This window comes from Trifolium pratense, linkage group LG1, assembly GCF_020283565.1.
Source record: "Trifolium pratense cultivar HEN17-A07 linkage group LG1, ARS_RC_1.1, whole genome shotgun sequence".
Taxonomy (NCBI): domain Eukaryota; kingdom Viridiplantae; phylum Streptophyta; class Magnoliopsida; order Fabales; family Fabaceae; genus Trifolium; species Trifolium pratense.
The window spans coordinates 9,200,173-9,326,069 of NC_060059.1; the positions used below are offsets into that span (position 1 = coordinate 9,200,173).

General features: G+C 31.9%; 12 protein-coding genes, 1 long non-coding RNA gene and 1 other non-coding gene across 37 annotated transcripts; 3 read left to right on the top strand and 11 right to left on the bottom strand.

Annotated features, from left to right (window-relative positions):
• Positions 1-8,304: 8,304 nt before the first annotated feature.
• On the top strand, positions 8,305-27,025 carry LOC123919881 (protein MOR1). Of its 7 annotated transcripts, XM_045971932.1 has the most exons (55): positions 8,389-8,518; positions 8,553-8,797; positions 8,975-9,080; positions 9,207-9,330; positions 10,780-10,859; positions 10,947-11,124; positions 11,217-11,281; positions 12,311-12,393; positions 12,500-12,585; positions 12,699-12,812; positions 13,123-13,242; positions 13,464-13,566; positions 13,728-13,864; positions 14,187-14,252; positions 14,344-14,461; positions 15,615-15,655; positions 16,037-16,105; positions 16,198-16,302; positions 16,415-16,520; positions 16,956-17,068; positions 17,176-17,263; positions 17,369-17,469; positions 17,779-17,886; positions 18,020-18,125; positions 18,211-18,290; positions 18,377-18,526; positions 18,621-18,696; positions 18,881-19,005; positions 19,103-19,213; positions 19,393-19,542; positions 19,635-19,709; positions 19,799-19,880; positions 19,997-20,112; positions 20,185-20,283; positions 20,368-20,442; positions 20,533-20,628; positions 20,721-20,822; positions 21,025-21,126; positions 21,654-21,836; positions 21,913-22,024; positions 22,239-22,315; positions 22,399-22,478; positions 22,827-22,886; positions 22,989-23,115; positions 23,313-23,435; positions 23,518-23,595; positions 23,688-23,846; positions 23,968-24,126; positions 24,685-24,782; positions 24,872-25,028; positions 25,106-25,222; positions 25,454-25,549; positions 25,673-25,744; positions 25,852-26,104; positions 26,262-27,025. In XM_045971932.1, the coding sequence occupies exons 2-55, from the start codon at positions 8,638-8,640 to the stop codon at positions 26,534-26,536; spliced, it is 6,042 nt and encodes a 2,013-aa protein (XP_045827888.1). In that variant the 5' UTR covers positions 8,389-8,518; positions 8,553-8,637; the 3' UTR covers positions 26,537-27,025. The 7 variants fall into 7 exon arrangements, 6 of the variants coding, with proteins under 6 accessions (XP_045827880.1, XP_045827898.1, XP_045827859.1 ...); XM_045971924.1 differs by having other exon boundaries at positions 8,305-8,797; XM_045971942.1 differs by having other exon boundaries at positions 8,305-8,797; positions 24,872-24,968.
• A 3,431-nt stretch (positions 27,026-30,456) lies between these two features.
• On the bottom strand, positions 30,457-33,539 carry LOC123919916. The gene is made up of 8 exons (XM_045971955.1): positions 33,302-33,539; positions 32,849-32,922; positions 32,445-32,486; positions 31,954-31,995; positions 31,464-31,547; positions 31,041-31,128; positions 30,801-30,898; positions 30,457-30,713 (listed from the first exon to the last, which is right to left on the bottom strand). The coding sequence occupies exons 1-8, from the start codon at positions 33,465-33,467 to the stop codon at positions 30,696-30,698; spliced, it is 612 nt and encodes a 203-aa protein (XP_045827911.1). The 5' UTR covers positions 33,468-33,539; the 3' UTR covers positions 30,457-30,695.
• A 1,666-nt stretch (positions 33,540-35,205) lies between these two features.
• Positions 35,206-41,089, bottom strand: LOC123919924 (serine carboxypeptidase-like). Its single transcript, XM_045971965.1, has 9 exons — positions 40,672-41,089; positions 39,625-39,793; positions 39,364-39,483; positions 38,769-38,912; positions 38,529-38,682; positions 37,874-37,962; positions 36,961-37,219; positions 36,717-36,850; positions 35,206-35,620 (listed from the first exon to the last, which is right to left on the bottom strand). The coding sequence occupies exons 1-9, from the start codon at positions 40,992-40,994 to the stop codon at positions 35,492-35,494; spliced, it is 1,521 nt and encodes a 506-aa protein (XP_045827921.1). The 5' UTR covers positions 40,995-41,089; the 3' UTR covers positions 35,206-35,491.
• A 592-nt stretch (positions 41,090-41,681) lies between these two features.
• LOC123919929 lies at positions 41,682-45,327 on the bottom strand. 5 transcript variants are annotated; one of them, XM_045971989.1, is made up of 7 exons: positions 45,086-45,327; positions 44,050-44,332; positions 43,880-43,967; positions 43,723-43,767; positions 43,573-43,617; positions 42,551-42,617; positions 41,682-42,075 (listed from the first exon to the last, which is right to left on the bottom strand). In XM_045971989.1, the coding sequence occupies exons 2-7, from the start codon at positions 44,207-44,209 to the stop codon at positions 42,019-42,021; spliced, it is 462 nt and encodes a 153-aa protein (XP_045827945.1). In that variant the 5' UTR covers positions 44,210-44,332; positions 45,086-45,327; the 3' UTR covers positions 41,682-42,018. The 5 variants fall into 5 exon arrangements, with proteins under 5 accessions (XP_045827945.1, XP_045827936.1, XP_045827951.1 ...); XM_045971980.1 differs by having other exon boundaries at positions 45,080-45,327; XM_045971995.1 differs by lacking the exon at positions 43,723-43,767 and having other exon boundaries at positions 45,080-45,326.
• Positions 45,328-48,699: 3,372 nt separating this feature from the next.
• On the bottom strand, positions 48,700-48,772 carry TRNAE-CUC. Its single transcript has one exon. It is a non-coding gene; the product is annotated as a tRNA-Glu (tRNA).
• A 764-nt stretch (positions 48,773-49,536) lies between these two features.
• LOC123919959 (probable cysteine protease RD19D) lies at positions 49,537-52,008 on the bottom strand. Its single transcript, XM_045972019.1, has 4 exons — positions 51,391-52,008; positions 50,629-50,748; positions 50,207-50,450; positions 49,537-50,040 (listed from the first exon to the last, which is right to left on the bottom strand). The coding sequence occupies exons 1-4, from the start codon at positions 51,880-51,882 to the stop codon at positions 49,736-49,738; spliced, it is 1,161 nt and encodes a 386-aa protein (XP_045827975.1). The 5' UTR covers positions 51,883-52,008; the 3' UTR covers positions 49,537-49,735.
• A 4,683-nt stretch (positions 52,009-56,691) lies between these two features.
• On the top strand, positions 56,692-72,240 carry LOC123919993. Of its 7 annotated transcripts, none has more exons than XR_006813387.1 (8): positions 56,692-56,910; positions 57,440-57,507; positions 60,387-60,464; positions 63,468-63,566; positions 63,917-64,016; positions 65,190-65,345; positions 65,461-65,531; positions 68,853-70,643. It is a non-coding gene; the product is annotated as an uncharacterized LOC123919993 (long non-coding RNA). The 7 variants fall into 7 exon arrangements; XR_006813379.1 differs by having other exon boundaries at positions 56,705-56,910; positions 63,468-63,611; XR_006813384.1 differs by having other exon boundaries at positions 56,705-56,910; positions 65,182-65,345.
• LOC123919974 (extensin-3-like) lies at positions 57,797-59,765 on the bottom strand. The gene is made up of 2 exons (XM_045972042.1): positions 58,938-59,765; positions 57,797-58,666 (listed from the first exon to the last, which is right to left on the bottom strand). Exon 1 carries the CDS (start codon positions 59,723-59,725, stop codon positions 58,967-58,969), a length of 759 nt encoding a protein of 252 aa, XP_045827998.1. The 5' UTR covers positions 59,726-59,765; the 3' UTR covers positions 57,797-58,666; positions 58,938-58,966.
• LOC123919983 (extensin-3-like) lies at positions 61,538-62,892 on the bottom strand. Its single transcript, XM_045972051.1, has 2 exons — positions 62,079-62,892; positions 61,538-61,807 (listed from the first exon to the last, which is right to left on the bottom strand). The coding sequence occupies exon 1, from the start codon at positions 62,855-62,857 to the stop codon at positions 62,108-62,110; it is 750 nt and encodes a 249-aa protein (XP_045828007.1). The 5' UTR covers positions 62,858-62,892; the 3' UTR covers positions 61,538-61,807; positions 62,079-62,107.
• LOC123919967 (extensin-3-like) lies at positions 66,767-68,261 on the bottom strand. The gene is made up of 2 exons (XM_045972032.1): positions 67,332-68,261; positions 66,767-67,046 (listed from the first exon to the last, which is right to left on the bottom strand). Exon 1 carries the CDS (start codon positions 68,174-68,176, stop codon positions 67,361-67,363), a length of 816 nt encoding a protein of 271 aa, XP_045827988.1. The 5' UTR covers positions 68,177-68,261; the 3' UTR covers positions 66,767-67,046; positions 67,332-67,360.
• Positions 72,241-79,815: 7,575 nt separating the features above from the next.
• LOC123920013 (mitochondrial carrier protein MTM1-like) lies at positions 79,816-83,727 on the top strand. 5 transcript variants are annotated; one of them, XR_006813393.1, is made up of 6 exons: positions 79,816-80,244; positions 82,299-82,404; positions 82,530-82,585; positions 82,692-82,862; positions 83,124-83,162; positions 83,364-83,727. XR_006813393.1 is itself a non-coding variant. In XM_045972088.1 (6 exons), the coding sequence occupies exons 2-6, from the start codon at positions 82,316-82,318 to the stop codon at positions 83,490-83,492; spliced, it is 474 nt and encodes a 157-aa protein (XP_045828044.1). In that variant the 5' UTR covers positions 79,816-80,244; positions 82,299-82,315; the 3' UTR covers positions 83,493-83,727. The 5 variants fall into 5 exon arrangements, 3 of the variants coding, with proteins under 3 accessions (XP_045828044.1, XP_045828052.1, XP_045828060.1); XM_045972088.1 differs by having other exon boundaries at positions 82,540-82,585; XM_045972096.1 differs by lacking the exon at positions 83,124-83,162 and having other exon boundaries at positions 82,540-82,585.
• Positions 83,728-88,358: 4,631 nt separating this feature from the next.
• Positions 88,359-93,430, bottom strand: LOC123920034 (protein indeterminate-domain 4, chloroplastic-like). 4 transcript variants are annotated; one of them, XM_045972132.1, is made up of 4 exons: positions 93,309-93,430; positions 92,839-92,982; positions 91,881-92,277; positions 88,359-89,488 (listed from the first exon to the last, which is right to left on the bottom strand). In XM_045972132.1, the coding sequence occupies exons 2-4, from the start codon at positions 92,966-92,968 to the stop codon at positions 88,591-88,593; spliced, it is 1,425 nt and encodes a 474-aa protein (XP_045828088.1). In that variant the 5' UTR covers positions 92,969-92,982; positions 93,309-93,430; the 3' UTR covers positions 88,359-88,590. The 4 variants fall into 4 exon arrangements, with proteins under 4 accessions (XP_045828088.1, XP_045828080.1, XP_045828094.1 ...); XM_045972124.1 differs by having other exon boundaries at positions 93,215-93,369; XM_045972138.1 differs by lacking the exon at positions 93,309-93,430 and having other exon boundaries at positions 92,839-93,127.
• Positions 93,431-100,966: 7,536 nt separating this feature from the next.
• LOC123920059 (transcription factor bHLH111) lies at positions 100,967-105,048 on the bottom strand. Its single transcript, XM_045972154.1, has 7 exons — positions 104,465-105,048; positions 102,941-103,742; positions 102,338-102,466; positions 102,129-102,200; positions 101,917-101,982; positions 101,417-101,455; positions 100,967-101,316 (listed from the first exon to the last, which is right to left on the bottom strand). Exons 1-7 carry the CDS (start codon positions 104,794-104,796, stop codon positions 101,149-101,151), a joined length of 1,608 nt encoding a protein of 535 aa, XP_045828110.1. The 5' UTR covers positions 104,797-105,048; the 3' UTR covers positions 100,967-101,148.
• A 12,314-nt stretch (positions 105,049-117,362) lies between these two features.
• Positions 117,363-123,361, bottom strand: LOC123920063 (peptidyl-prolyl cis-trans isomerase CYP21-4-like). Its single transcript, XM_045972169.1, has 8 exons — positions 123,131-123,361; positions 121,928-122,084; positions 121,380-121,422; positions 121,105-121,155; positions 120,871-120,956; positions 119,371-119,499; positions 119,103-119,253; positions 117,363-117,835 (listed from the first exon to the last, which is right to left on the bottom strand). Exons 2-8 carry the CDS (start codon positions 122,077-122,079, stop codon positions 117,749-117,751), a joined length of 699 nt encoding a protein of 232 aa, XP_045828125.1. The 5' UTR covers positions 122,080-122,084; positions 123,131-123,361; the 3' UTR covers positions 117,363-117,748.
• Between the last annotated feature and the right edge of the window lie 2,536 nt (positions 123,362-125,897).

Genomic DNA, 125,897 nt, shown 5'->3' on the forward strand with positions numbered 1-125,897 from the left:
ATATAGCTTAATGAATAAACTCATAACATTTATGTTTATTCAAGTTCCAAACCTAAACAATATTTCTCAAAATCAAATTTGTACGTACACTTTAGAACTTAAAACATGAGAAAATATCATATAAAGAGTTTCATAAAACAAAATCGTTCTTAAAACGAGAACCAAATATAGGAACCAAGTCCCATTTTTCTACACGATCCTTAAATTTTGACAGTGGCATGCCTTTAGTCAAAAGATCGACAATCATCAGTTCAATACTAATATGATCAATAATAATTATTTGATCCTTAATGCGCTTTCTTACGGCTAAGTACTTAATGTCGATATACTTAATTCGACTTCCACTTTGTTATTCTTTGCCATAAAACCGCAACTGAATTGTCACAATGTATCTTTAGTGGTCTAAATATTGAGTTTACAATTTCAAACCCAAAAGGAAACTCTTCATCCATACACCATGTGATGTAGCCTCAAACAAAATACGAACTTAGCTTCCATTGTGAAAGTGACGGTCAAGGTCTGCTTTGCGCTTTTTCAAGAAACAACTCCACCGGCTAACATGAAAATGTAACCGGATGTTGATTTTCTTAAGTCAACGCAGCCTGTAATCTCTTAATTAGAGTAATCTTTGACCTCTACAATTTCAGTTCACATATACATAAGCATGTAGTTTTTGGTACCTTAAGGTACCTAGTTACTTTATTTGCAGCTTTCCAGTGTTCCATATCTGGATTCTCTAATATTTGTTTAATATTCCAATTCCAAATGCAATGTCGGGCCGTGTGCGAACCTGAGCATACATTAGGCTTCCACCAGTGGAAGCATATAGAATATTAAGCATTTGTTCCTTTTCAAAATCATTCTTCGAGCATTGGTCCAAATAGAACCACGATGGGTGCTATATTTGGTGAACAATCTTTCCTCTGAAACCTCTCTAAGACCTTATTGATGTAAGCCTCTTGTGACAAACCTGAAATTCTACGAATTCAGACTCTTTGAATCTTAATGTCAATGACATAAGAAGCGTCACCCATATCCTACATATCAAAACTCTTAGAGAGAAATTATTTCACCTCATATAGCAAATCTTTATCATCAGTAGCAAGTAAAATATCATCCATGAACAAAATAAGGAAACAAATTCTACTCCCACTGATCTTCTGGTATATACATTAATCCATAATGTTCTCTACAAATCCAAATGAAGAGATGACATCATGAAAAGTTTAAATACCACTAAAGGGAAGCTTGTTTGAGTCCATATACGGATTTCTTAAGCTTGCATACCAAAGGCTTATCACCACTAGAAGAAATTCCTTCGGTTTATTTCATGTAAACCTTTTCTTCTAGATTTCCATTCAGAATGCAGTTTTCACATCCAAGTGAGAACGTTTCAGAATCATTTTCAGCACACATATTATAGTCCGACTCTTGTAAATATACCTCAAGATCACTAGCTATAGTTGGCTCTCTTTTTCTAGTAATCTTTCATAACGTTGGTTCAACGTTTTGTTCAATAATTTCATGAAATTCTTGAACATCTTCATTTACTAGATTATTATCCGCCGCTTGTGGAACTTCAATAATTGATTGTCTAATACCCGTTTGAACTTGAAGGGTACTACGAATGACAATCAACTGATCACTTGAAGTTGAGGGTTCAAAATCAATATTAGTTTTATCAAAACTAATGTCTTGGAATTGATTGCTCCCACTAATCAAGTCATTTTCAAGAAACTTTGCATTTCTCGATTCCACAATTCTAGTGCTATGAGATGGACAATATAACTTAATACCCTTTAGATTTATTTTCTCGACATATCCAATGAAATACCCACTTACAATCATAAGGTCTAGTTTCTTTTCTTGTGAGTTGTAAACTCTTACTTCAGATGGGCATCCCCAAATGCGTATATGACACAAACTCGGTTTCCAACCTTTAAATAACTCAAAAAGTGTCTTTGGGACAACCTTAGTTGGAACACGGTTCAATATATACACTACCGTTTTAAGAGTTTCGCTCCACAATGACTTTGAAAGTCCGAAGTTGCTACGCATACTTCTAACTATGTCCATTCTCAGTATATATATATAATAATATTTTTCATCTCTATAATTTCTCACGATCTTAATTTGCTTTTCGCATTATTTTCTACTTCAGCCTTAAAACTTTATAGGCTTCCAACGCTTCGTAATTATTATGAAGCAAGTAGACATACATATATCGTGATTAATCATCAACGAAGGAGATGAAGTATTTCGGACCTTATATGTCCATGTCTGAACGTATAACATATATCTAAATGTATGAATTCTAATATTTCAGATTTCCTCTTAGCACCCTTCTTATGTGTGTTAGTTTGCTTTTCCTGAATGCAATTTACACAAGTCTCAAAATTAGTGAAATCCAAAGTATCAAGTACTTCATCATTCGCTAGTCTTTTGATTTTCTGAATGGAGAAATGTCTTAATCTCTGGTGCCACAGAATAGAGGATTCTTTATTTATAACACATCAATCACTTTTAGCTTGAACATGCATAACATTATTAGTGGCATCAATATAAAAAATTAATTGAGAAAAGAAACCATCGGATAATACATCATTTCCAACAAATTTAGATTTATAAAACAAACTGAAAGATGCTTTATAAAAATAAAGGATTATCCCAATGGTTCAAGCGTTAAATAGAAATTAATTTTCTAGAAAAAATTTGAAACATAAAAAGTCTTTTCCAAATTTAAAAAACAAAGCCACTACTGAAAAATTAAATTGCATGTTCCAACAACATCTATATGTGAACGCACCTTACTTCCTGAATAGATGTTTTGCTCACTTGGAAGTGGTTTCCTTAAGTTGGTTATACACTATAAGGTATTCAATAACATGGATTGTAGAACCAAAATCAATCCACCATGTGTTATAAATAACATCAACCATATTAGAATCATAACAGACAAATGAGATTGATTTACCTTTCAAGATCATGCTATTTCCCATATTTGTCATAATAACATTTTTATCGATGTCCATCACCAATCATTCTTCTTCTTGAACACACATGGTCAAAAGTTCATTGACTGACCATTTATCCTTATGTGTGTTATAAGAAATTATGAACGGTTGATATGGGATGGAAAAGTGCTCAAAATATAATGCACAAGAAAAAATTCTGACATGTTAATCTCAAGAGTCTTTAGTTGTGCTGCTATATCCCTTATTCGCATGATATGCTAACACACACATTTTAGAACGACGGGCTTCATTGATGAAAACTTCATAATTAAGGTGATAACAAGTGTCTTATATGACATTTTAAAATATTCATCAATGACCTTAAGCAATGCTTGAACATCATTATGCTGATCAACATAACCACTAATGCTAGCAGAGATGTTGGTCTTTATGAACATCACATTGAGACGATTATCGCTCCCACATTTCATAAAGATCGACATCTTCCCGAACGCTAGCCTTTGTAATAGGGGATGGTTCGTCTTTCCGAACAGCATAATCATTATTCATCATTGATAAATGAAGAAGAACTATCTCCTTCTACACCTTATTGTTTTCATCCTTTAGTTTGGGAATTTCACACTTAAACCAGAGAAATTCATAGGCTGCATAGCTGTAAAATTAAATTTACATGCTTATAATTAAATCGAGACTACCAAACAAATAGTATCATGTTTTACCAATGTAAACCATGTTTCAAACTATGAACCTAGTAACATAAAACTTACCTGTGGGCTAAAGTTTTATTCAATTAGATTCATATAACTTAATGATAAAACTATCAAATTATGTTCCCTTTTCTAATCCCTGTGGGTAAATTAGAAAATATAATTTAATATTTTATCCTAATTAACCATACATACATAATAAAAATTCCTGTGGGATAAAATTTACTACGTTCAATATAGTCAATTACAACCAATGTCACTAACATGATTTTAAACTCTTAATATATAATTTTACTTAATTAAAGATGCTGCGGCTACTCCTTAATCAATTAAAATTATATAAATCATATTGACATTTAATTAATAATATTCAATTGCACAAAATGTAACCAATTAATCTTAATGCACATAATTTCATGATTAAAACTTAAATATCATGCTTGAGTTGGTTACAAAAATTAACCATGGAATAATAACAATTAAGTGCGTAAAATAAATGAATTAGCTGCATTGTCAAGTGTTACAGAACTTTAATCCTAAATAAATACAACATCAATGCAATTAAATTTCAAATATTATGCACAGCCAAGTGGTGAGGGAGTTTGGTAACTTGTTGGGGGCGAGGTTCCCGGTTCGAAACTGGCAGGGTCCAAAAACTCTTAGTTTTTTATTTTTAATCAAGGTTGTTTATTAAAATTGTAATTTCACAAAAAAATGGAAAAGGTGGAATCGAACCCACATCATCCCCATAGTTGGTTAACGTATCAACCATTAGAACGCATGAATCCGTTTCTAAATTTTATACGTTATTTTATATTTATAATAACAGCTTTGATTAATATGATATACTTGTCATCTTCAACCTCCAGACGGGTCAGAACGACCCGGTTGAAGACCCACGCGACCCATAACGGGAATACACGATTTCAGGCCAAAACAACACCGAAAATTCATGTTTTAAACACAGAATCATGAATCTAAAATATTTCCATATGATTCAATATTTTTTCTGCATCTAAAAACGCTCTTAATCTGAAATCGAAATTTATGAAAAATTCAAGCAAAACCCAGATTACTAAAGCTTTTGATTTCATAACTATTTTTAACTCTAAATCACATGAATCGAAATTATTTCTATATGGTTTAAAAAATTCTCTGTGTATAAATTAAATAGTTACAAACATATGAAATCAAAAAATTTAGAATGGATTAAAAACGCAATAATCAGAACACGAAATTGCAAGGCAGAGGCAAATAGGGCTCTGATACCAAATGTAAGAATTTCGTGTTCTGATTATTGCGTTTTTAATCCATTCTAAATTTTTTGATTTCATATGTTTGTAACTATTTAATTTATACACAGAGAATTTTTTAAACCATATAGAAATAATTTCGATTCATGTGATTTAGAGTTAAAAATAGTTATGAAATCAAAAGCTTTAGTAATCTGGGTTTTGCTTGAATTTTTCATAAATTTCGATTTCAGATTAAGAGCGTTTTTAGATGCAGAAAAAATATTGAATCATATGGAAATATTTTAGATTCATGATTCTGTGTTTAAAACATGAATTTTCGGTGTTGTTTTGGCCTGAAATCGTGTATTCCCGTTATGGGTCGCGTGGGTCTTCAACCGGGTCGTTCTGACCCGTCTGGAGGTTGAAGATGACAAGTATATCATATTAATCAAAGCTGTTATTATAAATATAAAATAACGTATAAAATTTAGAAACGGATTCATGCGTTCTAATGGTTGATACGTTAACCAACTATGGGGATGATGTGGGTTCGATTCCACCTTTTCCATTTTTTTGTGAAATTACAATTTTAATAAACAACCTTGATTAAAAATAAAAAACTAAGAGTTTTTGGACCCTGCCAGTTTCGAACCGGGAACCTCGCCCCCAACAAGTTACCAAACTCCCTCACCACTTGGCTGTGCATAATATTTGAAATTTAATTGCATTGATGTTGTATTTATTTAGGATTAAAGTTCTGTAACACTTGACAATGCAGCTAATTCATTTATTTTACGCACTTAATTGTTATTATTCCATGGTTAATTTTTGTAACCAACTCAAGCATGATATTTAAGTTTTAATCATGAAATTATGTGCATTAAGATTAATTGGTTACATTTTGTGCAATTGAATATTATTAATTAAATGTCAATATGATTTATATAATTTTAATTGATTAAGGAGTAGCCGCAGCATCTTTAATTAAGTAAAATTATATATTAAGAGTTTAAAATCATGTTAGTGACATTGGTTGTAATTGACTATATTGAACGTAGTAAATTTTATCCCACAGGAATTTTTATTATGTATGTATGGTTAATTAGGATAAAATATTAAATTATATTTTCTAATTTACCCACAGGGATTAGAAAAGGGAACATAATTTGATAGTTTTATCATTAAGTTATATGAATCTAATTGAATAAAACTTTAGCCCACAGGTAAGTTTTATGTTACTAGGTTCATAGTTTGAAACATGGTTTACATTGGTAAAACATGATACTATTTGTTTGGTAGTCTCGATTTAATTATAAGCATGTAAATTTAATTTTACAGCTATGCAGCCTATGAATTTCTCTGGTTTAAGTGTGAAATTCCCAAACTAAAGGATGAAAACAATAAGGTGTAGAAGGAGATAGTTCTTCTTCATTTATCAATGATGAATAATGATTATGCTGTTCGGAAAGACGAACCATCCCCTATTACAAAGGCTAGCGTTCGGGAAGATGTCGATCTTTATGAAATGTGGGAGCGATAATCGTCTCAATGTGATGTTCATAAAGACCAACATCTCTGCTAGCATTAGTGGTTATGTTGATCAGCATAATGATGTTCAAGCATTGCTTAAGGTCATTGATGAATATTTTAAAATCACCTTTGTCATACACATATATACAAACATATATTATTCGGCTCTCATCTCACATTTAACTTTAATAAAAAAAAACTCACATTTAACTAAAATCAATTTTACATATTAATTAATTCAAAATCAACTTACAATCATATTAGAGCCTAACATAACATACACTTAATGTATACTTTTTTTTTATTAGTATTTTCTTTTTGTACACGTGAAAAAAGTAGGAAAAGTACTAGCCTCTGCAAAATGGAAATGTGTCTATGTAGTCCGCTTGAAGTAAAAAAGAGAATCTTCAATCTTGTACTAAGCAAAAGCTAACAATTTGTTTGCTTATAATTATCCGATTATCACTAGTATAAGTTAAGTGCGTCACAATTAAAATATTCGATAATTACCGATCGTTAGTTGGTTCAGTAGTGATTGATACTGAATTTTATAAAGAGGATCGCAGTTCGATCCACGCAACTGCGATCGAGAGGGGCTAAAACCACTTGATGTCAGAATTGACCCCCAAATCAGAGTAAACTGACGGTAAAAATAAAATAAAATAATAATACCCGGTAATTATCTGATTACGATAGTATGGTTGATTTATTTACAACTCATCTTGCACAAGGTCTCAACTAGGACCGATTATATGGTTAACAAACTGTAATAATAGTTCTAAAAATTGAGCCAAAATTGTTATAACAGTTTAAGGAACTAAATCGGTAATTTAAAATTGAACTATTTTTATTTTATTTTTAAAAATTTAGAACTATTTTGAGTTGATTCCATTTTTTTTAATTTTTTATAAGAAATGTTCTCGGATATGTTAGAGGACAAGTCAATATCACTATCCATTGTCAAAGGTAACCATGTTTTGTTTTTTACTTGGTTCCGACCCCTTTCGGTCACAGTTGTAGGGATCTGACCATAGTTATTTCTATCAAGTTCAACGTCAATCACACACTGAATCGATAAACGAAAAATAACCATGTTTTTATTAGTCATTCATATAGTATAATATACAAGTGCGATAAGTTTTACATATTTTACAATTGCATCAATAAATGTTTTTATCATTAAATCAAACGAAATGTGTGGAAACTCATTGATCAAATGATGAAGTATAAAATTGTGCAATGTGGTTTGTGTTAGACTATTTTATCCGTGCATATTAGAAACAATCTATTTTCGTTTCTGCAAGCTTAATTCAATTGGTAGAAACATTATATTATTATATATGCAGAGTTAAATTTTAAACTCTAAAAGCTCAACTTATGCAGAGTTAAAAACAACCATGAGACACTGTGATTAAATATATGTGTGTATATATTTTTCTTTTACTAATAACACCATATTAATTACTATTTTATTTTTATGAAAAAAAATTAAAATGAGAGAATAGTGCTCAATACAAAATACTAGATAAAAATCTTAGGATTCAAATAATATATTGCTTGCAAAGATATTTACATTTTCTTTTTGACGAAAGATATTTAATACACTGGCATCCATTAATTAAATTTTAATACTATATTTTTCTCATCAAATTTATCATTTTTAAATTGTAATTTTATATATTATCATTTATTTTATTTATTTATCTGAATTAATTATTAGTTTTACTACTTACTAATTAATTAGTCCGTTAGAGTTTTGCACTGTGTCCTGTCCGTGATACGTGCTTAAAATTCAAATTCCGTACGTCGTTTGCACGCTCCGTCATTAACCGAATGTGGGCGTTAAAAAAACGTCTCAAACAAATGACGAAACCAAAGGAGAAATAACAACGAAAAATAAAAGAAAATTAAAAATAACTTTCTCTCTCTATCTCTTTCATTTCTCTGTTGCAGTGTTTTTGAAGCGAAGATAAAAAGCCAATTCCAATTACACGCTCTTTCTCTTTTTTTTATATTTCTTCTTCCCTCTCGCCGGCACTGCCACCTGCCGCATACAAAACAAACCACCAAACTCTCTCTCTCTCTCTCTCTCTCTCTCTCTCTCTCTCTCTCTCTTGTTTCTCTCTCTAGAATTCTCTTCGCATTCGCAGAGATCGTTAGGGTTTCACTGCGAACAAAGATTAAACAACAATGTCGGAGGAAGAGAAGTTGTTGAAGGAAGCGAAGAAACTTCCATGGGAGGATCGTCTCGCTCACAAGAACTGGAAGGTTAGAAATGAAGCGAATATCGATTTGGCTTCTCTCTGTGACTCTATCACCGATCCTAAGGATCCTCGCATCCGTGAATTCGGTTAGTGTTTCTTTTTCTCTTTCTGTTTTTGGTTAGGGTTTGTATGATTAACGATGCTTCCTGATCTCTGAATGATGGATCTGGATGCGGTTTTATGTGGAATAGTTATTGTTATGCATTTTGAATTGGATCTTGATGTGCGGTTTTAATTTTTGGTTTGAATTTTGAATTTGGCAGGTCACTTTTTTAAAAAGACTGTGGCGGATTCGAATGCCCCTGTGCAGGAGAAGGCACTCGATGCGTTGATTGCTTACTTGCGAGCTGCAGATGCTGATGCCGGGAGGTGATAATTTCGTGCTTCATTTTGTATTAGTTTTCATATTCAATTGCATGTTTTGTTTGATTTTTAGTTTCTGTTGAAGTTACCATTCTGGCGTGAGTTTGAATTTTAATTTGAATTTCGAGGCAGGTTTGGGAAGGAAGTTTGCGATGCTGTTGTGGCGAAATGTCTGACTGGAAGGCCAAAGACGGTAGAGAAGGCCCAGGCAGTGTTTTTGCTCTGGGTGGAATTGGAGGCTGTGGATGCTTTTCTGGTACTCTTCTTTTTAGTGTATTTTCTCTTTAGTGGATTGCTTGACATTTGTGTCTCGGTGACTAGAGGTTGATCACATGTTTTGTTTTAGTAGTGAGGGTTGCACTATTTTTTCTCTAAATTTAGTTAGTTTAAGTTATTAAAATGTTTGTGGAAACTTGTTGCATACATGATTACAATATAAGTTTCTAGTTGCATCTTGATATGGGCAGATAAAGTTGATATTTAGCATGTTGTCTCCTATTTAGTGTCTGATTGTGGCATTTGCACAATGACAAACTCTCCCTCTATCTCCCAGCACACGGGTAGTGGTGCGATTCTATATATTCAACACAAGGACTTCATTTTTCTTTTACAACCATGGTGTGACATTCATATTAAAATGTAATTCTTAAGTTCTTGCTTCACTTCTGACTTAATTTAGTGATTTGTCCCTGGTAGCTGGTTTTTACAAATTCTGTACTCTGTATTTCATATCGGTTAGTGAAAATATTTAGACATTTACGTAATTTAGGTACCATTGTGCATTTTATTTGTTTTGTAATGTTCAAAATCTAGAGTATGTAAACTGATGCACGTTTAGGAATTGAGTTTATATATCCTCGAAATGGAAATGTTTATTGTTGCAGTTCTCTAGAAAGACAGTAGTGGATGACGGTGTTACGGTTTGATCCTCCCGATGCCCCATTCTTTATGAAGAAGATTGCCCGGCTGTTTTATAATTTCATATTTTTAATTAATAATTTATACATATTTAATTTCCTAATGGTTTGGCATGTGCAAGTTAGTTTCCATTAATAATATGAAATTTCTTTTTGATGAAAGTTTATACTGTATAACCCTGTTTATGTTGGAACACACAAAAAAGAGCTCCCTTTTTGTTGTGTATATATGAGGTTATCAAACCTTTGAATTCAAGTACTCATACTTTCTATCATATGCGATATGAAAATTAGTTTTGTTGAAACTATATATTTTGTTGCTCCATTTCTGTTTTGTATTTCCAAGGTTAGCAAACTTTTGCTTTCATTTAGCCCTGTTTTAGTGTTTTATATTTTCCTTGTTTTGGTTCATAATATTTTTTATATTGTGAGTTCTCTCTGGGGATTAGGCAGAAGTGATCTTGTACCTACTTGTCATACATCTATTTTTCTACTTTTCTTAAGGATTTTGGTGATTTTTCTGATGCATAAGTGAGTAAGATTATTTTAAATTTAAATCGTAATAAGTTTCTACAAAAATTAATTTCTTAAGGGTTTGTTACATTCAATTGCTTGTCAACGAAAATAGGAAAATATTTTCAAAGGTTTGTTCCCCCTAACTGTTTTTAGTTTATTCTATGCTTGGGGTTATTAAGATTTTTTGGGGGTTTTAATTTACACATCAACAGCTTAGCGTCTAGTAGTCATGCTTTTCACCATTTCTTTATCAAAGCTTTTGGTAATTTTAGGATGCAATGGAGAAAGCGATAAAGAACAAAGTTGCTAAAGCGGTGGTGCCTGCAATAGATGTTATGTTTCAAGCTTTAAGGTTTGGAATCCTGTTGCGAAATCTGTAATATCTGTTTCTATCTTGTTGCTCTCATATAATAATAATTATCCGTCTTCATGCTGCTAGTGAATTTGGATCTAAAATTGTGCCCCCAAAAAGAATTTTGAAGATGCTTCCGGAACTCTTTGATCACCAAGATCAAAATGTTCGTGCATCCTCTAAAGGGTTGACTCTTGAACTTTGTCGCTGGATCGGTAAAGATAATGTAAAATCAATCTTGTTTGAGAAAATGAGAGACACAATGGTAAGCTTATCTGTTCCTCCTAGTTATTTGATTTATTATGTTCCCCTCCTTATGTAAACTGTAAAGCATCCAATTCCCTTTTTTTTCTACAGAAAAAAGAGTTGGAAGCGGAAGTTGTAAATGTTACCGGAACAGCAAAGCCAAGTCGTAAAATAAGGTAGATATATGAGTTTTCAGTGCATTGAGAAGAACCTGTTTATTCTCTTTTTTCTTCATATATATTTTATTAGCATTTTTAATTTTATCCCCATTTTCATTTTGCTTTTTAAGATATGATATTTGTATATGTTATGATTTTTATTTTTTAATATTTTCCACCGATTTTTGCTTTCAGATATCATAATGTTGTCTGGACCATTGAAACAATATTTAATGCTAGAGCTGAACATGAAAATATTGTTACAGTCTTCAATATATTTTGTCAGTTTGATAGAGAATGAGCAAAATTTTATTCCTTTAAAAGGTAGAGCTTATCTAGGGTCAATAAATCACCGATACGATACATATCCGATACTGTGATACGTTATTCCTTAAAAAATATAGTATAAGATATGTTTATATACAATAAAAAATATTTACAAAATATTAGTATATATATAATAAATTAACTCATTCTCTTCCAAAATCCAAACTAAGTACATAATTTTCAGATATTACTAATTATATAAAATAAAAATTGCAAATAATTTTCTAAAAATGTTGTGTTGCTGCTCAAGGAAGGAAAAAGAAATAAATAATAACCCATAAAGTTACTTATGGTGTATCTGAACGTATCCTGTATCTGACACGCACGAGATACGACACAGCACCAAAAATAACTTATCCGTGCTTCATAGTTTAGGGTAGATAATAAACTTTTCTTTAAAACATACAGTATAATTTAAATGTTAGACAACCTGCTTACAATGAAAACTATTTGAAAAGTAATTTTAAAGACTTGAAAAGCTTTCTTGCTGTTTTTAATGTGACATTTTACTTGAGCCAAATTTCTGGCATAATTTTTCCTGTTAGTAATGTCTCCAATTTTAACTCCTTTTATCCAGCCATAGAAAATCACACGGGCCACTTGATTTGAAACACACATTTGTCTAATTTTTTTTTTTTTTTTTTGCTTATTATGTTGCTGTATACTTATAAATCAGTGAATTAGGGTGATACCATTTTAATATATTCTGCCATTTTTTAGATCTGAGCAAGACAAGGAACCTGAACAGGAAACTATATCTGAGGTTGTGGGTCCTGGCCCTGCTGAAGAATCTGGGGCTGATGGTATGTAATTGATGATAGAGATAGAGCATCCTCTCTTTTCTCAGATATGGTTTGTTTTTCCTCTGGCACTAACATGCCTACCTGTTTGCAACTCTTTTATTGTCAGCTCCTCAAGAAATAGATGAATATGAGCTTGTTGATCCTGTTGATATTTTGACTCCTCTGGAGAAATCAGGATTTTGGGATGGAGTGGTCAGTTCTTTTCTGCCACATCTCTCTCTAGCAACCAATACCTTTATTTTTATCACATTGAATCTGTCTTGGTTCTTTTTTCGTTCCCCCCTTCTAATCTTATTAATCTTTAGAAAGCTACCAAATGGCTTGAACGGAAGGAGGCTGTTGGTGAGCTAACGAAACTTGCATCAACCAAAAGAATTTCCCCTGGTGATTTTTCTGAAGTTTGTCGGACCTTAAAGAAGGTATTACATATGTTTTATGACAATGAAAAACTTGGCCTATATTTCTTGTTAAGCTTGTACATAGTATGGAGATCTATATTTCCACTCAAATATTGTGTCTGATTCCTAATGACTTTTAGAATATAATTATGATATATGTTGTGTTGAAGCTCAAGTGAGATTCCCAGTTGAAATGTGTACATTAAAAGATTTAGACATAAAATATTTCCATTTATGTCTAGTTACTGCCTCATTGTCGTTGTGTTTGTACTTGCATGTCTCAGTTATCGATGCATGTTTCTAAAGCTAAACCATTAGTTTTTGCTTGCAGCTTATTACAGATGTGAATATTGCTGTTGCTGTTGAAGCTATCCAGGCCATTGGCAATCTTGCTCGTGGATTAAGAACCCATTTTTCTGCGAGTTCTCGTTTTTTATTGCCTGTTTTACTTGTAAGTACTATTCAAAAAGCATTGTTATTTTCCTTACTTTGAAATAATGCCCGCTTAAGATCCCATTTTTCTGCGAGTTCTCGTTTTTTATTGCCTGTTTTGCTTGTAAGAACATGGAAGTTCTTGTTAAAGTAAATAGTTATTTGTCGTTTATGTGGCATGAATTGTTAATTTCCTCACTTTGAAATAATGCTGACTTAATGTGTTTCTTTGTTGAATAGGAAAAATTGAAAGAGAAAAAACCTACAATGACCGAGGCATTGTCTCAGACTCTTCAAGCGATGCACAAAGCAGGATGCATTAGCCTTGTTGATATTGTTGAAGGCAGGTTCTCCCATCTGGATTATTTCCGAGCTTTCTTTTGATGAGTGCTTTAAGTTATTGTTTGTATTATGCTGGTTGCACTTTAGTTTATTTTGTTTTTGCTATCGGTTAATGTTGTACTTTTGCATCTTATTGAGTATACTATGTTTGATCTGTTACAGATGTTAGGACAGCCACAAAAAACAAAGTTCCTCTTGTGCGATCATTAACAATGAACTGGGTTACATTTTGCATTGAAACAAGTAACAAGGCTATTATTACGAAGGTGCATAAGGATTATGTTCCAATCTGCATGGAGGTTAGTTATGTTTTTCAATTTTCTGTATACTTCTGTTATGTACTTCTGTTAACATGTTATATTTCTTGAATAAATTTAATCGGGACAAGTTTTCATATTGTTCAGCAGATTAAGTTTGCTTGATTTAAATGCTAGTTTTACACCCCTACTTTTCTTAGTGTAGGAACGCTTTTACTTTCTGTAATAAACTGTGTCATTAAAATTGTGTTCATTTGTTGTGGCTAGTTTTACACCCCTAAATTGCTGTCATTTGTTGAACAGAACAAATTGTAAGTGTTATTTGTCTGTTACTTTGCAAACTCTAATGATCTGAATCTTGCAGTGTCTAAATGACGGAACTCCTGAAGTTAGGGATGCTGCCTTTTCTGCACTGGCAGCAATAGCAAAGGTAAAAATTTGACAATTTAAGCTGCTTGCATGTTTACTAATTTGCTTTTGCTGTTGAGGTTGTGAGTAATGTACTGTTCATTCTCTTGTAGTCGGTTGGCATGCGACCTCTTGAGAGGTCATTGGAGAAACTTGATGATGTTAGAAGGAAAAAGCTTTCAGAAATGATTTCAGGTTCTGAAGATGCTGTGCCTGGTGGTTCTTCCACAGGTTTGTAACTTATTTATCACAGGAAAAGAAATACTGTTGGATGGGAAGCGGAAAGGCAACAAGGGACCATATTACGTTACCAATAGTGACGAGAATAGGCTAGGTATCCCAATAGGGGTCTATGCCCTAGGCCACATTAGACTTCAGCCAAGCCATGCTTATTTATTACATAAACCTGGCCAAGACTTTCCAAAGTCTATTTATCAGTAAAAAGCCAGGCTTTAGGCCATCTACGAAGTTGTCCTTACAGGTTGATCTTTTTAAGTAAATGTAAATATTATATTAATTTATACTTGAGGCTTTAAGTTTATTGAATCGAAAATTTATGACCTATTTGAAGACCTTAGGGCAGGGCAAAAACAAGGCTTTTAAGAGACTTTTATGTCTTACCAGAATTTCAAAGGATATGATTGCTCTTAGACCTGTATTAGATAAATTGAACCAAAAATTTATGATCTATTTGAAGACCTTATGGCAGGGCAAAAACAAGGCTTTTAAGAGACTTTTATGTCATACCAGAATTTCAAAGTTTATGATTGCTCTTAAACCTGTATGAGATAAATGAGACTGACCACAACCTTAGAAAGATTATCCGAGACTACATTTATCACTAGTTACCTGCACAAAGAAAGGCTCGGAAGACTAGGGTGTCATGTGCAATTCACAATCCCTGTTTACTGATGTAACGGATTTCTCTATCAAAATAGGGGGATGAGATTCAGTCATATTGCATATCACCTACTTAGCAACCTAGTGTTTGTGGACCACCCTCCCAAGCTAGAACAAATTGACCTTTATTAGACAATGGAGTAGGCTACAAATCCTGGTTATTATTGTGCCCTTTAATCCAGATGTAGTGATGTTATTAACAATTATTAGATTTTTAAAATTATTCTTATCATCACATTTCAACGTATACATACCTCAACCCGTCATTAGTTACTCGTAAATGCGTAATGCAATTCTTGTCAATTTGCCAATGACATTGGAAAATGAGTTTCACTAAATCTCGTGTGACCGAATTTTGTTTTAATCTTCCTAATTCAATTGTTTGTCTAATTAGTTTGATTTATATTTGCAATTTGATTATTTGCCTCCAAACTTAGAGTACTTGTTGCAGTTGTTTTGCTGACATTTGATAATGGTCTTTCAGCTTCTGTGCAAAATACACGTGCAAGTGCATCTTCTGCAGAGGTGGGTGTATACTTTAGTTTGATAAATCTGGGTTTTAGTTTCATTTCTTTAATGCGTTGTAACCTGGTGATTATTTTTAACTTCATTATTTTGTGATTGAATGCAAGATGTTGGTTTTTCAATATGGTGTTAAAGTTCTTTTGTGACAAATGTCCTTTCCTTAATTACTCCCCTCTTGTCAAAACTTGGTAACCATAAATAAAATGTATCACGAGACTGACTTCGCTGTTAACAGTGCTAGGGGAAACAAATACTAGTCAGTGGTACAGGAATTTGTGAAACATTTTAAAAATAGCAAATAAACTTTTTTTTATTGTTTAAACTTACAAGTTTGAAATGTTTCTTTGGAGACAAACATTCATTATTCCTTGATTTTTACAGACTTCTGAAGGAGCTGGCAAAAGGTCAGCTGCAAGTATGCTTAGTGGAAAGAGACCTGTTCAGGCAGTGGTAAGTAACATCTGCTTGCTTGTAATTAAAGGTATGATATCATTTTTTATGCATGTGATGAGCTACTCTTTTGAACATTTTACTCATTCTAGCCCGTCGCCAAGAAAGGGGGGGTTGTAAAGTCTGGTGCAAACAAAAAAGTAGATGGAGTTTCACAAAAGGCTGCAAAAACGATTGAAGCACCCGAAGATGTTGAGGTAATATAATATTGTTTGTCTGCTGTCTTTCTGATTTGAATCTGCCGCTACATTTGTCATGTAGTTATCTAATGACAGTTTATACAACCTTTGTGTATTTGAATGCATGCAGCCCACTGAGATGGGTCTTGAAGAGATTGAAAGCCGAATAGGTTCTCTTATACAGTCAGATACCATCGCTCTATTAAAAAGTGCTGTGTGGAAGGAGCGTCTTGAAGGTTGGTAATCATCTATTCGGTTGTGACTTTGTTTAATATAAAACTGGAGGAGGAATCATGTTGGAAGAACGATTGATAACATCTTGGTTGAAGATCTACTCTCCAATACCATCGTTACACTCTCATATTAAATTGATAATTTAAGTTTTTGGCATTTATTATTCCATATTTTCTAGGCCTTGACATTGTTTTTTAAGTTGGAAACAATAGGTTGCTTTTGCATTTATTGTATTTACTTCATTTTATTCTTTGTTGACATGCATTTAGGTCTAGTCATCTAGGGCATCTATAAAAAGATTATTTTTGTTGTATTTTTGAGAGTACCTTGAAACTGGGTCCGTCTCATCCACCCTCGGAACTTTATATTCTGATTTTTCCTTCGATGTCTTTTATACATGCTTGATGAGTAAGGTTGCTGAAGTTAAATTTTTGCAGCCATTTCTTCGCTGAAACAGCAAGTTGAAGGCTTACAGAACCTTGACCAATCTGTAGAAATATTGATTAGATTACTGTGCACGTTGCCTGGTTGGGGCGAGAAAAATGTTCAGGTTCAGAAGTATTTCCTTTTGGATTTTGGATGATTTGTTTTTTAGTTCTATTTCAAAACAGCATGGGTAGTACAAGAAATCCCTAAGCGCTTGTCATTCTTATGCAGGTTCAACAGCAGGTTATTGAAGTTACCACTCATATAGCTTCAACTGCAACTAAATTCCCAAAGAAGTGTGTAGTACTTTGTCTTTCGGGTGGGTATTATCATTTGTGCTTGCTTTTACCAATAATCACGTCTTTGCTTTTATGAATGACTGATATTCTGATTCGATACCACATTTCTGTTTCCATTTATGTAGGACTATGTGAGCGTGTAGCAGATATTAAGACACGTGCACATGCTATGAAATGCCTCACTACATTTTGTGAAGCAGTTGGTCCAGGATTCATTTTTGAAAGAGTAAGTATGGTTGTTCTTTATGGGAAATATCTTTTAATTACTGGGCAAAAGTGTGATCCAGGCTTGTCTATATGAAAAATTTATGATAATGGATTGAAAGGCATGAGGTGAATCTGCCTATATATATAAATATAGATATAAAAGTGCTTTCTTATTATTTTTATAGTGTAAACTGTTTCTTTTATGTTGAAAGTTGAAATGTCACAGAATTTATTGGAGTAACAGATAAGATGGCTATACAGCATCTTGCTTTTACTTATTTTTATGTCTAAACAAATAATTTTTTGAAAACTGTTATTTTTATTGTAGGTCTATAAGATCATGAAGGAGCATAAGAATCCTAAGGTTCTTAGTGAGGGAATTTTGTGGATGGTTTCTGCTGTTGAGGATTTTGGTGTATCTCTTTTAAAGCTTAAGGTCTGTTATCTATTTTTTTGGTAATTAAGTTATCTTATATTAACGTTGGTATGTATTAAATTTAAATACTACTATTATAGATTTTTTTTATATGCAATTTTTTCTAAATTTTAATGCAAGTCCTCTTTTGCAGGATTTAATTGATTTTCTTAAAGAAATTGGTCTGCAGTCAAGTGCAGCTGCTACTAGAAATGCATCAATTAAACTCTTGGGTGTTCTGCATAAATTTGTTGGTCCAGGTGACTTTGTGTTGACTTTCAAATTTCTATCTCTCACTATTTCTTATGGTTGGTTAGATCTAATTAATGTTTTCTTCACTTGTAGACATAAAAGGGTTTCTCACCGATGTTAAGCCTGCACTGCTGAGTGCTCTTGACACCGAATACGAGAAGAACCCATTTGAGGTATGTTGTGTTTGGTGATGTAACTTCTATGTTGTATCATGATTCCTAATGCTATGATATTTATTTATTTTTGTTTTAATTTTCAGGGTGCATCTGCAGTTCCCAGAAAAACTGTCAGGGCATCAGATTCATCCTCATCCTTGGTGGCTGGTGGGCTGGATAGCTTGCCTCGTGAAGATATTAGTGGAAAGGTTACTCCGACTCTCTTGAAGAGTTTCGAAAGCCCTGATTGGAAGGTCTGATTGAAATATTAGATCACCTTTTGTTTTGTATTTTTAGCTTGTTTTCAGTTGCATCACATTTTGTGCTCTGTTTTTTCCCTTAATGTAGGTTCGTATGGAGTCTGTTGATGCTGTAAACAAAATACTGGAAGAGGCTAATAAGCGCATTCAATCAACTGGAACTGGTACGTCATACAAACATTTGTATTTTGTGCTTTTAAAAGTTTTTGAATTTTGACTCTCTACCCCTTCCATCATGGACTTGCATGCTTTGTTTTTTTTTTTTATTAACTCTTCAGGTTTTATCCTGTTCATTATAATGTTTGTCGATCTTTTAAATTGTTGCTGAGTGATGACTTGTATTACCAGGTGATTTATTTGGCGCTCTTAGGGGACGGCTCAATGATAGCAACAAAAACATAGTCATGGCTACCTTGACAACAATTGGTAATGTTGCATCTGCAATGGGTCAAGCTGTTGAGAAGTCAAGCAAAGTTAGTGAATTCTGTTCGGCTTTTTTATTTTCTTTTCTGTTGTTAATTTTGCATTTCTGTTTTTAAAAGTTTAACTTTTTGAATGGTTTTATTTCAGGGCATTCTGTCGGATATATTGAAATGTCTTGGGGACAATAAGAAGCACATGAGAGAATGTGTACTGAATACTCTTGACTCTTGGCTTGCTGCTGTTCATCTTGATAAAATGGTCTGTCCTGATTTTGTATTCTATTATTATTATTATTATTATTATTATTATTATTATTATTATTATTATTATTATTATTCTTATTCTTATTCTTATTCTTATCATTATTATTATTATTATTATTATTATTATTATTATTATTATTATTGTCTTTTGTCCTAAACATGATGTTACTGTAGGTTCCTTATGTTGCAATTGCTTTGGTGGATTCTAAACTTGGCGCTGAAGGGCGTAAAGATCTTTTTGATTGGTTATCCAGGCAACTTTCTGGGTTAAGTAGTTTTACTGAAGCTGCTCAACTTCTGAAGCCAGCCTCTTCTGCAATGGCTGTATGTTCTGGCTACTCAATCCTGTCTTTCATTATCAAATCGTTATAATGCATAGTTTACTTGGATTTAAATTTGTGATGGCTCCTTTGTAGGATAAATCCTCTGATGTTCGCAAGGCGGCAGAGACTTGTATTAATGAGATACTTAGAGTTAGTGGGCATGAAATGGTATGTGTGACAAAAATGCCAGTTTTTAATTCCTTGTTTCCTCAACATTCACGTGATACCAAGTATAATTAAATTGCTTGTTTATTTAGATTGAAAAGATTGTTAAAGACATTCATGGACCAGCACTGACACTTGTTCTTGAGAAGATAAAACCATATGGAGGTTTTCAAGGTGCGTTCTTTGGTAACAAAGCTTATTTTGCTACACATGGTTGATGCTTATCTTGGTAACTATTTTGCCTCACACGTCTCGCTTTCTTACGCACTGCCCTTGACGTGTTTCCTTAGAGTCATTCGAGTCAGCCAGAGCAGCTTCAGTGAGTGTAACATCGAAAGGTGCTACAAAGGTTGGGAAATCAACTGCAAGTGGTGTTTCAAAACCTGGAAATAGATCTGTATCTTCGGTATGTGGAATTTTCTTTTGTTGATTACTCTTTCGTTTGTTTAGATCTCTAACTGTACATTTCATCATGAAGAGAGTCGGGGTAATAAAGGGTGCCAAGTCGGAACCAATATCTGTTCAAGATATAGCAGTCCAAACTCAGGCCTTGCTAAATATCAATGATTCAAATAAGGTATTGTTGGCCGAAGTATTTATCAAACATTACTTAAATTCTTCAAAAGATGTATGGTTTAACTGTCAATCGTCTTGCATGCAGGAAGATAGAGAGAGATTGGTTGTTCGAAGGTTTAAGTTTGAAGATCCACGAATTGAGCAAACTCAAGATCTTGAGGTTGACATGCTATTTGATGAGTTGGGAATTATCATGCGTAACTCAAGTTTCCTTAATTATTGAATTTTAATAAATGTTCACAATTTACAGAGTGATATGAGGAGGTATTTCAGAGAGGATTTACATAAGAGACTCTTAAGTCAAGATTTTAAGAAGCAAGTTGACGGACTTGAAATTCTGCAGAAGGTGCTGTTCTTTTCACATTCTTAATAAGTTGTGTGCTTTTCCTGTGTTTAATGTACTGTTAATTATATACAATCTTCTATTGCACCTCACAGGCACTTCCATCCATTGTTAAGGAAGTTATAGAAGTTTTGGATATTCTCTTGAGGTGGTTTGTGTTGCAGTTCTGCAAATCAAACACAACATGTCTATTAAAGGTGCACTTAAGCTTTCTCTTTTGTTTTCATTGTTTGGATAAACAACTTAATTTAACCCTTATAGCATAGGGGTTTATCATTTACGTGCTTACTATAAGGTATAAGTTGTTTTTATAGGCTATTATGGAGAGCTTATGTATATAAGCCGAAAACGGACCCTATATTGGTCCTAAGTTAACATTTATGGAATTTAATTGCGCAGGTGCTGGAATTTCTTCCTGAACTGCTTGACAGTTTGAAGGATGATGGGTACTCTTTAACAGAGTCTGAAGTGGCAATTTTTCTTCCTTGCCTTGTAGAGAAGGTTTGTATTAACAAATTTAATAGTTGGTATTAGTGTATGCAGTTAACCCTTGTAATACAGTAGATTAAGTACTAGCTAATCTGTCTTACTCTAGAAAAGTTAGTTAGAAACTGCTTTAGGCAAGTGCAGTGTGTTGCCTATGTACTCCCTCCGGTCTTAAATATAAGCAAAAGTCAAAGCGTATTTAGTCTAAATTTGAACCAAATACATTTTGACTTTTGCTTATATTTAAGACCGGAGGGAGTATACTTGTATCATAACAGTATTACACACAATGAAATAATAGAAACTGTTGAAATAAAAGTTTGTTACAATTCTGTTATGGATTCTTTGAAAATTCACAGGTATAACCAGTAGACATCAATATTTCAGCAAATCTGTGCTTGTCAGAGTTTAGTCAATTCTTTGTTTCAGTATATGTAGTAAGTAGGTGTTAGCAGTGTACTTGCTTGGGTGCTAACATAAAATGACTAATTTAATTCACAGATGAAAGTAAAAGTTCATTTGATATTTTGTAAATGTTGCAGTTAGGGCATAACATTGAGAAAGTACGTGAAAAAATGCGGGAGCTGACTAAACAATTTGTTGTGGTATATTCCGCATCCAAATGTTTCCCTTATATATTGGAAGGGTTGCGCTCTAAGAACAACCGGACTCGAATTGAATGTGCTGATCTTGTAGGATTTATTCTTGATCATCATGGGGCTGAGGTATCGTTGATGCTTTTAATGAATTATTCTTTTCAGTATTTTCTTTAGATATTTATTCCTGGCATTATATGGACAGATTAATGGGCAGCTGAAATCATTGCAAATTGTTGCAAGTTTAACGGCTGAACGTGATGGGGATATTAGGAAAGCTGCATTAAATGCACTTGCCACCGGTTATAAGATTCTAGGTATGGTATACTCTGGAGAAATCCATCTTCATATCACTTATAAAAAACTTGGGCTGCTGTCTTTCCTCTTTAAATATTTTAAACGTCTTTCCTCTTAAAATATTTAAACTACATGACACATTCATTTGTATCCGTATCTATGGATGAAGTGATTATCTTTCACCTGAAGATTTAAGATGCAAAAATTTGGTTTAATTTTGATCTTGCCATGCAGGTGAGGACATATGGAGATTTGTTGGGAAACTAACAGATGCTCAAAAAAGCATGTTAGATGATAGATTTAAGTGGAAGGTAAGTTCTTACCTTTCTAATTTCCCCCTACTTTTTGTTTTGATATGCTACATTACTAATGTAAAGGGGTGTAATTTGTTTAGGTCCGTGAGATGGAAAAGAAAAAGGAAGGAAAGCCAGGGGAAGCGAGGGCTATTTTACGGCGTTCTGTCAGGGAAAATGGGCAAGTCTTTCCATTTTCTGTTGTATAGCTAATAATTAATGTGTTGTATATCTTCTAATTCTAAGCTTTGATATCCTGATTGTGACCACCATATGAAAACATTAATATAACTGGACTCTTGAACCTTGATTTTTTGTTAATATATTTGGTGAGGCCCTAGCTTGCGCAAGAACCTTGATTTTCCTTTGTAACATTTTTTGGAATGCACTAATAATTTTCTCTAGTACCTTTGAAATCTTTTTTATTTCTTAAGGTGTTAGTTTTTTTGTGTAAATTATACACGAGTTAATCTCTTTTTCTATGTTCAACGTTTAAAATTAATATTAAAGATGTTCTTTCAATTACCAGGCCTGATGTCGCAGAGCAAAGTGGAGAAATGGCTAGATCTCTTGCTGGTCCATTATTGAGGTATGAAAATATGTCTATTTTTTTCCTTTGCAGCCAAATAACCCACCAAAAAAAAATTACATTGCTTCTATTCTTCTTAATCATCTTGCTTTTTATTGTCAGGAGAAATTATGCTCAACCAGATAGTAACATTGAGAGACAATTGATGTCTCGTCCTGTGGCTGTTGCCAGTACCCCCACTGATTGGAATGAAGCACTAGACATTATTTCTTTCGGTTCTCCCGAGCAGGTGGATGACATAGCACGGCCTCTTGTTATTATTATGAATATCTTCGTCACAATATATTCTTGCATTTGTCATCTGCGTTCTAAAATGACAATTCTGGTCACAATATAGATGCATATCATTCGAGTTTTTTCCTATTCTTACCTGTTTTGGGAAATAGAGCTTTTACATCTGTTTTTCAAAATAATTTTGTGATGCAGTCAGTTGAAGGAATGAAAGTTGTTTGCCATGAGTTAGCTCAGGCAACTAGTGATCCAGAAGGCAGTGCTATGGATGAACTTGAGAAAGATGCAGACAGGCTAGTTTCATGCCTTGCAAATAAGGCAAGTTAGATTTAGCAATAAATTCCCTTGTTTGGAAAGAAATCTTTAACAGTATTAACGTTTCTTTCATTATTTAATATAGGTTGCAAAAACTTTTGACTTCAGTTTGGCTGGAGCTTCATCGCGGTCCTGTAAATATGTGCTCAACACGCTCATGCAGGTAAATTTATTTTTCATTTTTCCTTAGGGTATATTGATATTATTATGGCTTTCAATAGTTGTTTCCAATTACAAATCCTTTGCCCGTTACAGACTTTTCAAAATAAAAGATTAGCACATGCTGTAAAAGAGAGCACTCTTGACAGTCTCATTACCGAGCTTCTTCTGTGGCTATTGGATGATAATGTTCCTCGTATGGATGATGGTAGCCAGTTGTTGAAAGCACTGAATGTATTGATGCTTAAGATTCTTGTAAGGGACTTGTTTTTTTCAATCTATTTGTTTTTATTTCCCCCTTTTTTGTTTGAAATGAAACTTCATATGCTGTAAATCAAGTACAAGTTATTTCACTGACTAATTATCATCAATACAGGATAACGCAGATCGAACATCATCTTTTGTTGTCCTAATTAATCTCTTACGTCCACTAGATCCATCGAGGTGGCCTTCACCAGCGCCAAATGAGTCACTTGCTACCAGAAATCAGAAGTTTTCTGATCTGGTTGTGAAATGCCTTATAAAGCTTACAAAGGTAACCTGCTACCCAGCAAAAATATTAATGGACATAATCTTAAGGAACAAATAATCTTTTATTTGGAATTTAAAAAAAAATTATAGGACTTGATTAAATATCCGAGACATGAGATCGCAGTTGTTCCATTGATTGTTCTCCATCTAATTGTCTTTATGTGGGTAACTTTTGATTAATTTTCTATGATTATGGCCGGAATTTTTTTATCCATCCATAGTTGTCAATTCAGAATATTGGAAGACCAGAAAATGGTTTATCACATTGCAAGATGACCGCATTCTAAAATATTTTATACAAATAATTACTTCTATAAATACAAAAGCTGAGAAATTAAACAAATTATTCAAAATTCGTGGAATATTCATAGTTTGCGATAAGTCATTGTTTTTAAAAACCTAGTTTAACATACTAGTAAATACCATTAAAGTAAAGGACTTAAAGTAACTAAGCATTAAATTTCCAATGAAAATATTCCTGAACAGGAACCTTTCTTCTGTATCACTTTCACCACTACTAAAGTTTGCTGCATCATTTCACATACATTTTGATGTGATTCAGGTTCTTCAGAGCACCATCTATGATGTTGACCTCGATCGCATGCTTCAAAGCATCCATCTATACTTGCAAGACTTGGGAATGGAGGAAATTAGGAGAAGGTATATAACTATTGTTGGATTGGGTTAAGGATGATTTGTTTTTCAGTTTGACTAGAATCATTTTTTAAATAAATATTTGAATTTAATAGGGCTGGTGCGGATGACAAACCATTGCGAATGGTGAAAACTGTTCTGCATGAACTTGTTAAGCTTCGTGGTGCAGCAATAAAGGGTCATCTTTCAATGGTTCCTATCGATACAAACCCTAAACCTATCATCCTTGCTTACATTGAGCTTAATCTCGAGGTAGGCATTAATATTTTTGGGGTAATTTGTTCATACTTTATATAATATATATATATATTCCTACACTTGAACTTCAGACTCTGGCTGCTGCAAGAATGTTGACTGCATCTGGCCCCGGGGGACCAAACCATTGGAGTGATTCAGCAACCAATAATTCAGCAGCTGGAATACATTCTGCTGATGCTCAGTTGAAGGTATCATTAAGCATTATCTCTTAGTGTTTTGGCATGGCTTTTTATATTTATAATAACATATGCAGCAAATAAGCTCATAAAAACCTTCCTTGGTTTTATGCTTTCCGGTAAATACGCCATATCTCAATTTAATTTCAGTTTTACTGGGTTTTTTGTCCTTGTGAGTTATTACATATATTATCCCTATTTCAAAGCCCTACATTCATTGTTTTCTTTGTTTAATCCTTGCAGCAAGAGTTGGCTGCAATATTTAAGAAGATTGGGGAGAAGCAAACTTGCACAATTGGACTATATGAACTTTATCGGATTACTCAATTGTACCCAGAGGTATCAAATTAGGTGTATATTCAAGTTTCATGTTATTTTTCGGTTAAGCTAGAATGATTATTAAACCTTTGAATTTTATCCTTTTATTTCGGTTATTTGATTAATATTCTTGGTTTATCTTAGGTTGACATATTTGATCAGCTTCAAAATGCTAGTGAGGCATTTCGCACTTACATCAGAGAAGGTCTTGCCCAGGTTGATTAAAATACTTATGTGCTTAATTGAACCTGTGTTGTATTTTTCTATATTCATGATTGTGAGTACAGGTGAGTATTTGACAGTTGACTTTAACATTTTGGCAGATGGCGAAAAATGCTGCAGCTGGAAGAACTCCGTCAAGTATGCCAATGCCTACTCCTCCACCAGCATCTTTAAATATATCTTCCCCAGATTTTGCGCCACTCTCTCCTGTAAATGCAAATGCGTTGAATGAAGCTAAATTAAATGTGAAAACTGAACCAACAAATTTCAATCTACCCCCATCATCATATAATGAGGAGAATAGGGCTGTGAATGCCTTTGCATCGAGAGTGTTAAGTTCTGACTATGCCGGAGGTATGATAAAAAAAAATTACTCCTAATTGTTTTTTTTTTTTATAAAAAAAAGTCAATATTAGTAATTAATATTGTTAGATTGTTAGTTATTTGCTCTGATTGGAATCGATTTTCTCTTGATTGTTATTGACTTGGAGAGGTTACTTATGAACTGCAGTAACAAGTGGGACATTGGATGCAATTAGAGAGAAAATGAAGAGTATGCAATTAGCAGCTGCGGCTGGGAGTACAGATTCTGGTGCTAGGCCATTGACAAGTGTTAACGACAACATGAACCATGCACTTCCTCATAGTCAGATTCCTCTTCCATCGGAACATGTTGGAACTGAGAATACTTTGCAAGGTGGGGTACATCCTATGGATGAGAAAGCTTTGTCAGGGCTTCAAGCACGTATGGAAAGACTGAAGAGTGGATCCCTTGAACCTCTTTAGGAGGAAATTAAGATAAAAGGGATTAATTTCCTTACCATTCTTAGATTTTGAGAACATATACGCCATTCATGCTGTGGCATGTAATCATTATTTACAATGCGGGTGGATATAGATTGAATGTATAGTATAGTCAATAGAGCCATTATCATTAAAAACTACGGAGATTCTGATGCGGCTGAGAATCAGAGGATTGATTGTAGGCAGTCCAGTTTATGACCCTGCATTTATTTAATCCCAACCTTTGTTCACATGACCTTTGTATATTGTAGTGGTGCTGTCTGTATTTTTGTGACACGAATTATGTAGATCCCTGCACTCAATCCAATCACAACCATTTCAGTGCTGATAGGGGTTTGCTTGGGTTGTATATTTAGCTTTTATTTAGAAAATTTTGACATTGGAATTTCATTTTTAATTACGCAAATGATTGTAGGACATGGTGTTTAATGTCCTTCCATTATAGGATTTCGATCGTTACATTTCAGCATATTTTTACCTTCAACATTGAGATACTTATAAGAAATGATTATTACAATGAATGTTTATATATACAGAAGTGACATAAACCGCATATCTGATTGGTCAAGACCTAGAAAATCAAGTTTTGACTACCATTATTGGGTTAAACTAAGTGTGTACTATCGTTGGATAATTAAGTATTGTTAAGTTAGAGATCAAACTTGGATATTTTAATTGAGGATTTAATTTTTTATTTAATCTAAAATTGAGAATTTTATTTTTAATTTATAAATGTAAAAGTTGTACATTTTAATTAAGGAAATGCTGTGAACACAAAAAGAAAAAATTGAATACAAGTTAAATAGACATTATTTGTTTTCTCTTTCTCATATTACTTTGAATCAAACATATAAATCACCACTAACAATTAAAAAATATATATAAATCACCCAGTACACCACTACCTACCAACTCATGACACCACGAATATATCATGAAGTTTAAAATTTAAAAAATAAAATTTGAATATGAACAACACAATTGAATCTTCTTATTCTCATGCATTGGAAATGGCTCATGAAGTCATGCATTTAAATAACAATACATAACAATAACACCACCAATAATTTTTTTAAAGAATTCATTCTTTTTAATTGTTCATGTAATAAATGACTCCGAGTACCAAAATGTTAATACAATAAGGTGAATTCTTCGGTACATATATTATATGAATATATACTAGTGCATTTGTTGAGGTTACATGATTCTGGTTGGTTAACAAATAATATTTATTGATTTTTCTATATTAAATATTATTTATAGACCAGTCACAATCATCCATCTAATGTGTATCAGACTGTTCACCATAAGATAAATGACTCTGAGTCATTCATATTATGTAATAATAAATATAAATATCATATATATTTTTTGATACAATAAATATTATATATGTTAAAAATAGAAAATACTATGAACTCTAACCTTATTACATTTATGTACTCTTTCCATCTTTATTTATAGTACTTTTTTCACTTTTTTTTTCTTAATACAAGATACTTTATAAAATTTCATATACATTCATATTTTCTATTAAAAAATGTCCTTATTTTATTTAACAAATAGAAACTTGATCTTGTTCAAAAACAAATAGAAACTTGACCAAAAAAAAATTATCATTCAAACACAATAAATACACATTTTCCTATGATTGTAATAATTATATGGATGAATATGTAAAACTAACACATTTTTTTATTTTATTTTTATATTTAGAAGTTTAGAAAAGAAATTTGAAGATTAACTAGTAGTATTTCCATGGTTTGTCCTAAGCGCTGCCGATCAGCCTCCTTAACTTACTAGCAGAGGCTTTGGTGGCATCTAGGGGTGATCGTATCCGAACCAAACCAAAAGCAAAACCGCAATCCGAACCAATCCAAACCGAAACCGCAAAAAACCGCATTTGGTTTGGATGAATTTGGATGATTTTTCTGCTAAACCGCGCGGTTCGGTTCGGTTGGCGGTTTTCAATTATGAAAACCGAACCAAACCGAACCGAACCGCAAGTATACACCAATTACATTTATTTCTATTTCCAAATCAGCCCACAGCCCAAAACAGAACTCTCTATATCCAATTATCCATATTTCAAAACTAGGGTTTCTCATATGATTCACGAAGCTGGGTGTCTCCTCTCTCTCCGTCGCCGTATCTCATTCACTCGTATCTGATTCACCGTATTTCAAAACAGAACTCTCTGTCATATCTCATTCACCGTATCTGATTCACGAAGCTAGCGTTTCTCCTCTCTCGCCGTCGCCGTATCTGATTCACGGAGCTTCAAAGTTTTTCATCTCTTGCCGTCGCCGTATCTGGTTCAAAACTCTTCATCTTTCATTCACCAAGCTGAAGCTCTTCATCTTTCAATCACGGTCTGTACTTCATCTCTCACTCTTTCTTTGAATTACAGTAAAACAATTTTAATTAGGGGTTGCTAATTCTAGTTCTAACTAATGTTATTTAAGAACTATTATTAATGATGTAATGTTGACAGTCTAATATGTATTTTGGTACTGTAATGTTCTTGTATTATTGAAACTAAGGCCATATAATTTTTTTGCAATCCAGTATGTTATATTAGCCTAAAATATAGTTGGTGTAACCGCACCAACCGAACCGATCCTAACCGCATTGGTTTGGTTTGGTTTGGATGTCTTTTTAAAAACCAACCGAACCAAACCGAACCGCATGCATTTTCATCTTGCGGTTAGGATGACTTTTTCGCTCAAAACCGCACCGAACCGCACCGCGATCACCCCTAGTGGCATCTCAAGTAAATTTAATCTCTCTCATCAAGTTCCAAGATGGGGAGTTTCTGTGAAACATTACTAATACTGCATGTACAACTTGGTGTTGAACATCTTACATGTGAAACACAATTTTAAACGGCATCGATGTTGTTAATGATGATGATTTCCCTTCTGATAAGCTCAAAAAACCCTTAAGGAAGTATACCAGTTAAACTAATATCATAAAGAACCCAAAAAAGTTATATAAAAGGATGGGAAAATACAGGACTTAAGAAACATCAACCTTCATGCGACGCTGGTCTCATAATGCTCATCAAAATCTTGTTTTGGTCAGTGATGTAGTATACTTCGTTGATGTATGGAGAACTAAACAACTCCATATGAGGAATCCTCACCAACTTGATCCAAGATTTTTCTTTTCCGTACTCTTTCATGATTGTTATTTCAGAAACCTTAGTTCCTCGGAAAAGTATCCCTAGTTTATTGTTAAAAACTCGAGGGTTTATGAACGGTTCTTTTCAAGATGCTGAAATCCATAACTGATCAAACTATGCGCTAATATATTCCCTTTAAATAAGAACGCTAGGTAATAGATCAAAATTTTGCATTTGAGTTGCACCAATCGAAACCATTAATTTTATACACAATAGAATAATTTTTTTTATTTTAGTCTATGATCTAAACGAGTCGCACATACACCCTAGTACACGTTCCTCGGCACCGAGGGCATCCCCGAAGAGCGGGAGATTTTGTTACATTTCGGATTGGCTGTCTTGTGTTTCTAATAAGTTGTTCTATAGGTGGCATAGCGAATCATATACATAATCTTAATCTTTTATTTATTATAACTCTTAATCTTTTATTTCTCTTCTTTTTTCGTTTCTTTCAATTTTATGCACCCGTGCCTAAATAAAAACATTTGTACAAATTCACAAAGTATCTACATATTACAAATGGTCCCTTGGGTGGTTGCCCATCTCGACTGCAGGAGAGGATCATGATTAAAGGCATATAATATGACAAATTGTAATATCAAAGGAGACATTAATACTTTATTATATGACATGGTGTTTGAGAGAGTTCAATTTTGTTATGGCCGGATTTATTTATGACACAGAATGTGTAAAATGAGCTCCTAATTTTGAGTCCAACTTTTTAGAACCTCTTCAATTTTTTTTTTGGAAATTTCAGATAACATAGCTCATCCATATTTTCAGTTCCGGTAGGCATGTTCTCATAAATCAAGTTTCAAGCAAATATTGCTAATTTACACAGTAGCAGCAATTTTGTTTTTTATATATGTTCAAATCTTATCTAAGTAGACGGTCTCAATAAAATCTGATTGTTTTTTCCAATTATGTTTCTGCAAGTGTGCTCCTGAGACTAGTTTATCACAATTGTTCTCCGGTCTGCATGCAATAAAAAACGGTCTCACTCTCACAGAACAATAAGCTCAAAGAGGGGCATAAACATTGATTCTAAAAATAAACACCTACCAACATCTCATGGTCTCCTGTGATTTCTTCTATTAACTCATATAGTGGTTTATTGGCGCTGTTAGGAACAAGAGCCGCAAACGCAGCTGGTTTTAGTCCTGCAAAAATGATTTCCAAACTGCCGTAAATAGGTGTGAAAAATTAACTAGTAGAACTATTATCCACGCACATGACATTGAGGTTTCATTAAGATTTCACAGTGTTAATCAAACACTTCAGCATTGAACAGATTATTGTTACCAGTTTCAGGGAAAGCATCCACGAACATTATCATTTCCTCTCCACTTAAACCAGATAAGAAACATATTCGAGGAAGAGACCTGTCTATCTGCAATGCACGCGTGCAGATATTTGAATATAATTTAGATTGTAAGGAATGTCATATTGAGTTCTAGATTCTCATGCTTTAAATTAGAGTTAATAATCACTCTTTACACATGTGATAATTCTCCATAACTTTGATATTAAAAAACTTAATAATTTCCACAAAAAACAAAACCTAAGAAACTGTTGTCAAAAATCACAATGGAGAAGCTTATTCTTAACAAAATACATTTCTTCAAATTATTATCTTTTTGTTGGTACAAATTGATGAACAGATGGTGAGGGTGCAGAAGTTAGATGAAAATAGTATATTATTACAAGCTATTCCAAAAATTCTACCTTGACCTCTTCAAAACTTTGTTGTGTTGTATGCATTGCCTCCCAAAGTGAACGCGTAACCATGTCTTTGGTACAATAGATGACCTGCAAAGCAATATGTTACATTTTCCTTTTTTCCGTCGATTTATTTTGGATATCTACGAAAATTACGATACATCGAATTTCAGTCCATAATGTATAAAATATAGATATTCGTGTTTCTTGTTTATGTTATGTGGTGATCACAACTTATTGTGCTTTATGTGATTTAGTCTATCAAAGTTCTTGACAATTTTTTAAGAAACATTTAATCTCAAAGCAATTGTCAGTTGAGAACTAAGAGTAGCTTATTGTATTTATCTAGGTCAAAGAAATCATCATAGATTGAAGGAAGTAGCTGTTGTGCATTGCAACAATATTTGGTTATTCTCTTAAGAAAATCTTTGGTTATTCCAACTGTTGGAATTTGGTAATAAAATACGAGAATGAAAGAAAAGAAATTAGATGTTACCTTCAAGAATTCACCCTCTAACTCTTTCAAAAACTGTTGAATCTGCACAAGTTCAAATACACTACTATTGAATGACACATTTGTAAAGATATAAAATAATACAGGAGAAAGATAATTGAATGCTAATATATCTAGGGAAAACTATCACTAAATAATCGTAAACTGCTATTATAAGGTAACCTTCATGCTGCAATTGTAACACTTTACATTCAGAATTTTTTTAGTAGCAAGAATATCAACAAGAGTTGCTCTATCAATCATTTGGGTCATCATCTTGTAAGCATAAACAATAATTTGAACTAACATTGGCTTAGATATTCATGTACACTAAGCAATCTCATAATACAATAAGAGACAAAAGAGAAATCGAGTAAAAGACACAGCAGAAGCATTTCTAAATGCATTGATTAAGGTAAAATCTTTCAAGACTCACAAACAATATGAAACTACCACAGCATTTTTTTATGATGTTTTGATCATAGTAATATCACCTTCAAATGTTCATCGGCTTCAAATCCCAACAACAATAAGGCCTGCAAAATAAAGAAACCTCCGTGTTTAGCTAAGCTACATATGATGTCAGTTCTACAACAATACTATGTTTGGTCCTAAGATTAATCGAACATTCATTCATAAAAAGCAACTCAAATTGGACTTTCAAAGGTAAAAATGCATATAAAGTGAGGACAAAATATCCCCCATAGGAGAACTTGAGATTTCGAGGAATCGTTGTACACATATTGCAGAAGTATATATATTCAAGATAATTACACATGAATGAAAGGTAGACGGGCGACCAGTTGCAGAAGTATTTTACTATTTTTGGTGAAAATCATTAGCTTCTTGACAGAGAAACATGTTATTAAAAACTGAGTAAAAACTAACCATGACTTACAGGTGGACCATATCTAGGATCCTCAGCATTAATAGGAACAAATTTTGAGTCTTCAACTAACTCATTAGGAAGTTCTGCATCATTAAAAAGAAAAAATTAAATAAAATTTGGGCACCAGTTTTCAAGGAATGAGAGTAAACGCTAAAGCAACAAGGATCCTTTTGGATAAATAGCTTATTTAACATAAGCACTTATCACATAAGCTATCCCTAACAATCTCACATATAAGGACTTATCATATAAGTAATTATGTATAAGCTATTTCTATAACAAATCAAACTATATTCATATATTTGGAGTGCTTATGAAGCTGAAAACAGCTTATGGACATATCATAATATGTTTGCATAATTTCCATAAGCTCTCTCACAAGTGCTTATGCTAGTAGATACGATCAAATAAGGAAGGAGAAGCCAATTTGAATGAGCATTTATTTTAAGAATGATAACTAACCTTCAGAGGATACTCTTTGAATCCACTTGAGCTTATTTGAGTTGAAGGATGAACAAGAAAAAGAAGAAGATGACAATGAAACATGGGAAAGTGAGTAACATGATGAAGGAGGGATTCTGAAGAAGCTGCAATTGATAGAGATTCCAATTCCAACGGTAAACGACATCACTTTGCTTCTGCAACTTTCCTAAATTCTGTTATCCACTTTTCTTCTACACATACATACATACACTCATAAATACTGTGTTTTATATCTATCCATAGCCACTTATTATGATCTAATAACAATGTTTAATATTTTTTGAAGGATTATTATTATTATTATTATTATTATTATTACATAAATGGTGGTGTATTATGGATTACATTAAATAAGTAAATAAATATATATTGAGAGTTTAATTTTTTTTCTTTCAATGAGTTTAATTTCTATTTTAAGCAAAAAATGGGTTTAATTTGTAATGAAACATTCATTTTTTTGTTTTTGTTTTTCACAAGTACTCCATCCGTCCCAAAATATAAGTAAAAAGATGTCAACAAAAATGAATGCATTTGAACTAAATTTTAAACCAAATGCATTAACTTTTGTTGACCAATTTTTGCTTATATTTTGGGACGGATGGAGACTGTATTCACTAGAATAATCCTAATCAAAACATATATGTCACCATAGTTGTCTTAAACACCTTGAAAGGTTTGCTCTAATCATTTCAAAATATTATATTTTTACCGAATGAAGTACAAAAATTCAATTTAATCTTAAAAATTAAACCCATGATAAAAAGAAAGAGCAATTGGACCCTAAATAATTTCAGAATCTATATATATAATTCCTAGATAGTTCTCCTACTATCCATCTTAACCCTAATCCACACCACCCATTTACATCCAATTAAATCACACAATAATGCCACATCACTTCCTTATATTATATCATTTTCATCTCTTTTTTTTTTCACATCACTTCCTTATATTATATCATTCTCATCTCTATTTTTTTTTTATATTATATCAATCTCATAATAAATAATAAAGAATTATGATTCTCCAATTATCCAAAAATTGATGTCACAAGATGTTACAATTTTCTACATTATTATTGAATTATACCTCTCCAATTATCCAAAAATTGATGTCACAAGATGTTACACTCTTCTACATTATTATAACATTTCTTAGTGACAATGAAGATGAACATAGTTGGATTCTCTTTCAACATTTATCCAATTTAAATTTCAACCGTTTTCATAGAAACAACAAAGAGTTTTTAATTTAGTCACAAAAAAAAAACGAAGAGTGTATATATTATTGACTTAATTACATTATAATTTTAGAGAAGAGTGAAGGTTATGCAAAAAGTTAGGTTATGGGATTGAAATATATAATAACCATTAGCATTATCATATTTCATTCAATTTTAGTGTGTCGCCTATGCGTTGCACTATTGCATTGGCTGGCGCATCCCACAAAAAAAAAAATATTTCATTCAATTTTGATGGTCTGTACTCATTCTCTATACATATAGGTATATATATTGGTTGGAGGAAGTAATAAGTACATCACTTTTATATTATTATTATTATTATTATAATTTTTATTTTATAATACTTATTGTTACAATTTATACGAATAATTTTTCAACATTATAATATAAAATATTACATAACACCTGTGCATCGCACGGGTGTGGGACTAGTATTATATATTTATCAAATAAAACGTCAAACCTCAAAATTTAACTAAATTATTGGGTCATGTGTTGTTGATCTGCTTGCACAGGCAAACAATCGACCCTACTTGTCACAAACTAGACGTGGCTACCTCTTTCAATCAAAATTCAAACTTTGGTTTGCGATGTTATCAGAGTATAATCCATTTCACTAGATTGATTGTGAAAACATATGTGAACAACTCCTTATAATGTTTGCATTATATTTAAACATTAGATTGAAGTTTTTGGTGAGTTACACCTCGGATTTTACCAAAATAGCATATATACAGACATAAAAGTAGTATATGCTAATCATTCTTTTCTTGCATAACCTTTGATCCTGTCATTTCAGATAGTATGTGAATTTGTTTAGTAGAACAAAATATCCCACTCGTTTAAGTTCTTTTTTCATTGCATCAAGATTTTCTTTTGAATAAATTCATTGCATCAAGTTGTTGTAGACTAATTGCAAGAAGAGATTACAACTCTGCAACCAATACTTCCTCATCAGCTCCAGATATGGAAAGGGTTCCCCGAGTCCATTTCTTCAGCATTTCTAACGAAGCTTTGGGTTGGTCCATTGGTACCATGTGACCCGCATCATGAACCTGTTTTTTGTTATTCAATACCAAACTGAGTCAGGATTTACCAAGCTATGCGGAAATTCGGTAGTAAATGAATTATAGAAACAGTCTAGATTGCATCTAAATGACAATAACTTTTCGGGCTTAGGCCCTCATGTTTATAAAAAAAAATAAATAATAACTTTTCGATCAAAATAAGTTCACATCATTCCTGACTTAGAACCAAGTTCATATAATCACTAGTGGTTATAAAGTAGTTAAACAAAAGAGTTTCTGAAAAAATTAAGATGCAGAAAATATTTTTAACTTATATTCCAATGCCATTATTTGAATTACAAGATTCTTTTGATATTTAACTCTCAACAAGTACTTGATGAAAAAGTTTATCCAAACTGGCTCTATATATATTTCTTGATGATATTTGATGTATAGCTTACACAGCAATGACAGATTTCTATTTTATGATATTGGAAGACAATCATACATATGTAAGCGGTGCATTCATTCGAGATTAGAGTATGTGTTGGATATTCCGCCTTCATTGCGGTCCGCCCCCGTCCGCCTAATTGCGGCATTTGGGTTGCCTTCATTGCAGCCTCCAACACCTTCATTGTGTTGGGTGTGAAGGGGTGGATTTAGTCCCACATTGCTAAGAGATATGGCCTGTGTAGTGTTTATATACTAGAGGCAATCCTCACCTTACAAGCCGGTTTTGTAGGGATGAGTTAGGCCCAATATAAAATCTGACATGGTATCAGAGCCTATCCTAGATCTATTGTTGGGCTTCCTGCATCGTCCACGCTTCAGGCCCATTGGGCCTGAGCGTGAGGGGGTGTGTTGGATATTCCGCCTTCATTGCGGTCCGCCCCCATATGCCTAATTGCGGCATTTGGGTTGCCTTCATTGCAGCCTCCAACACCTTCATTGTGTTGGGTGTGAAGGGGTGGATTTAGTCCCACATTGCTAAGAGATATGGCCTGTGTAGTGTTTATATACTAGAGGCAATCCTCACCTTACAAGCCGGTTTTGTAGGGATGAGTTAGGCCCAATATAAAATTTGACAGTATGTAATGTTTTCATAGTACAGCATGGGTAGGGTGGGAGAGCAAGAGAAGGATACCTTTAGGAAACTTAAAGGTCCATTGTTCTTCAACACTCCAGCTTCTGAGTCATCAACTATGAAAGGAACTTCAGGTGAGGCGACAAATTCGTTCTGGCCAGACCATTCCATGGCATGAACCCATCTTGAATTACCTATTCATTGAATTTATACATCCGGGGAAAATTCATCAATACACACCTTAAAGGTCTCAAGTAAGACATCTTAAAATACTTCAAAACAGATATTAAATATGGCCACATACCAAGCCAGTTGCAGATGAGATCATATTCCCCAGCATAAACAAGCAAACTGATTCCATCCTCAAGGAGAGCAGGAATACCAACTTCAAGATTCCTCATCCAATCCACCAGCATAGCCTGATAAACTGTAGAACTACACGAAACAAAATCAATATCCCCAACCCCTAGAGCCTTCCGAACAGATTCTTGGTTCAGGAACTTCTCCATGTTTGAAAAATCATAGCAAAGACTCCCATCACACTTTTTTCGGATGTCGTAGTACTGCAGCACAAGTTAATAATTTCTGGTCAAAATTTTAAATATGACTACCACATCATGTTCTTTCAACACTTTACAATCTCCATAAATGTCAAGGCAAATGGCAAATTAAGATATTAAGAAACGGCATAACAAGCTTGCTTGACATTTGCTATAAAAATTTATCATTTAAAATATCCCCCATTTATCATTTAAAATGTCCCCCACTAAGAAAGTGTCAAAGGAAAAGTCATAAGTGTTTCATATTGTGGTACAAGTACAATGTTAAACATAACCTGATAAACAGGTTACTACTACCTAATATGGTGTGCTGGTATGGTATTTTCCAGATGAAATTATTCTGGGAAGCAAAGCAAAAAGTGACAGATAACAACAATTTGTTCAGGACAATTAAAATCCCTTCTTCACTTCTCACTTAACAACTAAAAGCTTTTTAAGAAGAGTGACTCTTTAACATGGTATCAGAATTTCTATGAAGTCGGCAAATAAGTCTGTAATTAGATCATGCTTCAGCTTGTGTCATAATTAATTATTAGCTATTGATGGCTCACACCTATCAACATAAGCTTTGAGGTTCATAGGCACACTGTAAACTTAACAACATAAAGTACAACCACATTAAAATCACACAGAAGATAAGGCAACTAAGTTACTCACATTGATATTACCAGCATGTGACATAATGGAATTGAATATAGTATTACAAACAAAATACGAAGTTGTGCATGCGATTTTTCCATCTGTGCCTGAAAGGAATAAAACAAGTATTAAGCAGAAACATAACAAAAGCTAGTTAGTTTACTATGAGATGGCAGAGACTTTTGGTCCTTCGATTTGCATGAATAATCAGGATTGTAAAAATTACTATTAGGTTGATGACTGAAAATAGAAAACGTCCATCAAACTATAATACGGTCACATGTAAAATGTTGTAAGAACTTCATATAATTTCAAATAGTTTATAATATAAGCATAGCAATATGCATTTAATATTAAGATAAATGTGTATTTATATGATAAGACACATCAGTAAATAATATATAGGTAATATATGCAGTTTAAATAACTGTAGTAAGTTTTACATTACATCACAAAAAATAGCAAGCCTGAGCATGAATCGAACCCAATGATTGGAACCATGTGGGAGGTGGAGCTTAACGTTCATTTAAAAAAGAAATAAAGTCAGAAATAGTACTAGTACAATGCTTGACTTTGTTCAATTCAATAAAAACCTTAGCTCAAACATACAAACATGGGAAGGAACGTTAAATTCACTCAAAGGATATATGAAACAACATCACGTGTAAATTACCACATAGTTTGATTGCCAATTCGCAGGCTGGAACCATCAGTTTATTGATGTGATCATAGTCAGCCTGTTTAATTATGCCCATGTCAAGTGCATAATCTGCGTAAGCTTTATACTGAATTGCAGGATCAGTGAGCCCATTGCCAATGGCAAATCCCTGTTTCAACCATTTCAAAAAAGCTAAGCAAATCTTCATATCCTTCAATATATATTTCGAATAGAATGGTTCACTGCACAACAGACCTTCAAGTTTATATGAATTCCTTCTTTAGCTTTGTTTCCCTTATGGACACGAGCAGCAAAAGCCGGAATATAATGCCCGGCATATGATTCGCCCGTAATAAAAAAGTCATTTTTAGCATACTCCGGATGTTCAGCAAAGAAAGCCTGTAGGGAAAAGAGAAAACACACGATAACTCAAGATATCACAAGTGTTCTTATCCAAAATAGCAATAACTGAGAAACATTTTGTTTTGTTTTTCAAAGAACAGCGACCAAGAAATATTACGAAAGGAAAACAAGTTTGCAAATACAACTTCTGGTCTAGAAACATAAATATAAGACAAGTTTATCATATTAAGGGTCTATTTGGATTGACTTATATTTGACCGTATATACTAGAATAAGCACTTCAAAGATTGTTTGGGTTTGGAACTTATGGAAACAACATAAGACATGTTCATAACTCATAAGTTGTTTTCAACTTATTTCCATAAGTTTGTTCAAAAAAAACTTATTTCTATAAGCTTTTAATTAAGCTGTTTATCCAAAAAGGCCCTAAGAAACACTGCACTGATGTTGTATAACAAACAATAACATTTAGAGAAAACACAAGTACCTGTAAAAAGTCATACAGGTCATTGCTGACACCGTCTTCATCATGACGAATATCACGGTTATCAGTGGAGTAACTAAAGCCAGTTCCGGTTGGTTGGTCAACATAAAGGAGGTTAGAAACCTACAAGGTTACCAATCAGTTTGTTATGTCCAATAAATATTGATCACAAGAAAACAAGAGATGAAGAGAATAGGGAAAAAAAAAATTAAATTGAATGACAAGAGGAACAAACAAATGACATGAGGATATATATTAATATACCTTGTCCCAACCATATTCATTCCATACAAGGGACAAATTGTTAGCAATTTTGAAAGGACCGTTTTCATAAAACACAGCCAATTCACTGCTACAGCCAGGTCCCCCTGTTAACCATATCACAACAGGATCCTTCTTGTTGTTCCGGGATTCAAAGAAAAGGTAGAACATCCTGCACCATTCAACAATAACTCAAGAAATAAACAACAAAAACCATTGTTAATCACATATCGCAGAAAATAGCATTATATTAAAATTCTGCTATGCTACCGCGCTATATCTCCACAATAGTGGCTATTTGAAAACACTTTGTAACTAAATAACGAATTGCAGAACAATAGCAATTTGTTCAAATTGTGTGCATTGCATAATAATTAAATATTATATTATACACACACATTCTCTTTGTCATGCAACATTCATATTCCACAAAAAGACACAGGAAATTAAATTATTAAATTCAATGAAGACAAATCTCAGGGCCTAATTACAAAAATTGCAGTAGGTATTCACTGAAATTGACAGAGTGAAAATAAAGTAATACCCCGTCTCTAAACATTAGACCTCTTGAATTTTTTCCTTGCCCTTTTTTACAAGACCCTCTTTGAATTTTCAACTCCATCGATTATTTTTTTACAAATATACCCCAAATTAATTTACATATTTTTCTTGCAATCCCATAATAAACATAGTAACGTTAACATTAATTTATTTATTTTTAATTACATATCAATTGTCAACAAATTTAACATCACAATCAACTTTCAATCTACTTAAGAGAGTTTTTTTTTTTTTTTAAAAAAAAGGGCCAAAATCGGTAATTAGTTGTTAATATTAGTATTTTCTTCTTAACCAACAAATTTAACATCACAATCAACTTTGTTATTTCCATGTAACTAATCATTTACTGTAACTAATTTACTCAGAGAGATATCTTATATTTAGCGACGGATGTAATAATATTTTGTACAATTAATAAAATAGTAGCAAAAAGAATTATTAAATTAAAAAAATAAAAAATGAAAAGAGAAAACATGCAACATTACTGACTTAGCAGCATGAGAGTGTTGAATCGGGTAATAACCAGCGCGATGAGCCAAATCATCAATGGAAATTCCTTCGCCTTCACCGGAGAAGTTCGGGAATCTGAGTGGCTTCTCGACGATCTTGTTATTGTTATCGGCGGGTCGAACATTGGGATCAGAGATGATGTTGATATCATGAGGAGGGAAGAGGTTGAAGCTCTTAATAAGGTGATTCGCGATATCATTGTTGAATGTAGTGGCGGAGGATGGTGGTGGGGACTGCAGGAAGAGCACAATAGCAAAGAGAAGAAGAATCGAAAACGACGTCGTGGTGATGGTGGACGCCATTTTCAGTTTAGAGAGAATTTGTGTTGTGTTGTGTTGGTTTGCGTGCAAATGAAAATGAGAGAGAGATTGGGGAAAGGTGGTTGGTTACGTTTGTTTGCTTAAGATCCAAGTTTTGCACGACACGTGGCACTTTCTAGGAGAACTTATTGACTGTTACTACTAGTTCAGTCACACTCAGAATCACGCGCGCGCGAGTCTTCTGTTCCGGGGCTTAAAAGTAATTTAGCTTAACACAATTCTCTATTTGGGAATTTAGAGTAGTGATTAGATGAAATGTCACATGTCTCTTTTAGTTTAACCAAAGTCTTAAATTCGTTCTTTGATTTGGGCATGTAGCAATATTAAAACTCTTAGAAAGAGTTAATCGCCTATGTAGGTCCCACAAAATTCGAGAGATGAATATCTATATTTGCACGAAGAGGATACCCGATTTACAACTACAAAAATATCTTAAGAGTTTGGTTTTGTAACTTAATTTTAGTCCCTGAAAGAAATGATTATTTTTGAAAAATTCTTGAAATACATCTATTTCTTTAATAAAATAATCTTCCATATACACATTACTTTTGGTGTCACTTGTCCATGAAATGTCAACTAATTATAACATCAACAAACTTAGTTCATAGATAAATATAAAATGATTATTTATGCCACTTAAATTAATAGTGATTTTACATTTAAATTTTCTTTTGGTGATCAATCAGTAAATAGCGATGAACTAAATAGATACAAATATTTTTACTTAACTTACTAGTACTAGATAAATAGTGGAAAAATAATGACTTATTATTTTTAATGAACAATGTAAAGAAACAAACTAAAAGCCTCTATGAAACCAGACTCATGTAGAGTCTCCTAATGAGAGGTACAGAAACAAAATCAGGAATATAATAAAAAAAATTAACCCTGAAGAATATTATTCCATCAAATCATGCTGTGTTAAGAGGTTAATTGAGGTCATTGCAGGTTAAAGGCTTTACATAGTTCTTGTTCCAGTTACTGTTATACTTGAAGCTTCAACAATTTAGTCAAATGTGCCTTCTTCATCAAGCCAAATATCAACTAAGAAATCTACCATCTCCTACATCAATCACAAATCCATAAGAAATTTGAATAAGCCCTTTGAAGAATGAAAAATACGGAAAGCTTTCTATCTCGTAAAGCTACAACGCCATATTCAATGAATTAGACTATGTTTGGATATACAACTTAATTATGTGTTTATCTTATAAGTGTTCATGTATAAGCTATTTATGTAACAAATAAAAGAAACATGGTTTCATATAGACTATAAGTTGTTTTCAAAAGCTATCCTGAAAAGCCTATGGAAATAAGCTAAAAACAGCGTATGGACTTGTCATAAGTTGTTTTCATAAGCTCTCGCAAACAGTTTTGTAAGTTCTTATGTCAACAGATATGCTCAAATATGTCTCTAAAATAGTTAAGTGACTATACAAACATCTACTCTTAATCTTCAATTACTAAAGTTTGTTAATCTATCCCAATATGTTTACATTTTAGGCATATTCTTTTAGTTAAGGGCATTGGAAACTTACAGGCAATGGAATTCGCTCAGCAAAAGGTTCGTTAGTAGAAAGCAGATCTTCATATGATGTTGACCAGCTGAAATAAAAAATAAAAATGTCAGTTGTGTCTTAAGAAGCTATGCTAAATAAATTCATAAAACTAGTGAAAGCACAGATTGCTAGAATTTTTTATTTTTCTATAAACTAATTGTACTAATATCACTTTAACAGAAACCCGAAACCAAACAAAAGTAAAGACAGGTGAGACATAAGAGAGGCATAGCATGTTTCCAAATAAAGCTTTTACAATCCAAAAATTTGCTTTGCATGTATATACAATCAATGTGTCAACAAGAAACATGCATGAAAAAAGTTAATAGCCAACTTTCACCTTGGTCGTGTACTAAGGATCGAGATCCTCTTTTCTTTTTTAAACAAACATTGGAAGTGCAAAGACATCATAGTGAAAAACTGGCATCCCAACTATGTTGGCACCCCAGCATTTCTACAATATCATCTGCAGCACCCCAATAAGATTGATCATAATGGACCAAAAGAAAAAAAATCGCAAACAGTTTCAGTTCAGTCCAAAGTAAAGAGGCGTTAAGGGACACATTGAGGGAGTAAATTGAGAAAGTGCGAAACTAGAAGAGGGTAAACGGTAATTTACCCTAAAAATGACTATATATAAGTATGCCTGATTAGAGTGTGTAGTATTTTAGCAAGACCAGATAAAGGGACCATGATTAGATGAGTAGTGAGTTAATGCCAGTAGCCAACATAGTAAAGTCTTAGACATGAATGCAGAAACTTTATTTAGGTGCTGTAAAAGTGTAAATATCTCTAAGAAACTCTGCAAAAATAAGAAAGATAAAACCCCTTCTAATTTCTAAACCACTATCTAATTTTTTAAATGGTTTCTCCCTCGTAAGAACAAATGATATAAAGTCATTGGGCTCAAGTGATTAATGAGCTCGAGTTAAGAACAACTTGTTTAAGAGAGCTGGAGTTTGAATCCTGGCTTAAACAATCTTTGGCCAAACTTTACTTACCTCTCGGCCGAACTTCGGGTTACCAGGGGCCCCTTCCCTTGGGAACTGGAGGGTAAAAAAAAAGATGATATAAACCCTTCTAAACCTTTCATCATGACTATTAACAATTATTGAAACTGCTTAAACAGTCTTGCGTCAAACTTTACTTACCTCTCAGCCGAACTTCGAGTTACCAGGGACCCCTTCCCCTGGGAACTAGAGGGTAAAAACAAAGATGATATAAACCCTTCTAAACCTTTCATCATGACTGTTAACAATTATTGAAACTGCTGTAAATGAAGTGAAAGGGAGTTGGATTGAGGTGTACCTAATAATTTGTTCCTTAGGTGTTCTTGGTGATTGCCGAGACTTATCGCCAACCCACTTTTTTCTATTCTCATGCCAAGCATTTGCAGCTGCATGGTACATTCGCCACTATTAGCTTTTAAACAACAGAATGAAAAAATTTAAATCTAACAGACAAAAATTAAGACTAACCATGATTAACAAACGTCGAAGTTTGCTTTAAATTTTGCTTCCCATTGGAATGAAAACATCTATAGGTGTTTTCACTTTGTCTTTTGACTTCATCTGCAGATTTAGAATGCTTCAAAGTTTGTTTCCCATTGGAATGCGTACTTTCTTTATAGACCTCCATCGCATCCAACAATAATTCTACAATGAATACTAATAATTATTTCCTTCTAAAGATTAGAAGTACCTCTCTTCCCTTCCTACAAGTTATTGCCAATTGAATGTCACAACTCGTCAATCGCTGCAGCTGCATAATGAGACGATAACTTCAATACGAAAAACTACACCATTTCATACAATAAGAGAAACCTTAATCAGAATTCCTAAAAACATGAAATATGAAAATTTAAATTACATTACATGAGTTAAAAATTAAGTCAACAAACCAACATTAAAACCCCTACTTATATTATCTAATTATCTAAAACCTTGTATAAAGTACTATTCCCATCAAATACTAGAATTTCATTAGTTAATTAAAATCAACTAACTTTCTTTCTTTCCAGATCTGCAATAAAATAAAACACAATTGAAGAACATATATGTATTAATTTTAGATCTAAATCCTACCTAACTTTCGTTTGGACTAAAAATCCTACCTAACTTGAAATAATAAAAAATTGCATCAATATAAACAAAAGACAAATCAAGGACCCGCATTTAGGATTAGTGATAAAGTTTAATCCTTGTGTCGGTTACAAATGTATAATACTAATCAAAATCTAAAATATTAAATAACACACTTCAATTTAGTAGAAAACAATGAATACTAGCATGCACACAAAGAACAAGAATCAAAATTTAACAAAAGAAAAGACATAAACTTCTTACAACAGTGAGTAATGCATTCAACAAAGCAAATACAAAAACAAAAACCCAATTGAGATCTGAATCAAAATCAAGAAACCAAACAAACAAAACATGATCAAAACAACAACAATAAATTCAAGATTTTTCAATTATGTCTTCATCAAAAGGAGAAAAAGAACAATACCCTTACAGTGATGGATGACCAAAGAGATGAATTGAAGAAGAAACAGATGCAAGAAACGATTTTGACAAATGGGTTTGTGTCTTCACAAGCATTCAACTATAAGAATTAACAAAAGGTACAATCTTTAGTTATTTTTTCACTTCTTTGTGTTTTTTATTTGTTGGGTTTTGTGTCTGTGGGCAAGTACACAAGTTGTATGTAAAAAAAAAGTGCTTTTTTGAATATTCGATTTTGTGGATTTTTTTGGATAATAGAGAGAGTTGTTGGACGGTAGTAGTTAGTTGTTGTAACTTGGTAGAAACGTGTAAGAATGGAAATTTGACTACTTTACCCTTAATAGTCATAAGTAAAGTGGATAAGGATAAAAAAGATACTTGAGGGGTTTTTAGTCATTTTGTGTTGTGTAATTAGGACCACATGATTGAAATTGTTGTTTGTTTCCTTTCACCACCGCTGGCTGCTGGCGTGGTGGCCAAGAAATTTGGTTTTGAGGTTTGCATCAAAGAGGACAGTGGAATTTGGGACTTGATTACGTGGCCCAGTAAGAAAGTATATATTTCCTCTTGATATCGGTTAAATTGTATAATTTTAAAATGTATCAAATCATTCTTATTTTAATTTCAAATCAAAACAATTGATTGGACCTTACCAAAAAAAATACTTGATTGGATGGTCAGAAACGACGTCATTCCATAAAAAACACAAATATATATGGTAATGAAATTAATTTATATGCACCATTAACACGTGCATGCATATTTTTTAAAAGATGCATTACAAAAATATATATTAGACCATCTCCAATGGTGTAGTACCTATTAGATACTCATGGTACTTATTAGGTACTATCATTGAAGCACAACACATTTTAGTACCTAATAGGTACCACTTCTAATATAATAACTCTCTCTCTCTCTCTTCTTTTTATGGGACCCACTTTATTTAATATATTCAAAAAAAAATTATTTTGACAATATTATTTTAAATTAAATTTCAAATTTTAATGATGTGGAGTTATTGATGGGACCTATTTTAAAACTTTTTAAGAAATGCTCCATTGGAGTGGTTGAGTACTATTATTAAAAAAATAATAAATTGATGATGTGTCTATGTGGGACCATTTAAGTACTAAAAAATGAAGTGCTCTATTGTGGATGCTCTTATACACTTTTGATAATCCAGAATTTTATTGGATACAAATACAAAAATTTAATTTCATACTATATTTTTATATTAAATTATTTTAAAATAAATTTAATTTTTTAACAAAAATAAAAATTCGGAACCGAAAATATTTTAAGCACTGAGATTTGTTTTTTCATCGGTCAGTTTTTTTTGGTATTCATCGGTGAGTTTAGTTCATACAATTGCTATTTAATAATTATAATGACAACGCCCGACATATCCAAAATTTTTATTGGTTATTTAACTTTATATATTTTTTATAATATGATATCTGGTCCAATGACAGACTAATTTGAGAGGATTAATCTTACCGTCCACTTGTTTGTGCCTATTAAAAGTTTTTTTGTTGTTGCTCTGTATATACTAGCCGATCAAAATTAGCACAAGAGATAGATAGTCAAACTTGAAACTTTAAAAGAAACATACTCCAAAATCTCAAGGTCAACGTCTTAGGCCTCCTAGGCCAAACCAAGTAGCTTTATATACTCTAGTGCCCCATTAGATTATTTTATGGGTACGTCTTTTTAGGTCATTTGAATCAAGATTTTTAATAAATTATGATATGAGTATGATAATTTATTTCCCTAACATAAATTATGTTAATTTTGTTTCAATTTCAATTTTTCAATTGTTGATTCTCTATTCAAGTTTGACAGAGCATTTTTAAGTGGTTGAAGGTGGACTTTATACCGTTCGAATCCATATACAATCATTTTTTTATCTTTTGGAACATTAGTGAAGAATAAGAAATTTGTAAGCGTCCGACATTTAATTTGGCTAGCCACTAATTGGAGTATTTGGAGATCAAGAAATAATAATATATATTTTGTTTAGAGGAGAGGTTATCGGAGTTTCTGACATTGTGGATCAAATAAAATTCATTTCCTGTTTTGGTTTATCGGTCGTACTATGAAATCAACATCTTTAGCATTCTCTAAATGATGTAATGATCCTATAGTTTGTGTCCATAACACATCTTAATGTTCCTTTGAATTGTAAGGGTTGAGTACCCCTTGTACTCCTTATAATTCAGATATTTAAGGGAGTTTCATAGACTAGTGATCCGTAACTTTTTTTTTTAATCATTTGAGCAACCATATGACGTAATAGAGTGAGTATTCAAGTATTTTATTTAAGGTATTGTACCATCAATTTAATTTAGTAATGTACCAAACTTAAAGTGATATAACAATTGAAGATGCGCTCTAACATATATGTTCCCTTAATTATACAAATAAATAAAAAGATAATATTTCGTGCTTATGAATTTATGACAGGGGGATCCGTTGTCTCCATATTTATTTATTCTAGTGGCGGAAGGACTGATCGCTCTTATGCATCAAGCTGCTAGTAAAGGTAACATTCATGATTGCGAATTTGTTGAGGTGCCCCTGAAGTGTATCATCTCTTATTTGCAGATGATTATTTCTTGTTTTGCAGAGCTAATGTTGTTGAGGTGAATCGTCTTTTGAGTATTCTACATACGTATGAACATACCTCATGTCAGGAAATTAATTTGCCTAAGTCTAAAGTGTTTATTGGTCGAAATATGTCGCAGGCGACACAAAAAGATTTAGCTAGTACACTTGGTGTTAGACGTGTTTTTGGGTACATGTATTTATGTAGGACTACCGTCTATGATATGCATCAGGAAGACAATTTTTCCTATATTAAAGATCACATCTAGAAGAGGATGAATTCGTGGAGAGGAAGAGCCTTATCAAAAGCCGAAATAGAGATTATGATAAAGTCAGTACTTCACATTATTCCATCATATGTTATGCGTATGTTTATCTTCCCTTCTTCTTTTATTGATGATATTGAAAAGAGTCCCGGGGTACTGTTTAGCATTTCCCTATTGAAAAAATGATAAAATGTTTTTTGGTGGGGAGGTGGTATGATGATAATAGTAAAAGACAAAAGTATTCATTGGTTAGCATGGAAGAGACTTGTTTGTCTTAAAGACAAAGGAGGTTTTAGTTTTCATAACTTTGAAGCATTCAATATGGTTATGGTAGCGAAACAAGTTTGACACATCTTACAAAATCCGAATACGTTTGTGGTTAAACTTATTAAAACAAAGTACTTTCCACAATCCACTTTATTTGAGATTTTTTTGAGTTATAATCCTAGTTTTATATGACGTAATATTTACATGTTCTTAGGCTAAGTTGTGTAATTTTAACATGTCTTTTTTTTTATTTATTTTATTTTTTACAATTTTTAACATGTCTTATTCTTATCAATGTCGTAAATCATGATAGGTTTATATATAATCATGATATAGTCTTTTGGCATTTGACTGTTGTCAAAAAAAAGAAATTAACACTCACATGACACACATATTATCTTGAAATTTCAGATTGTTCATTGGCACAATATTTATGTTAACTGTATTATGATTATTACAAAAAACCGAAAAGAAAATGAAAAAATTCCGTTGCCGGGACTTGAACCCGGGTCTTTCGGGTGAGAGCCGAATATCCTGACCAACTAGACTACAACGGATGTTTGATTTCAAATTCTAAATAAGTATTAATAAATACTGCTGTATAACACATGACCTGTTTCACTCGTCTTTATTTATGCAGTTAGAGTCTGCTTATAGCTCTTAACCGTTGTGACATATTTTTACAACTGTTGAACACACAAATATAATAATGCTAAAAGAATAAACTTTTCGTATAATATAACTTAAGGTTTTTTTTTTCTTTGACAAAATAAAGTTAAATTCCTGTTTCAATAATGGGCAATAGAGTAATACAACATGGAGCTAATGCCTAATAGGAAAAATACAGCTTGTTTGCTTAAAATCCTCGTTTTAAAACACTGCGCTTAAGTTAAAGTTAGCATATATGAGAGGAAAAAGAGTTTTTTTGTTTTTTTTTTTTAACATATTTAACTCTCAGATTTCAAGAGAAAGAATATCTGATATCCAAAGTTCGATTACAAAATAAGTAAAGCCTCACAAATATTTATTCCCACAAAAATCAAACTCAAGTTCTTTCAAACAATATACAATATATCTTTAAGGGAAATTATTAATCTCTTAAATATAATATCTTGGTAGGTACTATTTTATTTTTCCTAAACATAGCTGTCTTTGTTTGCATTTATGGTTTTTCTACTATCTATCTTTCACATGATATATTTAGATTTGGGACTTCCACTTATTCTCAATAATGCACCACCATTTAACATAACTTACACAATATATTCCAAATGATATAACAACATAACAGATATAACATACATTACATATATTACACCAACACACTACAATACATATTTAAGTGTTCTTTCTCAAGAGGAATTTTAAACTAAACTAGAAGATACAAACTTATTACAATTTGGTGAAGTCTTTTACATACATCACTAATAGGAACTATTTTGCTAGCTATAATAAGAACTTGTAGCAAATAGTTCACACATTTTCTGTCTCCATAGCAAGGCAAAAACAGAACTAGGTAGCTAATAGGAAGCATAGGATTTGTTTGTAGTTGGTTGTGTTTGAGCCACCATTGCAGCAGAAACCATTGTGTTCATTCCACACATACCATGCCCTCTACAGAGCTTGTAATACCCTTTTTCTCCCCATTGTTCCCCCCATGAATTCTTGATGATCCAATATGGTTTCTTCCTAAGCCTGAGAATCGAGAAACCGTGTGCATTATATCCCACTAGCAATACACCATGGTTCAACATTCTCTTGCTACATATAAGAGGACATGAGACACCACCAATGTATGTTTGCATGAAAACCGCATTTACCCCCACTGCACATAATCATAGTTCATGATCATTAACATCATTACATGACATAGTTACATTTAGTCACTTTCATTTTCTTAAATTATTATTGATGTCTACGTGTCAGTGTACCAATGTCATGTTTGTGACGTGCGCTAGGAACGCAAACACACATAAATTAAGAGGACTTACTTGCAAGTGGACCATGATTAACTAAATAAGCAGCAATTTGGTTCTCATCCACAGGGATATTGGTGAAATTGGCGATTTTAACTTCTATTTTGTTTGGATCAAACTTGCATTCACCTCGATCACCTGTGTAAGGGTATGTAGTTTCCTCTTCCAATCCACCAGCCTCAATCAAATAATTATAGGCATTTGTCATTAGACCTCCATTACAACCATTGTCACATGCTGTCTTCTCTGTTATGTCACACTAGACAAATGCAATAGCACAACCAAGAAATTCATTAAAAACTTGTTCAATAGAATTGAAGTTGGTTATTGTATCATATTAAGAAGAATAGAACATATAGTTAATTTGTGCCTTCAAATAAGAAGTCTTAAACATAGAGATGCTTATGTTAGTTATGTATATATATATATATATATACCTTGTTGTCACAGTCCACAAGCTGTTGTTCACTAAGACTGACCAGCTTGCCGGTGGCAAGAAAATTGGCTCCTTCTACAGATCCTGTCGTGCTGAAAGCCCAGCAAGATCCACATTTACCCTGTATCGTCAAAATTAAGCCACAATAAATTGAAAACATATATTTTTTTTTTAGAAAAAGTCAATGTAAGTGAGTAGTATTGTTGTTAGTTTTGTTCTTGGTGAAAGAACCCCAAAAATTAGAAAATATTATAGCGATGATTATTAAATAAAGAAAAATGCTAAACAGTGCCCCGACACTAGTTAAGTGTAATAATATGATAACTTTGTCTTGAAAATTATGCATTCTTCTTAAAAGTATAAAAAGTTAGCTTATCACCATTAATTTTACCTTTTATTTCTTTTTTATGCTTAAAAATGTCCGGGCCACCGTTTAGTATACCCTTAAATAAATGGTAACTTATGCTTAAAGCCTACACTATTCCGTGATAACTTATAAATGGTAAATAAATACCGATTAGAACAAGACACGTAAATAAATTTGCAGGTGTTATCTACGACTAATTTTGATCCAATTACTTCACATGCATGTGGGCCAAAATACTCAAAATTATCCAGGGATGTAGAAGAAAAAACCTATAAAATTTCTATTTCCTATGCAAAACTTGAAAAAAATTAAATTCAAAACAAAAAATACAAATGAAATATTCAAAACATGCATGTGTATAAGTGTAACCAATAAGCATAAACTGATACACTATACCTGCATCTTGACTCCGGTAACAGCCCCTTTCTCCCTCCAATCAAAATTCTCCGGCAGACCTTCCACATCCAACGGCGGCGCTACCCCTCCACCAACACCATTACTCGATGGAAAACCACCCTTAACACCAGTATAGAAACGCTCAAACTCCTCCTCAGAGAGATCAGAAAACTGAGTAACACCGTGAATGGCAGTTGGATCAAGCACTTGGTGCTCCGCGGCTCTCACTAAGTTCTTAGCGAAAATTCCAAGCCGTAGTAGATACTCTTCCCTTGTAGAATACCGTTTCGAGTAATCTTCAATGAAAACTTTGAACTTCTTCTCTGTTTTCAGAAGCTCATTGTCTTTGAGCTCGAGTTTTCTAGCCACATCTTGAATCAAGTTTTCATGGTTGAAAGAGCTTCTGTGTAACGCAGTTGATAGGGTTAGAGCACAGAGGAAGATTGTAACATGTGCGTAGCACGTGAGAGACATGGTTGGTTTTGCTACCATGTTTGTGCTGCTGTTGCTACCTTGCTCTGTTTTGCTCTGTTTTCGGTCTCGTGGTGTTTTATTCCACGGAACTTGGATGGGGTAATTGCGATTTTGACTTGTTTGAGATTTCTAGGGAGTTTATGTGGGTGATTGTGGCGGTGACTGAGATGTGGGGTATAACTGCAAATTGGGATGGGAGGTGAAGGTGGCAGCATACAATGGTGAAGCTTAACATGCAGCTTAACACGTGGAGTCAAAGTGGATGAAATAATATATTTTTATAAGGCGAATACTTCTAGACAAATCTTATTTGAATATGCACCGATATATTGTTAATATGAATAATTATAATAAATCCACGAATAATATTTAATATATAGAAAAATTATATTTGAGAGTGTGAAAGTACTGGGTTCATGGGATTGTTGAGAGTGAACTCTATATATTGTAATAATTTTCACATAATGTTTATTCTCTGGTTGTCGGTTTTGACAACAACCTTGGTTTTTTCTCCGGTTTTGGAGTTTCCACGTTATATTCTTGTGTTGTTGATTGTGTTCTTTTATTTTCTCTATGTCTGTTTTCCCAACAACTGACATCAGAACTTTTGGTTTGATTCAGGGAGGAGTAGGGAGTCCGCCGTAAAGTTTAGGCTAGAGAAAACTGATGGAAGAGGCGATGGTAATAATACTCGACATCAGTCTGGAGAGGCGGTGCTAAGAATACTCAGGTTACGTCTGAAACAACAACTTATTATGAGGATGTGGAGGTGCTAGTGGAAGTTGGGAATCGATGGAGTGTTGAGTATCATATGTGTTTGAAGAAGAAATACTTTTGAATCCCTAGAGCTAGTTGAAGGTGGAGTTGTTCATCTTGGAGACGGGAAAACTTGTAAAGTTCAAGGTATGAGTGAGTTTATTTTAACACGATACGAAGTATTTTCTTGAACTTTGATGCATAGATAGTAGGTAGATACTAGTTAGATAGTTCTACTATTATTGGTTATGCACCGGTTACTAGTAGTGATTCTTATGTTTTGGTTAAGTTGTGGATCTTCGGGTGGGTACTTATTAGTGACATGAGTTTAGTTGGACTAGTGAAACAAGTTTTACTAGGTGATGTAACTAAACTAAAATTGTTGGAGCCTAACAATGGCCTGAAGGTGGTTTCAGAGCAGTTTGAAGTTGTTCAGGTGGGCATCAGTTGTCATGGATGCAAGGTGTGTGATGATAGCGTGCAGGCATTGGTTGGCATTGATGCAAGGTACACAGTTATCTCGATTGCTGATGAACTTTCGGAGAAAGCCAACATGGAAGTTGCACCATAAATTTTTAGCAAGGTTTCGAGATGAAATTCTTGGAATGACTTGGTTCTAAGTGAAGAAAATTCTTGGGATGGTTTAGTTCCAAGTATAGTGTACTTTTTATGGTGAAGTATGATAATTGAATTTGTCGGTATAGACAATGAGAATTATGATTGTCGGTGAAGACAATGATTGTCAGTGTATACAATGAAGATTGAAGACCATTACAATCAAGGTGAAGATTGTTGGGGTTAATTGCAATGTAAGTCCAACATTACTAATAAAGAAAAAAAGGTCAAAAAAATTATACCGTAGAAGTCTCACATTGGTTAGAGAAATGAACGGTGGGAGGAGCTCAATGTTATATATAGAGACCTCAATTTTCTTGTTTCGACACACCAAGCAGTATCACTTGTAAACACTTTAAGTTTATATATGTGACTTTTTTCTTTTCTCTTATGCTATTGTTTAAGAGTATTTGAGATGTAGTTCAAATATTTACTCTTGAGAGTGGGTGTACTGGGGTCATGGGGTGGTTGAGAGTGAAGTCTATGTGTCGTAACAATTTTCACATAGTGTTTATTCTCTGGTTGTCGGTTTTGACAACGGCCGTGATTTTTTCTCCGATTTTGGAGTTTCCATGTTATATTAACAACGACCGTAATTTTTTCTTCGACTTTAGAGTTTTCACATTATATTATTGTGTTATTGTTATTAATTGTGTTCTTTTATTTTCTCCGTGTTTATTTTCCCAACTAAGTAGAGGCCAAAAATTGTTTCCTCCACCAACCAATATGGATCCATGATAGTATGATACAGATGCCAAGGTCATGCATAATTCGTAACCATTCAAAAATAAACATATTGGTAGTTTAAAAATGCAAATCATGTGCATCCTAATCCTAATTATCATAATATTGGGTCGGTTTGTTATTGTTTTTTATAAAATATATTCTTTTAGTGTAATATATATTTTTTTATAATTTTTTTAACAAAAGTTTTTTTAAGGAAAATTTGAAATGAAAAATCGTTGAATAGCTTATTTTAAAATATAATTTTACATATTTCATCATTTTTTTATATATTTTTTTTGGATATTAATTTATTTTAAAATCTCTAAAAAAAGCTATTTCAACTATGTAAAAATATATGATTTTTACTATGTAAAATATCTAACAATAAATATTTAAATTAGTAAATATCAACATGTCATTTTTAACTTATGTCAAATGAGTTTAAAATAACTTCTACTATTTTTTAGTAAATTTCTAAAAAATCTATTTTTAAACATACAAATAAAAATCTTTCTTTTTTTTTTTTAAAAAAAAAAAACTATAAAACAGGCCAATATTGTATATAATTGTTGTGCTAAAAAACATCGACTTTTGTACTAAGATGTATATGTTTGATGCTGATATTAGGTACCGTTTGGCCCAGCTTTTTTTTGCCATAAAAGTTACTTTGAACTTAAAGCTAAAAAAAAAAACTTTAAAAATAAAGTTAAAGTTGTTTGGTGATGCCATTTTATTATTTTGTTTTAGAAGCTATTTTTTTACAAAAAATAGTTTGACGAGAGATATCAAATTACATCGGTATAATTTTTTAGCAATATTACATAGCTCAATAACATTTTAACGAATATAAATTTTATAAAACTCGTCATTCATATAAATTTTTTAAAAAATCTAAAATTGGTTAGAAATATCACAAGATCAGATTTTGAGATACATAATTTTGAAATATGTAGTATGCATAATATTGAAATTTATTTTCAGTGATGTATATTTTAAAAACTAAGCATTTATATATAATATTTTCTTTCACATAACAAGTTATGTTTATGTAATGTATCCAATAGTTATGGTTATCAATTTTTTTGGGGTACATAGTTATGGTTATCAATTTATTATTATAAATTATAAAATCATGAATGGAAAAATTATAATTATAATAAACAATAAAATAGGAAACACAATATTAAAATATGAGTAGTTTTTGTTTTTAATAAGAAATACGTAGATAAAAAAAACGCAGGATATCATTATGTTAAAGAAGAAAACAATAAAATGTAAAATATACTAAGAAAATACGGTCAAAAACAAAAAAATTGTAAAATATCATTGGAATATTATTATGTCTCCTGTGGGAATCGAAGAGGCATGATGCACCGAGAAGTTGATTTCACTTAAAAAAGTTCCACAGAGTTACTTCACAATAAGTACTTTATTAGCATATTTTACACACATATGATAAGCTGCTTTTTCTATTAAGTACTTTTTAAAATAAGTGTTTGGCCCAACTTTTTTGTTAAGGAGTAAAAAAGTTCAAAATAAGCTGGGCCAAACATAGCCTAAGCTAACATTCCTGAAATTTGAGCTACAATTTTTTCATATTATAGTGTATGTTTGATTGCTCTTTTTTTTTTTTTTGAACAAGCTAAATTAGCTGTTTGATTGCTCATATTAAGCCACAACATTCCTTAAATTTGAGCTACAATTTTTCCATTACTAACAAAATATTTTGCATTTACAATATAATCAAATAAATGAAAAAAAAAATCCATACAGTTTATTTTTATTTTTAAAATCAAACATTTGCATCAATGTAATAGAAGAATTACAAATAACAATAAAGTTATCTAGAGGAAAGGCATAACCCAACCAAGTCTTACGATCAACTTGTATAGCACAACCATATGAGCTAATACATTCAAACATAATTGATCGAAATACTACTAAAAGCACTCATAAGAAGTTTACATATGCAACTATTGGTTCAAGCCTTGGTTCAATACTAGCAATAGAATTAGAACATCTGATGCAAAACCTATAGTATGTCTCAATTGATTGGTTAAGAGAGCATCATGCGCAATCATCCAAAGGAAAATTTGTGTTTTAGCCGATGCACTACACTTCCAAATCCATCTTCAGTCTAAAGAGTTGCAGCAACATCTAGCCTTCTCTAGAAGCCAGACATAACTAGAGGAAGCAATGTAAGTACCCGAAGACTTTTCTAGACCCACAAATCATATAGGTCCAAATTCACTACATTAGGAATTCTAACATTTAAAATTGTTTCTCTAATTTCCTCAATGAGGGGAGTGTTAGCACGACCAAGCCGTCAAGTAATGTGGTCCGAAATATCCTGTAAAGTTGTTTAGGAATCTGCAATATGTATAATGTCTGAGCGGTTAAACATGTACCTCTATCGGTCCCATTAGAAAATTAGAAGAAAAAATTTAGTTTATAATATATGAATCGAATATCTTTTTTTATTGAAAATGTATTCAATTTAATCTCATTTTCATTTTTCTCATCAATTAATTGTTTGTGTTATCTTCTACGTTTCTAGGGGAATGTGTCCTAATAATTCGGAGTTCGACCAAAAGACAAATAAAATTCGATAAAAATTGTCCTCCCGAACTAATTTATTTTCATTAACTAAATTTATTATCTTAGAAGTTCTTTTTGTGTCTTTATCAGAATTAAAGAAAATAAATAAAGAATTGTGCTTTTACTTATTTTGAAAACAAGAAGTTGAAGGGGGAAGGGGAACAGAAACTTGCTCATCAATAATGTGAAGTTTCTTCACTTTACCCCCTTTCGATTTTACGCGTCACGATTCCTTTAACCCTCGCTTAATTCCTTATATCCATTTTCATCACTCGGATCAACACCACTTTTCACGACCAAATTTCAGGCGAAGCTAAATCGTAAAGCCATTGTTCTACACTTCTTTTCACGGTATGTGGTAAGATTAGTAGTATTTCATATTCGTATTTAGCTTAATTTATGTAGAACAAAATGCCACATTACTCTCTTTTCTGTATTTTCAATGTTCCTTATAATTAGGTTTTGTTATTACTTTGGATATGGCTACACAATGTACAGTTTTTCATCTATTGATTAATCATATCGAATATTCATGATTGAAAAAGAATCAGAATGTGAGTTACACCTAAAATTGCTATTGCAATTATTGAATTATTAAAGTAATTTTCGAACTGGTGTATCCATAACTTATATAGCTTCTATTTGAATTTTATTCCTTATTATTGTTTGCATATGCACAGAATGTAGTACAATTCAATCAATGTATGTAGACAATTGTATTTTGAAATAATTTCGCATTAATTTTTTAAAATCGACGACCGTAATCAATACAAGAAGATGAATTTCTGCATACATGCTTGCTTGCTGTATGGTAGTGTATGTACATTTGTCAGCAGAGATGATGTTGGTTCTGTTCTAACATTATATAATGTTTGTCCAGCGCAGGAAATGAATAATGAATTCAATTCATGAAGTTTATAAGATTACAAAAGTACAAACATTTATAAGGTATATCACTATGCTGTACTATGGCATTTTTGTTGGATCAGTTAATATCTTTGTTTTATCAATTGCCATGTTTTTATTTAAGAACATTTGTTCTTTCTTAAATAAAATTTAGAACATAGATTTTTTTTTTGGGATATCGTGTACAAGGTCACTCTAAATGTATGTTTGGGAAAACCGTGTAGACACGCGTTTATCACCAGACGTGTGCCTAACTTGAAGCTCCAGTTTGTAGCTTCTTGGTTTTCACGGTAAAATGCATAGAAAATGGGCGGTGGCGGTGACAAGAAGCTGATCCAAACATACTATAGTATAAGCCTTTCACAATTAAATATAGGTACAAAACAAATCAAACCACACACTAACACCAACATAGAGACTAATCATACCTAGGAATAATAACACTACAGAAAACAAAGAAGACACTTCCTTCGATAAGTTTTCAAATACACCAAATAATAGCATTTCATACGAATTCCCCGACCTTATTATTCTGCCAGGTTACTGGTTTACTATATCATTGGTTCTCTTTCATGACTGTCTTCATGTTTGCTGACCACGAATGAGAACATAATTTGGCTATTTTCCTATATGGGTTTCTTTTTCATGACTGTCTTAATGTTTGCTTTCTCCATACCATAGACTAAGAATGAGAACAAATTTGGAGTTGTTGTAATGTCTTCCCTCACCTTCTTCTCCAATCTTGGTCCAAACACACATCACTACCATTATTGCAAAGTTGAATTTTCCTTGTGTTCTAGATTTACGTAGCAATCCATGAAATCACATGTCAATTTCCTTGTCTCTCAAATGAAATTTCAACATTTTAATAAAAAAAGTAACAAACAAGATACAAAATTTATAAAAGGAGCCATAGAGTCAAGGGACAGATTGCTATAATGGGGGATATATATTTATTTAGCTTCTCAGTCAGCTTGATACAAATCCGAACTTTGAAAATTACAATTCATGCAAACTGAAGGCATATGCATGGTGGTGCAGTGCCTTACAGCTGTGGCTAATACAATAGAAAACACAAATTTAATAAATAAACGCAGCTCTCTCAACAATATTAATCAAACACTGACAGAATATATGTGAAGAATCCCCTCGATCTTCGTTGTGCATGGCTTTCTTTGCTTTCACACTTTCTGTTTAGATCCTACACAAATACAAATATATATTGATCAGTTAGTTTATGTCTGATACTCTAATTAATCCTTTAATAACCAAACACCAAGAAAAAATATTAGTTTACAAGATATGGAAACTAAAATAGTAAACAGTAAATGAATGTTTCATTGTACATGAAGTTTCATTTTAAATTAGGATTGTATGCAGTATATGCTCTTAATAAAGAGTGAATGGGAGTTGATTAGTGAAGCGAAATTTTGTACTTATAATATTATAATATATGTTGCATGAAAAGTTACCATATGGTGTGATGCCAATTATAGGGTATCTAGTAGTGGTGAGGTGGAGGAGGTGATTTGTAGTAATAGTGTGGTGGAGGTGCGGAATGGACTGGAGGAGGAGGAGGAGAGTGATGCTTATAAGGCTTCTTGTGTAGTGGTGGAGGAGAATGGTAAGCTGGCTGGGGAGCATGAGGAGGGTAGGCGTGAACTGGTGGTGGTGGAGAGTGGTAAACTTGATGAGGGTGAGGGTATGGCTTCTTATGTGGTGGTGGTGGTGGAGAGTGGTAGACTGGATGAGGGTGAGGGTAGGTGTGCACTGGTGGGGGTGGTGATGGGTATTTGTATGGCTTCTTGTGTGGTGGTGGTGGATCGTGGTAGACAGGGTGAGGATTAGGGTAGGTGTGCACCGGTGGTGGCGGGGGAGATGGGTGCTTGTAAGGTTTCTTGTGTGGTGTTGGTGGTGGAGAGTGATGGACTGGGTGTGGCTGAGGGTAGGTGTGAACCGGTGGCGGTGGAGAGTGGTAAACTTTGGATGGGGTTGGACTTGGATGAGGGTAGGTGTGAACTGGTGGGGGTGGAGAGTGGTAGACTGGGGATGGGGTTGGGTGAGGGTAAGTGTGAACTGGTGGTGGTGGAGGAGATGAGTAATGTGGTGGTGGTGAGTGGACTGGTGGTGGTAATGGTGAGTAGACTGGTGGTGGTGGAGAGGAATAAGAGTATTGTTTTGCGGAAATTTCAGATGGGAAACTGATAAAGAGCATAGCCAATGCAAGACTGAGAGTAGCATAGGCCATTAGGGACCTCATTTTTTCTTACAAGTGGGGTTTGGTTCTGTGGAAGAATGCTGGTGCTACTCCTATTTATAGTTGGATTCTTTTCCATTGAACTCCAACATAGCATCTTGATTTGTTAACTTGTCCCTTGAGAGTTGAGACTCACCTTCTAGGAAACATGATACATTCATATTAAATTTTACTATAATGCTGGCTATCTTTGAATTAATACTCATTCTTATTCTTATTGACTTTTATAGCAATGCGACCCTAAGTATTTTGGAACGGTTACTTTGCTACCCATGTTGTTTTAATTTGGAGAGTGAATTTGGTTTGGCAGTCATTGGTAAGCTGAGAAGAGAATCAAACAGCTAGGATTATAGAAATGTTCACACCACCTTGATTTTTGTTTTAGTTTGCCCAAAATGAAAATACAAGAATATAGCTTTATTATTTTTATCTGTAAGGAAATATATCTATTGGTTCTAAATATCTAACATTGTTTTCTCAAAATGATTTATTTTTTAATAATAAAAAAATCTCAAAATGGTTATTCATTTATTTTTCTAATAATTTTGTTTTGATACCCAATTTTAAGATTTTGTAAGTCGTGTAATTTATTTGACACTAAATTATGTTCTAATACATGTACCTTTACCTTATATCAATTAAATTTTATTTGTGATATCAACAGAGTTGACATAGAAGGTTGGATCTTTTGCCGCACTTACTTGGTTCAAGTTAGAATTCTCACGAGTAAATCTTTGTTGGGGTTGGTTATTTTTCCTAACCCGTCTCTCATAATCTAAATTGCATGGTACTAAGATCACATGTTACTCATACTCATACATATGCATTTCAAAAGATGAAGCATGTGATATCTAGTTGAGAATAATATAAGTTAGTACTTTGGTTGCAATGAAATCTGAAACATTCTATTCTTTAGTAGTACCACTCAAAGTGAGATAACGGTATAAAATATACTATTTTTTGTTTGTCTAACTGTGAACGGCACATGCTATTATGGGTGAATGTAGAATAAGAATTTGACAGTTTCTTGAACGTATGCTTGCTCTGTAAAAGGATTTCTGTGAAAAATGTCCTGATTGCTTTCAATGGAAGTAATGAATCTAGTTGCGGTCGAAAGGATAGAATGCACTAATTGGAGGAAATAGGATATTTTGACAACTTCACACATTTTGGTCTGATTCTATGATACAACTTAAACAATTGGTTGTTGTACTTCGATATTTTGCTGTTATTTGTATAGAATTTTGATGCATAGATGGTTGGGACGGGGGATGTCGATATATCAATAGCAGAGTTTTATTTTATTTTTGCATACTCAGGGGGCATGGGAGTATTTTCTTCTTCGTTTTTTGATAAGTAAATCAATGCATTGACGTGGCCAAACCAAACACAAGATGTGTTATGTTTAGCAATACAAAGTCGGAACTATGTATCAAAACATACACATTGAGTTGGGGGGAGGGCCAGGGGATTTCTTTTATCTATCTATCTATCTCGTTTTGCTCTTGCTGTAATTGTGCTTCTAGTGTGTACTTTTTTGTTTGAGGTGTTGCATCTATTTTTGTAGTGGAATGGAGGACTCATGAACCTTAGTTTGCATATATCATGGTATTTTTTTTTTAATTTTATATTTTGAGAAGCAATATTCTTTTATTTCTTTTGGCTTCTCTTAAAATTGCCACCAAATTCACTTTTAAACTAAAAAAATAATTTGTACCAAAAATGGTAAACCAAAAATAATTAGTACAAACAAATAAACATAAATTATTATTGTCACAAGAATAATATAAAAGGAGCCATAGAGTCAAGGGACAGTTGCTATAACGGGGGATAAATATTATTTAGCTTCTCGGTCAGCTTGATAAAAATCCGAAATTTTAAAATTACAATTCATGCAAACTGAAGACATATGCATGGTGGTGCAGTGCCTTACAGCTGTGGCTAATACAATAGAAAACACAAATTTAATAAATAAACGCAGCTCTCTCAACAATATTAATCAAACACTGACGGAATATATGTGAAGAATCCCCTCGATCTTCATTGTGCATGGCTTTCTTTGCTTTCACACTTTCTGCTTAGGTCCTACACAAATACAAATATATATTGATCAGTTACTTTATGTCTGATACTCTAATTAATCCTTTAATAACCAAACACTAAGAAAAAAGATTAGCTTACAAGATATGTAGACTAAAATAGTAAACAGTAAAAGAATGTTTCATTGCACATGAAGTTTCATTTTAAATTAGGATTGTATGCAGTATATGCATTTAATAAAGAGTGAATGGGAGTTGATTAGTGAAGGGAAATTTTGTACTTATAATATTATAATATATGTTGCATGAAAAGTTACCATATGGTGTGATGCCAATTATAGGCTATCTAGTAATGGCGAGGTGGAGGAGGTGATTTGTAGTAATAGTGTGGTGGAGGTGCGGAATGGACTGGAGGAGGAGGAGAGTGGTGCTTATAAGGCTTCTTGTGTAGTGGCGGAGGAGAATGGTAAGCTGGGTGGGGAGCATGAGGTGGGTAGGTGGGAGCTGGTGGTGGTGGAGAGTGGTAAACTGGGTGAGGGTGAGGGTATGGCTTCTTATGTGGTGGTGGTGGAGAGTGGTAGACTGGATGAGGGTTAGGGTAGGTGTGCACTGGTGGGGGTGGTGGTGATGGGTATTTGTATGGCTTCTTGTGTGGTGGTGGAGGAGAGTGGGAGACAGGGTGAGGATGAGGGTAGGTGTGCGCTGGTGGTGGTGGGGGAGATGGGTACTTGTAAGGCTTCTTGTGTGGTGTTGGTGGTGGAGGAGAATGGTAGACTGGGTGTGGGTGAGGGTAGGTGTGAACCGGTGGCGGTGGAGAGTGGTAAACTGGGGATGGGGTTGGATGAGGGTAGGCGTGAACCGGTGGTGGTGGAGAGTGGTAGACTGGGGATGGGGTTGGGTGAGGGTAAGTGTGAACTGGTGGTGGTGGAGATGAGTAATGTGGTGGTTGAGAGCGGACTGGTGGTGGTGATGGTGAGTAGACTGGTGGTGGTGGAGAGGAATAAGAGTATTGTTTTGCTGAAATTTCAGATGGGAAACTGCAAAAGAGCATAGCCAATGCAAGAGTGAGAGAAGCATAGGCCATTAGGGACCTCATTTTTCCTTACAAGCGGGGTTTGGTTCTGTGGAAGAATGCTGGTGCTATCCCTATTTATAGTTGGATTCTTTTCCATTGAACTCCAACATAGCATCTTGATTAGTTAACTTGTCCCTTGAGAGTTGAGACTAACCTTCTAGGAAACATGATACATTCATATTAAATTATACTATAAGGCTGGCTCTCTTTGAATGGTACTCATTCTTATTGACTTTTAGAGCAATGCAACCCTAAGTATTTTGGAATGGTTTCTTTGCTACCCAAGTTCTTTTAATTTGGAGAGTGAATTTGGTTTGGCAGTCATTGGTAAGTTGTGAAGAGAATCAAACAGCTAGGACTATAGAAATGGTCAGACCACCTTGATTTTAGTTTGTTTGCCCAAAATGAAGTACAAGAATATAGGTTTATTATTTTTATCTGTAAGGAAATATATCTTTTGATTCTAAATATCTAACATTGTTTTCTCAAAATGATTTATTCATTTATTTTTCTAATAATTTTGTTTTCATACCCGATTTTAAGATTTTGAAGTTGTGTAATTATTTGACGCTAAATTATGTTCTAATATATGTCTCTTATATCAATTAAATTTTATTTGTGATATCAACAGAGTTGACATAGATGGTTGGGGAGTTGACATAGATGGTTGGATATTTTGCCGCACTTACTTGGTTCAAGTCAGAATTCCCACGAGTAAATCTTTACTGGGGTTGGTGGTTTTTCCTGACCTGTCTCTCATAATCTTAATTGCATGGTACTAAGATCGCATGTTATACCTTAAATTCATACTACACTTTCCTGACCATGCACTGTCTAACTGAACACATTATATTTGAAATAGAGTACATATTAGATAGACGTACATTATTAAGAAAACACTAATAGATAGCACATTATTAAGAAAACTAATATATCAATGTAACTCCAATTTAGCATATTGATAAGTTTATTTCACTTGAAACTCATCTTCTAGGAAACATGACATATATTGATATTATATAAGGCTGGCTGGCTATATTAACTATATGAATTACTCATTCATATTGACATTTGGAGCAGCGTCCCTAAGCACTTTGGAACGGTTGTGACCCAAAGCGTTTTGGAGCTTGAATTTGTATTTGATCCAAGGTGCAGGCTGAGACCAGAATAATTAAAATAGGTAGGACTGTTGAAATTTTGGCATCACCTTTATTTTTTATTATCCCAAAGAAACGACAAGACTGTCACTTAGTTATTACTATTTTGGATCTGTAACGAACATATCTTTTGATTCTAAGTTTCTAACACTGAAATTATTCTGAAAAGAGTACATCTTCAATTTAACACTGAAATTATTCTGACTACCCATTCTAAAATATATGAAATATTGTAGTGCCTATTTTAATGATGCTAGGGACTACGGAACAAAAATTCATGTGCTTTAGAAACTAAAATGACGTTTTTTCATATACTTCCAAAACTATTTATTATGTATTTGTATATTGTTTGGTGACTAAACTGGAAAGAGGGCTTATTCATCCTCAAAATTATTTACTCTCTCCATCAAATATTAAGTTTCACATTTGTAAAAGAGAAATATACCCTAGGCACTAGTTAAAGAAGTAAAGATAGTAAAAATACTTTGGAAATTGTGTCGTCAAATTCTTGAAATATAAAATGTGTTGTTTTTAATATAAAACTTACTTATTTTAGTTCCTTAACTAGTGCCCATGATACTAGTTTACACGACCCTTATTTTATTTCAATTCTACATTCAAATATATCCCTCACTTTGAAGTCTACTATACTCAACTGTACATTTATGGCAACAATTTGTCCGGTGCGTCTCTGGGACACGGTATGTTATGATAGCTAGACCATGGACCCTTTTCGGATTGGACCTTGACCTAGTCCGAAACATTATTGTTGGTTAATAATACAATGGTTTGTTGTTCAACGGTTCTATCTATTTTAATTGCCGGATGAATATGTTTATGATAGGATGATAGGTAGATTTTAAGGTTAAAATTTTGTTTATCGATTCTATTTTGCTGAGGATTATGTATAGTGGACATATAATTCATAATTATTTAAAGCACAATAGCGAGGTTTATCTAAAGGAATAGGAATTTTTCAAAGGCCTCCTTTATATATATTTTTTCTTTCAATTAGACAATTTATACCAATATAGTTAGGATGTCAGTGAAGGCATAATGATGGCTTTGCACTTCCAATTTTTCGTTAACAAAAATATATCTAGAAAATTACTGTACTTTTGTTTGGTAATTACTATTAAATTATCAATTTAAAAGGTGAAACTTTACTTTTGAATTGTGTGATTTGAGCTCACAAGATGAACTGTGTTGTTCGCGGACTTGGAAGAGCCGAGCTTGAGCTAAAAAGAAGGTTTATATCAAACTCAATTCGAATTTCAAGATGAACTAATTTTATCGAGTCAAGCTGAACTGGAGAAACTTGACAGAGCAGCAATTCTTCGAATACTCATAATGTTAGTTCGTCCTTTCCCTTTTTCGATTTTAGGAATCATCACAATTTATTCTTTGTAATTGTAAATCTGTAAACCTTTGCTTACTACACTTATTTTTATTTATATTCATTTTTAGCCCTTGGAACAACACTCGTTTGTTTGCACGAGCAGAGTTACAGAAGAGTTTTGGTGAAGCGAAATCTAAAGGTATTCTCCTACATTTCCTTTCACGAGCTCTGTTGAAACTCCTTACATTTAACTTGGTATATGTAGAAGAAATAGGCACAGTTATCTGTTTTCAGCAGTTTTAATAATTTTTTTCATGCCAAGTAAAATTTGGTTTGATTATTACTGTGGATATGGCCACACATTGCAACATTTTTTTTCTTTCAATTGATTAATCATATAGAATATTCATGAGTGAATATGTATCCATATGATCTTCTTTAAAATATGCTCAGATTCTCAAAAAGTTTAAGCTGTTAATATTTTATTGTTTGTCTGACTGTGAAAGGCACATGCTATTATGGGTTACTGTTATGGGTTATTGGGTGAATGCAGAATAAGAATTTGTCTGACTGTAAAATGACTGCTGTGAAAAATGTCCCAAATGTTTTTATTAGAAAAAACCTAAGTCCCTAGTGGAAAAGTAATAAGGTCGGAAACGAGTCTAAAAAGAGAAACACCAGTTTGTAAGGATGAGTTAGATCAAATATAAAAAATTAATAGTTTTCAATTGAAGTAATCAATCTAGTTGATGGTGAAGGATAAAATGCACTTATTGGAGGAAATATAATATTTTGACAACTTCCCACATTTTGGTTTGATTCTGTGATAAAACTAAAACAATTGATTTTTGTACTTGGATGTTTTGCTGCTATTTGTATCGAATTTCAATACATAGATGGTTGGAACGAGGGATGTCTGTTTGGATTCTTAGTGTTAGTGGGTAAGGGAGTATTTGTTTTCTTTTTTGATGGGGTTAAACTATAGACATTGAGACTTGGAGAAACACTTCCATAAGCACAAGTACAAACTACACACATTGTCCTTATTGAGGGGTTATGACTTATGATGTAGTTCTTCTCTAGTGACTCTGTAGTAGTGCTCATGGTGTGTGCTATTTTTTCGTTTGAAGTGTTGCACCTCTTTTTGTAGTGAGTTGGAGTACTCTTGTTTATATTATTATAAATCTTTGTCGTTAAAAGAAAACACACATTGAGACACGAGTCTTAGTTCACCTATAAAATGGTTTCTTTTTCTTCCTTCTTTTGAGAAGCAATAGTCTTTTATTTCTTTTGGCTTCTCTTAAAATTGCTACCAAATTCACTTTTATTTAAACTAAAAATTAATTTGTACCAAGAAAGGTAAACCAAAAATAAATGTAGTACAAACAAATAAACATAGATTATTAGAAAAGAGCTATAGATGCAAGGGACATATTTCTATAATAGGGGATATATATATTTATTTGGCTTGTCAGTCAGCTTGATGCAAAACCGAACTTTGAAAAATACACAATTCATGCAAACAACTGCAGACACATGCATGGTGGGGCAGTGCCTTACAGCTGTGGCTAATACAACAAAATACACAAATTAAATAAATAAAAGCAGCCCGCTAAACAATAATATTCAAACATTTGACGAAATATACGTGAAGAATCCCCCTTGATCTTCTTTGTGCATGACTTTCTTTGCTTTCACACTTTCTGTTTAGATCCTACAAAAATCCAAATATATATTGATCTGTCAGTTTATGTTTGATACTCTAATCCCTTAATAACCAAAAACTATAAGACCAAGATTTATTTAAAAGAAATGGATACTAAATCATTAAACAGTAAAAGAATGTTTCATTGCACATGAAGTTTCATTTTAAATTAGGATTGCATTTATACTGGACAATTATACTGTTACTTAGTTAATAATGAGAGAATATGTTTTGATTTGTGAAAGGAAATATTGTAATTGTTAATATTATAATATATTTTGCATGAAAATTTACCATGTGGTGTGATGCCAAGTATAGGCTATCTAGTGGTGGTAAGGTGGAGGAGGGGATTTGTAGTAATAGTGTGGTGGAGGTGGGGAAGAGACTGGAGGAGGAGGAGAATGGTAGACTGGGTGAGGGTGAGGGTAAGGGGTGGGAACGTGAGGGGGGTAGGTGTGAACTGGTGGTGGTGGAGAGTGGTAGACTGGGTGAGGGTGAGGGTAAGGGTGTGGGGTGTAGGGCTTCTTGTATGGTGGTGGTGGAGAGTGGTAGACTGGGTGAGGGTGAGGGTAAGTGTGCACTGGTGGTGGTGGGGGAGATGCGTACTTGTATGGCTTCTTGTGTGGTGGTGGTGGAGAGTGGTAGACTGGGTGTGGGTGAGGGTAGGTGTGCACTGGTGGTGGGGAGTGGTACACTGGGTGGGGGTGAGGGTAGGTGTGCACTGGTGGTGGTGGTGGTGATGCGTACTTGTATGGCTTCTTGTGTGGTGGTGGTGGGGAGTGGTACACTGGGTGGGGGTGAGGGTAGGTGTGCACTGGTGGTGGTGGAGGAGATGCGTACTTGTAATGCTTCTTGTGGGGTGGTGGTGGTGGTGGGGAGTGGTAGACTGGGTGTGGGTGAGGATAGGTGTGAACCGGTGGTGGTGGAGAGTGGTAGACTGGGGATGGAGTTGGATGAGGATAGGTGTGCACTGGTGGTGGTGGAGAATGGTAGACTGGTGATGGGGTTGGATGGGGGTAAGTGTGCACTGGTGGTGGTGGAGAGGAATAAGAGTACTGGTTTGCGGAAGTTTCAGCTGCAAAACTGATGAAGAGGATTGCTAATGCAAGAGTGAGAGTAGAGGCCATTTGGGACCTCATTTTTTCTTACAAGTTTGTTTTGTTTCTGTGGAGTGTGGAAGAATGCTGGTGGTGCTACCCCATTTTATAGTTAAATTTTTAAAGCATCTTGATTAGTTAACTTGTCCCTTGAGACTCACCTTCTAGGAAATATGCATACATCCATATTAAATTATACTATAAGGCTGGCTGGCTGTATTTGAATTACTACCAATTCTTATTGACTTTTAGAGCAATGTGACCCTAATTATTTTGGAATGGTTTTGGTAGAAACAGGCAAGTTGAAAAGGGAATCCAAAAGCTAGGACTATAGAGTGCATGTTTGAAATTAGATACTGTAATTTTGATAAAAACTACAGTTTAGAGTTTTAATAAATTACTGTGTCACCATGATTTGTGCATGATTCCAAACACGCATGAATGTTTATGCCACCCTGATTTTAGTTTTAGATTGCCAAAAATGAAAAGACAAGAATATAGCTTAATTATTTTTGATCTGTAAGGAAATGTATCTATTGATTTTAAGTTTCTAACATTGTATTGTTAAAATGATTTTTTTATAACAAATCTCAATGATTTATTCATATATTTATTTTTCTAATCATTTTGTTTTCATACCTGATTTATATATATGACACTAAATTATGTTCTAAGATCTCACTCTTATATCAATTTAATATCATTGTGATATCAACAGAGTTGACATAGATGATTGGACCTCTTGCTCACACTTGGATACAAGTCACAGTTTCCGCATTGGCAGGTCATACAATTCTATTGCAAATTTTTGTAGAGGTTTGTGGTTCTTCTTAGCATGTCTCTCCTAATCTAAATTTCATGGTACGGTATACCCAAATAAGAATAAAAGGTTGAGTTTGTCTAATATGAACATCCCAAAAAAGGTCCAAAGGTGAATTCTTACAAATTTTAGTAAAAGAATGAATTTATAATAATAAAAAATAGGGATAACACCTTAGAATAAAATGTTTAGAAAGTTTTATAAACTAAATATCTTTAATGGACAATGGTCTTCGAATAAAAAGTAGCCGTAGATATTGACCATTGCTCGGTAAGTGTACTTAAATAATACATGTACACAAATTTGTTTTTATTATTGTATTAATAAGTTTCACACAATTGGATTAATACGTCACATCACATATCATTCGATACAATAGACATTTTAATCCAATTTTTAAAACAAATTTATGTATAATAATGAAAAAATGTCTCACTTGTACACCATAGACTATAGGATTATGACAACTTTCCATAGAAAAGTATGGTTTAAATAGAAATAACTCTATGATTGGATATGATAAATCATATAATATAACCCTATATAAAATGGTATATCCTTTCTCTACCCTATATGTCTTTGTACATAGACAATCATTTTAGAAACATAAACATAATAATAATACAATTGCATGTATCTGATCTAGATCCGGGAAAAAGGGGGATGGAGAATACTTGCATTTTTAAGTAATCATTTTTAAAATAATCTTTTATAAACTTAATTAAGTAATGCAAAATTACCTTACTCTAACGATTTGTTTTAGGGGTTATTCTACATTTGTTTTCTTCATGTGTGCTCTACTTTAATTTAGCTTTGAAACACATTTTAAGCAAATCATGCAATTGTTCTAAGGCTTGCTGTGATACTCTTTTTTAATCCTCAATGACTTGCTGCAAATCTTCTGTACAGTAATTTTAAGTAATTGATGCCATAATATAGTGTAGCTCTTGTTTGTTGCTTAGCTTTGCTGGTTACAGTATGTTTTACGTTTCTTTTGAAAAATAGAGAAAATCCTAACTCACTTTATATCATATATGTATTTTTACACTCTTCAATTTTTAATTTATATAATTTCGAAAGTTAAAACTTGGAGTAGAATTGGCAATTTTAATTATAATTTACTAGCTTAGATCTACCGGAAATGACTATATATTGGCAAGTCCTTAAATGGATTACTACTATAATTTTTAGCAAGACTAAGATAGAATGTTATACCTTAAAGTCATATTGCACTTTCTTGACAATACATTATCAAAGTGTATTAAATTTTTTTTAAAGACAAAGGTACATTATTAATTAAGAAAACAAATTGTATTAAGAGAAAAACGCCCCATGAAAGATTTTTGTTTGTGCAATGTAACTCCAATTTAGCATCTTCATAAGTTTACTTTCACATTTTTTTTTTTAAGTAAAGGTTTACTTTCAGTTGAAACTCATCTTCTAGGAAACATGGCACATTGAATTACTCGTTCATATTGACATTTGGAGCAAATGACCCTAAGCATTTTAGAACGGTTGTAACCCAAAAACCTTTCGAAGCCTGAATTTGGATTGGATCTAAGTTGCAGGCTGAGAACAGAATAATTAAATTAGCTAGAACTGTTGAAATGTTGGCACCACCTTTATTTTTTAATTCTCCACATAAAAGACAAGATTGTCACTTAATTAATTATTGTACTATTTTTAATCTGTGAGGAACACATATCTATTGACTCTAAGTTTCTAACACTGAATTGTTCAAAAAAAGTTGCTAACACTGAAATTATTATCAAAAGAATACATTTTCAATTTTGCTTCTAAAAGTGTTTAATATCTCTATTTAGTTTCTAAATATATAAAAATAATAAGTGTTGTCTCTAATTATAAGTCTCCTTTAAAAAAGAATTGTATCTAAGTAAAAGCACATTTGCAGTTCCAAGTGAACTTATCTCAGTTAATATGGACATCACATTTTATATTTAAGGGTCGGAATTCGAATTCCGGACACTCTACTTTTTCACTTTAAAAGTGAAATTTTTAACCACTAGCCTACTTTAAAAAAAATAAATAAATTCACATTTGCAAATTGCTAGATACATTTTTTACCATTTGTCTTGGAAGATAAAAATTAATATTAGGACACATAAATTTTACAAAATTCACCGTGGTCCACCGTGGACAAGTGATATACCGAATATGAATTTTACAAAATTCACTATTGGATTGAAAATTTATATCGTATAGATCATCCATAAATTTTTTAAATTTTTTTGAAAATCACTTGATGTGTTATTGAGACCCATCAAGATTTACGTTATTTAATAAACCGTTAATCTTGATGTGTCTCAATAACATAATAAATGATTTTCAATTTTTCTAAATTTTTCTATGGATGATATATATGATTTAAACTTTCAATCAAACGGTGAATTTTATAAAATTCGTATTCGTTATAATGGTATTCGTGACTGGTCCACTATGAACCACCTGATGAAGTGGTCAATATTAGAATTTATCATATGAACTTTGTTGCTTAACTTGCTTTGGTCCCCATTGTTTTAAACTATTTATTACAGTATTTGCAAAAAAAAATATAGTTTAGAAACTTCCAAGACTGAACAAAGAGTTTATTCATTCTCAACATTATTTCTTCCCTCCCGTCCTATGTTAAATTTCAAATTTGCAAAAGAGAAATGTATCAAAATATGTGCTATTATTTTATAAAATTGATAATATTTGTTGTATCATTTTTAATTATCTGTATATAATAAACATAAACATCTAAACTTAAGGTGATATTTATATGGACCGAGGTAGTATTTTTTAAAAACATTTCATTTTCATACAAGATTTCGAATCTTGAATATATATTGCTGCCTTAGAGTTGAGTGTGATTTATGGTTATATAGGACACCCTAAAACAATTTTTTATCTTCATAATTATCATTTGAAAATTTTATTGTTCTAAGGAACTGGCCATTCACAAACAACTACTCCATAGCCTATGCATTATAAAATTAATTAACAGAACTGGCCAATGATGACTTGTGCTTCTTAGTTATATTAAAATTAAAATTAATTATTAACTTTGTGTCAAAAATATGAAGGTAAACTCAACTCAAGCAACTGTCGGTGATTACACCCACTTGGTGCAATTTGTAAAGTGATCATTTAATTTATTTTTTGATATATCTGTTTAATTAGTTTTATTATTACTACTACAGCTGTCTACCTATAAATCTCATTTGATTTTGTTTTTACCAATATAATAAATTTCTATTACAATTTTTGAACCCATGATCGATTGTTTGAGGGGTCCAAGTTCTTTGCTAAAAATCTCTATAGATCGATGGTTATTTGAAAAATATTTGTTCTTAAATAATTTATTTTTTTCACCGCTAGTATTCGGTGTATTGGATCGCTTAATCTGTTTGGTGGTCAACTCGGATATTAAGTGGTACTATCCTCCTCTCAATCGCAGTTACGGGAGATCGAACAGTGATTCTCCGAACCAAATTTAATGATAACTATCACTAGACCAACTAACGATTAGTAAAAGACCATGTTTAATGTACTAAATTAGTTTTATTGTTTAAGTACATTAATCAAAGACTAGAGATAGTATTTGTTGGTAATAATTACTCGAGTAAGAACAAACAAACAACACTACAGTCCATTTATATATAATTTGATATGAAGACTGGTCATATATTTTATAAAATGACGAGTAGATTATTATGATTTTTATAACAAGATAAATTACAAATTAGAAAAATAGTTATTATTCATATGGAAATAAAATGTAGAATAATTGACCAACAATTGATTGATGTGAGTGGTAAGGATTTAAATTCTTTTTTATGTTACATAGCTAAAACAAAACAAAAAAAAGGAAAAAATGAAAAAGAGAAGTTATAATCTTTGGAACCAGGTTTCAGAAGAATCTACAGAGAGAAGTTCCAACAGACCGTGTGAAAGGGAGGGAATGAAACAAACGATCTATGTTTGAGGAGGGACCAAACTTAGCAAGAAAGTTAGCACATTTATTCTTTCCTAAGGGTGTTGGCATTGCGCACTTCCAAATTATGATGAAGGAAAGGAAATAGATTTCACAAGTAGCGGACCCTTTGTTTCCTAAGGCTAGCATACTTCTGAAATTTATGAGTTTGTTCATGAAGGATATTAACACAATGAAGAGAGTATGTGTAACAAGTAACATCGCGTTAATTCATCTGGTTAGCCAAGAACAACCCCTAATGAATAGCGTGAAGCTCAGCGTGAAGAATTAATAATAGAGGATCTTGGAAGGAACACCGAGATGCCAGAGATCCAATTCTTGGAAGAACGAATAAGCCCTCCGAACCCAGCTCTAATGGGGTTACCAAGACAACTGCCATCAACATTAAAAATAGTGCAAACTTAATTGGAATAGTTTCATTTGACTCATCTATCTTCGTGTCTCGTTAGTTTACTCATCTATAAAGTGTTGATTCTAATTTAACTTTCGAAATAAATTTTTTTTATATAGACGACAATTATAATTATATAGAAAACAAAACATTTTTTTTATTGTTCGTCTATCTTTTATTTATGTGTAATTATTTTAAATACATAATTATATAGAAGATAATTATAGATAAATAATTTATAAAAAAAAAATCTATACTGTATATAAAGAGGATACATGAATTTGGTGTGGACTTTTCATAATACAAACAATACCCTTATTTTTTATTTTTTTTAATAGCAACAAAAAAATTTTATTAACAAATTCACCGTAATATAAGACACATTTTTTTTAGCAGCAACTTTTTTTTATTAACAAACTGACCATAACATAAGATATATATATTCCTAACCCGCTGGTTAAAGATAAATAATTTACAACTACTCTTGAACGGTTTCTTAGATGTGCATATCTTTTTAATTCATTATTAGTTAGTATATAAATTAAAAAGAGTAGCTCATCTAAATTGAGCGGTGCCTTTGAAAGGTGAATATAAAATTGTTATTATTCGCTTAAGAAATCAACGAAGTTTTCTTTTGACAAAAAATGAAATTGAACATAGATTTCAAAGGTGATGGAAACTTAACTTCAAAAGAAAGAAAAAAAGGTGATGGAAACTTTGTATAGTGGAGAAGCTTGAAATGCAATAGAGTTTTGATATTAAGTAGTTTCAGTCATCTTCCAATTACAGTTGCAAACAATCAAATCGTAATATTTCTTATTAAATTCAATGTTAATCACCATTGAACCAATTAATGATCGATATCTTGATTCTAAGTTGATCGTTTATAAGTATGCCCCCACTCAAATTAACTATTTACTTTTTTCTGATAATATTGAGATGAGTCATCCTAAAAACATTGCTTTGTAGTTTATTTTCAAACTGTGGCCCTCTTTAATTAAAAAAAAAATTGAAGTATTTTTTCTTAATATTTTTTGTGTGTTATACACATGAATTGATAATTCTAATGAATAATAATTAATTCAGTGAACTTGTTTAAAAAGAATATAATTAGGGATTTAAACTCTTTACATTGTATATTGTGCCTTTTCGAAAGAGAATCAAAAGTTCATTTTTCTTAAAAAATAATAATTGTAGAATAGAATAATTAAGAGTTGTCTAATACACCCGGTCCAAAAATAGCTTATTATGTTTAATAAATTATAATAATATATTATTTTATTCGTCAAAAAATAATATATTATTTTTATCACCCATTTTTTATTGTTATTAAACTATTTTAGCTTTAAACTATTTTTGAGAAGTTCTTATTAATCACATTCATACTACGATAAAAAAGACATGTAGCTGTCAAAAAATAAACAAAAGGACATGTATATCTTGAAACTTTAGTAGGATTTTGACTTAGCTTTCAAACTCAACACAAACGCATGTCGGTTCCTTGTATTCAATTTTGGTCTTAATAAATTGATTAAAAGTTAGCGAAATAAAAGCAAAGCATGTTGGTTGATTTTTTAGAAAAAAAATAAACAACATAAAACTCGAGTCTTGTCAGTTAATTGACCTTTAATATATGAGTCAGGATCCGTTGACACCAACTAGTTTGACACCAAATGTTACACCTCTCAATAACGTTTTAACCGATATAAATTTTATAAAATCCACCGTTGGATTGAAAGTTTACATCATATAGATCATTTGTGTAAAATTTCAAATAAATCCAAAATCATTGGATATGTTATTGAGATACATCAAAATTAACGGTTTTTGTATTTTTTTAAATGCCGTTAATCTTTATGTGTCTCAATAGCATATCTAATGATTTTGGATTTGTCTGAAATTTTACACAAATGATCTATATGATGTAAACTTTCAATCCAACGGTGGATTTTATAAAATTTATATCGGTTAAAACGTTATTGAGAGGTGTAACATTTGGTATCAAACTAGTTGGTGTCAACGGATCCTGACTCTTAATATATAGTAATAATTAATTAATAAATAAAATATATAGTGTGACATCTACTAAAATTGTCCATTTGCATGTGAGGCAGACAGAGAACAGTTTCACACTATAATCAATTATTTTCCCAAATAATAATTTACTGGAGTAGGTGATGACTAAGCCAATACAATCTTGAGTTTGCCTCTTTGTGATGAGAATAAAAAATTATTTATGTTTAAACTAAATATTTGAAAATGGAAATGGAAATGAGATTGAAAACGATGTAACAGTTTTATAAATAAAAATAATAAAAAAATGTATTTTTGAGTCATTAAAAAAGTATGTATCTGAACATTAAAAAATAAACCTTAAAAATTTTACAGACTCTAACCATAAACTACATACATATAAAGACACTTCAACTAAAATTTGGGACTAGTTAAGTTTCTAGTAAACTTTTGCCAAAAAGGAAAAAAAAGTTTCTAGTAAACTTGGTAATTTTTTTTATTTTTATTTTTTTTTTGGATACAAAAGGGGCCAAAGCCCAAAAGAAAAGAAACTACAGAGAGATGACTCTAGGGGTAGTTATCCCCATAACATCAGCTAACAACAATGAGCTCAGACTCACAGGACATTGCTCATACACACGCATCCCCGGCTCATGATCACACCCCAAATTAGCAAGAGCATCAGCACAAGCATTTGATTCCCGATAAGAGTGACAAATTTTAACTTCCCAATCCATACCAAGTAACCGTCTAATTTCTTGAATAATTCTCCATCCAACAACACTTTCATCCTTATCGCGTTGAAGAGTGTGTACCACAACATTAGAGTCGATATGCAGCGCAATCTTTTTGAAACCTCTATCATATGCAAACGTGAGACCATCAAAGACCCCCCACAGCTCTGCAATCTTTTTGAAACCTCTATCATATGCAAACCTTTTTTTTTTTTTGAATGAAGAAAACTTGGTAGTTCAAACCCTCCATCAAAGATTCAAAGTTAATAAAATTTTCATGTGGGTTGCCTAAAAATTATAAAAAACTTAGGATCATGTTAAATGGCGCACCTGATGCACTTGTTAAGCATACCAAAAATAGAAATAAAACATAAAGTTAATGTTGATAAAAACAACTTTTTTACACTTTTAATGCATTGAATGCACGAGTTTTAAGACAAAATTTTCTTATTTATGTGTTTAACTAGTACACCGGATACACTATTTAACATTTTCCAAAAACTTAAATTGGGAATCTTTTTAGCCGATTTCTTCAACTTATTAGTTGACATCTATCTACCTTTGCTAGCTCGACGAAATGTAGAGAAAATCTTTTAAGATCATGATTCATGAATGATAGAGCTTAATGTAACAAGGGTTTTGGTGATTCATGTATAAATTATTCATGATGCATATGTTTCATTGTGTCATACAGGACAAGAATATATCATTAAAAATTATTTTTTATATAGGAACAATTTTTTTTGACAGAAATATAGGAACAATTTTAATGCATATTTTTACTGTAATTTTTTTTTAATGCATATTCAAAATAATGTTTTCAATACAAGATGGATTATAAACCAAAAACAATAAATATAAGATGGATTATAATAAAAAAATTGATGATTAGTGTAGAAATGAGTTGTTTGAGTTAATTCATGATCTATTTCATGTTTAGTATATTGTAGAAAACTCTCTTGCAAAATTTAAACTTTTTCAACAATGAATGAATTATGATTTTTTTAGGTTTTTGACGCTTTTGTATCTTTGATGTGCATTATAAACTTGCTTAATTTTTGTCACACTTGCCATCACACTTTATTTTTGTATCTTTGATGTGCATTATAGACTCACTTAATTTCTTGTCATCTCGGCAACCAGTTTCTTCACATCAATAAGTTTCTATTCTTTACTTACCGGAAATAATCATACAACTTAGATGAACATTCATATTTTTAGGATCATGTGTCTCCTCATTTCTTCTTGGTTCCTTTGTAGACACCACCCTTTTGACATCTCAAAACAAAAAGTTCATTTTTTCCATCAAAACCATTATAATAGTTTACTAAAACTATAAAATGTTTGATTTGCCTCATCTAAAGTGATTAGTTAGTTCACTATAAAGTTAAAGTGAGTAATCTTAGCCAATAAATTAAAGGTAGATATTATAAGTACGTCATAATAAATCATAAGATTATTAAAATAACAACTCTTGATTTTTTCACTTTACATTTTATTCACTTTAAATGATCCAAATCCAAAAATGTTTACTTTGAAAGAGCTTTTGGAGGTTGAGTGTTAAAGAAGATGCGTTTCAAGAATCTAGGTGTGCTTTAAAAACAACATACTCCTTCCGTCTCAAAATAATTGTCACATTTTATCACTGTACATTTGCAGATGCACAATTTTATAATGAATATCTTTTGTTGGGTATAATTATGAGAAATTGATATTTTGATACTACACATCGGGACAAATCTAACAAGATATCATATGCTAATATTTATCTTTATACATTAGTAAAAAAATATGGTCAAAGTAGTTTATATGAACAGTGCACATGGTCAAATTGCGACAAGCAATTATTATAGGACGGAGGGAGTATATCTTTCTGGAAGTATAAATTTATAGTGATATTCAAACTTGCAATTTGATACCTATCAAAAAATATCTTCCGATAATTGTATCCACGAGTTTATGTCTTAAGGTATGTATTATTAAGAGTATTTTTGAAATTTTAGGGAGAGAGGGCTGTGAGCAATGGGGGTAGGGGAAAAGAGCAATTTTCATACTACCTTACTTCGATGTCATATGAAAACAGCTCTTAATCATGGGCCTAACTGACGTGATTTGGGCTTTAAAAAGTAATCTAATTAGCCTATCATACCCCTGACGTGAACAATGAGATAACTATAGTAGAACACTATCTCCATCCCAATATATAAATTTATTTTTAAAATTTTATCTTCCCTTTTTATAAAATCATTTTCAAAGTGTATTAATTAAAGTTTCACAAAATTATTTTTAGGTGGAACAATTTATTTACCTCGTAGTCGAACTATAGATTACTAGAATCCGTCTCCTGGGAACCAAAGGGTTAACACAAAAAAATGAAAAGAATTAAAAGATCCATTATTTATCTCTTTTAATAATTGAAGAATAATTTTAAAAAGAGAATACGCATTATTGATAAATTTAATGCAAAAACTATTTTTCTTAATCTTTATGTTTTTGTTAATAAAATCTTATCAAGTTTCATTTCTTGTCAGTCGCCGGTTGTTGCTCCGTTAAAGTTTCATTACTTGTAGTCTTCATTCGCTTGTTGCTCCGTTCAAGTTTAACTACTTGCCGTCGTCATTCATCGCTTGTTGCTCCGTCGCCACTCTGCAGTTTGTTGCTCGTCTAATTTTTTTAAAAAAAAATTATAATAAAAAAATTGCATTCATGGAAAATATACGGATATACATACTTCAACCCATTGCATTGATTGATTTTTTTATTTTTTTTTCAAATGACAAATATTAGAGCATATTTTAAATTCTACCTGAGTTTTTCGTTAATGAACTTACACATGTAGATTAACTTTAGCGCGTTAATTTGAATGAATGATTAAAGTTAGTTGATCCAAAGAAAGGTAGAAAGAAATGAAATAACTTAGTTTGTTGATATATAGAGTGATGACTCACGGACGGTGTGATTGATTTCATATCCCATGTGATGTGATGAATGCAAATGTGCGACAAAAATGTCACTGCAATTTTACTAATAATTACAATAACAAACATTTGCAGAGACTGATAATTTGTGTTGTATGTATATGTATGTACCAAATGAATAGTGACGTTAGACCTAATCCAACGACACTCCCTCCCACTGCAGTGCACCATGCAAATTAATTCAAAGGTAGTCAACATGTACGGTAGGAATATTATTCAAAGGTAGTAAACACACTCTGGTGAATAAGCTAAGTGAGTGTCTGAGCATCGAACCTCGGTCAATGTATATATAATGTGATGTTTTTATCAATTGAGTGTCTGAGTATCGAACTTCGATCACTGCATATATAATGTGATGTTTTTACCAACTTTGATAAGCTCAAACATATTTTAATCATTGAAAACAATGAATTGGGTCAATTTAATCTTCTATATATGTGAACAACTTTAACAAAAATGGTTTTTCTATATTAACATGTAAGATAATTCACTACTAGAAAATTCGTTTTTAGAGACCGATTTAGCGACCGAAATAATTTGGTCGCTATAGAGACCGAATTAGAGACCAAATTTCGAGCATCAAAGTAAAAAAAAAATCAGTCGCTAAAACGGTCACTAAGTGATTATAGAGACTGAATTGGAGACCGATTATTAGCGACCGAAAATTCCGTCGCTATGTTTTTTTTTTAAGTTAAATTATTTTGATAATTCAATATTTTTATTAAAGCGACATTCGTATACCCAAAAACCCTGTTCTCCATCTTTTTACGCGAACCTATAAACCTTTTCTTCTTCCCTCAATTTCTTCTCCCACACCCAACCCAAAACCTATCAATCAATCAAATTTTTTTCAAGTCTTCCAAACCCAGAGCCCTCTTCTTCTCACTCAATCGATTTAAACCAGAAACCCTTCATCATTTTTCACTCACCCAGTCTCCATCTTTCTCCTCAATCGATCGAACCCAAAAACCCTTACTCTTCTCTTCCATAGTCACTCAATCTCACTTATTGACCCTAAAACCCAGAAGCTCAACTCGTTTGAACCAGAATCTATAACTCGTTAAAACCCCAAAACCATCGCCCCATCGTTCTAGAGTTCGTTGAACCCAGAAACTCTTCATCGTGTTTGCATCGTTCACCATTATTCATCGCAATTGAACCTCGTCTCAGTCATTAGGTATTTGGATTTCTCTTATTCTTCTTTGATTTCTAATTTTAAATTTGCACTCTAAGATTTTGGATTTCTTTTGCATTAAAAGATGGTGTTCTTTGTGTTCTATGATTTCTAAACTTATGCATTTGGGGAACTTTTCTAATTTGTTCAAGTATCCATACTTCTTTGGAATGAAAATAGACTAATTCTTTTCATAGATATACCAATTAAAGAATCTGATTGTTAAAGGAAGATTAGTTAGAATGAGTTAAATAACTAGGTTTTGGATAGAATGTACTGAATCTATGGTTAAAGTGAAATCTGTAATATTGTTTGTGGTTTTGTTCCAAAGGTATAGGTTGGTAATATGAGGCTCTACCAATACTAACATTCATCAACTTACCTTGTTGATTTATTCTAAGTTGGATAGCTGATGATGCTGGATTTGTTGATCCTTCATAGTTTATGCTTCTGTCATTAGGATCAAAACTAGTGAAATTAAAGGCCAATATAATGAGATGTATATGGAATAATCAAACTTAACAGTAAGAAAATAAATAACACCATTGCTTTTGGTGTTGCAAAGGCCATTATTGGGAATTAAGGTTCAGCTGAAACTTGCAGGGATTGATTTAGATGAAACAACATTGCTGTTAACAAATAACAGCACTGCTTTTGGTGCTGCAAAGTGGCTGTGAATATTTTTCTAATCCTATATTAATACTAGTTTTCAACAGGCTTATATCACAATCATAATATTCCTGTTTTTTGACTATATATGTATCTTCAACTAATTAACTAAGTAGATCCTATTCATTAATTAATTTTATAATGCATAGAAGAATATTGTATAATGCTACAGGTAGTATTAGATATTTATAAGCTTCTTTCCAAAATGTCATTTGCATGCAATTTTTATACTCGTGAAAATTATCTACTCAAGAATTTGTGTTTAATGGAGCACCATTATGAGACACTTGATTTTATAGAAGAAATGATAATATGAATAGTTTTGGTTTGTTATAAACAAATATCTTCTGTAGATGAATGAAGATAGTGCCAGTGTAATATTACTTTCATTTGTGCCTTTTGGATAGGTCAATACCATGGACTGATTATTTGTCTTCTTTTATGGTCACCAGAAATTGTCCATTTTTAATTTTCTGATTGTTTATTGGTGTTATTTTCCCTATATTGTTAATGTTATATTATGCTAGAACATAAGAGAATGGTTGATTTGATCTTGAATTAAAGCTTTCCATGGTGGTATTTTTTAATTTGGCTTTTTATATCTGATTTGTGATACTATACACTGGTGTTTGTTTATATTTTTCTCATGTCTAGCATGAAAGAGGTGTTGTCTTGTCATGTCTAATTTATACTACAATAATTTCTCACTTTTATTATGAGCCTTTAATCAATTTGTAAAGGTAGTAATTAGTGAGATTTGATTCTCAATCTGTTTGAATTCATTGTAAGAATTGATATCTTTTTAAGGGATTGTACCATTTGAAAATTTGAAAGAAGTTAAAGGAGAAACTGCGAAAGAAGTTCTAGCATAAGTTCCATAAGTTTATTTCTAATTTCATGTTGATTTCGTTTTGCACCGAGTTCACAATTGTAGTTTCTAGTTTTTTTTCTGGTGTCTGATTTCATTTCATTCACACTTCTCAGTTTGCAATTTCTGGTTTTGTCCATTTGAGTTTGCAATTCTAATTTTGTGCCTATCTTTTTTAATTCTGGTTTTTTGTTTCCTACTTTGATTTTTAATGCATTTCAACCCATTTCAGTCACAATTAGAGATTATAACTACGAACTCGTTTGTTACACAACTCAACCTAGTAGATTTTCATGATTAATTTTTGTCTTTGCTCTAAAAAACAAACATGCTTTGACTCTAAAAAATGATTTTAATTTTGAACCAATTCACAAGGACAAAAATTAAAATATTCCATGGCTACATATATATCATTAGTATAGCTATTGATGTAGATATATCCAAGGTTGAAATCCTGTTTTTTTAACAAGGATAATTGTGCAAGTGAAATTAATTTTACCTTTCCAATATTGTTTTCCAGATGTTAGCTGATTTAAGATGTTCTCCATGGCACCGTATCACTTTGTCCTCCCGATTGTTTTCCGTACAAATGAACACTGGATATCATGTTTAAAATTAAACAACAGGTTGGTAGTTTAATATTATAGAATATATAGGTATATGTATTGGACGGATTGCAACAAATATTTACTTGCATTAGATACATATGTCTTGACTACACACATTATTTACTTGTATTTATTTATGGAAGGATTTACTAGGCTATGGAGAGGCACAAATGCAGGCCTGGCTCTTGCAGTATTGACTGTAGGTTCGCAAGTCAATTAACTGTGATTCACTGTATTAAGTACTGGATACTGCATAATGAGAGCATGGTAATTGGCTGACCTATTCTTTTGTATGCTTAAATCAGGTTGGAATTTACCTTCCTTGCTATGACATATTCCGCAACTGGTTTGAGGAAGACACAAGCAAAAGTGCTCCAACCGCATCTCCATATGTACCTTTAGTGGCTGGTTCGTTGGCACGCTCACTTTCTTGTGCAACTTGTTATCCTATTGACCTTCTCAGAACTCACATGCAGGTATTTTTAAATAGTCATCCATATTTGTTGTTTTCTTCTTGAAGTACCATGTTGTTTATGCCACAGTTATGTTCCATGCTTTTTTGAATCTACATTGGCATTGATTCTAAATTGACCATAGTTTTTTTGATAATCAATTGGGACACTGACTAGGTGCTATATTTGTTAGTATAATAGTGTAAGACTATATAAAGATACATACAAATTTAAGCCCTTCAAAGGTATCAATATTGTATAGTAATGTTTGTTATTTCCTTACAGTACAAGGTTATCATGTCTTGTGGACAGACACTTGAGCCTGTGAGTTTCCTTCCTGATCCTTAGCATAAGGCCGGAGTTGTTTTTCTTAATATTATTGTTTTGTCATGTCAGCTACTCTTGCTTTGCAGACTAGCTCATCATTCTATTCTTTTTAGATTAACATTTACATTTGAACTAGAGATACATTTTATGTAATCATGTTTTGAGTCTTACTCTGGTGTCATGTTTTCTGCAAAGTAGGGATCATGTCAGAGCTTAAACTTAAACTTTCAGCCCAAGCCATATACTAGAGATCAAGTTCATGAAGATGATGTGGCTGATGATAATGATGATATGTCTGATGATGGTGAAGAATTAGATCAAGATTGATAAGTGTAGCAGTGTGACGTTCTTTTTGTAGTTGTTTTTTGAGTTAGGATATTGACTTTTTGTATGCAAGAATTATTCCCCCTTTTGTATGTGTCTGATGATGGTGAAGATCAATTCACTTGTGATACTTGCAAGTGTAGGTAGTAGTGATAATTTAGTCTTAGTCTTGGTTATGTTTGGTTGATTATGTACTTTTGGATAAGGGTAACATTTAAATATAAATATATTATGTTTATATTGTTGTGTACGTGTTTAATTGCTTAGTGTGTATGAAATAGTTTGAGATATTAAATTAGATTTAAAAAATTGTTTTCCTGGGATTGTAAAATAATAATAATAATAATAATAATAATAATAATAATAATAATAATTAAAATAAAATCATTAGCGACCAAAATAGAGACTGAATTTTTCACTTAGCGTCGCAAATTCGGTCGCAAGAACAGTGAAGTTATTTTCCAATCGGTCACTAAATCAGTCACTAAATCAGTCGCTAAAATCAGTCACTAAATCAGTCGCTATAGCGTCGCACCATTCGTCGCATACAGCATCGCAAACTCAGTCGCTATTTCGGTCTTTATGTTCGGTCGTTATTCTGGTCTCTAAATTTGGTAGCTAATTCGGTCGCTACAAAATCAGTCGCTGGGTTGGTCACAATGGAGTAGCGACCAGGGTCATTGAGACTGATTTTAGGTGGTCGCAAAATCGGTCGCTAAAGGATTTAGAGACCGATTTTGATGAAAATCAGTCTCTAAATCGGTCGCTAAAGGCGAGTTTTCTAGTAGTGATTTATCAAGTAATATTCGTCCAACATATCATATTACGTAGTATTTAAAAAGAAACAATTTTCTACCAAATAAAAAATAAAAAGTTCTAATATTTTAGAAAAAAAATCATTTTTTTTTAATAAAAATAATCACTTTTAATTATTTTGCATATGTTTGTTACAGATTTTTAAAATAATCAGAAGCTAAAAATAATCAGAAAACAGATAAAAATGAGAAGCTACTAAGAGTAGCCTATAAAATAATAGATTTTTTTAGAGGAGAGGGAAAAAAATGTTAAAAGAAGAAAGTTATTTATAATTAAAAAAATCACTTTTATAAGTTCTATCCAAACAAACTAAAGATTATTTTATTTTAAAAAAGTGATTTTTATTATAATAAACAAACACAAAGTAAATTCAACATTATTTTTAGAGGAGACTGTGTCAACATATCATCTTTAGTGGAACAAATTGTTTATTTTTCTTGGTTTTGGTTTATAGGCCAAACAAGGAACAATGTTAATTTAGTTTTTTCTGAATGGCGTTATAATCCTTTAGATTGTTTTCAACGCATCTAAAGTGATCTATTCTGAATTGTAAGGGTTGAGTACCCCTTGTATTCCTTATAATTCATTTTTTGCTTATAAAAAAAAAACTTTTCTAAAAATCTCTAAAAACTAATTTCTAAATTATTTTACATCAAAATTACTATTTTTTTAATCGGTAACAAACAACCTCCTGAAAATAATTATTAATAGAAAATATGGTCTCTAACAAAAATTTAAAAGTGATAATTTGGTCCTATAAACTGGTGAAATATTTTTCCAAATAATTGTAGAATTAAAAAAATGATAACAACAATATTATAAAAACAGCAGTGCTAAATGGTACGAATGAAGTGTGCAAAGAAAAGCAAGAATATGCAACGTGGAAGCTTATAAATAGCTTCAAACTTTTATCTCCTTGTCCCACAGAAATCATGCGGTGGGTGTGTATAAAATGAAGGGTCCAGATCATTCTTGCCTTTCGTTTTTTTCCTTTCTCGTTACAATTATCATTATCCTTATAAAAATTTCACTATTCAACATGTAAGACACACTAAATTTGCTCCACGATAGAAGACTCCCTCATCTTTGAATCAGCAGAAGTAAAATTGCAAGTTGAGTAAAGAAAGATAAAATTAAGATAGACACAATGATGCACTGCTCATCAAGAAGATCTCACCATTTCAAATTTTCAATATCCAATTTGTTAGAAGTTACTTGGTTTATTTGATTGGAATTGGGGGTAGGGTTTACAAATTACAATGGATCAAATTGGACCTTTTCCAACTGTTTCACACTTGACAATGATTTTGACACATAGGTTACATAACCGCACATGCAAGTAGACAGAACAAATCTAATTTTTTTTATTTTTTTTATAAAAATATTATGATAAAACTAAATTGTTTGGGTTTATTTTTCTTGATGGAGGGCTTGATATTATCGAAGCTTTTTTTTTTATAAAAATGTTTTGGAATATGATGAATTGTTCTAATGAAATTTGGTGCAAAGTTCTTTACAACAAGTATGGTAGAAACACCGATCTTTGAGTGTCTATAAACATACAGTTCTACGATTCTCCTTTATGGAAAACCTTGGCAGTAATTGAGGATCAACTCCGAAGCCATACAGTTTGGCAAGTAGGAAATGGACAACAAATAAATTTTTGGCTTGATAAATGGATGCCTAATGAAAACTCTCTTATGAATCTTTCCACTCAGCAAACCATTGATACGACGCTTACAGTGAAGGATATTCTAACATATAAGGAAGAGTGGAATATCAACTTTCTCAACACTCATCTTCCTCATACCATTGTGAACCAGCTGGTGGCTATATATACCGGCTTTGAAGGATACAATTGATGGTCCAGATTTATTAGGGAATAGTGGCACAACACTCGTCAATTTAATGTGTAAAACGCATATAACCTCATTTGAATGGAGTTCTTATGGTTTGGCATGCGGTCATTTAGACGTTATGGCACTCTCGGAATGATAGGATTTTTTTTGGGGAAAATTGTTGAGTTAGATGAGATGATGGATAAATTTAAGCTTGTTTCTTGGAAATGACTTTTGGCAAAAAAGATTGGTACACCATGTTTGTTTTATGAATGGTGTGCGGATCCTTTTGATTGTATAGCTAGGGAGTTTTAGTTATACTTTTTCGGATTGGGTGGAGTACTAATTGTACTTTTTCTTTAGAAGTGGATAAAGTACCACTTGTACTTTTTTCCAATTCGCTTATTAATATATATAAATATCTTTTTGCTGTTCAAAAAAAAAAAAAATTAATGTGCAAAACGCATATAACCTCATTTGAATGGAGGGCCTCACGTGATTCTTAAGATGGTTACCGAGATCGATAGATGCAAGCAAACTCATTTGAATGGAGGGTCTCCGCAAAAAGGTACTATGTTTATTGGTTGGAAGCAACCTCAAGAATTAAGGATGAATTAAACTCAATTGTGATGGCGTTCGTTCAATTAATCTGTCAAGGCGTGGAGGTCGCCTTCTTCGAGATAACAAAGGTACTGTTTGAGTAGTTTTGCTCATGAATTTGGCTCCTGCGATGCGCTCCATGTCGAGATGTAGGGCATGTACATCGAATGACTTTAGCTCGTAGACAAAGAATTACCCATCTTCAAGTAGAAAGTGATTCAAAGATGTTGGTCGACACGGTAACAGGAAACTACAACGTTAACGAAAATATTCCTCCTTTGATCAAGCATATTCGTTATCTCAAGAACATTAATTGACATGTTTAGTTTAAGCTTATATATATATATATATATATATATATATATATATATATATATATATATTTCTGTTATTTCTTTTCTGTTTGTCTATTGATTTGGATTTTTTTTAAGGAAATTTGAACTCTGATTTTTACACCACTGTGTTTTAGTGCTGAATAACACTTGGCATTAAATTATAGAAAAAAAGTTTGATTCGCACCGGTTGTTTAGTCGGTTACCAATTAAGAGATTGATTTTTAGAGACTCGTGTCTGCCCATATACATCTATTGATATATTTTTCATATATGTTGACTTGAGACTCAACCCACATCCATTTAAATGTTTCCATATATATTAACTATTAACTTGACCTCCTGTACTCATATGCTTTCAAATTTCTTTAAAAGTAAGGTATATATTAGGTAAGATATACTACAAATATCTTGCTTTATTTTAAAGTTAGTGTATTATCTATCTTTAATTTGTACTGTACTTGGTATAAGAAACAAATATGAATTGAAGGGAAATGAGGCATTGTCGCTTCCATTGGAATATAGCCAAACCGTGAAAGAGTCTTAACACATCAGAGACCCAACAATAACATCTCATCTACCTCGTTAATTTGGTACACCATTTGTGTACACAACTCCTCAACTAACAACGTACACTTGGCTTCATTTACTGTGCCCTATATATATTTTTACTTTGAAATATTCTAACATGTGCCCAACGCATTGCTGTTTTTTTTTATACCAAAGTTTCTTTCAAACCTTATTTTGACATATCTTTTGGTGCTTCTTCATTGTTAAAGAGCTAAAATGTAGAAAAAAATTCCTGTACATTTAAAATTAAATTTGTTACATCATTTAATACAAATTTTCTATATTGAAATACCTTAATATGTACTACTTTAAAATAGGGGAGTGGATTATCTCCCGTCACTTTACCGTCTAGTGAATTATGAGCGATAAATTTATAAATTAAAAATTTATAAACAATGAAGACATGTGGTTTAGGGGTGTAAATGTCCACTGTTTCTCTCCGGTGACATTTACACTTGAGAAAATCTTCTCACATAAAAGAGGGTACGTATTAACATGAACGTTTTACTGTTGCACAAGAAATGATACAAAACTCACACATGAAATTTAACGAAACAGATAGCTTAACATCTCTATCACATGCATATATTGTCGAGACTTGAACTTTAAACTTCAAATTTCTTAATCCTTAATCAATTGAATCACCCATCCTACACTTATTACATGCTTGATTATCAAAGTCAAAGAGAGTGCGAGAGAATGGGAAAGTGATGTATTCTACAAACATAATACAAGGATTTTTAATATAAAAAAAATACAAGGATTGTAGTCATTTCTTAGAATCGCAACCTTAATTTACCAATTAACTACACTTTTGAGGAAATCAAAAATAAAAATTTTTAAACAAAGTTTAGTACTTAATTAATGACTTCACATGTAACTAACAAGAAATTAAATATTAATTTCATTTAACTAAATAATTTTCTCTCCCTAACCTCACTTTTCTCATTGCATGAAATTTGAGCTTCCAAAGTGTTGACTTTGACTTGACTGAACTGATTTTAGGTCATGATTCAAAGAAGCCATACTAGTAGTATTCATAGCATGTTGTGAAAATCCAGCACCACTATTCATGTTTCTAACCATTGCACCAACACCAAGAAAATCTAAAGTTAACTTATCTGATCCACCAAATATGGATGATGATGTGTTTCCATTTGCAATAGAGTTTATCAATCCATGAAGTTCATCATTGTTGTCATCATCATCATTTTCCATACTTGAACTTCTATTTCCAAAAGCGGTGTTAATGTTAGTGTTACCTTTGTTGTTGTTTGTTGAATTTGTTGAACCAATTTGTGAAGCTTTTTGAAGCAATGTAGTAGCTGACATGTGAGGATCACTAGACATGTTTTGATCAAACATTGATTGATGATGATGATCATTAATTAGAGGGTTGTTGAATTGTTGATGATCTTGAATATTATTCATGAGGTTGAAAACATTATTGTTTGTATTGTTTCCTTGAAGATTAGGAAGTTGCATTAAACCATGAAGTTGTTTGTTTGTAAATTGGTGTTCTTCAAATGATGATGATTGATTTGGAATATCACTCATGAAGAATGTAGCAAATGAAGAGTGATGATTCAAAGGTTGTTGTGATGTGATTAATTGTTGTTCAAATTTTGGCGCCGATGATGATGATCCGAGGCGCAAAATGTTGTTGTTAGTTTGGTTTTGATGATTTTGTAATTGATGAGAAATTTGGCCTAAATTCATGTGATGGCTTGTGTTTGTTGTGGAATACAAATGATGAGTACTCCCAAAAGGGTTAGGGTGTCTTAATGCATTCTCTTGTGCTAGTGCATCACAAAATGCTCTATGAGTAATGAAACTGTCACGCCTGCACCAAAAATAATTACAAGGAACAAATTAACTTAACCAATCTATATATGTTCATAATTAATATTCACATGATAATGTGTAATAATCAGGGCGTCTCCAACTATTTTAAAGCCCTGCTTAAATATTAAAAATGACCTATAATAAAAAACACAAAAAAATAAATAAATCATTCTCTATTTAAATTGTGAATAACATAAAAAAACAGAAAGAAAAAAATAATAATCACCATTATATATAGTTAGATAATTTGACACCAAATTTCACTTAAATAAACCTTCATTTTCTGTTGTTTTGAAGCTTGAAGCCGTTGCACACCCAACACATGTGTGTGGGCCGACCCTGACAATAATGTATAGTATTTTTGAACTTTGAAGAGTAAACGATATGTATATAGGTTGTTGTATCCGTTAAACTACTCTATTTTATTTTTGTAAAAATGTTGGAGAAGAAAATTAATATTAATAATTAATGGAGGCGCGAATGATCAATAGTTTTTCTTTTTTTAAATGTTTCATATTTTTGGTGATCATTAGTTTGTATCAGTCTTTGGTGAAATTTGAACTCTATCCTTGAAAAACTAGCTAATATCAACCTAAACAAATTTTGTTAAAAAACTCATGAATACACCTAGTTACATGGATCAAAGAAAAGCATATATGATTTTTTTTGGGGTGATGAATATATATAACCTAATTGATGATATCAAATCAAATATAATTAAACTCATAAATAATACAAAGGGTAGCTAGCTACTTGTAAAAAATTAAATAGAAAAACGAAGGTTTATATTTAAGTGAAATTTGGTGTAAAATTAATTGAAACTAGTAGCTAGTATGTTGAAATTAAGAGGACTACAATGGAATTATGGAAGTAGAGGAGGGGCCATGGGATTATGCCAAAATATGAAACAAACCAAGAATTTCTAAATCAAACTTCCATTTTAAGGTCTTTCCTTTGATCAATTAAAAGAGAGAATAATTTGCAACTTTGATGAAAGACAATACTCTAAAACGATAATATGGGGCCAGCTAAATAAATGCAAGCAACCTCAATACTTGTCTATATTCTACCAAGAGAATTCATTATCAAAAAATTCTTAGCAAATCTATGAGAGACGTGATAGCTTCTATAGATTGGTCAATTAATGAAGATAATTTTTTTAGTACTTAAATTGAACAAATAGGTAGCAAAGTAAAGAGAATTAGTCACAATCTACCCATTAAAAATAGTGAATTTTTCGAAACACATTTTATTTGAATATGTACTGATATACCGTTGAGGTGAATAATTCTGACAGATCCAAAAATTAATAAATACTATTTGTAAACTTATCAGAATTGTTCACCTTAAAAATGTATCGGATCCATATCTAAATAAGATGTATATCGAAAAATATTTACCTAAAAAAACTTGAAACTTATTTGAATTTTGAACAACTACAAAGAATGAAGAAAAAATCCAGCATCTTTTCATTCGTATTCATATGAGACGAACAAACTTATAATGCTGCTTCACTCCACTACACGTGAATGTGAACAAGGATATGGAACTATATGGACACTGTTCTCTAAAACCAAAGTTGAATTTTCTTTTTTCTTTTTCAAAACATTCAATTTTTGTACTACATTTGAACGGTGTACTCACGTGCATGCAGTCTTTCCTGCCATACAAAATTATACCTTCACTAACACCCAAACACTAACTAACAGAAAAAAGCATGAAAGCTCCTGTTCACTTTTTTTTGGGATAAGAAATGAAAAGAGACTCTTATTCATATTTAACTTTTGTATGTTTTTACTTGAATTTAATTTATTATGGAAAATATTGAATATACTTTTTTGATTGACAAAATAATTTCATTAATTAAGAAGTATAAAGAGTATTCCAATTCAGATACATCCAAAAATGAACAAATAAAAAAGAAAAACTCAAGTCAATCGGGCGGAATTTTATCCCTAGTTGAAACACAAATTTGACCGAATTTCAGTGTTTCAACTAAAGTGTGATTAAAAGATCAAATTGAATTTTATTCATGTTTAAAACCCTAATCTATAGTCAGATTTTAATAGCTTCTCGATATAATTACTCCAAATCACTGTATAACCATTTTTCTTGAAAATCAGATGGTTAAAAAAATAATTCAAAGAATTTAGTTCTTAGAAATCAGATGGTTATAAAAATGTTTCATAGAATATAGTTTAATCTTCAAAGTTCTTATAATAATTAAAAAAATGTTAGAGTGAAATAATCAATACTATCTTCCATATAAAAAATAAAAAAAAAATCAATACCAAGCCATATAAGTAACCCTAACTTTTGGCAAAAGTGATTAGCATATATGAATTATGTTTATGAATTAAGATTAACATTGGTGAGTTGATGTTTGTTACCTAGAGAAGAGGGTGCCACAATCACATCTATATTCTCTAGTGCCACAAGTCTTAGAATGAGCTTTCCAATCAGATTGAACAGCATATTTCTTTGAACATTTTTCACATTTCCATTTCTTCTCACCATGCTTACGAGAGTAATGCTTCTTAATCCCAGTTAGGTCTCCTAAAGCTCTTGAAGGATCATGATGAACACATGTGGGTTCAGGACATAAATAAACCTTTCTCTTTGGATCTTTGTTAGACTTTTGCTTTAACTTCCAAGGTAGATTGTGTCCTCTTCTATGAAGTTGAAGATTTTGTTCCCTTTGAAACCCTTTATTGCAAACCTCACATATAAATCTATTTGTTGCCATTAGTGTCTTGGGAGATAGTGCTATCACTTCTGCATCTGGCTCTTTTTACCATGAAAAATGACAAACAAATAAAATATTACATAATTATTTTTTTAATTAGTAAAATATTATAAAATTCTTTTTTTTTGGTTATATAAATATTATAAAATTCTCTTATTCAATAATTACTTGCTGAAATTGAATATGCACCATGAACTGAAGAACCATGTTCTTAAACTTTTTTACCTTTTCATTAAAAGGCACATGGCCATTCTAATAGTAGTAAAAAAATTGAATATGCATCATTCTAATAGTAGTAAAAAAGTTGAAACATGAAAAATCATTAAAAAAATTATTTCCAAAGTCTATAGTCTATGCTTTAAGAATAAAAATTGGAGGAAAGTGCATGCACCCCCAAATTCAATCATAGTTTTTATTTTAATAAAAAAATAATTGAGAGCCCTAATTCATATTCATGATTTAGGGTTTCAATTATTAAGTTTGTTATGAGAATAATAATTATAACAAAAAAAAAAGAAGCAAGAAAGAGTATATGCATGTGTGTGTTGATGTTTAAATGTTTTTAAGAAATGAAAATAAAAGTAATTAATTAAGCTACTTGCTTGGTGTTCCTGGTTGATTTCTTCTTTTCTTTGGAGGAATTGTGGATGAAGGATCTGAAGAAGTTGTTATCTGACTTTGATTTTCTTCTCTAATTCCAAATAATGATGTAGATGATGAAGCAGCCGCCATAATTATTTTGCAATCTGAAATTTTGTTCAACTAATTAAGTTAAGCTCATCAAATGTTTGAATCTTGTTGGATTAATGATAACAAATTAAATCCTTCTTCTAAAATAAAAAATTCAATAACATGAAGAATAAAAAAAATAAAAAAAATTTACTAAAAAAGTTGGTTAAATTAAATTAAAGAAAGAAGGAGCTAGAAGGAATATGTTTGTGTTTTTGTTGTTTGTGAGAAGAAGAAAAATAAACTCACAGATTAAGAGGTAAAAGGTAGGAAGAAGAAAGGATCTAAGGAGACAAAAGTATAATGAAGAGACGAGGAGAAGAAAACAATAATATTCACTTACTCTGAATACCTAGCTTTTTTATCTTTTGGCTATTGTTTTCTTGTGCATATAATTTAGCTACTCTCTCTTGTTATATTCCTCAATCATTTGGTGTCATCTAAATTTAAATTATTACTTTACATGCATGCTTGTCCACCCATAGGCATAAAATAATAACAATATCTCTTTCTTCATTAATTTAATTTGTAATTATGGAAAATTAATTAAGGATGGAAAATTAATTAAGGATGGTAATTTATGTCACTGTTATATATCCTGCTCTTGCACAGGCTACTGTGTCCTTCTTAGATGATGGCTTGGGGCCACCAACCCTCTTAGCCCTTACCCCTTTCCTTTCCTTATCACTATTTCTTCTCTTATTATCAATTAATCACATACAACACAACTTCAACTTCTTTCCTATTTTTAATTTGAGCCCCCACTTGCTTTTTCATTTGTATTATTTAATTAATTATTATTACAGATTTTTATAATTATTATAATTAAATTTTAAAATAGATTTAGACTCTTGATAGTAAAATCTATTTGAAGAATTAAAAAATATCAGAGATATTCTAACAATTGAAAATATAATCTTTAACTTTTCTTTAAAACTATATACTTATAATTATATGACTTAAAAAAAAGGCACCAAAGTTATAATTTGCATATGGCACCTAAAATATCGGGAACGACCTTGTTGACAAGATGGACGATGAGGTTTCGACATCTTTCTGGTTTAACCCGCCGGTGGGGGTATTACTCAAAATTCAGTATCAAAGATTGTTTCAAGTGTCAGATCAACAATTAGATTTGGTAGGGAAAATGGAAAACTAGTTGGATGGAGAGTGACATTGGGATTTTAGATGGAAGAGAGAGCTTACTGTGTGGGGGATTAAGCTGTTGGAAACTCTCCTGAGTGTTGTAACGAACCCTCCATTATTAGGGGCTATTGGTTCATAGTCTTGGAGACGTGATTATAATGAGGCCTCTATTTGGTTAAGTCGACGTACTTGGTGCTTACGGCTAGTGTGATAGCTAATGAATTAGATTATCTCTTAGCTAGGGTTTGGAATTCATGAGCCCCGTCAAAATTGATTGTTTTCTTTTGGTAATTACTTCAAGATGCCGACGAAACAAAACCTTCTTAGGCGAAGGGTGATTAGAGACTCTGGTGATTCTTTATGTGCGTTCTACGGGGCTAGAAATCTACATTTAGACAGATATCACAAAGCCTTATGTTTACTATTTTTTTTTATTAAATTTTCACAAAAATTTCCTTTAAAAATACAAAATAAACGGGCCCTATATATCTAAAAAAACTGTTGGATTTTACTATCATAAAGGTGGGTGTGAGACCTATTCTATCTGTCCCAATTTGATTGACACAGTTGACTGTTGTGTACTATTCACACATATTGCTTTGCCCTTATTTTTCTACTAATAAACAAAAATAAATATTAGCATATAAGATGTTGTTTGATTCGTCTCGATGAGTATTGTCAAAATATCAAATTTTTATAATTTTTACTATTATACAATTAAAAATATTAATCGTCAAATTTATGTATCGACATGCGTGAAATAGTCAACTGTGTCAATCAAATTGGGACGGACGGAGAACATTTATACACCTTAGGAAGAAAGGTGGATAATGGGACATCTATAAAATTTCAGATAATATCTAGCTTAAGATATTGCCTTTGAGTTTGAGGGTGACATTTTCTAAACTTATTTTTATGACCTTGTGTTGCCGGGGATTAGGTGTGGAGTTTCAAGTGATGGAAAGTTTGGTCACAATACGATAGTGACCAATATATTAGTTACTGCTTTAAAGTAGTTGTTAAATTGGTCGTTAATAATTTAGTGACCGATTTTATCACTAAATTGGTCTTTAGAAAAGAAAAAAAAAAGATTTTTTAATAGTGCGAGTTATATCAACTATTGTTACCTGTCTATTATTATTGACAAAGAATAGATGGCGTGGAGAGGACATTGATGGTGAAATTCTCTTGGTAAAGCCAATCTACGATCTTTTCTTTATGTCGAATTCTTTAATATACTTTTTGGTTTTAAAAGAAAAGTGTGAGTTAAATTTTATATTGCTTAGAAAAATGGAAGTTGAATATTTTATAAGTAAAATTACTTATAAACTAACGTCTTAAGGTTTTGAGTTAATATGTGGTGTCTATCTCACTTGTAGAGTTATTCTTAAGCCAAATGTGTGGATGATTCCTAACTGCTCCCTCGTAACCCAACACAAATACTGATGGATTTTATTTTTTTTAATTCATTAAATAACCGATATTATTATACTTAAGATATATTAGTTATTCAATAAATCTACAAAATAAATTATTTCTTATAAAAATGATTGAAATGACTATTGTTCTTTGTGCGGCTCATGTAAAATCTGCTCTCCATCTTTTTGCATTATGTGACTTTATCTTCGGTATGTGGTTTTTGATTTATGCATGGTATTAATAATCTATCTAATTTTATTTTTTTATTATTATTGATCTGCACTTTTGGAGTTCAAAATAAAGGGAAAATTCACATGATTTGGTACTCAATTATGTGGACAATCTGAATAAAGATCCTTTCTATTGATTTCTCAAAAGAAATGAAGATGTCGACTATTGCTAAAGTTTTATGACATAAATAAATATATGATATATGTTATAAAACTTTAGTAAATCAATCATTAGCCGATGGAATCAAAGTGTATGTGCCTGCTAAATCAATGTAGATTCTCTTGCAAAACCTTTCTCCAAAACAAGATGCATTGTTATTAGACCCTAGACAAAGAAACTAGTACATTGATTAATTCTCTAATGAACAAATTTAAATTATGATAATGTGGCAGATTAGATAGATACCGGTTTACATATTTAGTCAAATAAAAATATATACATGTCTCCTCCAACATGAATTTACAAGAGAAAAGAACATGACTTGAATTGACATTTGAGGGACACATGGAGTTGGACCACCTATCTATGATGGACCATGCATGTGGTGTCTGTGTAACTTTTGGGGAGAAGCTTAAAATTGAAACACTTAGTATGGGGGCCAGTCCCAGGTGAGGCCCCTCTCTTAGTAGAGAAAATGGTTAAACAATGATAAGCACACAGCTAATGCATATTGTCTAGATTTCTAGTATCCAATGGGGATCTTTCTATTGCTTCAACTCTAGCTATTAAATTAAATGTATAAATTTATTTAAATATTCTCATTGAGCTAACTTTTAGCGTTGAATTATGATATGAGGAGTCTAACGTCTCATTAGATTAGATCATCAATCATATAAGTGAGTTTGACACCACATTTCTACATAAAATTTTAAGGCATTAGATATATATGAATTATCTTACTTATATGTTTCAACTCTTTGATTTAATGTGTGATTTAATCTCACACATTTGACACATCACAGCATTTAGGACAATGAATTAATGATGATGATTAAAGTTGTTTGAAGTCGCACATTTTGCTAGTGTTATTTTGGCAAATATCTAGTCAGACGTGATCTGAAGCTAGGTCTTAGTAATTTGTAAATAGTGAATGATCTTGCTCAACTCTAGTTCCTACTAGTATACATTCTCCTAGGTATAGGTCAACGGTTGTGAGCGATTATCGGCCATTTTTGTGGGAATTCCCTCATTATCCTCCAAATAGTTCCACCTTCTCCTTCAACCATGTTGGGCCATTTTACACTAAATAGTTGTTTCGCATATTGGGCCATGCAAAGAATGATCCACATAACCTCTAATTGGGTTTGCATATATGAAAAATTGATCATTTCTCTCCCGACCTCCCTCATTTCTTTTATACCCCCCAAAAATCCAATTTTGCCCCTTAAGGTTTGAAACATTTTTGCCAAAAAAACTTCGGATTATATTCACCGAAGCCAAATATTAGACCATTTCGGTAACTGCGAACCAAACATTAGCGTTTTCGGTACACAGAAAACGAACGTCAGCTTGTTCGGTACCTGCGAACCGAAATGTCATAGATTTCGGTATGTTGGTCGCTGGAATTAGGCCATTTTCGGTAGCAGTTTCTTTTATTCCCCTGAAATTTCATTTTTGCACATGCATAAAAATTTGGAAAATAACTTCCAAACTTTTCTTAGTGTAAAATATTATTTTTAACGGAAAAAAAAAAGTTCAAAAAATACATTCTGAATTTTTTTCGCAAGAACAAAATTGAAATTTCACGGAGAATAAAAGAAATGTTGGGGCGGAGAATTTTTCTGCATATATTATGGTGGTACGCTGGGTAAATGGTCTATACTCTTGTGAGTTAACAAACATTATTGATACTTTTCTCCAAAGATGTTTGAGGCCTCGTGACAAAAATATAATCTTTATTAATTTTTTCATTTTCATTATTTTAATGTAATTTTTTTATTATATGTTAGTCCACCACATTTACTATTTTCATTTTGTTTATTATCGTTGTGGTTTTTTTTGTAATATATTAATATCCACCTCAAAAATTATTTTATTTGTTTTATAAATTTTTGAGACACCTTTCATTTTTCTGAAGTACTTTCACTTTTTTTTATTGGACTATTTTTATGGCCCAAGAAATGAACTATTTTTCATGGCCCAAGATAAAAGAAGATATTAACCAGATCACACAATAGGATAAAAGAAGAAAATTTCTCCTTACCCCGATGTTTCTCCCATACCCCTCAAAAATTTTGTACTCCCTGCGAACACAAATATAAGAAAAAATAACCGTTTATGCGGTGTTTAAGAAATTTAGCTAAGTATAGTTAATTTTCTTGATTTAATGCAAAACATGAGTTAAGTTTACTATATTATCCTTCGAAAAGTGATTTATGTCTTGGAAATCAGATAAACTTTTGAAAAGTGAAATGATTAAATAAGGATATATTATGAATAGTAGTATTAATTAGTTTAAAAGTAGTTGACTTTTGCTTATATTTATGTCCAAAATTTAAAGTGTTTTTTTTTTCTTCTTATATTTGTGTTCGGAGGAAGTATTATTCACACAATTGGTATGTTTGTCGTTGTTGTCATTATAAGAAACAGGACTGATCTATGTTTGAGTGCAATTGCTCATCTCCCCTTTGACCAATTTCTCATTGGCACTTAAATTTTGACATATCCCTATACGTCATTCTTTACTTCTAGATTCAATGCCATCTTTTGCTACTTGTTTCGATTAATCCTAAATCGTTCAATGTGTGAGTGAGTGGACATGTTCAAAATCATGTTGTTCCATTCCACCATATATTGTTTGGTTTTTCCATAGTCAATTAACTATACTTAGCTCACACCTTAATTGTAAACAAAAATTCATTGAATAATTTATGTATTTAATTTGATCTATAATATAATATACTTTTACTTATAATTAAGCTAGAGTATACTAGCTTCAAGAAGTAAGTGGAGTGTGAACATTTGAAGTTTAAATTGAAAGTTTATATTATACTCCCTCCGTCCCAAATTATAAGGGAAAAAAGCCTTTTTTTTTTGTCCCAAATTATAAGGGAAAAAACTCAAATTTGACCAATTTAACTCTAAAGTTCCAGAAATACCCTTAGTTATGTTTTCCAAAACAATTCAATTTATTATGATTACTAGAATTTATTATGGTCAAGAACTTCTTGGTATTAAAATTTGAATTAATGGATGACCCTTCTTTCCCCTCTTTCTTGGTATTGAACCCATGAATTAACCAACTTTACGTATTTCAATTGCTTCATCAACAACATTTATTCCTTTATAGAGTCACTCTAATTAATATTATGATTATCATTTGATTTTTCATGTGATAAGTTAATAAGGGTACTTTTGGAAATAAAATTATGTTTTTGACAAATTTTAGAATATTAAATGATTTTCTTAATAAGTGTGTTTTTTATTTTTTCCCTTATAATTTGGGACGGAGGGAGTATATATTATCCAACAAAAATAATTTCATATGTTTTTGAGACTCGCGTAAGTTAACGGTTTATGCATTTTTATTGTACAACGTTAATCTTAATGGTTCTCAATAACATATCAAATGATTTTAGATTTGTGATTTCTTTTGCGTATATTATCTATATGATATAAATTTTCAATCCAGTGGTGAATTTTATAAAAAAAATATTCGTTAAAATATTATTGAGCAGTGTAATATTACTCAAATATATATATTACACCGGTATAATTATTTGATTCATTCCTGCCCCCTCTCTCTATATATATGAAGAATTTATCTAAAATTTCACAAATTCTATAGAATTAGAATTAGTGACAAAAGAAACTAAAAAGTGTCAACTATTACAAAAGTTTTTGATGTGATATATATGCACACTTAGTTGAGTCTCACTTGACTAAACATGAATATAAAAAAAAAATAAAAATTAACATGTGTTCTAATGGTACATATATTTGAGTAACGTTGAATTAATATTTTATAATATTAAATACAATTTTTTTTAATCCATGAAGGCCGGGCCCAAAAAAGGAGATCAGAAGGGAATCAATATAGGTTGGAAAACCCCAATCTATCGGCACTACAAATTTTACTAATATAAGATATATCATCTGCATCTAATAACATAATCTCATTATCTAGTGAGCATATCTTGGATTAGCTAATGTGTCGGCACACTTGTTTGCTTCCCTATAGATATGAGAATTGTCAACATTCTGATTGATATCCAATATGTGCCAAATTAGCTTCACACAAGTTTTATATTTAGATACCTTAATATATGTTTTTAAGATACATGTTAGCATCACCTATATATAATAATATTTCATATCTTATTATGTATAACATATAGGTAATGATGGAGATTCGTCATTATTATTAAATAGCAGGGATGCATTATTTGGTGAGCTCGATTAATTAGCTATATGATAAAATTGTGCCACTAAAAAAAGAAAATTCTATCCAAGTCACAGACTAAGTTTTATGGCACTGTCCTCCAAACTGTACATGACAGACTATCAATTACAAAATTCTCAAGATAAAACAACCTAGTTTAAATTGATACTGTATAACTAAATACGTTGAAATATGGTATGAATACCACTCAAATATGGTACGATGACCAATCGTATATGAGATTGCAGCCACTCTAAAAAAAACAGAAAAGAAAAATAATAGATGAAGTGATAAGAGAGAGATTTTGGAATTGTTGAAATCTGGAGTGCCAAAAAGAGAAGTTGAAACTTGTATTTATAGTTGAAATCTGAAACCGAAAATGAGAGAACCTCAGTGAGCGGATCAATTAGCAAAAGGATTTGATCCATAACGTACAACTTATGTGAATTGTTGGGAGAAAGCAAGACATGTGCGTTTTAACGGATATATTCAAGCTATATCCGATCATAAAAAGCGCTGGAGTGAAATTGACTGGACTTGGATCGAATTGAAATAGATAGGAATTGAGTCAGCATATATTAAAATGTGTGCATTTATCACTCATAATTAGCACACCTTTATTAATTAAAAAATAACCACATTGTTCACTTTTTAATGTGCGTCGATAAAAATGGATACCCTTTAGGACACACCTCAATTGGTCACCTTCCTTCGTATAAACACTACTAAAATGTGTAATCCCTAAAATGTTAGACTGATTGAACTTTTTGAAATTCATACTTCACACTTAGTTCTTCAAACCTTAATGTTTATTTCTTACCAACTTCCCTCCAAATTCTAAACTTGTTCCAACAAGATGGCATTTCACCAAGACAATATATAGTTACATTTAGGATGATATGATGTTTTATTCACTAAACCATACAATTTTCCAAGATTATAGCAAATTAAAATTCATACAGCCACATACTATTTTTAGCATAAGACATCCATATTTTTTCTTTTTTTACCTATACAAACATCCTCTATATGCTGGTGTCCAGTAATCTGGTCCAGTGTTCTCTCTATAAACTAAAGGTGTACATGAAGTTGGAACTAAACATAGACCTTTGCTTCGAAGGTCCATCTTTGCATCTTCCTTATCTTTTCTATCAAAATAGCTTCCCCTTGGGTCCTGGATTAATATGTATATGTCAATATATGTTAATCATCTTTAAGAGTGAAAATTAATTTGAAATGTACTTGATAGATATATAGCTTAATTTCTTAGTTACCTTGTGTGAATTTGCCTTCAAGTATGGGTTGCTTAATAACTGCAAATATTCAAGAATGTAAAAGGAATTAAACAAAGATAAATTCAACTCTTCATTGCATATAGTGAAATGAAAAAAGATAATTCTATTAGTGATATTAAGTGGTTCCAGTTATGACATTAAGTGGTTTCAGCCTTCCTGATAGCAGTTGCGCGGGCAGGACATCTTTTGATTAGGCATAATTATTTGGATTTTAATTAGGTGGCCTTTAATTAGTTATTTAAAATCTCATTATACATTGTACATGAAGCACATGAGATATTCATGAAAAATGTGTAATAGCTTAACACAACATTGTTGTTAATTTATAATTCATTTTTCTAAGGAACTAATCCTAGAAGTGAGATTTTCTTGGCATTAAAAATGAAAAGGAGGAGAAAAGCAACAATAATAATTCTATATTATATAATTACATATTATGCATAATGAATGAAAACTTTTCCATATATAATGGTACACACCTGGACTTGTTCTTCAAGATACTTTATGTACCCTATTGCTTCAAACAGCACAGATGCTGTATCTGTCTGAAATTCAAAAAATAAAAATTGATTATTAGTATGAAGTAGGTAATGAGAAAAAGCAAGAGCACTGTGAATTATTATTTATAAAAAAATAAAAAAGAGAAAATTGAAAAAGGGAAATTAAAGGAGTATGGGGATTAGTGCAAAACCTTTCCAAATGGAGACACAATTTGTTGAAGGGCTGTGATCTTGTCTGCTAGCTTGACTTTAGGTGCTTGCACCTTTTAAACAATCAATAGAAGTTTCTTAATTTACATTAATAGACAAAATATAAATAGTTATGTATACTTTATGCTTTTATTTTTACACTCATAAGTTCATGTTAATACTTTATTATTATTTCATGTTTTTTACGTACCTTTGAAGATGAATTTGTTGTTGATGGATCTTGTTTAGGTTTCTTCAAACTTGCTTCTGATGATTCTTCAGATCTTTTCTTTTTTACTTCACGTGTTGTTCCTTCTCCTCTTCCATTACTATTTCTCATCTGCATGCACAAATTGTATACATTTTTAATTTAGTGGAAAAATCATAAATTTAACTTATAGAAAAATTGAAAAGAATTTGATATAACGACGATAATAATTGGGCTTCTACAAAAAAAAACGACGATAATTAGAGACGACAAAAAAAAATCAATCACTAAATTTGTTGATTGACAATAAAAAAAAATCACTAAATTTGTTGTAAAAAAAAAAATCAATCACTAAATTTTTCTTTCAATTCCTAAATCTTTGTCGAGAATTCATATTTTTCTAAAAAATCATATAATTTGGTTTATAAACTCACATGTGATAGAATATTAATTAGAAGAAGATTTAGCACTGAATTTCTAATTATAATAAATTATCATTCGTGTAACAAATTATAAAACCGATAATATATATTTACTTGTAGATAAATAAATAAATAAATAAATATATTATCAAAAATAAAAGAAGATAAATAAATAAAAACTCACATGTGATGGTGTCTGAAGGCTTTGCTTCTTTAACTCAGATAAGTTTGAGTATTTCATGCTAGGCCTTTGTGCATGGATTCCAAGAATTGGCCTTCCAAACCTACTATTAAAAGATATAACATCTGAGAAAGTTTTTGTGCATGGTGAAATATTTGGCAACCCTTGATAAAATTTTCCATTATTGCTATCTCCCATTGAATTAAGTCTATTATTGAATCCATCAAGATAACCATTTGGATTAAATGATTTTCCAAATACATGTCCTTGTTGCATCACTTCACTTGCATGATGATTAAATTCTTGCTTAACCTTATTCATGTCTTGATCATGAAAATTAGGGAACATTTTATTACCTACTCCTCCAATAGTACATGATGTTGAATCTCCAAAAGGTAATTGTTTGAAATGACAATTAGGGTCAGATTCAAAGTGATTATCCATATTGGATGAAGAATTATTCAAATTATTTGACATATTATTGTTTGTTTGTGGATCAAAGTGGCTACTAACTTCAGGGTCAGGTGGGGCAATAGACCAAGTGCTAACAAGATTGGATAATTTTGTCAACCTTTCATTATTCTCAATTAGAGCTTCACTATATCCATTTAAGTGCTTCTCAAAATTAGTGTTGAATGAAGTTGAACCATTGGTATATTCCCAATTTGTTGTATCAAGTTTCTTCAAATAATCACAAGCTGGTTGGTCAAACATAGTGTTTGTCATGGTTTTTGATGCAAGTCCATCTAAGAAATTCTCTCCAATTTCTTGGTTGTTGTGTAACTCTCCATTTGATCCAACACCTCTATAAATTATTTCATAGAAGAAAGTTAGTTAGTAATTAATCAACAAGATGAAAAATATTAGATCAAATCAATCTTAATAAACAAAATAGTAACTATATTAATAAAATACAATAAACCACTTATTAATTACTACACATATCTTATAGAATCCAAAGAGGGTTTTTAGTGGTGTGTGAATGGATATACAAGGGAACTATGAGAGTAAGAAGAGGTTATTATTTTATAGTGTGAAAAAACATGGATTATAGTGCATATAACAGCTGTTAATTAGTTAGTGGAAAATAAAAAGTCTAGAAGAATATTATTTGCTCACAATGAAGAAAACTACCTTAACCCTATTATTAGCTCTTATGTATACCTAACTTAAAACACCCTTAAATTTCACCAATTCCTAACCTAAATATTAGTCTCTTATTATCTTCACCTATGTCAATAATATAGCAACAAAAATGTCAAATATTACATAGATAAGATAAGATTAATAAATAATAATATTTTATACATAAATTTAGAAAATTGCTTGATATAAAGAAAGAATTCTATTTATACAAAGTGTCACAAATTAATATTATTGGTTATAGATCTTGTTTTCCATCAAAAGCTGATTCAAAATTTTCTCCATATAAATTTGTTCCGAAACTAACATAATTTTGTGATATTCAAGACTCGTTTTCATTATGAAATATAGTTCAACTTTGATAATTAACATATACAAACTTACGATAGAACATGACTCCAAAGTTGGTTATCCGAAGCATGTTCGGCCATGAAGTCGTTGGAGGAAGGTGGTGCATGCGGCTCAACGAACACTCTTCGAGATGATTCAACGGTGAGACTTGAATGATTGGAAGCATTCGTGAATGATGTAGAAGAAACAGATATATCTTGATCCTCACAAGAAGAGGAAGAATTAGGATTATTTATTTGATTGTTCCATGCATGTTTATTAACATCATTCCAATTAGAAGAAAGAGAATTTGAAGCTTGAAGATACCACCAATTTAATGGTGTAGTAGATGTAGCAATAGTGTTACCACCACATTCTTCACTCATCTTTATGTATTTCTCTCTAACTATTTTTTTACTTCTCTTCTTTGTTTGTTTCCTTTTAATTAGTGGAATGGATCTAGGTAACTAGGGGTGTATATGTATGTATAATCTCACTTAATTTTTGTTTCTTTAATTGTTGTTGTGGCCTTGTGGGGTGGGAATTTATGGAGAGAATTGCTCAAATTTAAGTGACGTATAAGTATTTGTAGGTTTTTCAATTATAGGGGAGACAATAAAATATGCAACATGAGTTTTTCCACTAACGTTCGTGGGCAATTATTATATATAAGGTGATGGGCCAGCATGGGTTTGGCTTAAGTTTGCTAATGGTGTTTAGGGCTGCTAGTTTTATTTTATAACTAGCTAAGTTAAATTTTCACTACTTTATAGACAAATAAAATTGTACTATGTATATTATACTTTTTATTCGTTTACTTTTAGTGTAAAATAAAAAAGTAATTATAAAAATAATGAATTTTAACACCATATTATTGGCCACTCTACTTTTTGGGATTTTCGGGAGGCTAAAATAATGAGATCGATCATTATATTAAACTAAAAGTAATTATAAAAATGAATTTTAATTAACAGCATATTTTTACACAAAACTTAATCTAAGTTGATCAATATCTATTTTTTTCAATGCGAGATTTTTAACTCAATTACGTATCAAATTTTTTTTCTTCAAGTGTGAGACTCATTGCATAATTAGTTATTGACCCACCAAATCGAACCAGATAACACTGTTGGAACATTAGAGGAGCCTGAAACTCTGGAGGATCATGGGTTAGTAGAGCAACAAGAAGAAACCTTCAAACAATAAGTAGAAAAGAAATAAAAAACAAGTCACAATTAAAATACAATGTACTATTAGGAGACATTTATTTAAAATAAACACATTACAATCATTTTTTTTTTTTGCTTTCACCACTAGTTTAATCTGGTTCGGGAGACGGTTCTGACATCAAGTGGTTCAAGCCACATTACAACCATGTTTAGGCCGCGGTATCCATTAACCAATATCCCTGCCCATCTTTTATATTATAAGCTTGTATACACAAGCAAACTCTAAACCCTAATTTGTTTTCCCTGTTTTCCCTCCATTTTATCTTGCAATTTTTATTAAAAAATAATACAATTTTGTCTTGATTATGATTCGAACCTGCAACCCTTCAATGCAAGGCAATATTTCCAACCATTATGGCAAGTATATCAATTGTGATTAAAATTATGTGCAATAATTGATAAGCACCATCAATTTTAAAAGTATATCATATCAAAATTATTGTTGACTATATTATTCATCACGAAATATTTTTATGTCTTTCCTGATCAATGATTTTTTTTCTACCGGATCATAAATTTAGAGAATAATTATCATATGAGATTTGGAAAGTTATTATCACGTGTAATTTAGAAAGTTATTATCAAACTCAATTCTGCTAAATCAATTTTTTTTTGCAATACAACCAAACACAACCATAGTTATGTCACTAATCGCATTCATTATTTTGATTTTAACATTGCAGATTTAATATTAACCGATGATCAATTGATACAATATGCACTAGCAGACCAATTGTGATTTAAATTATGTCCACAAAGTGTTAAGCTTCATCAACTTTCATAGGAAAGATTTCATACGACAATTAAGCACCATCAATTTTCATTGCACAATTTAAACAATTAAAAACCGATAATCTCTTATATTATAAGCTTGCTAACATAAGCTAACCCTAAACGAAATTTTTTCCCCTCTCATTTTCTCTTTCTTTTTATTGCAGCTTTATATTAAAAAAAATACAGATTTGTCATCGAACCTGCATCCCTTACTTACAATAAAACCTTTCAACCGCTAAAACATGTGCTTCAATTATGAAAGAATTTAGGAATACTAATATGTTAACCCTGGTTTCAATAAATTTGAACGGCGGAATTAATCACAATTTTTTATTTATTTATGGATGTCTACTTAAGTTTATGTTCTTGATTATGTCTTTAATTTTTTTTTTAACCTTTAATTATCATCAATTTTTTAACCTTTAGTTATCACCAATTTTTTTTTTAATAAGTAAACAAAACGACGGGGTTCCAAAATTATTTAAAAAATATATAAAATATGAAATAAGCACATAAACAAATATAGAATAATTAGTCCATGAAATTCCCTATACTACTCTTATTGAAAATGCTCTTAGAATTTTTGTATTTTATTTTTTATTTTACATATTACACCTAATTAGACACATGCACCGCATGGGTCAAAGTTCTAGTTAAATGAGCTACAACATGTTCAACCATATGTGATATTAGGAGACATTTAAAAGTAGATCTAACAATTTAGATTATTTAGCCGAAAGGCCAGTATCTAGAACTTGGCTGGGCATATCCAAAATAAGTTCAACCATATTTGCTTGTTTATGTTTGTTTCTCATGTTAATGCTGCTCTGGTAGCGAGGGTTTTAGTCCTAAAAGTATGTTCCTTTCAGGGTTTTAGGTTCGAATCTTTTCGGTACCACCATGTGTTGGATTAGTTTTTATAGAACAAAAAAAAAGTTTTAACTTTAAATGGACTCCCACAAGTGGGTGATAGGATTAATATCCTTCGATTTAGTCGGTCTTTTATCTGAATATCAAGTCTTAAAAAAAATGCTAATAGTTAGTTGCCTTAGAAAAACATTACTTACTCATCTGGGACTATATATTTTTGTTGGTACTCAATGAGAGACTTGAGTACATTACCAATTACGATCCCATTAGTTCTACTAAATCCCCACATCAAAGTGTGTCGCAGTCGCATTGCTTAAAAAAAAAGTGCGTCACATCTTTTTTGGACTTTAATACAAGATTTAAACTTCTTTTAATTTGGTAGAAATACAATATTTAAATATATAATAAGGCCGATCAGAGCCAAAAGGTCGGCAATTGGGCCCAACATAGCCTGAATATACAGGCCCAACAAGCAACAGAGCTAAGACTTTAACTTAGATGTTTTCTCTCCCAACCCCCGTGTTTCTTTTATACCCCTGTATTTCTAATTTTAACCTTGAAAAAACTTTGGTTTGTAGAAATCGAAGTTTTTTTTTGCCTTGAAAACAAATTTCGATTTCTGAAAACCGAAATTGACTCTGAATTTGCACTAGAAAAAAATTGGTTTCTGCGAACCGAATTTTTCTGCAACGGCAAAATTGGAATATTGGGAGAATAAAAGAATCATGGGGGTCGGGAGAGAAAACATCTTTAACCTATTTATTTATGGTTTTCTTGGATGCAACATTTTCGTAAAAATATATGGTGAACATTATGGTATTCAACTTATATTATAAGATACCGATACATTTTAGGTAAAATTCAATGTTATACTATCTTTTCATGTTAATTTATATTTAAAAAATTATATTTTAAATGGATTTTATCTAGTTCTACCCAGTGGCGGAGCTAGCCTAAAAAATGGGGGCGGGCCGCTATAAATATAAATCGAATAGCAAAAAAAAAATTACTAAAAAAACAGTATATATATATATATATATATATATATATATATATATATATATATATATATATATATATATATATATATATATATATATATATATATATATATAAGCATATCATATTTAAGGGTGTATCTAATTTGAATATCTAAAAATAATCAAAAGATGAACCATTACAATTTTTAATAAATAAATTTTAAAAATATATTATGAAATATATTTTATGTCAATTCATGTGTAAAATTGATTCTTTTTAATTAATTCTTGTATTTATGTTTATAGTATTATATGAATCTCTTTAAAAAAAAGTTTAACAAAAAATTGATCAACCATGAATTTTTATACACTAAAACTCTATTTTAAATAAAAATTTAAGAACTTTATTACAAAATAAATTACACATTTTTCAAAACATATATAAATTATCTAACAATTCTATATAGAGGGGGTTTATAACCCCTGCAAACTTTTAAATAATTTTGGGTTGTCCTAAACTGGAGATAGAAACCCCCTCAAAACTGGAGGAAAACAAACTATACTATTTAGCGGGGGTTTAAAACCCCCGCTAAATAGTATCAAAACCGCCGCTAGAACACATGTATATGAAAAAAAAATAAAAATATTGGGGCGGGCCATGGCCCTGTCCAGCCCATGAGGGGCTCCGCCCCTGTTCTACCAATACTCAATAATGTAAGTTGGATATCAAAAAATTAATCAAAATAAATACTATAAAGTAGGAAGTTTATTGACTAGGTTAGATTGAGATTTGATACAAGTGGATAAGCTCTATTATTTTTATTACAAGACTCATCTGTATTATTTTATGGAAAATGTTAAACAGTGCCCCCGGGGCACTAGTTAAGGATACAAATATAGAAGTTTTATCTCGTAAATTGTGCATTCAATGTTTTAATGATGTGAAAAGCTATTCTCTCTCATCATTAACTTTATCATTTGTTTCCTTTTTTAGTATGCTTAACTAGTGCCCCAGGGGCACTGTTTAGCATGACCCTTATTTTTATTACAAGACTCATCTTTTTTCCCACGGGGAAGAGCCAACAAATTGACCTTGTTCCAAATTAGGTTCAGTCCAAATCCATTTCATTCTGGTAGTTTTGCATACAAGACAAGGGTAACAGACATCATTGTTTATGTACAATCTATGTAGTGAATATTCTCCCGACAACACTGCTAGCACCGTTGGATTCATCGGAGTATACAAGTGGTTGTCATCTATCACAGAAAGTTATAACCATCTCCCCCTATAGAAGAACAAGATTTTGGTGTCAAGGTATGTACAATTCAATAATTTCTTCACTTCACTTCTACTTGATCACATACTAACTTCACATCTTTCCTACTGTGATCACCATAATATAAATCCAACGCCACCAATAACTACATTAAATCTCACCATCAGAGTTATATATCTCATTTCAATCCGATCAGAATAGATTCTAAGTGGATAAGCACTATTGCCACAACACTAACATGAGAAATGCAAGTGAGCACGTGTAAAATACAAGATAGCACAACTTAAAAACAAAACTAAAACCACCGCCTTTTAAAAAAAAATAATAATAAGAAGGGGAGAAATTTTTACTAACCAAAACAACATTAAAGATTATTTTATAAATGTCTCTAAAAATTTGAAATCAAAACTTTCGCACAATAAGGTTAAATTCTTATTATTGAGATAACACATACCAGCTTCAGACCCATTATCTATTTTGGAGGCTTAAAAAATGGACTTCAAAGCTCTTTTTTTAGAAAGAAAAAAAAAATCAAGAAAAAACTTTTATTTTGCAATTTTTTTTTTCTTTTTGAATAAAAAAGTTGGTGCCTCTCGGCCAAATTTAGTTTTCAAACCTCACTATCTTGGAGGAGAACTTCTTTTCGCGTCTCCTGAATTTTCTGCGCCCCCTAAAATTATTAAAATATCTCTTTCACTACTTAACATGTGAACAGAGCTCGCTAATCTCGCTTGTAAATAGACTATAAATAAAGAATAAATAATTGAGGTCATATTTACAAAATTGTTTTGAAATATTTTAATGGATCAAATGTTATATTTATTCCTAGAAAACTATCTTAAATATACTGTATTAAATTTAAATTTTAAGTGGTCCTAAGTCCTAATTAACTCCTAAATTCTCCTAATTGACCCCAAATATATATAGAACAATTTTCTAGCTACACCATCGGCACATATATAATAATTGATCATAAAGTTAGATATATTTTTTGGTAGAATAAAGTTAGATATATGCAAAACATATAATACATGAAAAATAAAAAATAAAAAATTCTGCTAACCTACCACCCCACATCCATGATCCATAAATGCAAGTACGTTAAGAAATAAGGGAACCGTGGTTGAATTGTTAGTTTATATTTATTATATCCTCTTTTAAAAATTAAACTAAATTAAAAAAAAAAAAAAAAAAAATCAATTCTTCTTATATATGACTCAGAGATCATTGGCTCTATCGATCGACAAGTAAAGCAAACTTTAGGTTCTCCACGCCACTACAAACAGATGTTCCTGAGCCACATAATCCATTTTCACTTTACAACAAAATTAATTAATTAATATGAAAAGTATTAGCATCATTCATTTGAAAGATTATAAAGTTGGATAGGAGAACATATACACTAAATTGAAAGGTTGGGTGGCTTTTATTTAACATTCATGTCGTTTTTGTTGGTATAGTTCAATTAGAAAACTATTGATAATTAATTAATTAATCATGATAAAGAGATAATTGAATTGTGTAGCTCTATGATTTTAACATGTAACTTTTTTAGACGGAAAATGTGTAATTTAAGAAGATTACTTTGCTTAAAAAGAAGATTAATTTGCTTGTGACAAAGGGAAGAAAGCTACTATTATTACTAGGAATAAACTTATGCATGATGCATAAACAAATCCTCACTAGCAAATTGAATCTAATAAATCTTCAAACGCACCATTTATCACCTCTAAACGTCATCAGATTGCTTCGTGGTTAGTTTTAAACTAAAATCATGCCAAAACCATTTTTGTTGTGGAGTGGTTTCACATTAGATAAACTTAATCATGCCAAAACCATTTTTATTGTGGAATGGTTTCAGAGGGTTGTAATCCAAAATCATTTTACCGTTGAATGGTTTTGTGTGTTATTTATGCATGGTGCATAAGGAATTCGTTTATGCACCATAACCGCTCTCCTTCTAAACTCTCCGGATCTTAAAATACATAAGCAAAACATGTTCATATAAAGAAGTTCTGCATAACCAAAAAAATTCTCATTGTTGGGCCATAAAGGAGAACCTCACTGGATTGAATCAATACTTCACACATTAAGCAATTATAAGTGATTTTAACATCACATTTTCACCCAAAACATAACATCTCCCCTCAAGTGTGAGTTTCTTTGTGGTCATGATGTATCATCACTCACTTATTGCTCCCCCAACCATGCTCTGATTTCATTGGGCCACGAGAAGACAGTCGCGGATCACCCACAACATTGGGCTTATAGATGAACCATACAAGTGAATTGGTTAACCTCAACTCTTCCAATTAATGTGGAATTTAACTCACACTTGATATATAGATCCAACACTCATAAAAGAGTTTTTATTTTTTTTTGTCAAATGTTATTGCATATAGGTTCATAGGCTGCTTAGTTGGAAATATTAATGAATGCAAAGTGTGTCTTATGTTTGGTTGCACAAGAGTATCACACTTGTTTATGACATGTGGATGTGGGTTTTCTTTGACGATGTGTTATGAATTGTTTTCAAGTGGTTTCACAATGTTGAAGGATATATTCCTTTGTGCGCCTTGTAATAAGGGAAGAAACATATTTGACCTTAGTTTCATATCTTCATATTTAAGAATTTAGAACTTAAAAAAACAAGTCACTGTATACACCGTCCAAATTGGACGCAACAATTTCTTAAATAAATTTCCTCATGCTCTAAATATGTTAAGATGCACCCTTGGAAGTGTGGTCCTTCATAGATGTAAATGACATGGACATTGTCTTTTTTATTATGAATGGTAGGTATTATGAGTGGTGTATTAATCTAATGACTCCTAAAATGGTTATTATCTATTGTCATGTGATGATAGCTTTATCTCTGTATATTATAATTGGAGTGCCCCTAGTATTACTATTTTTAATTCTCTCTATGTTGTATGTGAAGCTTAGAGAAAGTTCATGAAGTTGCTGAACAAATATTAATGTCATATCATATGACTTCGATGATCTTCAACAATTGTAAATCTTCTACCATAGTTTGAGACCATATATATATTTAGAGATTGTTTGATATACCTCTTCCATGACCGTCTTTTTTTTGCACTCAATTTTTTATATATCAATTTTAAAATATTTTTCCAATATAAACCAACACGAAATTAATTATGTAGCATAACCAAGTGAACAAAATCGCAATAGTTTTTTGTTTCAAAAGAGTCCAGCAAAAAAATTCAAATGTACTATATATAAATATATTGAGAGTGAAACTATCAAATATTTATGCAGCTACCAACTAATTATTTGTACTAATTATTTTTTAAGGCAATAGTTTGAAATTTTTGTGATGCATGCCTTCGTTCATGGGTTTATGATTCCATGAACACCGGGTGTGTACTGTAATTCTCTCTAGCATCCAATAGTATTAAGCCAAGCACTCAGATTATTAAACACATAGATTATTTAGAAAAGATTTCATAACAACGACCTTCCCATGTAAATAAAAAAAAAATATATTGTTAAGGTAGATAATTATAAAATGCGTACGAAAGATAAACATTCTAATATACGCATTTTATTTAGATATGTATCAATATAGTTAAGATAGATAATTATAATAGGCCTAAAAATATTATTTATAAATCTATTAAATTTTTTTTTTTTTTGCGTTTATTAAAATTATTCATCTTAGCAATATGTCGGTATATATTTAAATAAAATGTGTAACAAAAAAATTCACCTTTATAAAAACTAAAATAAAAGAGAAAGAACAAATTAGGTGAATGAAGACAAAATCCTTTGATATGAGTGGCTAAAACCAAATTATATAATAGCGACATCATCCTTGTCCTACATTGACATGCTTTTTAATCTTCCTTTTAAGAAATTAATTTCGATTACAATATTTTCTTTACACCTGTGAGTAGAAAGCACGAGTCTTCTACTTTTCAACTAAAAACATATTTGGATGTGACAAAATTCGGATGTGGTTATTGCACGCGAGCCTTTTGTGTAATTATAAAAAAAATTATCGATCAAAAAAATTATTAAAAAATGTGTAAGACTTTTTGGAGATTGAAAAATCCAAACCGACGAAAAGAATTGTTATATTACTAAAATAATTTGTGGTCTAGTGGTGGTTGCTTGTCTACATTATTAATTATTAATTTAATCATAACTTATATATAAAAGCATGTTGACTCAATTTCTCTTTGTGATCAAGGAGTTATCTTACAACAATAGGGTTTTTCAATTGTGATGTGTTTTCTACTTTTATGTGAGATTCTTTGTACTTTTTTTCCAAGTCCAATTCCACTAGGAATTGGGTGCTTGTGGAGGTAGCTTATAAAATATTAAATAAATTAAATGTTGGCTACTTTTATTCAGAGAGAAAATAATTAAATTCCCAATGGCTGCTCTATGTGTTTTATAACACCCATGATGTTGATGTTTTCTGGAGAAGAAGATTTGCATGTATGTTTTGTTTGTACAATGCTAGAAAGTCAAACTTATGTTGCCAATAGAAGTCAACCTTAGAAAATTACTACTAAGTTTCAATTGCAAGTAATTCCCATACACGACTGCTCAGTTTTGGATTCTTGACAATTTTTTTATGAGTGAAATGCCAAATATTTTACTGGAATTTTAAAATTCTTCAAATTACTCCTCTGAAATTTGGAAATAGGCAAATACTCTCTTAAATTGTAAAACGTCAATTAAATTGTCCTCTACTCTATTTACTCGGATTATTTTGATGACGTGACAGTTAACTGCATACGTGACACCTGTCAATGTGGTGTCACGTCACATGAGAGGGGTAATTGATCAGGATACACGTCAAAGGGGGGTAATTGACTAAAATTTGCAAAATCACAGGGCTAATTTCAAAAATAGAGTTAGAGAGAAGGGGAAAAGTTAGTCAATTACCCTCAGTGATGTGTATCCTGATCAATTACCTCTCTCATGTGACGTGGCACCACGTTGGCAAGTGCCACATATGCAGTTAACAACCACGTCATCAAAATAGACTGAGTAAACGGAGCAGAGGACAATTTGATTGACGTTTTACAATTTCGGAAGGATATTTGACGAATTTTGAAATTTCAGGGAGGTACTTGGTATTTCACTCATTTTTTTATCTTCTAGTATCGGCGTTAATTAATTAATTTGCTTTTTCTTGTAAATTGGGTGATAATAAGTTAACAATGGCTGATGTATATGTATTGCGGTGGTTATATAAACTGTCGCAATTAATTGAATAATTGCGGCAGTTGTAATGCTAACTTCAACGGATCAGCGGAATTGATCAATAAATTGACTGTATGCGACAATTATAGAGTTAACAGCGGCGGGTCAAGATAACAGCAGCAATAAATTAGCTAATTACGGCGGTCAGCGAAATTGATCGATAAATTGACTGTATACGACAATTATAGAGTTAACAACGACGTGTTAAGATAACAGCAGCAATAAATTAGCTAATTACGGCGGTCAGCGAAATTGCCGCAATAAATTAGCTAACTGCAGCTGTTGGAAGAGCTAAGTTTGAATTAAAAATGCTATTTAAACAATGAAGCTTTCATAAATAGTTAAAAAATTATTTCTAGAAGAACAACTTTTATGCTTTGTTGAAATTATTTTTTGAATCGGTACATTCTAAGTCAAGTGTCAACTAAGTGATTACCAATTAACTAGTGTTTAGATCTTCTACGCTATTTTAAATTGGTACCGGATACTTAGATGTTCTATGCTATGTTCTTCAATGGGTTTATACCAAATGCCTACATAGTTTGTAACGGATACCCAAATGTTCTACGTTATATTCTTAATGGTTTATATCAAATGCCTACAAAGTTGGTGGATGATATTAAAGGTTTTTCTTGGTGTTTGTTTATAGGAAGTTCAGGTCGTAAATTCTTTTTTTCTTTTTATAATCGGTGTTTCCAACCTCTTGTATGTCTTCAAAACTAATAATAATTTGTCAAAAAAAAAAAAATAATTTATTTTGTATCGTAAGGGAATAAGTACCAAAAAAAGTGAATCAAGTGACACTTAAATGTTGTATGCTACTTTAAATTGAATGGATTTTTTATTTTTTTTGACATAGAATGGATATTTTATTTATGCTATTTTTGAATTGAATGAATATTATTATATATATGAATGGATATTTTGTTAATTTTTATTTTGGTCAATGATATTTTAATATCATTAAGCAAATTTAAAAAATAAAATAAAATAAAATAATATAGGTAAGGCTTATTCTAACCCCTTTATAATTTAAAGGTATTTATCCATTAACCAATAAGAACAAACCACATAAGTAGATTTGCATGTGGTGCCCACAACTAACTTGTAAACAATTTTTATTTCATATGCATAAAGTTTGCTCTCATTGGAAAAAAATTGATAAATAGATACTTTCAAACGAGAAGAGAAAAAAAAAAGCAGAAAAAAAAAAACAACATTGCGGCATGAAAATAGATTGATGGACAAATTTTACTTAGATTTAGAGGCGGTTATGAACAGACGCAAAAATTGCCCGAATAAAAAAAATTCCGAGCGGTTATTTCAACAGTTGGTTTTGATCGCCGCAAAATGTGCATCGGCACATTAGAGCGTGTCTGGTGCATAACCGCCTCAGTTAGTACTTTGGACTGCCGCAATTAGCTCTCTCTTTGTTGTAGTGTTATATTTTGATAAAATAATAGAATATTATAAAATTTTAAGCAATTATTTAAATATAATAAGTTATTTTATAGTAAATAATAGATATATAAATGGCATAGGAGGATCATAAAAATTAATAATATGGATTAAAATTCATAACCACTTGTATTTCAATCATATATAATGTTCATTCTTATATGACATGCATGACTCAAAGTCATATTTAATATACATGAAAAACATATATATTGTTCTTTACAAGATACCTTGATAGATATATAGTTGTTGATTTTCTGTTATTGAAATAAATGACTATAATCATATTTAATTCATGAGAATGAGAGAAAATTAATTGAGTATAAATTAACTAATATTCAAAATTGATTTTTAAATTTAAAAGTAAGAATATATTAATTTTTAGATTTTCTTTTATCAATATTCATAACACCTAAATTTTTAAATTAAATTATCGATTACTATTATATAACTTTGATCTCTAATTTGGACAATATTTGATGTATTTTTCTTATTGCTCGACTGAATTTTCCATATGAATTTGAGAGATAACCGGATAAGTGTTTTATTCCAAATAATTGCAAATTCTCATGAGTACATGGTATTGAGTTTGTTATTAGTAAAATCCCTGTTATCAATCTCAAATAGCAGCGCAACACCGTCAACCATAAAAATGGAGCGGAGCAGAAGCAAGAAGCAGCGTAGGCGTTGTTTTAGCGACGAGAACACTTAGTAAATTTTTTTTTTTACAATAACTAAAAAATATTATTAAGAACCTAGAAAGTTGGAAAAAAAAATTAGTATTAATATAAATAAAATATATTTATTATTAATTCCACTATGCATTTACTTAATTAAAATTATTTTATTTTATTCAACTAAACACCAAAAAGAAATTAAAAAAGAAAATGGTAACAGTAAAAGACTCAATTAAGAAAATGGTTAGAATATTAGATCACTTTTCCCTGAAAATCAGAGGATTAATGCAAAAATTAAATATTAGATCACTGAGAGAAGTGGTCTGAAATTTTCCGCACCGCGATAGCGGCGGCTTTTGGTAACAGAGGAAGAGAATATTACAAAACTTGGGATTCTGGCTCACTACCAAATTGGCCATCAGTAAAAGTACAAAAGATAAATGAAATTCATAGTGAAATGATCTTTGTGAACTCATTGAGGCTACAAATTAAGAGTAATAATGGGGGGAAAAAATTGTGATATTATCAAATCATACAAGCATACACAAATCCCTCCCCTTTCCTTCTCAAAAATCAAATAGAAAAAGAAAAAAAGTAATAGAAAGAGGCAAGAATATAGGAGATTGCATAATCCCAGTGTCACTGTTCGTAACTAAAAAAGCAATATAAAAAACAACATCAAGGCTCAAAAACATGATAGATGATGCACTGCACCTCAGATGAACTTCTCAAGGTTGATCATCCCTGTACAAAATATTTGACCGCAGCACCAAAACAGGTTATAAGCAAACTGCGAGAGCGCGCATTGTGCTCATGATCTAGCAGAGAGCCTTCAGATCTTCTGTTTGAGAGTCACATCAAGTATCCCAATAGATATTTTAGGTGTGTAATGTTCATCAGTATCCACTTCTTCAATTTCCTGGCAAAGAGTTAAGTAACATTCAATGTCAACCTTAATCATGAAATTTGATTGATTCAAAACAGTTTGTAATTATTAAAAGCATTATTTCTCAGAAGCAACAAAGTATTGTATTATAACAGGGTTCTACTTAATATGGACATGGTCCAAAGGTGGACCCTATACCTAAACCAGCTATAGCAAGCAAGTTTTTTTTATCTTAGCCTTTGATCGGGCACAATACAGTCTTTTGTCAAAGAACACCGGCGTTAACTCATCCAACCCTTAACTTAATCGATCTTGCACAGTTAGATTTGATCGAAGAGCCTTTTAATAAAATGTGTGTAGCTGTAGCTTTCATGAAAAAAAAAATGTCGATTTGAATTACGATGGTAATAGCTTTGTATACATATTAAAGGAGGTATTTACTTAAGTGATTTTTTATTAAGAAATGTGGGAATGAATGTTAAGAGGGTTACCATGACGACTTTGATTTTTTTAATAAATACTCCGATTTTGATGTTGGATGGCTTTAGATGAGTTGGCCATAGAAATAACACTGTTTCTGGTATGCGAGATTTTGTATGTGTGTTGAGAGAGGTAAATACGTATGACTGAGGTGCCAAACATGGCAACTGAACATCACACGGATCTTGTCATTCCAACATTGGTACAAGCGACAAAGACAAAGCTATCTCAAGCAAAAACGATATTTGTAGAGACAACAGAGCAAATGTGAAGAGGAAAGCCCTATGGTCGCAAGACGTGTGTTTGTATACAAAATTGGAGAGAGAATATTTTTACTAATATCATATTAACCTACTATAGTAGGTAAAACTGGGTGCTCAACGGTTAAGTTTCTTTTTAGAGGGTGCATATTAGATGGACCCTTATAACACAGATTCAAATAGTTTGGTGCATTATCTACACAAACACGTCATCCAATCACAGAATTTAACTCCATTTATACAGATGTCAAAAATCCGTATTGTGCAGCACCTACATTCTAGAACCATTATTATCTTCATCACATAAGTTTCAAAATCCATTATAAATTCATGTAAAGTAATAAATCAACATATATTGGTGTTGCACAACATATTCAACCTCTAGTTATTGATTGAAATTAATAAAAAAGATGACAAACATTAACAGCCAACACATTGAAAGATATGGGAAAACCTTCAAGACTAAAACGAAAAGGATAAAATGAGTAACAAAAGGAAAGAGGAAATAAATTTCCAAACTAACGCAAACATGACAATGAGAATAAAGCAAAGTAAATCACCTGAACAACATCCTCTCCCTTGACGACTTGCCCAAACACAATAAGTTTCTCGTTAAGATCTGGTATCGGTGCAGTTGTAATGAAAAGATCAAATCCTTTGTTGGTGTGTTTGCCCTTGGATGTTCCAAGCATGAATGCTTCGTGTTTCATACTGGTGAATCATCATGGTATATATTAATTAGAAAACTATGCAACTCACTGGTTGATCATCACCAGGATTGTCTATATCTACATATATAAAGTGCAAAAACCAAAAGAATAAGAAAACCTTGCAGGTTGCTTTCCTCTTAAGTTCCAATCAGCTGCTCCTGTTCCATGACCCTCACCCTCCCCTGCCTGAATAACATAGTGCTTAATTACGCGCTGAAAAAGCATACCTTTGAAGTGCCCTTTTTGACTGCAGACAAATCATAGTTTAAGTTGGAAGCATAAGCAACTAGATTAAACAAACTTCATGTACCAACCCACTTATAATGAACAGACTACTAAATAAATTGATACTAAAAAAAGTTATACAAATATCATATACCCAAAGAGCTGTATCAAACAGAAAAGTTGTTGTTCATATCATGCAAGAGTTGGCCCCACAAACAGCCGTGCTCTCAGCCACTAGAGGACATGTTCACTTCAGGATGCTATAACAGTATTATTATTATATTACGCAATTCCAATGTTCACAACTATTAACACTCACATGGCTTTTAAAACCTATATATTCTATGATAAGCAATTCTACTGGCACAGACTGTAAGTGCACAAAGATGCATGACAAAGTAACTTCCATATCAAAATGAACAAATTTGTGAATGTTTTAGCAAGTTCTATAAACGCTACACAATTCCTCTTGTTGAAATTTAGCAAGTTGACAAGGAGATAAGAGAGAATACATTTCACTGATAGGATTGTGATGTTGTTAATTTGTGCCATATAAGACTCGCCTAGTACTCTTATTTATACTAATAATCCCAATCAAGTACCACTGTACAAGTTCACTTCACACTAGTAATAATCCTAATACTCTAACCCATACATACACATGTTACTATTCTTCAAATAGTCTGGAGGATGGCCTAATCGTTGCCCGATCTCTAAAAGTGAACCGAGGTGGAGGTGGAGATGGGGTTGAGATGGAGGTGGAGATGGAGGTGGAGTATATGGAGAATATGCATCATGACTATAGTTTCGCATATATAGAAAAGAAAGGAAAATTGCTCTTTTTCTGCAACCTATTGTAACAATTTTCAAAGACATGTTTTATTGAAGTTATTATTTATGAATCTGTAAGTGCACATATATTATGTCCAGTTGACTATTCAAGGGAAACTAAAGCATCTAGCTAATATTGTTGGGTTATGCTCTGCACATATACTTTTATTGATCATCAATGTTATTTACATTGAACTAATGTTGAAAACTAGCACAACATGCTTCAGCCTACCAAAGACAAGAGATGATGTGCAATATTTGGAAAATGGAGAAGACTTGCAAGTTGCAATTTCAAATTGCAAGGACCAAAATATATTTTAGCCGCGATTATAGAAAAAAGAAGAAAAGAAAAGAAAAGAAAAGAAAAAGGGCACTGTAAACATAACTTGGGATATTCTAATCACCCAACAAAGATTGAATTTCAACCTATTGTCTATCACATAACAACAATATCCGAAGTTGACAAATTCTTCTACTTCAACATCAATTATCAAATCTAACCATACCCAAACCATTCATCAGCTTGCATATTAAAAATTTTGTAGGAAAACCAAGTACTCACCATAAGTCAATAAATTCATCAACAGCTTCAGGAGCACTTTCCTTGTACAGTTCTACTATTATAGACCCTTTAGAGGTATTTAAAACCTAAATAATAAAGAAATAAGCCAGGTAGTTAGATAAATTTTCTTATAATAATTTCAATTAACGAGCATTCTAAACTTCATTTCAGACTAATTTCACTAAAGAATGATAAAAAATAAAGAATTACAGCAGTGTGGAAAGTGAAACTTACAGCATATCCAGGTAGCTCAGATTTCTTCGAGTCCACAAAACTATTTTCACCCTACAAAAAGTAGATTGACTGAGATAATAACTCTATTCACAAAAGAAAAAACTATCGACCATGTAAGAAGCCCTATCACAATCGGAAAACATAAAAACACACAATAGAAACCCTTTAAATAAAAGAGTCTACAATAGGCAGGGATGTCAGATGTCAGATAACAAGAAAATACAGATAGGCTGAGGAGTCATGAGAAACCATTTATAATACAGTTAAAGATGTACCTCATCAGATACTGTCATGTGACTTTCTGATTGCAATCTTGACCTGAAAACAGGTAAGAAATGAATTGTTAGGTAAAAGATAATGTTCTTCTGAGGTTACTATTCTATAGATGAAAATGGAAGAAATCCTATTAAAAATCAATATTGACTTTATCCGCAATCATATAACTAAATAACTAACGGTAGTTCTATTCAAACACAACTTTAACAAAAATAGCTGTAAAAGTTCAATGGAAAAATGTTTCGGTACATGCTCAACAAAAAAAAATCCGCCAGAGGTGGAGCATAAACCAAAGTAACATCAGAATGGGGCTAAGGATTCAAACACCACAAAAGACAGGGAGAGTTCAATTAAAATACCAGTCAAATAAACCTCTCGAAATTCTATCCTATAGCAATAGCACCCCAAATAGTATCAAGCATTGACCTCAATTTATTATTAGTTTTTAAGATATCTTTCATTGTTCTTCTATCTAAAATACAAAGCATATCATTTCTCGCACTAACAAAACTGCTTTCACAGCTAGAAGAGAAAACATCTCACTAACCTGTTGGACCAGTGTCTGTATGTAGCCAAAAGGAAAAAACCAACCAAGAGAAGAATCAAAGAGTAAAATATAATAGTTGCTGCACTTAAACGTGAAGGTCCTTTCTTCCTTTTGCTTTGCTGTAACAGAGCCTGAGGTTTAATCCTAGCCATTTAACCTATGGGTAACATAAATTTCCAGTTAATAAATAAAACAAAATCAAGGGTTAGAAACCAAGATTTCTACTAAAACAATCATTACGATTAGGGTTAAATAACATTTTCGTCTTAAAAAATATAGCGAATTTTGATCTTAGTCCCTAAAAAAAGGAGGATGTTTTTCGTCCCCCTAAAATTTTGTTTGTTTCATTTTTGGTCACTAATGGACATAATTTTAACATATCCTTGACGTTTCCTGAACATAATATTGACATACAGAGGTTTGAAATAAGAGATGGTCATAACATGGATACATCATGAATATAAGATGCTATAAAGCACGGACACTCATCGGATTATGTGTGTCCTGATGTCGGACACGCATCAGTGTCCGACACCGACATGACACTTCGATTACATTGAATTATGTCATTTTCTCAAATTATTATCGGTGTTGACGCGTCAGTATCATGTATCCGTGTTGTGTCTAGTGTCCGTGCTTCATAGTAAAATGGTCATAACCTTGACATTAACATGAACATAAACTATTCATTAGGGACCAAAAATGAAACAAAAAATTGGAGGCACATCCCGTTTTATTATTTTAGGAACTAAAATAAAAATTCACTATATTTTTAGGAATGAGAAGCTTATTTAACCCTTACGATTATCATAAAAATTAACAACAGAACGGCAAAAACACTTAATTTATTCAATACCAATATAATCCTAATCTTAATCAAATCACAAACACCAACAAAAACCCATAACATAAAGTTCCAAATTTTCAACATATCTATAAATCTAGAGATTTATGCTGAATAATTTTCTCTAAACAAACTCATCAAGATAAATCCTAATCATATTCATATTCCTATGATCTAATACTACAAGTTAAGATCCAACAAATTGGGGACAGTTGCATCCACTAGGGCATAAACAAAAACTACATTAAAAGCGAAAAAGGAAAGAAAAAAAAATGATAGTTACACATTAATTATTAGAATCTAAAAATGGAAAATAGGTTTTGGTTAATTTCTATGTTAAGGGTAAAAAGAGATGGAACCTGTTAGATGATTTCCGGTGAAGTGAAATCGAAGTAGAGAGAAACGAAGTTGGGATTTAACAAAGAGGAAAATCTAATCGAATCGAAGCGCGTTGGTGATTTTGTTGTTTGAACTATGATGAAATGAAATGGAGAAAATTGGTGTGAAATTGCATACAATATTGAATTGAATATTCAGGACCAGTTTTCCAACGTTGTCGTGAGTGACATTTTAACACTTTCTTAAGGATTTTATTATTCTCTTTTTCTTTTTCTATTTTTTTTTTTTACATTAACTGTCACATTAATAAAAGTCACATATATATAATTAATGATTAGTACAGTATTATTATTATTATGCTGTGCTTCAAAATTAATTTACTTTTAATTAATTTACTTTTTAATTGAATTTATCTAGAAATAAGTAAGGATAAAAAATACTTCCTTCCGTACTTTTTATAAGTAATCGATTATTTTTAGATTTATTAAATATTTGATGTATTTAGTTCATAGTATAGTCTAAATATATTATTTATTCAATAAATTAAAACAGTCAATTATTTATTATAAAAAGGATCGAAAAAAGTAATGAGATGATACATAAATTTTTATTTAAAAATATATTTTGAAATTATCAATATTATTGTTGTAGTTTGTTTCAAGTTTTACATGTATAGCGTGTATCAGGGAGGGTGACGGTGCGTCAGGGGGTAGATGGTTTGAGGATCGTGTTGTCAGGAGGGTTGGGGATGGAGCTGATACTTTTTTTTTGGATTGATCAATGGTTGGATGAGGTTCCTTTGAGTGAGCGATTTGGGTGCTTGTTTGATTTGGCCAGGGGCGGAGCCCTTCATGGGCTGGACAGGGCCATGGCCCGCCCCAGAATTTTTAATTTTTTTTCCATAGGTATACTATTTAGCGGCGGTTATAAACCCCCGCTACAATCCAGTATTCTTTAACATGTTTTCAGTTTGCGGGGGTTTAAAACCCCCGCTAGTTTTAGGTCCCAGAATTCAAATATACTTTTTAATTTATTTTTTTAAGCATCCCTTCTAATGTTTTATTGTTTAATAATTTATAGATGTCTTAAAATGTGTAATTTATTTTGTCGAAGTATTCAAGTATATTTTTTTGGAGAAAAAAGTACTCAAATTTTTATTTAAAATAGAGTTTGTGCATAAAAATTCATGTTTGATCAATCTTTTGTTAAAAAAATTTAAATTTTTGTTAGAGAGATGCATATAATATTATAAACATAAATACAAAAACTAATTAAAAAGTATGAAATTTACACATTTGACATAAAATATATTTCATAATATATTTTTAAAATTTATTTAATAAACATGTTAATGGTCCACCTTTTGACTACTTTTGAGATATGCATACTAGACAAACTTTCGATATGATATATCTTTTTTTTAGTAATTTCTTTTGCATGTTCGATTTATATTTGTAGCGGCCCGCCCCAATTTTTCGGGCTAGCTCCGCCACTGGATTTGGCAGAAACCAAATCGCGTACAGTGGCTGAGACGACGTTCTCTCTGTGGGGGACGGACGAGGTGACCTGGGTGTGGAGGAGGCAGTTGCAGAAGTGGGAAGAGGAGATGTTGGGGGAGTGTCAGTCTTTACTTCCTAACATTTCTTTATAGGCACAGTCTTCAGATAGGTGGCAGTGGCAGCCAGACCCCGATGCAGGCTCCACTGTCTGGGGCGCTTATCAACTTTTGACTACTCTTGACATGGTTACTCTGGATGATGCGGAGCAGCTCATTTGGCACCTCAAGTTCCCTTGAAGGTCTCCGTTTTTGCGTGGCGCTTACTACGTGACAAGTTGTCTACTAAGTCAAACCTAGTCACTCGAGGCATTTTATCTCCTGCATCTCATTTTTATGTATCTGGATGTGGAATGACTGAGTCGGCTCATCACTTATTTATCTCATGCACCATTTTTTGTTCTCTTTGGGCTTTAGTTCATACTTGGATTGGTACTTCATCGACAAGTTTCCACTACTATCCGAGATTACTTTGTCCAGTTTACTCACTCAGCTGGTGGATCTAGAGCAAGTCGGTCCTTTTTGCAGCTCATTTGGCTTGCTAGTGTTTGGGTTGTGTCGACGGAAAGAAATCACAGGTTGTTTACAGGCTCGGTCAGTACTCTTCATCAGATCATGGACAAGATCAAGCTTTTTTCCTATAGGTGGTTGAAGACGGCGAGTGTTTCTTTAGTCTCAAACTACCATAGTTGGTGGTCTAGTCCTTTACTATGTTTAGACCTTGTATGATCGTTTATTTTCTTTTTCGTGACTTTGTATAAACTCTGGTAGCCTATCTTGGCACATCTTGTGCTGAAGAGGTTTTTTTGTTAATATATATCATTTTGGCTTGTTCAAAAAAGTTTTACATGTATATTGAATGAAACTCTATTAATTTATCACATTATCCCAATTTTGTATGGTTATTTTGAAACTAATTGTATAAATATAAGAATGGTGGTTTCTTCATAAGATATCAATGTAAAACTATTTATTTTTTGGTATTAACTCTCTGGTTTCTCAGAGAAATAAAGTCCTAGTAATTCAGTGTTCGGCTATGAGATTAGTTAAAATTTGATCAATAATTATTCTCGCCAAAAATCATAAGAAATTAATTTGACTGCAACGTTTTAGATATTGATTGGTAAATTGTCAACTAGTTGAATCAGTTACATAAATGGGCCAAATTGATTCGATCCGCTTGTTAACTCCAACCCAACCACTATGCGCTATGTGGGTTAATGGGAATGCCG

Bases quoted from the DNA above. Each gene is read 5' to 3' on its own strand.
- LOC123919881 (XM_045971903.1), top strand. From the start codon at position 8,638: ATGTCGGAGGAAGAGAAGTTGTTGAAGGAAGCGAAGAAACTTCCATGG. The intron at 9,081-9,206 runs GTGATAATTTCG...ATTTCGAGGCAG, and splicing joins GCAGATGCTGATGCCGGGAG to GTTTGGGAAGGAAGTTTGCG. The intron at 18,291-18,376 runs GTATGTTGTGTT...TTTAATTTTCAG, and splicing joins ACGAGAAGAACCCATTTGAG to GGTGCATCTGCAGTTCCCAG.
- LOC123919916 (XM_045971955.1), bottom strand. From the start codon at position 33,467: ATGTCGTTTACCGTTGGAATTGGAATCTCTATCAATTGCAGCTTCTTC. The intron at 31,548-31,953 runs GTAACATCTAAT...ATTGCTTTGCAG, and splicing joins TAGAGGGTGAATTCTTGAAG to GTCATCTATTGTACCAAAGA. The intron at 31,129-31,463 runs GTAGAATTTTTG...CGTGCATTGCAG, and splicing joins AAAGTTTTGAAGAGGTCAAG to ATAGACAGGTCTCTTCCTCG.
- LOC123919924 (XM_045971965.1), bottom strand. From the start codon at position 40,994: ATGGCGTCCACCATCACCACGACGTCGTTTTCGATTCTTCTTCTCTTT. The intron at 37,220-37,873 runs GTGAGTAACTTA...CTTGTGCTGCAG, and splicing joins CACATGCTGGTAATATCAAT to TACTACGACATCCGAAAAAA. The intron at 36,851-36,960 runs GTATGTGGCCAT...TTCAATGAATAG, and splicing joins TCTCATCTGCAACTGGCTTG to GTAATTCAAGATGGGTTCAT.
- LOC123919929 (XM_045971989.1), bottom strand. From the start codon at position 44,209: ATGGAGGTCTATAAAGAAAGTACGCATTCCAATGGGAAACAAACTTTG. The intron at 43,968-44,049 runs GTTAGTCTTAAT...TGTACCATGCAG, and splicing joins TTCGACGTTTGTTAATCATG to CTGCAAATGCTTGGCATGAG. The intron at 43,618-43,722 runs GTAAGTAAAGTT...TTTACCCTCCAG, and splicing joins ACTCGAAGTTCGGCTGAGAG to TTCCCAAGGGAAGGGGCCCC.
- LOC123919959 (XM_045972019.1), bottom strand. From the start codon at position 51,882: ATGGTAGCAAAACCAACCATGTCTCTCACGTGCTACGCACATGTTACA. The intron at 50,749-51,390 runs GTATAGTGTATC...TTGACGATACAG, and splicing joins TTACCGGAGTCAAGATGCAG to GGTAAATGTGGATCTTGCTG. The intron at 50,041-50,206 runs GTAAGTCCTCTT...GATTATGTGCAG, and splicing joins TAATCATGGTCCACTTGCAA to TGGGGGTAAATGCGGTTTTC.
- LOC123919974 (XM_045972042.1), bottom strand. From the start codon at position 59,725: ATGAGGTCCCTAATGGCCTATGCTACTCTCAGTCTTGCATTGGCTATG.
- LOC123919983 (XM_045972051.1), bottom strand. From the start codon at position 62,857: ATGAGGTCCCTAATGGCCTATGCTTCTCTCACTCTTGCATTGGCTATG.
- LOC123919967 (XM_045972032.1), bottom strand. From the start codon at position 68,176: ATGAGGTCCCAAATGGCCTCTACTCTCACTCTTGCATTAGCAATCCTC.
- LOC123920013 (XM_045972088.1), top strand. From the start codon at position 82,316: ATGTTCTCCATGGCACCGTATCACTTTGTCCTCCCGATTGTTTTCCGT. The intron at 82,405-82,539 runs GTTGGTAGTTTA...AGGATTTACTAG, and splicing joins TGTTTAAAATTAAACAACAG to GCTATGGAGAGGCACAAATG. The intron at 82,586-82,691 runs GTAGGTTCGCAA...TGCTTAAATCAG, and splicing joins TGGCTCTTGCAGTATTGACT to GTTGGAATTTACCTTCCTTG.
- LOC123920034 (XM_045972132.1), bottom strand. From the start codon at position 92,968: ATGGCGGCTGCTTCATCATCTACATCATTATTTGGAATTAGAGAAGAA. The intron at 92,278-92,838 runs GCAAGTAGCTTA...CATGGTAAAAAG, and splicing joins AAATCAACCAGGAACACCAA to AGCCAGATGCAGAAGTGATA. The intron at 89,489-91,880 runs GTAACAAACATC...TTTTTGGTGCAG, and splicing joins TGTGGCACCCTCTTCTCTAG to GCGTGACAGTTTCATTACTC.
- LOC123920059 (XM_045972154.1), bottom strand. From the start codon at position 104,796: ATGAGTGAAGAATGTGGTGGTAACACTATTGCTACATCTACTACACCA. The intron at 102,467-102,940 runs GTGAGTTTTTAT...TTGTGCATGCAG, and splicing joins GCCTTCAGACACCATCACAT to ATGAGAAATAGTAATGGAAG. The intron at 102,201-102,337 runs GTACGTAAAAAA...ATTGTTTAAAAG, and splicing joins CAACAAATTCATCTTCAAAG to GTGCAAGCACCTAAAGTCAA.
- LOC123920063 (XM_045972169.1), bottom strand. From the start codon at position 122,079: ATGGCTAGGATTAAACCTCAGGCTCTGTTACAGCAAAGCAAAAGGAAG. The intron at 121,156-121,379 runs GTACATCTTTAA...TACTTTTTGTAG, and splicing joins ACATGACAGTATCTGATGAG to GGTGAAAATAGTTTTGTGGA. The intron at 120,957-121,104 runs GTAAGTTTCACT...TTTATTATTTAG, and splicing joins CTGAGCTACCTGGATATGCT to GTTTTAAATACCTCTAAAGG.